The following is a 116,039-nucleotide window of genomic DNA, read 5'->3' on the forward strand; positions in this document are numbered from 1 at the left end:
AGGTCTTCCAGGTCACCTCCTGCCAGATTTCGAGGATCGAACCTGGGACCTTACGCAGGCCAGGCAGGGCTCTGCCTCTGAGCCACAGACGCTCCCAGGGGCTGTGCCTTGGCAGGACCAGGGCTTGAGAAGGAGCCTGCCGGGGGGGGGGGGCAGGGAGGCCGGGGAGTTTGCCTGCCTCCCCCACAATCCCCCTGGGCCTCTGCCGCTCCCTGGGGTCAGAGGTCAGGGCGGGAGGTCGCTGGAGATTCCCCCAGTGCACGTGCCTTGGGGCAGTTGCCGGGTAACCCAGGAGCCCCGTCCATTCATGCCTTGGCTATTAATACTCCTCCAGCTGCTGCCCCTCCACCTGTCTTGCTTGGGGGGGGTCTCCTTCCGGCTTGGCTTGGGGAGCAGCCTGCGTCTGCACGGCTCAAGTCACGGGAGGGCCTGGCCTTGCCCACTGGGAGCACCCTGGACAGCCCGCCTGCCTTCTCTCCGCCTCCATCCGCAGGCCGGTGCCAGGGGTGGGGGGCAGAAAGGCTGCTTGCGGGCCAGTGGTGGGGGAGAGCCCTCCCGGGCCCTTCCCTGGAGGGGAGGGGAACACGGGTGGCCTGAACGCACTTGCGCACACATTTCGCGCACCCGCCTGCTCCCCTTGATAAGGACGCTGTGCTGGGACTGGGTTACGCCAGCAGCCCTGATAGGGACCGGGCAATAGCGTACGGGGCTGGTGTGGCCCCCGGTGGCCCCGGCAGTTCCGCAGGGGGGGTAAGACGCTCGGTGCCCGCCGCGCCCGAGGCTGCCGTTGGCACATGTTGCGCTGAGCTTGCGAAGGCAGGCATGGCTGGCTGCAAAGGGGTGCGCTTCCAGGCAAGCGGGGCAGGGAGGCGCCTGCTGAGAGACAGGAGACGGCGGAGTGTCTGGCGTGCTACGAGGAAGGGGCGGGGCCTGAACGCAGGGCCCTCCCTTCTATTCGGCTGCTCTGGTATTGTCTGCTCAGGCTGGCAGCTGCTCTCCAGCGTCTCCCACATCGCCTCCTGCCCGGTCCTTTTTACTGGGGGTGTCGGGGATTGAACTAGGAACCTTCTGCAGGCCAAGCAGAGGCTCTGCCCGTGAGCCATCGCCCCTCCCCTTCACGTGTGGACATAGATGAAGATGAAGCTGTTTGGCACAGCTCAGACTGGCAGCTGCTGTCCTTTCCCATCAGCCCCTGCCTGGTGCTTTGACTGGGGATGCCCGGAATTCAGCCTGGGGTCTTCAGTGTGCCAGAGAGGGGCTCTGCCACAGCCCTGCCCATCTAGCGCTAGCCTTGGTGCCACAATGAGACGGAGCCAGGGAGTCCTCCCGCGGGCGGTCTTGCAGGATTCAGCCCAAGGGCGTCCTTCCTCCTCCTCCTCCTCGGTGCTGCCCGAAAGCAGCTGGGCTTATCTGTCCTGCGGAGGAGGAGCAGGGAGAGGGCAGGCCCGGCGGATGCCTGCTCTCTTCCTTGTGGCTTCTGGCCCCAAGCGGGTGGGAGGGCTGGCCTGAGGAGGGTGGGGTGGGGTGGGGGGTCACCTTTGGCACGTGCAAGAATGGGTTTAGATTCTGCTTCTCGCCCCCCAGCTGGGACTCCCAATGGCTCCTCCCGCATTCCCCCAGCCCTGCGGGAGGGAGCCAGGGTTGAGTTGACGGCGGGCTGAGATTTGAAGCTGGGGCCCCCACGTCCTGGTGTGCCACTGGGCCCACTGGGCCATGCTGGTTCTTCTCCAGCAGAGGGGCCGAGCGGACCTCTTGGAGAGGCCGGGCAGTGTGTGCGTGGCGTGGATTTAGTTTCGGTGCTCTCCTGTTCATTTGGGATGCCGGCGGTTGGGACCATTGTCATGGATGCTGGCTGGTCTTTTGGGTCAAGGGATGCAGGATGGACATGCCTCGTCCTGAGGGCACCCCTGTGCTCTGCTGCCTGGCTTGATCTCGCCAGAATGCCCTTAGGGGCTTCCTGGGCTGTTAGGCTGATGAGCTTTGGGGATGGGGGGGGGCTGACCCTCTCAATGGGCAGTTCCGCCCAGAGGCCAGGCAGTGGCCAGAGAGAGAGAGGGAGAAAAGGAAGAAGCCTTGGGATGGGCAGGGGGGACAGGGCTGCTGGGAAATCCAGGTGTGGCCACCTGCCCGAGTTTGGAGGTCAGGTAGGCTGGTCCCAGTGGTCGATGTCCCAGAGCCCCAGGGGACTTCTGGATTCCGCAGCTGGGAAGCTCTTGATTCTGCGACTGGAATATATTAGGCAAAGTAAGGAAATTAGCAAATAATGAGGAGGGGGAGTTTGGGAGAAGGGGTGACTTTTCGAGGGTCCACTCTTTGGGGAAATGGAACTGGCCAGAGACCAGGAGGCAAAATCAGGGGGAGGCCCCTTGTGGCCCTGCCAAAGGATGTTTGGCCCCCACCGGTCTGACCCAGCAGGGCTTTTTCAGATGTTCTGACGGACTTCTGTTCTTTCCTTCGGCCATGAGAGGCATCCGTCTGCTCCTGCAGGGCTCTTCCTAGAGGGGCCCTTGGATGAAGGGCCCCGGTGGCCCTGCTGGTGGAGCACAGGCTCCTGTTGGTTCTCCTGCCTCCAGTTCTTGCATTCCTGGCCTGACACCTTTAATATTGTTTGATTGGCCCCGGGTCCCGGCCATTGTGTGTCTTGTGCTGTTCCCAGGGCATTGTTTAAAAATTCGGTAATCCCCTTGGATCTCGGCCCCGGGGGAAGAGCCAAGGATGTGTGTATGTGGGGGGGGGGGGGTAGGTTCAGGTAGCTTGCAGGCCCCTTGCCCGGAGGGGGCCTTTTCTTCTTCCCGTCTGTAAAATCGGAAGGCCCCTTCGGGGAAAGGCGCGGCGGTTCGGCGGGGGCTCAGCCCCACGGCCCTTCCTCTCCCCCCGACGACGGCAACCCCGAGCCCGGCATCCGCGCGGGTCTCTCGAGGCTTGTGGGTCCGGGGCGGCCTCCAGCCCTCGCCTTGCCTGGCCTGGCCTGGCCTGGGCAGCTCCGCGCCTCTCGCCTCCGCCGGGCCGCGGGGATCCCTCCGGCCAGGCCGCCGCGCACCTGCGCCCCGGACGCCCCCCGCCAGCCAGCCAGCCAGCCAGCCAGGCGGAGAGCGAGCGGGCGAGCGGGCGAGCGAGCGCCGGCCGGGAGGGCAGCCGAGGCGAGGCGAGGCGCAGTCGGCCGAGAGCGCGCAGGGAAGGCAAGCCGAGGGAGAGAAGGCAAGGCAGGCAGGGCAGGCAGGGAAGGGAAGGGAAGCGGCGAGCGTGGCGGCGGCGGCGGCGGCGCTGCTGGGGCCGGAAAGGGAGGGGAAGGGAAGGGAAGGGGAAGGGAAGGGAAGGGGCGGGGGAGGGCCGTCTGGGCTCGGCGAAGGGGGGCCGGGAGGGGGCTGGGCACGGAACACAAGCCTCGTTTCTTTGTTTGAGTAGAGCCTGGCGGGGAGGGGGCAGCCCGAGCCCCAACCCAGCCCAGCCCCAGCCCAGCCCCGCCGGACGCCCAGCCAGCCAGCCAGCCAGCCGGGCAGGCGCAGCAGCAGCCGCCCGAGGAGGAGCAGGAGGAGGACTCGGCCGAGCGCGCCGGAGCCGGGGCTGGATTCCGAGGGGCGCCGGAGCCCCCGCGCTGCGCCCGGCCTCCTCGCCCTCGGGCCTCCCCCTCCGCCCGCCCCCGGCCCGGCTTGGCGCGGGAGGGGCGGCCCTGCGAGCGAGACAGCGAGCGCCGATTCCCCCACCCCCGTCGGGGGGCTGGACCATTGATCCCCCCGCCGCCGCCGCCGCCGCCGGTCTTGGAAGGCAGGCAGGCAGGCAGGCTTCGCGGAGCCCCTTCTGCAGGTAACGTCGCCCGGCTGCCCCCCTCCCCGCCCGTGTGAGTGTGTGTTGGGGGGGGGCCTCCGGCCGTGGGCGCCCTTGGGGTGGGCCGGGGGGCGCGTCGCCCGGGGAGGGGGCCGGGGCTGCCTGGCTGGGTGCGCGTCTCGCTGGCGGCCGCGGCTGGCTTTGTTATCTGCTGGCGAAGGGAAGGGAAGGGAAGGGCCGCGGGAGGCCGTCTGGCCCGGGCCTGCGCTCCCTCGCCGGGGCTCCCCTCGGCCGCCAGCCCGCAGAGGCAGCGCCGACGCCGACCGGAGCGGCTCGGCCGCAGGCGAGGCGAGGGAAGGGCGAGGGGCGGCCGGCGTCGGGCCGGGGAAGGCGTCCGGGCGGGCGAAGCGGGGCTCTGGCGGGCACCGGGCGACGAGGGCGGCTCGGCCGGAGACTGCGGCCAGGCGGCCGGGGTCTGGCGGCGGGGGTGGCCGGTGGGCGCGGAGCTTGCCTGGCTGCCTCCGTCCTTGGCGCGGCCGCTTCGGCGGGGCCGGGGCTCAGGGGCCGGGCCGGGCCGTTGCGCGGCGGTGCAACTTTGCGCGAAACTTCGGCGGCGGCGTCTGGCGGGCGGCGGGTCAGGATGTGTCCGCGGCGACCCCGGAGGGCGAGGAGGCGCGGGGGGGGGGTCGTGCATGTATTTGGGGGCGCCGCCGGCCGTTGCGGGGCTTCCTGGCTTTTTGCAGCAGTTGGGCTCAACCAAGTGCAGAAGTTATTGGGGCAGAGAACGGGGGGCTCCGGGGGGGGGGGGCGTGCAGATGTCAGGGGATGTGGCTTTTTTGGGGGGGAGGCCCAGGGCGGAGTGGGGGCCCGGCTGTCTGGGGTCCCAGCGCCGGGAGAAGGCGCCGTCTGAGGCTCCGCCGCGGCCAGGCGCTCAAGGGCCTTCTCGGGGGATCGCGGCATGGACGGGGGCGGGGGGGCTTTTCCCGTAAGCCCCCGAACAGACCGGGCTGTCTTGAAATGGAGTTTGGAGAAACTTGCCGGACAGACTTTTTAGACGCAGCCTGGAAGGGGTTGGGGGGTTTTTTGGAGGGGGGGGGGTGCAGAGCGCTTTGAAGACTTGGGCTTCCTTGTGGTTGAGACAAACCCAGACTGGGCCAGGGGAGCTGCCGCGGTGTCGGGACTGAGGCCGCAGTCAAACCTGCCGGGTGGGAGAGGGGCTTCCCGAGGCACCGGCTGGAGCAGAAGTCGGCAGTGCAGGCGGAGCCCCTGGGCGCCTGGCCCTTTAAGAGTGCCCAGGTAAGCCCGGGCAGGTGCGTGGGGGGGAGGGAGAGGGAGGCACCAGGCCGCCTTGGCTGGCTTCCTCCCCTCCCCTCCCCTCCCGAGGTTATTCGTGTGGCTGTGCGGAGAGGCCAGAGGGAGGGTGCAGGTGAGGCCAGAAGGGCACCTGTTGGGGGCCTGCGGTGCTGGCGTGGGGAAGGGGTTTTCAGGGGGGAAGGGAGGAAGGGAGGGGGAGAATTTCGGACCCCTGCTGCTAGTGCCTGGCTGGTGGTGCGCGAACCGGAAAACCAGAGCTCTGCAAACTCTACCAAGGAGGCATGGGAGGTTGGGGGGGGGGTGTGCTTGCAAGTGACCACTGCTGGTCGAAGGGCCATGCTGGCTTCGGCTGGGGTTGAGTCTGGGGACGGGATGGGGGGTGCCCCTTCCACGAGGGAGGGGGGAGGTGTTTGCTGGCAATGGGGTGTTGGGGTCACGCGAGGTCACAGGGGTGGCTCTGGCAGATCAGTGGGGAGCCCCCCTTCCGGTTCCCTGCAGCCCCAGTCACGTGGGCTCCTGGTGGGCTGGGCCACAGCTGGGGCTGCTGGGAGCGAGGGTGCCCGTGTCCCGGGAAGGTGTCTGCCATGCTGCAGGAGACTTTTATTTTATGGGTTTGGGGATGGGGGAAGGAAGGAGCACGGCCAGCCGGAATGCCAGGATACTGGGGGGGGGGGGGGCTTTGGGGGCTGACCCACTTTTCTCAGGGCTGTGAGAAGGAAAGACCCACAGATGAGCAGGGAGGGCCAGAACACCTGAGTCAACTGCTTGTTTTTCTTCAGGATCCTCAGCCCTTCTTGCCCTATTCTTCTCCAGGATTATCCAGATGTGATTAGGCACATTCTTGGTTTGTGGAGTGGGGCTGATGGATCAGCCTAGAGCCCTGTGTGTGTGGGAGAGCTGGATGCCAACTCTCTCAGTCCTCCTGGAGAGGAATGCTCTCGTGTCTCCAGCAGAAAAACTGCTTCCAAGTGTCTCTCGACCTTAAAAAACATTGAGACCAGTAATGTCTCCCCCCCCCCCCATTTATCAAGTCAGTTTTCTGTCTTCTCTCAGGTGTGGTGGCGGGACAAACTCGCTTGGCGGAGGAGCCCTTTTTGGAAGGGGGGGTGTCGATCCGTGTCTAAATGTGGCTTCCAGGAAACCGGGGTGGGGTGCAGAAAAGGCAGACTCCATTGACTACCGGCAGGTGCACCCCTTCTTCCTAACCCCTCCAAATTTGTTCTTGGGTTGGCAGGACCTTTACTATTCAGAGTGACCCCCCCCACACACACACACTTCTTCCTGTATTTACTTTCATGCGCCTGCATGCGTGGGAGGGGTGCGCTTCCATGTGCAGAGATGTGCCTTTCCCACATCAGAAAAGGTGTGGGATTGGCCTGCAGAGCTTTGCAGGTGGGTGTGTTTCACTTGTGGAGGTGACTTGCGTGTTGCCTGTGATTTAGCAGCAGGCCAGGTGTTCCTGCACGGAGATCTGCGGTGCAGAGTGAGAGGACTTCTGGCTCCAGGATCTGGCCACTTCTCATCCCACGTTTCTGACTTTCTGGGTTTCTCAGATCCTGTGAAGATTTTTGTGCAGGCCCATAAGATCCCCAGGGCAGTCCCTGAAGGGCTTCATGGATGCGCATAGTGCCCACTCTCCGGAGTTGTCGCTTCCCCTCTGCGTTCCACAGGCACAGCCTTCTGCGTTTTGCCTGGCCGGACAATGGAGAAAGATTTGGAAACGGCTGTTTTATTGTTTAAAAAGTGGGCACCGTGCTTTATGAGACGCGCATAAGGGCGCACAGGATATCCCGCACAGATGGAACTCCTGTGGCCTTTTATGCTGACCCAAAATCCTGCCCAGATACACTTCTGATACCTCTAGGGCTTCAGGAATTGATTGGTGGGTGGGGATGCAGGGGGCACAAACAGACCTGGGGGGCTGGAATAATGGGGTTGACTGTGATGAGGCTTTCAGGCCCCACACTTGACCCGCCTGTTTTTTTCCCTAGCTTAGAAAATATGTACAGGAGCTAGAAAAAGTGGCCCTCGCTGGGGCGGGCAAATTGTGGGCCAGAAAAGTTGCCGTGCCCCATAGGGGAACATGGAGGTCGGAGGTCGGGCTCTTCTGTAGGGCTGTGTGTGTGGGCCCCCCCCCATGTGGCTCGTATCCTCCTCTCATTTCATTTAACGGCAGTTGTCGGTTATGGGGCCGGCTGGGTGCATGTTGGGCTAACGAAGCGAGAGGGTTGGGAGTGTCCTGCATAGTGCAGGGGTTGGACTAGATGACCCAAGAGGTCCCTTCCAACTCTTATTATTCCGCGAAGAGGAACGGGAAGACAGGACTAGCTGAAAAAGATGGAAATTGGTGGACTCAGCCGAGGGAGCTGTGGTGGGAAATTCGGGAGGTCATTCCTTCTCGGGGTCTCCGTAGCACAGAACCCATTTGACGGCACTCACCACACAGGTAGAGATGTGCTTTCGAGCGTCACAGAACTCTTTTTACCCACTCCCAAACGAGGACTCTACGAGCCATTCTGCCCTCCACGGAACTCGGTTTGGCCCAGCGGAAGAAATCATTCCTTTTTTTAAACCTGCCACCAGCCCTGCGGTGATGGACTCCCCCCCCTCCTCCAGGGCCGCCTCTTGGGTCCCCTTGTGGTGCTGGGCCCAGCTGCCTGTGCCGACCCAGGAAATGGTTACATCATCTGATGTGGCACATTGCCTCCTCTTGCATCATCAGCGAAAGACACCAGCTGAAGCATCGCCGCAAGCCCAGTTCCCCCACAGGCTGTCCTCCCGTTCCTTCCTCCCCCCCGGCCACAGCCCCATTGCCAGGAGACGGTTTCTGAGACCCCCGCCCTGCTCCACGATACCCGGAGTACCTGATGTTTCTTAGGCACGGGGAGAGAGTCGCTCAACATCCAGGGTTTCTCCAGGCTTCTCCTGGCGGGAGCAGAGGGCTGGGGGCACCCTGGCTGAGGAGAGGGGCCAGGCCCTCTGAGCTAGCCCCGATTGGGGTGGGTCGGGAGCCAGGATCCCGGGGCCCTTCTGCCTGTCCCTGCGAGGGGCAGAGTCCAGAGCGGGGTGTTTTTAACAGGTGGGGTCTCCAGATGGGAAGGGGGTCAAACCTGGCGGCTCAGATCACAGACAGAAACTCCGACATCCGATGGCTTCATAGCGCCAGGTGGATTTTTGCATCCTTCGGGGACAGACGAGAGACGGGGTCGGTCCATTGCAGCTTAGCTCGCCGGGAGGAAGGATGCAGGTGATCTTCTGTACACAACAGCATCCGGTGGCGTGGTCAAAGCGAGGGTTGAGGAAAGTGCACTCTGCCTATGCTCAGAGTCACTCCGCTTCCTGCCTCATTTGCTCCAGGCTGGTGTAACGGAGGTTCGGAGATCGATGGAGGCACCTTCTCATGCGGGAGAGAACTTGAAGGCACGGGGGGGGGGGTAGCCCTGGACATGGGCTCCCCCCCCCCGTTGCCCCCTAGTGAGAAGTGCCTCGGAGGACTTGGCCTTGTCCCTGCTGCTTCATTCTCCCCCCACGGAAGGAATCTCCCCGGCCTTCGTGGGCGGCTCTGAAGGGCCCTCTTTGTGCCGGCCAGCCAGCCGTCCGGAGTGGTCCTCTCGCGTCCTTTGTGTCCGCACAGAGGGGCCTTTCTCTCGGCCCTGCCAGATACGCTGCTCTCTGGCAATGACAATTGCGTAATTTAGAGAGCTTTTTAATAGGTTCGGGGTGGGGTGGGTGGCTCGGGCTCCGTGGCCCTGTTCCCATTCCACAGATGAACCGGGGAAGCAAGAGAGGCGTCGTGGCCCGCCCGGAGCCACGCATCAACTCGGTGGCACCAGTGGGACACCCAAGCCGGGTGGGGCAGCTCTCGGTCCCTCCCCCTCTTTCCTCACCTCTGTTATCTCACCCCCCCCCTCTCGGGAGGGTGGCAGGTCTGTGACTCAGGCGTGTAGGGCAGGGCGCGATCCCCACCGGAGTTTTGCCCCAGAGGGAATAACAGGAGACAAGTCGGGTCAGTTTTGAGCAGGAAGAAGTTGGGTGTCTTGCACCATTTGACCCCTTCCCTGCCCCCAGGCTCTGGGGCAGAGGTTGCGCGGAAAGGGGCGGTGGCTGTCGGGGTTCCCTTGCGCCGGGGAGGTGGGGAGCCACGTGGGCTCCCTGCGCCCCTCTCTCTGGGCCCATCCGGTGCGGGATCCTTGCTTGGGGGTGCCGGCTGCCAACAGGAGCGGGGAGGTGTAGGTCCGGTAGGGAAGGGCAGAATCTCTTTCCCGGCCTTGAGTCTCTCCTGAGCTATTGTCTTGGGGTCTCCCCCGGGGACTCCCGGAGGGTTGGACAGGTGGTTTGGGATCACCAAGGGGTGTGAGTGGATCTCCCCATGTCTGACGGGATCTCGCGGCACGGCGCGGTGGTAGAACTCGATTCCTGGCAGGGCCAGGCAGGCAGTGAGATGTCCGGCCTCGATGGGCCGAGGGGTCGGATTCAGCGCAAGGCAGGTTCTACTCCCGCGGAGGCCCTTGGGGCGTGACCCGGGGTCTGGAAGAGGGGCGTGTGGGGCTGCATGTGGGCAGAGAAGGGGTGCTGTTGGGGGGGCCCCCGCTCAGAGCCCCCTTGGCCCTAACTCTCGCTCTCTTCCTTCCCACAGGTTTGGGTTCTGCGCCATGGCCGGAGCGTAGCCGTGCCTCCCCTCCCCCCACCACACGCGCCTTCTGGGCCAGGACACCTCATGGGCCCGGTGTGGGGGGGGAGCCAACCGAGGAAAAAGCAGCTACGGGACTCCCCTGTTCCGGTGAGTGGGTGACTTGGCTCGAATTTGGGCAGAGGGACACCGATGCAACGCCCCTCCCTCCCTCCCGCCCTCCCTCCCCAAGTCCACGTTTCTGGCTTGGTTGTTCCAAAGATGATGGGAGCAAAGGCTGCAGAATACGGGGTGTGTTTGGCGGGGGGGGGGGGGGAGATGGCAGCAAGCCTTGAGAAAGGGGAGACCTCCCAGAAACTGCCATGGATCTCCCGTCACAGAGAACCGGTCCCTTGGAGGAAACGGCCGCCTTGCAGGGTGGACGTGGCTCCCTTCCCAAGCTCCTCCCCGAAATCTCCTGGGATTTCCCAACCTGAAGGTGGCAACCCTCAGCGGAAGCGGAGAGTGGCAAAGGGGCACGGGGAGCTGAGGCTTTGTGCGGAAAGGGAGGCAGCGTCTGCTTCACACCCGGGGACCCACGAGCACCCAAAGGACCCGCAAAGCAACACGCCCGGGGAGGCGGGATCCTCTCCTGTGCCCGCTGCTGGAGCGGCCGTTCTGGTGCGGGGCGGGCAGAGCCCGGCTTTCTTCCGCCTGCCTGCTGGCCCTGTGCAAACCTCCCAGCTGGGCACGGCTCCGTGTGCGTCCGTGTGTGTGTGTGTGTGCGTGCGCGCATGGAGTGACAGGGCGAGAGAGGGGGCCGGGCGGGCGGGGAGAGGGGGCGGGACGCGGAGGGAGGTTCCGCTACGTCACTGGAGGACCGGGCCTGACTCACCGCTCACCCAGAATGCACCGCCCCCAAACGCGGCCACTGTGACCTTAAAAGGTTCCTTGTTTGGAAGGCGCCGTTAACCCCAGCTTGCCTCGGCTGCTGCTGCTGCAGGCCTGCCCCTCTCCAGTGCCCCCCGTGGTCCCCGTGGCTCTCGACCCTGCCTGCCACCCGCCATCCCTTCCCAAAGCTGTCAGTGGGGCCTTGTGGGGCCCCGTTTCAGATGGCCAGCGGAGGAGTTCGCACAGAGGTCCTGGGAGGATGCTCTCACGGCTCCCGCTGGGGGGGGGGGAGACGTCGTTCCCCCTTTGTGGCTTGCAGTGCCCGTGTTTTGTAGCATAGGGTTGCCAACCTCCAGGTGGAGCCTGGAGCTCTCTCTCTCTCCCTCCTGGAATTTCAAGAGATGTCTTCATACAACAGAGACTGGATTCCCCCTGTCGGACGTGGCTGTTTTGGAAGAGGGCTGGATGATGCTAGCCCCCCCCCCCGTGAGGCCCCTCCCCAAATCCTGCCCTCTCCAGCTCCCCCCCCCCAAATCCCCAGGCGTTTTCCAAGCCAGAATTAACAACTCCGCTTTGTGTCATGCTCCCTGCAAGACAAGGGGAAGAATCTCCTTGCATTTGGGATCTGTGCTTTTGGTGCTGCCTCACGTGTGGTTATTGGCCAAGCCCCTGAGTTTTCGGAGAGCTTTTGCGTTGCTTTGGTCCTCTTGTGGTTTAAAATGACAGGGCTGAGCTCTGGTCCTGATCCGATGGGGTGGTGGAGTTGCGCACCCGCTCCGTGTGGCCCTTTTGGTTTTATTTGCTGGCTGATGAGGATAGCCACATGTCCAGAAAGACTGGGAGACTTCTCCCCAGGGGAGGACTCTGGCTTTATTGTCATTCATTGTGTTGTTCCATTTGGATGCCGTCACGACAGTAACTGACATAACCAAATACACAAAAAATACCGCATGAAACCCCAATTTAACGAAACATTAAAACCCAAGGACTCCTTCTCTCTAGTGCAGCGGTAGACCCTCCTGATGTCCATGGACTACAATTCCCATGAGCCCCTGCCAGCGTTCGCTGGCAGGGGCTCATGGGAATTGTAGTCCATGGACGTCGGGTGGGCCGCAGTTTGACCACTCCTCTAGTGCAAGGGGGCGTGAAGGGCCTCCTTCACAATCAGCTGGGGGGGGGAGCCCCTGTTTTGGGCCTCTCAGGCCAGGCCTGTTGCTTGCTGTTTCTCAGCCTCAGCCATAGGCCTGGTGGGGCAGGTTGGCTTTGCAAGCACTGCTGGGGAAGGCGTTTGTATGCTTGCAGGCGCCATGCGCCTAATTGGCACATTTGCATCGTGCCACACAGCGTATGAGAGAACAACACTCGGTCGAGATTGACACTCGGTATTTCCTGAATGTGCACCTTTTAAAAATGATTTTGCAGCGCTGGCCCCCCAGGCCAGCCAGCTAGGCGGACGCATGTATAGCCATGCTCCTTGGATACCCTCCTCAAGCTTGCGCGAGACGTTTGGGCAGCGTGCGTGAAACGTGGAGCCCGGTTATTCAAGCCCGAGATGTCTTTAACTGGACCCCTGAATAAATCTTGACCGTGGTGAGCAGCTTGACTCCAGCCCCACCCGGCAGTCTCTCTTGCGGGTGCAGCCGTGGAAGGCCTGCATTTACTGGTGGCGCTGGAGCCACAAGCCGGCTGGTGAATCCGGCGGGGAAAATGTCCCAGAGGCCTGGCACCGTTCTGGTGCTGGCCGCCCGCATGGCCGTGGCTTCGTTCCCGCTTCCCCAAAGGCTTCCCCCTCTGCCCACGGGAGGCCGGGGAGGCAGGTGGGCAGAAGGAAAGGGCACCAGGCTCTCCCCAGGGGCACATTTGCCCCCGGGAAGCAGAGGGAGGAGCTCAGGACCTTTCCCCAGAGGGGGCCGCCTGCCATGTTGCCAGGTGGGGGTGTGGGCTGGCTGTGCCCTCCTCTGTCATCTGCCGTGTGCATTCTTTCTCTCAAGGGGGCTGGTGCCTCCGGCCTGTGCGCATTCTGCCCCCGGCCACCCCGTAATGCACATTTTCCCGGTTTGGCCATGCCAGGGCTGGCACGGGGGCTCGTTGTGGGTGAGCCCCACACAAGCGAGGGCCTCGGGAGACGGCGCTGACGTGGGCCTGGGTTGCCTCATCGCGCACCCGGCCGTTGTGTTGTAGTAGGGCTGCTATGACTGTCTTGTGTTTTTTTGTGGTTGCGCTTCCTCCAAACGGGCTGCGGGGGGGGGGAGGGCGGGCAGTTGGGACGCAACGGCGCACTGAGAGTGGGCGGCAGTCTCGGCCTGGGATTCCCAGGCGCTGCTGGGGGGGGGAGGGAGGGAGGGCGGGGACCGGGCGGGGGGGGGCGGTGACGGCACCCCGGCCCTTTAAACAGGGCAAGTTTCCCGAGGAAGGGCGGTGGGGGGGCTGAGTCACCGTGTGGCCGGAATTCACCCCCCACACATGCTCCGCTGACTTGGCAGGGACCCCGAACTCCACACGGGGAGGGTGTGTGTGTGTGTGTGTGTGTGTGTGTGTGTGTGGGGAAAGGACAAGCCAGCAGGGAAGGAAACACAGAAGTTGCTCACGTTGTTGTCCCATTGGCGCACCGGCTGTGCCGTGCCATGTGCGTCTGCCGGCAAACAGGGCTTGCCGCACCTGGGGGAGACAGCGGTGCCTTCTGAACGGGGACACACCTCTGGGGGCTCCGCTGTGCCGTGCCAGCCGGGGAGGGGAGGTAAGGCCACACCGTGAACCCGTGTTGTGCTGTGTCTCCGTGAGTGGCTGCCCCACCACACACACGTGTGTGTCCTTTGTGAGTTGTGATTCCCCTAATGTGCTTTGCTGTGGATCCGGCTAAGGGTCTTTTGTGTGTGTGTGTGTGTTCTGTGGCTGCCCTGGGGGGGGGGCTCAGAGGCAGAGAAGGGCTTGTGGCTCTGCGCATTGCCGTGTGTCCTTCTGCCTCCCATGCCCGCATTCCCCTGCTGCTCTTCCAGTGTTTTCTGTGCAAATGTGTCGGATGGGTTTGCCCCGACCACGTGTTGTGTGGCACTTGTGTGTAAAGCTTTGCTGTTGTGATCTTCGCTTTTGGAAGAGTTGACTTCTGTCCCAGATATTGTAATCCTGTGGCAGGCCTCCATGTGCTGGCGGGGGGGGGGGGCTGTGTGATTTCCACACACACACACCCCACACACACATATTGGTGTGCTGACTGTCTTGTGTACCCAGTGTGTGGTTCTGGGCCTCCCGATGTGTGCCCAGGGCCGCTGTGGCTGCTGTTCTCGGAAGTGTTGTTTTGAATTGCTTTTCGTGTCCCCACAACTTTGTGTTTCATACCTGACTGGCATCCTCAGCGCATGGGTGGGTTTTTGTCTGTCCAACAAGTGCGATAAGCCCAAGCAGAAAAATGCAAGGACAATTGTGTGACTCCCTTATTGTGTTGTGTTACCGTTGTGTGTCCCTGATCCTTCTGAAGGGGGCTTGGGGGGCAGGAGGAGTGTGTGGAGCGAGGCAGGTGAACGAAACCGGAGCTGTGCTTTGTGTGCGGTCAGGAGGGTGCGGGTGCCCCAGCTGATCTGCCCGAGTCCGAGAATCTCTCCTTGGGCTTTCCACGGTTGTGTACCTGTGTAGAAGGGGAATCCCCTCTCCCCTCGCTTTGTGGTTTGTGATCTCCCAAATTGCCGGAGGGTTTCCCCAAACGGATTCAGCAAAAAACGAAACGAAACAAAACCTCCCTAGTATGGGGGGGGGGAGATGGGTGCCCTCAACAGGGTCTCACCCTATGGAACCTGCCCACCAAAGGGGCCATTTCCCCCCAATGGGGGTGGGTCCCTGTGCTCTCTGGATCTGTTGCAACCCCAAGAGATCTGGCATCTGAAATGGGGGCAGCTCTATATCAGACTGGGGAGGTGGGGGTAGGGTTGTTGTGTGCTGTGGAGTGCTTGGGTGTGTGTGTGTGTTTGTGTGTGTGTTTTGGCAGCTCTGTGTTTGTACTTCCAGGGCAGGATCTTGCTGTCTGGGGTGGGGCGGAGGTATTAGGCATGCCCCCCCCCTGCCAGCATGACACCCCTCCTGGCATCACGATGCGCGTCAGAGAGGAACCGAACTGAAGTGACTTCTTCCCGATCCTTTGTGGGTTTTTTTTTTGGGGGGGGGGGAGGCGTCCTTGCCGATGCTGACTCAGCGCTGACACAGCTGTTCTCGCCCGCCCGTGTGTGTGGATGTGTGTGTGGATGTGTGGGGGACCGTTCATTGTCTCATGAATCACACACACAAAAGACACACTGCCCCAGTCCCCGCCAGCCAAACCCACGTCTCGGGAAAGAGCGGAGCGTTGCAAGGACTCTTGGCCTATTAGGTCTTCCCACGGGGGGGCTTCTCTCTGCGCCCGCCCACCACGAGGGGAGGGGAGGGGAGGGGAGGGGAGGGAGCCGGCCCCTGCCCCCAGCCAGGGCCACGTCCCACAAGACACCCCTCGAAATATGGAAGCAGGGGGAGCCTGAGCGAGGCCCTCCCCACCCGGCCTGCACCCCTCTCCTCTTTGTCCCCTGGAGGATCCAGGACTCGCAGGGAGCCAGCTGAGTGTGGATTTCGTCTGTTGCTGCCGCAACCAGATCTGGCCCGATTTTGGAAGTGCCGGCCCCTGTTGCTCCAGCCAGCTCCGAAAGCCAGAGCCCCCCCCCCCCCCAAATATAGGCTTTTACGTCCTGCATTGTCTGCACTTGCACAGTCTCCCCGCATGCCTGTGCCGGGACTGTGCTCCTCGGCCCTTCCTCCGTTTCCCCACCGTTGTGTCAGTTGTTGTGTTTTCCCACAAGCTTGTGGGAGGGTGTGGGTTTGCTTTCAGACTTTTCTTCCCTCGCATCCCGCTTTCTCCTTGGGAGCACGCTGGAGCCATTCTGAGCCTTCATCCCTGATCTGTTATCTTTGCACTCACCTTATCTTTGGTTTTAAACCTGGCCTAGTAATTAGAGCTTTGTTTATTTACCTGGTTTATAGCCCACCTTTGTCTGCAGAGGACACCTAGGGTGGCGTCTGTTCCTTTTCTTCTCCACGCTTTTATCCTCACGACAGCCCCGCGAGGCGGGTTAGGCCGAAAGCGTGCGATTGGGCCGAGCCTGCCCGGCAAGCTTTTTGTGGCGGAGCGGGGATTTGAACCTGGCACCCCCGGATATCCTAGTCTGACACACTTAATCGCTAGAGAGCCTGGGGTGGCTGGGATTGAATCCTGGCTCTGCCATGGCTGCTCTCAGCCTAGGTGGTGTTTGAGAGGGCAACATGGAGCCCAGGACAGGGGTTCCAGTCGGAGCAAAGCGGAATATAAATTAAAAGGTGAAAACAATTGGAATATTTCTGGGGACATCATGCTCCCTGTGCCTTTCCTCTCTTTGTGCTTTATTCCATGCGTGCCTTCTGCACATTCTGTTTTGTTTCTCCCGCCTTGCATGCGCCACACGCACAGATCTGTCCGTGGCTCTGCCTCCTTTTCGGTCCCTTGAGTGCCCCCTTGGTTTGGTCGCACTTACCCGTGATGCTCACGCTTTGGTGAGTCGCTCATCCTGTTGCGGTTTCCATGCGTTTGCGTCCTTGACGCTTCCCCTTTCTCGTAAGTCCGCCTCGCGGAATGCGGCAGGCAGATGGGGAAACCGAAAGTTTCTTCCCCAAAACGCCCCACTCACCAGGTGTGGGTGGGGGATTCCACAGGGCTTCTCTTGCCAATGATAATCTGGGGCTGGGGGTGCTGACCCACGCGCTTCGGTCACTGCCAGTCCCCACCTGGGGGCATTTTGGGGGGAAAGGCCAGGTTGGGGCAGTTCTTTCCACCCCACTGCTTTCCGGGTGACCCCCCCCCGGGTGCTGCTGTTTTGCCTTCCCAGTGGTGTGTGGGGAGGCGGAGATCCCCTGTACCTCCATGGCGCATTGGATCGAGGGCAGTTTGTGCGCATGCGCAAGGAGGAAGGATCACCTGTTCCGCTTCCCCAGAATTCCATGTGCATGTGTGTGGGGGGGGGGATAGAGGTGATGGGGGTGTGGCTGGCGAGAGAGCACACAAGAGCAAGCGAATGAGCGCATGTGTTTTTATGTGGACCCAGTGAAATTTTAAAGAAAAAACCCTGCCAGGCGGGAGAGGTATCTGTGTCGGTAGCAGCCCCTGCGAGGTTGGGCCATTTCCTCTCCGGAGCCGTGTGGATACAGCTGCTTACACAGGAAATGGCTTCTGAAAGGGGGGCTATTTCCTGTCTGCCCCCCCCCCCACACACACACTTCCTCCCCTCAGGTGCCCCGCTTTGCTTCTTCCCTGGGTATTCAGAGCCCGGATTGCATCTCTGTTCATCTCCCCACAATTGGCAGGAGGGGCTTGGAGCGTGAGGAGGGGGGCGGATTTCGTGGCCTCACCCTGCTGGCTGGCGCGGGGGGGGGGCGGGCGGAGAAGGAGCCTCCGCAGCACCCTTCGAGCTCCGCGTGGGCCGGAGGGGGCGTGGATTGGGTGCCTCTGCAGAGGGAGGGAGGGAGGCCGGGAGTGCGTGAGAGGCAGGTCAGGGTGTGCTTGACACAGGCCAGCCTTGTTCTCCCACGCAAGTTGTGCTCGGGCCCATCTCCGGCTGCCTCGGGGCTCAGTCAGTTCTGCACCAGGCCTCAGCCCAAAAATCTCTCAGGGCAACCAATGGAGAGAAAACCCGTGTGTGTGTGTATCAGTGTGTTGAAGCAATGGGAAATGCAGATTTGGAAATTGTGCCTGTGTAGAGGTTGCCCAAGTGGCTGTCCCTGCATGGGGTGACTGATCAGGGTTGTGTGTTCGAGAGAGAGTGAGAGAGAGAGCATGGGAGCCTTTGCACAGGTGAATGAGGCCCAGGTGTGGTTGCACATTGGAGCGTCATGCGTTTTATGGAGGCGGAGCAGTTCTGTGCTAGAGCCCAGGGAAACTGTGCATGGGCCGTCTGGCTCGAGGAGGTCATCCCAGGTACGCATGATTGATCCCCGACTGATTTATGTGTCCCTGTGCATTTCTGTTGCTTTAAAAAAAAGGCGCTTGGAGCCCTGCAGAAACACGGCTAAACAATAGTCAATGACCCGCAAATCAAAAAGGCACAACTGAAAAGACACCTGAGTAGCTGCCAAGGCCAGCCTGACTCCAGCCAGGTAAAATTCCACCCTGAGCAAACCTCAGCCGGCTCCGTCCACTGGCAGGAAAGGCCTTTCGGTGGAAATCGGGAACTTTAACCCGATGGGCGAGAAGCCAGCGGAGGTATTGCGAGGCATGGATCCGTGCTTCCCCCGCGTGTCGGAGGGTGGGCCCCAGGGGTGCAGAGGAGTCCACAGGGGGCAGGGAAAAGCCCCACGGGCCAGGGGGCAGAAACTGGGGGTCTCTGAGCTGATGGGGCCGGGTGCAGAGAGATGGTGTGGACTCCGGCTGCGGGGAGATCCAGGGCTGGGTTCCTCTTCAGCCTTCACCTGATTATGAAATCGGCGTGTGGAATACGTGCATGGAGGGTTTCGGATGTCTGCGCTGACTGGTCAGCTTGTTGCATGGGCTCATGCGCCTGGAGTCTAGCTGGCGAGCAATGGATTTCTTTTCATCTCGCTCGACTGTACAGGTGAAAGAGCCAGAGCGTGGCTTGGGCGCCTCTGGAACATGGAGCACATCTTGAATTATGCTGATATTATTTGAGCATATTTCTGAACATGTCCCCCCTTTCTGGACCTGGTTTGTGCCACAGCAGTGTCTCTCTGCTGTAGGGGTAACACAGAGTCTGTGGGGAACAAGGCCAAGGCGGTGGCCATTAATGCACACTCTAAAGTTCCGAGTTCCAGTCTCGCCTCTGCCACTGATTACTGCAAGAGGTCTCTGAATGGGGAGCTGCGCTGGAAATAAATTTTAATAAACCCTTCTGGGAGCCCGATTCATGGGACTCTCGGTCCCCATCTCCCAAAGCCCTGCGTCTCTCAGCCTCCGGTCCGCCAGACGGGGGTATTGAAGCTGGCCTACCTCACAGGGCTGTTGAAAAGAAGCGAATGTGGAGGAATCGCTTGGCGGAGCGGCAGTGCTAGTTTTCACGGTGCCCAGTGTTCCTCAGGAGTTGCATTAACCTGCGTTTGCTGTGGCCGTAGTAATGGGTTTTGTGTGACTCCCCCACAGACACCCCTTGGCTTATTTGCAAGGATCCGGGGACGGAGGGGGGCTCAGGTTAGGCCGATCCCATCGGATCTCAGAAGCTAAGCAAAGTTAGGACTTGGCCGGGGAGACCCCCAAGGAAGGCCACGGTTGCCCCCGAGAGGCGGGCAAGGACAGGCCAGCCCTGAACGTCTCGCTTGCAAACCCCACGGGGTCACCGGGAGTGCGCTGTGATTTGCCGGCACTTCGCCCCGGTCGGCTTGTGGTGTCCTGTGCTCATGGTCTTACGTGCTTCCTGCACATCGCCGGCAAGCGATGTGCTCAAACACCTCCCAGACCAAAATAGATGTGGGGGAGGGCTGGTTTCTGGCAGGATCCGTCCCGGCTCTCCTCCAGACGAGGGGCAGTGCTGGAGTGTTGTCCCCCCCCCATTGCACGCGCCCTCCGTCGCACCCACAACACCGCCTTGCCCGCTGCCAAACTTAGCCCCTGGCGCAGGGCTCTTCCACAAATAGCCCACGGAGGGTCTGACCGTAAATCCAGCTGCTCTCCCCTGTCTGGAGCGCAGGGCTGGCGGGGGGAGGAGGGACTTTAATCCCCACACCTCAGCCCCAGGGTCCAAAGGGCCACCGTCCGGGGGGGGCCAGCCCAGCAACCCCCCCTCCACCCTGTTTGCTCCCGCAGTGCCGTGGGTGGGCTCCGGAGACGCCAGCCGGCCGCTCGCCGACGGCCAGCGCTGACCGCAGGGGGGCGGGAGGCCTGTCTGGCTCGACTTGGACTCAGACACCCTTTGGGGCTCGTGCGGTGACCGGTGACGGGTGAGTCACAAGAGCTGGCTGGTGCCTGGAGAGGGGCCGGCTGAGCCCCCGTTTCCTTCCTCCTCTCGGGTTGGCAGCGTGGGAATTTCTCTGCTGAGCTCTGTGCTCAGCCAGACTGAATTTGGAGGCCGTGTTTTGTCACCGGAGGAGGAAGGGGGCGGGCGAGAAGGAGCACCCCCCCCCCCGTCTCTTCTCCTCCGGCCTTTGGAGACACCGTGATGAGGGCCAAGCGGCACGTGCCGAGGGCCCTTCTGTCCGGGAGCCCATTTCTTTTCTTTCTCCATGAAAAATGCGCTGGGCCTTGGACTGAAGGGTTGCAGGCTGCACCGAAAGAGGGATGCCATCCTCCAGGTGGGGCCTGAGGATCTCCTGGAATTATAGCTCACCTCCTTAGGTCAGTTCCCCTGGCCACCCCCCCCCCCCCACAGAAACAACCCTCTGGGAGCAGAATTGTGGCCCTCACCTTTCTGAGCATTTGACCTCCAGCCCCAGTTTAACGGTCCCAAGTTCCACGGTCCACCTGGAGTGCATAAAGACCCAGGCTGCTAGCATTATGGGGATCTGGAGGTAATCGGTGTCTCCCCCCCCCCCCACCTCCGAGCAGGAGAAAGACAGAAATTCAGGCACTCAGGGACTCACGTCGTCCTGCCTGTGAAATTGCATCCTCCTCCCCAGGGGCTGCCCTGCCCTGAGTCCTGCACAGATTTTGGAAGGTGGCTCACGATGCCCCTTCAGTGCAGTCCAGCAGTATCCTCCTCATTGCAAGCTGCCACTGAGGCAGAGAGTGAGTTTACAACAACCCTGTTGTGTGGGCCACTGCTAATAGCCCGGCTTTTCAGGACGGTGAGTTTATGGCCCTCGTGGTCCCCTGCATATCGTTGGGGGGAGGGGGGATCCAGGCTCTTCCCCCAACTGGACCCCCGAGGGCTTGTGCTGATGGGCTGCCAGAGGCACACTCTGTTGCAGGGGCCGCGAGAAAGGCATCTGGCGCTCGGCCTTTCTTTGTGGCTCGGGGTGTTCGGCACACAGGGCGGTTATGAAGGCGCAGGCGAAGAACTGCCAAACAGGATCTACAGACACGTCCGGGGAACACGCTTCGCTCGGCAGGTTCCTGCGTCTCACCTGTAATCATGGCAGCCATTTTGAAAGCAGGTATAAAGGTGCATGCTGCTCCTTCCAGGCGAGCACTCCAAAACCTCTGAGACAAAAGGGAGCCCCTGGTCTTGTTCCAGCACCGCACTTTTTTATTCCTCCGTGTGATAGTGTCCGCATGGGTGCTCTGTGGCCCATGACCACATAATGATTCTGATTTATTTGTGGTATTTACCGTTCTTCTGCCCTGAGACTCGAGGCGGGTTTCATCTGACAATAGGACACAGCTAAATCTAAGGGATACCGTTGCCAACTCTGGCCTGGATGATTTCTGGAGATTTGGGAGTGGTGTTCCTCTCGTGCCCCTGCAGGAGAACTGATCCCCGTCGTCCGGAGTACAGATTTAACTCCGAGAGATCTGCAGGCCCCGCCTGGAGGTTGACAAGCCTACTCAGAAGTAACGTAATCCAGCTAGGATGGGAGGAATATGAAATGCGGCATGAGTATTTAGCCCAAATGCAATGAAAGCAAGATTAAGAAATATACACCGATAGTCCCTTGGTCCCTCGGAAGCAACAAAACAGAGTTTGGGCGTCTATACCCGTGAAAGCTTACGCCCAGAATTAAAGCTTGTTGGATTCAAATTATTCTGTCGATAATACAGTTTAGTATACTTTGCAGTCCCCTTCCCTCTACTTGAATCTTCCTGAATCGTTTTGCTTCAGAATCACACAGAGCTGAAAGAGACCACCAACGCTCACCCAGTCCCGTCTCTCCCCCCTTCTTGAGGACTTAAAAATCGCCCCCTTCTGACAGGTGCTCTTTCAATCCCCCTCCCCAAAACTTCCAAGAAAGGAGGCTTTACCATCCTCCGAGGCAGCAGGTTCCTAATATTTAAGTGGAACCTCGTTTCCCGTCATTTGTCTCTAAAGCTGCAATTAAATAACCTTTAACCTGCTCCTTCATTTTAAAAATCCCCTTCAAAACAGTCCTTTTAAAGGTACAGAACAAAGTTTTGAGTTCAGGGCCACCTTTCAGAACAGTGACCTTTTATTTAAGGTATAAGCTTCGGTGCGCGTTCGCAGCTCTGAGGAAAGACAAAAACGTGGGAACCTCTTTTTTTTAAAAACCAATACGGCCATAGAGGTGGATCCTGCAAACCTCTGGCAGAATTGTAAGACATAACAAAGTAGTTTGACGAGGAATGCGAAAGGCTCCTACACCTGGTCTCAGGTGCAGCCGTGTTTGTCTGTAGCAGCAGAAAAGAGAGAGTCTTGGAGCACCTGAACAGGTAACAAAACTTGTGGCAGGGGAGTCCTTCAAGACCTACGGAAGCTCCTGTTCCTGCCACAGATTTTGTGAGCCTTTCGGGTGCTCCTGGACTCTTGCATTTCGTCTACTGTTTAAGGCTCCAATCGGTTTCCAGCATATGACAGATTTGCACCAGCATAGCCCGTCCAAACACTGACCGGGTCTTCCTTCCCCCTCCTCTGTGATTTCAGGCCTTGTGGGAGATTGACGGGAAAGATGATTGGTGGCCACACAAAGGACCTCGCATGATTGGCCACTTTCAAGGAGAGCGAGAGCCACTCAGAGAGTCACTGGCCCAGTAAGTATGCCTAGGCTGTGGTTGGCATGTAGCGTGCAGGGAGGGCAGGGGTTAAGCCTGGAGCATCAGGGCTGAGGTCCCGCCTCTGCTCTCACTTGAGGGAATGCTGTTGGAGGAGGCAAGCGGGGCCCGCCCCCTCGGGAGGCGGGGTCTGTGTTCATTGATGGGAGGCACGCTGTGTATTAACTCCTTCCTTGCTGCAGTCAAAGGAGTGGAATGGAGGAGATGAATTCTCGTGCTTCCGATTTGGCGATGAAATTTACGCCAGCTCGAGAGGCAGAAGTTCAAAGGGTTGGAAACCCGATGCCACTTAGCAATTCCGGGAGTCAAAGGCAGAGTTTAAAGAATTTGAAATGACTGAATGCAAGATGGTTTTGAATGATCCCGTTTCATGAGAATGCATTTAGGGGTGAAATATTGCAGACTCAAAGTTGTTTTTTAGGAGGAGCCATCCAGAACTGAAGCCATCATTGCTATTTTATGTTAAAAGTTGAATGAATGAAATAAATATAATAATGATGATTATAATAATATCTGTGTATTTTAAAAATCAGTGCTAATTGCCATGTTTCCCAACATGTTAGGCTTCCTGACTTGTATATTATTTCTAGATTGTTTGGGTTCCAGATCTCTTCGGGATAAAGAGGGGCCCTTTACCCCATGACTCTGGAGTGATTTCTTGTTTTCCTTTTCCTCCCAGCGTTGCATGTGGCTGTGACCCGACAAGGGAATAGACCGACTCCAGAGGAGACTCAACTGGCGGGCGGCTGGGTGGAAGCACCCGTCGCTCAGATCCGGGGGGGTGGAGGGGGGGACCCAGGACGCACCCACCACGGGAGGAGCGGTAAGAATTGGGCCTGGGGGGGTCAGGAGGGGGAGAAGGGGGTCAGTGGGCCAGGGAGTGGGAGGAGATAAATAGGGGAGGGGGAGGGAGGGTACATCAAGGAAGTCATGGGTGAGAACAGAAGAGTTGCCACCTCCAGGTTGAGCAATTCCTGGAGATTTGGGGTGGGATCCGGGGAGGGCAGGGTTTGTGGAGGGGAGACGAACTCAGTGGAGGTGCCCAATTTTCCCCCTTTATTATTAAGCCCATCCGACCAAAGGTCTTGAGCATAAATCCCAGTAAAGAGTACAGGATAAAAGCCGTGTTACAGAGCATGAGAAAACAGACAAGGAATAAATACAGGCCTCCACAAATCTGATTTGGTCAGCAGGATAAAACTCATTTAGTGGCGCTTTAAAAGTCAGCTGTAGATCGCAACAGGATAAAGCCGGTTTTACAGGAAATGACAAAACAGGCCTAGAGAAAAATGCAGAACAAGAAAAGTACGCATCTTTCATGAAAGTCTAAAAATACAGTGGCTAAAGTGGATGAGTAGACATATGCAGCTCTCATAGGATCAGCAGGAGAAATCTCACTTTAGCAGTGTTCTAAAGAGACCACGGTGAGGTATTCTGCAATACATCCAGTGGTCTCCGGAGCAAACAGAGTTGCCACCCAGAGCTCTCCAGGAAGCTGGCATCCGGACAGAAGAGGGGCAAGTCCAAAGAACCCCGAAGGAAAGTCCGCTGGTCCCCTCAAAACAGGCTCAGCCACGCTTTGCTAGCCTGACGCACACATTTATTTATTTATTTATTTGATTTCCATACTGCCCTTCCATATGGTATGGCTCAGGGCGGTTTACATACAACATGGGGGGGATACATGGAACGAATTAATGCATACATTTTATAAGACGCTGTAATCTGCCACAAGCCAGTCAGGGAGTGACGGGGAATAAATCAATAATAATAATAATAATAATAATAATAATAATAATAATAATAGAAAAACTTCATTAGCAACTAGTTACTAAAACGGAATACAGCTTGAAAACGGCCATTGAGTCCACCTTCTCCGGGGGAGACGATCTCTGTAGTCCAGTTGATCTCCAGGCCCCACCTGGAGGCTGGCAACTCTAGGGGAGAGGGGCAGGGAGTCTCACGGGGAGGTGGGGCCAGTCGGGGTGGGAGTGACTTGAGTGGGTGGGAGGCGTGAATGTCCCGTGGGGGGGGGGGAGCAGTTAGTGTATGGGGAGGCTGGAGGGAGGAGTCCATATTTCGGAGCAGACTGATTGCTGGGGCGGGGTCTGAGGTCCATCGCAGAGCAGAGACAGTGGGGGGGCTGGGGGGGGGGAGACGATGGGTCGGATCCAACCAGCTGTTCTGCTGCTGGAAAAGACGACGTTTGAGCATCTCGGGACCTGCCTGTGACCCACCCAAAGCCCAGTGGAAAGGCGGCTGTGCTGAGGAGAGCTGAGGGAGGCCGAGCGGAACATCTGGCTGGATTCCTCCCTGTCTGGTTTCTAAGATTATTATTATCATTATCCTCACCTCCACCCCATTATTGCTGTTATCATGAACCATAATTAACAAGCCTTTCTGTGGTGCTTTCACTGCCCAGAGCTCTCGGTGCCTGCGCGCTCTTGCGTCCGTGTTTGCGAGAGCCCTGCGGTGTAGGCCAGAGGGAGTAACCGCTGTCCCCCTCCTCTGTATCTCCCTCAGACTGGATGCATCGCACAGTGGAACAACTCGGGGGCCGTGTCGGACGGGACCCCTTTTCTGTCGGCGGCCTGAGCTGCAGCGGAGCCTGGAGTTCGTGCCACCCTCGCCCATGGCTCCCGGGCGGCAGGTGAGTCTCCGGGGGGCTCCGCTCGTTCCCGGGACCCCTCCCAAACATGGCTTCCTTGGAGCCGCGGACAAGGGCGACGGAGACTCGAGCTCCCCCCGGGACCACCGGCCTTCTCCCTCCCGCCTCTGCGCACAGTTTTGTTTCCAAGATGTAGGTGGCCGTAACGAGGACTTCTGCCACGCTGACCTCACGGAAGTAGACAGAAGCAAAGGAACCTGGGAAATGTAGTTTTGTGGAAGCCCCGGGAGTGTTGAGAATCCACTCTGCCCCAGAAAGTATCCAGGCTGCGTGTAGAAAAGTCCTTCTCCCGGTTGGCGGCCGTTCTGTGGCCCCGCCCGTTGCCCGGGGGTGGAATTCCAGAGGTGGCCCGAGGCTCAGAAAGGTCGGGGACCCCCTAGATTAGACCAACTCACCCGAACGCCCTGAAATAATTTCGGCGGAGGCTGCCTGTGGGTGTGTACAGAGTCCCTTTGGCAGGAAGAGACCGGGGGCCGTCTCCCCCGAGGCTGGCTTGGCTGCCGTCCGGTCCCTTAGAGGCTCACCCCCGCCCTTGTCCCTCTCTGTTTTCTCTGCCCAGGTGCTCTAGCAGTGTTGGCCCACCTCAACCACCCCTGCACCTGCCGCCCAACCATGTCTCAAGCATGGGGCAACATGGGAAGGGCTATTTCCCCCCGGGGTAAGTGCTCTTCCTTCTGCTTGGGGCACTGGAGACATTCCCAGCAGGCAGGGGAGTGCAAATCCTTGGCTCCTGGTAAGCGCCCTGCCTCTGTCCGCAGTGCCGCTGTGTCCTTCGGGAGGGCTCGGGGGGGGGGGGTGAGGCCCGGCTCTGCTCTCCGCTCCCCCCTTCCTTCCTCGTCCAAGAAATCCCGGCCCCTCGGTCTCAAAGATGATAGCACGGGGCTCCTCTTTTAAATTTATTGAATAACGGACAACTGTCTCAAAGGCAGATCAGTAGCCATGTTGACTTGTGCTAAACCAGCTAGAAGGGAGTCCAGTAACCCCTTAAGGGCCAACGAGGTTTTTTCGGGGAATAAACGTCCGCAAATCGCAGCTCGTATCTGCCGAAGGGGCCTTTCGAAAGCTTCCCCCCCCGGAATTCGTGACTCGAATCTGCCTTTAACCCGTTGGATAGTTTTGACTTCAAGTGGATTTGTTTTAATTGTTCTCCTGGCGGTTGATCTTATCGTAGGATCGGGGCGCTGCTATGTTGCTCGGACATTGCAGAGATCCAAGAAGCCGCTTTCTGGAATTCTCCTGCCTGAGCCCACTAGGCCTCCTCCTCCTCCTCCGTTCTGCCCCAGGGAGCCCAAGCGCTTGGGCCATCGCGGTACCCGTTGCTCCCTCGGCACAAGCGGTGCCCTGTGCAGCCGCGTCCGCGTGGCCCGCGCCACTGACCCCCCCCGTTCCCTTCCCCAGGAACCTGGTCCCGCGTCCCTTGCACGGGAAACTGGAGGCCATCCACGGCTGCGTGCAGGCGCTGCTGCGAGACCAGGGCCAGCCTCACCTCTGGGAGCAGCTGGGTGAGATCTACGAGTCGGAGCAGGACTGCGAGGAGGCCGTGCGCTGCTACCAGAACGCTGCCCGCTATCAGCGCGACTACGGCAGCTACGGCGAGATGCACGCTCGGATCGGACGCCTGCAGCAGGTGTGGGGGCGTGGGGGGGGAGAAGGCGGGGCCAGGGGGGATGCGGGCGGCTGATTGGCGGGCTGGGGGAGGAAGCCCGGCCGGGGAGGATCTCTCCGTTAACGGCAGGCCTTCCTTGCTTCCCGCCTGGCCAGGCTCAGCTGTGGAACTTCCATTCGGGCTCCTCTCATCACCGGCAGAAAGTGTTACCCCCCTTGCAGCAAGTCTGGAACCTCCTGCACCTCGAGGTGAGCTGGGGAGCGACAGGAACACCGGAGACACTTTGCCCTTCTCTTGAGAAAGACGCTTTGCTCTTCTGTCCTCTTTCTGGTGCCCTTAGCAGCCTCCTGCCCTTAGCAGCCTCCTCGGAAATAACGGAGCTGTCTTAAAATGCCGGTTTCCTTCGCTCCCACTGGCCTTTCTTCTTGCCCCTTTCCGAGAGGGTGGCAAGATCTTGGGCCGGTCACACGCTCTTGGCCCAGCCCTGCCTGAGTCGCCCCTACCCCCTAATGGGGCCAATGACATCATCCGAGCTCAACTTCTCCCCTTGCCTGGGGCCTGCAGGAAAGGCCCCAGGCCTCCTCGGGCTGGCATTTCGGTGTCCCTTCTCGTTAATTTACACCACCTTCTTGTTGGGGAGCTCCCTGTAAGGTCTGCAGAAAACTTACGTTATTTGGTCAGGAGACACTCGACCGTCAAATGACCTTATAGGGGGAGGCAGGAAAACGGAGGAATCGTGGGAAGACTTAGCCCCCCCCCCCCCCGTCCTTTCCCTGCCTGCAGAAGCGGAATTTCTCGGCCAAGCGCAACCCCCAGCTGAAGAGGCCCGGCCCACCGATGGAGCCTCCTGTGGTCCAGCCCATCCCCCCAGTCCAGCACCCACCCCACCCCGGGCACGGAGAAGAGATGCCCACCCCCATGAAGAGGCGGAGGAGCACCAGCCCTGACCAGGTACGAGGGGCTGAGCGGAGTGGGCGGCTGCGGGCAGGAGCTCCCGTGGCCCTGGAGGAAGCGTCCCTCTGGCTCCACGGGGGGTGCGGAGGGGGGGGCTTCCTTTGTGCACCATGTTATTTATTCCTTTGGATTCAGGAGGGCTGGAAGACTCACTTGACGGTGGGAGATCTTTGGGGTTTTCTCTCTCTCTCTCTCTCTCTCTGTTGTGGGAGCAAGTGGCCTCCTTGGAGTTGGCCTGGGCCCTTATTTCAGCTTAAACGGGAGAGGAGAGCTGCAGGGAATCGAAGGCCAGCTGGGCCTCTTTTCTCCTCCTCCCTCCCTCCCTGACCGTCAATGTCTTTCCCGGCACAGAATGGCAGCGGGGTCGGACAGCACCCCCCGGGGCCCGGGCTCTCTGGAAACCCTCATTACCAGCTGCCTAAACCGGGGCTGTGGAACCCGCTCCATGGAGAGTCGTGGGGCCTGGAGCGCAAGAGTGTGGCTGCCCCAGAGAGACAAGTAAGTGGTGGCCCAGAACGCTCCCCGGCTGTCCTGAGGCCTTGGAGGGGGACAGTGCAGCTCTCTTGAACGTCCTTCTCGCAGGCCTGACCGGCCACTCTGGGGCCTGGGGGGCAGCACGAGATGGGCTTTGGGCAGGAGCCAGCAGGGCTACTCTTAGCTGCCCTTCACAAAAGCACGGGCCTGCAGCCCCCGTGGCTCTGGAGCCGAATGGGCAGTGCCCCGCAGTTCTCCTGCCTTTCCTTCCCCTCTTGGCTCTCTTACTTGTGGGGGTCGGGGGTCTCCCTCTCCCTCGCTCTCTCTCTGAGCTCCCGCTTGCTCTTATCCTGCACAGCCCTGGCTTTCAAGAGGGGTTCAAAACTCCTCAGATTCTTTTTTTTAAGTTTGGGGATATTGAACTCGGAAAATGTTGTTATTTCGGGATATTCCCGAATCCCAATATCGGCGTGGAATTCGGATTCGGTAAATATCCGGGAGTGCTGAATTTTTTCGGCTCCGTAATTCCCGAGGCGCGTAAAAGCGTCTCGGTCTCTTTAAACGCCTCAACGTGGGCTGTCTTGAATTCCCAAAACTTCCAAATGATTTGGGCTCTTTTTTTTTGGTAGCTGTTAAAATGGGGTGGGGGGGTGGGGAATCGGCTGGAATAATACCAGGAAAACACTGCAAGGCATTTTTTGGAGGCTTTTTCGGTTTGAGTTAGCGGGATGCACGCCCCCCCCCCCTAAGCTTTGCTTGCAGCTGGGGTTCCCCGTTCTGGATTGGGAAATTCCTGGGGGTTTTGGGAATGGAGCCTGGGGAGAGAAGGGCTCTCAGCCCTTGGGAACCCTTTCCCAAGCAGCCCTTTTCTCCAGGGGAAGTGCTCTGTGTGGTCTGGAGACGGCTGTCCTTCCGGGAGCTCTCCAGGCCCCCGCGGCCAGGCTGGCACCCCTCCGTGCGGCATACGAGGAGCAGGCTTGTGTGTGGGCACGAGGGGTCCCGCTGAGCAGTGGGCGTGACCCAGCTGAGCTTGCGTTCTGTGCACCGCCGGGCCTGGCTCCAGAAAAGCTCGACGGCACATTTGTGCTCTCCTGCAAGGCCCATTCCCTTCTGTGACAGAAGGAACAATTCCAAAACCCGTGGAAAAGCACAGGATAAATTATGTAAAGGCATGCTCTCAGTTTGGATAATGGGTTCTAGCGGGGGGGGGGGGGGTGCGGGAGCTCGGAGGTCCGCCCCCCTCTCACTTTCTCTCCTCTCCCGTCCCCAGGAACAGAGGAACTCGGTGGCGCACTCCTTCCCCTACCCGTCCCCCGCCTATGGCTCACACCCTCCCCCGCACCGCCTGCCGGCCATGGCCCCCAGCCCCCGCACACCGCCAGCACACCGACCCCCCCTCGAGAGCCATGGCTGCCTGGCCCGGCCCCACGGAAGTGACCTTAGAGACAGCCGAGTCCCCCGGGCGCGTCCAGACTCCAGCGCTTCACCAGCAACCGTCGCCTGCGTGCCTTACGCCCCGCGCCCGAGCCCGGCAGGGCCTCCCGTCACCAGCAAGACCACCCCACGGGGGCAGCCGCACCCTGACAGCCTTGTGAGTGAGGGGGCTGGGACCGGGGGGGCCGGGGAGAATCCCCGGGTGGGGCAGGGATGCCTGGCTCCGGCACAGAGCCCAGAATCGCTGTGGGCAGGAAGCGGCATCAGCCAGGGGCACGGGTGACTGTGGGGAATGAGTGGGGTGCGACATTCTCTGTTCTCCGCCTTGGACTGACCCTCGCTTCTGCCGGTCTCTGCAGGGGTCTGACCATTACCAAACGCCGCCGGCACTGCAGCCACCCAGCCCTGCCCAGGAGAGCAACAGCCGCAAACCACAAGCGCCCCCCCGCCCCCCCGCGCCTTGCCTTGCTTCCCGCATGCCGCCTCCCCCTCCGGTCGTCTCTAGGGGGACTCCTCCTGCGGTGGCCCCTCCGCCCCCCGCCCCCCCGTGCCCCCCGCCCCCTCCGCCGCCCCCGCCCCTGCCCTGGCTGAAAGGGCCGGCGTTCAGTAGCAAAGCGGGAGAGGGGAAAGCCAGCATGGACCCCCTCGACGAAATCTTGTTTGGGTGCGGGGAGCCCCACCGGGCAGAGCCCCCCCCCTTGGGGACTGGCGCCTCCAGCTGCAGCTTCCAGGACTCTGACGCCAGCAGTCCCAAAGGCGCCTTCTCTCACCCCGGGGAAGGGGGGGCGGACCAGCCGGGCCCACCAACTCCGGCCAGCCCCGAGGGGACGCCGGCCCCCGACTTCTGGTTGCCAGAAAGTGCCAGGGAGGAGAAAGGTCCTGGGGGCACAAGAGCCCTGACCCCCACCCCCACTGTTACCTCAGGAACCTTCCGGTCCCCCGAGAGCCCTCCTCAGCCCCCCACGCTGCCCCCACCCGCCACCCCTGCCCCCGCCTCCCCCGCCGCCACCCCCACCGCCGCAGCAGCAGCAGCAGCAGCACCGGGCCCCCTACCCAAAGACCCCCGAGCCAGCAGGGGTGCCCCCGACCACGGAGGCCGCTCCGCCCCGCCTCTTCGACTTCGCCAGCCCCCCGCTGGAGGATCAGTTTGAGGAACCCCCCGAAATTTCGGCCGATGGCTTAGCGAACATCATGAAGATGCTGGATGAATCCATCCGGCGGGGGGAGGAGGAGCGAGAGGAGAGCTTCCCCCCTCCGCCCCCCCCTGCCCCTCTGCTCCCGAGCCCCCCTCCGTTGGCCCGGCCGAAGCCGCCGGCCCCGGCCTCGGCCTCCTTTGACTACCCCAAGCCCCCCGGGCAGGATCCGCCGGAGCCCCCCTGTCTGTACCGCTTTGGCAAGCGAGACGGGGAAGAGCGGCCCCCGGCCGGGGGGGCCACCGGGGGCGGGGGCAAGTTCCCCCACCACAGCACTGCTTCTCTGCTCAAGTCCCTGGCCAACGTGCTGGAGGGGCAGAAACACTCCTACCGGCCAAAACCACTGGCCCCCCCTGGTGCTACGATCGCTCCTCCGGCCGGCGCCAGCCCAGCCGCTGGCCCTCACTTCTCTACCTCAAGCCAAGCCTGGTCCGGAGGGGCAGGGGGGGCCGTGGAGCGGGGAGCCAGCCCTCCCCCACCCCTCGCCAGCCGGCCGATCAAGACCGAATCCGAGGTACTCGAGGAGATCAGCCGGGCCTGTGAGACCCTGGTGGAACGGGCGGGGCGCGAGCAGAGCCCCCCGCCCGCCGCCACCCCCCCGCCGCCCCCCACCCCTCCGCCTCCCCCTCCCCCTGCCTCCCCACCCGCCCTCCCCGCGCCCCCGCCCCCCATTCCGGCTGCCACCCCCCCGCTGCCCCCTTTGCGCCCCAAGGAGGAGTCCCGAAAACGGGACCGGGAGCACCGCCGACACCGCCGGCCGGGCAAGGATGGCTGCCGGCGGCACCGGGAGAGCAAGAGCCACAAAGAGAAGAACCGGCAGATCCTCGGCAGCCTGGACGTGCAGAGCACCGAGAGCCAGGCCCGGGAAAACGGGGCCAAGCCGCCCCCCCTGGCCGCCCCCCAGCCCGAGCGGAGACCCGCCGTGAAGAAGGAGGAGGGGACCGTCAGCTCGGGGTCCACCGTGGTGTGCTCGGCCGACCTGCTCAAGCTGCGCTCCTTCACGGAGGGGCCGCCCAAGGAGCTGAAGATCCGCCTCATCAAGGTGGAGAGCGGGGACAAGGAGACCTTCATCGCCTCCGAGGTGGAGGAGCGGCGCGTCCCCTTGAGCGAGGTCACCATCAACCATTCGGCCGCCGAGGTGGTGCGGGCCAGCAAGTGAGTGTCACCCGCAGCCCCTTGCCCACTTCCCCGAGTGTCATCCAGAAACGGTGCTCGGAAAGGAGGGATCCACGCGGGTTGGCAGGCAGAGATGTTTTCCGGAAGGGCCCTGAGAAGGGGGGTCCGAGGGCTGGGTTGCAGTCCTCTGTGCAGTTCCTCTGCTCTGGATGCCGGAATAGCGGAAGGAGATAAAATGCGTCTCCTGCCGAATTTGGCCTCCCTCCCGTCCCGGCCCAGAGGTTGCCTGTATTTATTTATTCTGCCCTTCCCCGAAGGCTCAGAGCGGAGCCCATCAATCGAAAACATACAACAAAAATACGCACAGTAGGGATTTGGAAAGGACTCAGTTTAAATTTTAGAATGCTAAAAACCTGAAAATTAAGAGCGATTCTGCTCCAAGCCGCCTCCGTCCTTCCTCGCAGGAGGGGGGGGAATTGTGGGGGGGGGGGCGTGAACTCTGCCTTCGGAGGGATGGGCCACTTAAGTGGGTACTGGACAGGGAGGCCAGTGGGTGTGGGGTGCTGTGCCAGGGCCTCAACCACGTGCTTAGGGGAGCCACTCAGGCCCTGCCCAGGCTAGTTTACTTCTTTGGGGCCGGGGAACCTAAGCCGAATTTGCTCGCTGGATCTCGATATCCTGTGGGGGAACCCGGAAGAGTCAGAGGATGGGCGATCTAATGCTGCTGCTTGTCTCCTGTTTGGCTTTTCTGTCTCCGGGGGGGGGGGGTGAGTGTGCCCAAAGGAATTCCAAATCTTGCACTTCGAGTCCCTGGGGAGCAACACGGTGTTGTGCTTTTGCCTAAACTTGGGTCTGCAGCTTTGACCCTGGACAGGGAGCGATGTGGGGGGGGGGGGTTGCGGGTTGGGATGACGAGGGGAGAGTTTGCGAAAGGGGGGGCCTTGGAGCTGCCTGGATTGCGTGCCTCTTGCAGATGACGGTCTGTTCCGGGCGATTCTGGACTCCCTTGTTTGACTTCTCAGTGTTTGGGCAGCACCGAGAGCAGGGCTGAGCCCAGATAAGGGCGACCTCGGGGCTGAAGTCCAGGAGCAGGGAGGCCAAGCGGGACCGGGGCCCTTCTCTGGGTCAAGAGGAGGAGCGATTTGGAGCAGAGAGGAGACCTTGGGGCTGAGCTCTGGCTGGTAAAGGCCGCCGTTTGCCCTTGGTTCTACTGTAAGGCAGGTCATGGTTCCAAGGGCTTCCCGCTTGTCACCTTGCAATCTTCACAACAGCCCTGTGAGGTGGGGCCTGGGTGGAACCGTGGGGGAGGGGCTGCGGCTGAGGGAGGGACTAGATTTGGGGCTTAGCCCAGGGGGCGGGCGGCAGGGGCGCTATTTGAACCCAGGTCTTTTGGAATCACGAGTTTTTAGCCGCCCGCGTTACAACAGGCCCAGGACTTCTGTTGCTTATCCTCTAGAGTCTCAGTCATGTTGGGAGGAGGTCGCTTTGCACATGCCCAGTGGCACTGCTGTGCAGAAGAGGGCGTTGCGCGTAGAAGGTGGTTTCCAAAACCGGCTCGGGGATTCGGCACCAGCTGCAACGAGCCCAAACCGCACCTGGGAAGAATGACTTCAGGCCTGGAAGTTTTCCCACTGCGAAAACGCTGTGGACTTCTTGGGAGTAAATCCTCAGACCCCTTCCCCTCTCCTTTCTCCGGGGAGCTCAGGGTGGTATAGATGGTCTCTTCTTTCCTCCCCTTCAGTGAGAACCAGGAGGGCACAACTGGGGTTGGATGCAGGTTACACCTGCTCAGGACTGCACAAACCTGAGACTCGGCAATTCCTCAGAATGTCAGTTTCCTTTAATTTTTAGAAAAGCAAAGAGAGCTGCAAGGTTCTAGTCCTCATAGTGTGAAAAACTGAAGGGGAGGGAGAGGTCTGACAAAGAATGCCCGCAGTTGGGGCAGAGGTGGGCATTTCCCGGCCCACTGTGACAGTTCATGCCTTTCCCTGGCCTTCAGAAGCATATCTTGCTTCTCCTCCCCTTCAACTCACAACAACCCAGCAGAGGAGGTCAGACTGAGAGACAATGACTGGCTCAGAACGGTTTCACGGCAGAGGTGGGGGCCTGGAATTGCGTCTGGCTTGTCCTAGTCCGATGCGCTACCCACTATCTTTTCCAGCTGTGCCTAAAACAAGACTTCGTCACCAAGCCTGTGACTTCCTTAGTAACCTTCTCTCTCCCCCCCCCTTCCCCAAACGCCCATTTCAGGCACCACAAGGTGAAGGGGAAATTCAAGGAGTCTTACCTGTCGCCCGCCCTGTCCGTCAAGCCTCAGATCAACTCGGAAGAAAAGCTTCCGCGGGACAAACTCAACCCTCCCACCCCGAGCATCTACGTGAGTGCCTCTTCGGTGGGGGTGGGTGGGGGGGTACGCTGTGCTCAGAGACGAACAAAAGAGCCCCTTTGCTTTCAGCTGCAAGGTGCTAGCCCTCATGGGGGCTTCCTGCCCCTCTTTTTTAGATGATGCTGTTTCTGCAGCATTCCTCACACAGAGGACTAGCGCTTTTGAGCCTCCGCTGCCTGGCACTCTGCGTGTGCTCCGCGCACCTTTCGGAAGGCAGCATTCTGCAGTCTCAAGCCCAGAGCGGCCATCCTGCTCATGCCCCCCCCCCCCCCGTTAATTCCCCCCCAGGATCGGGATCTTCCCCTGCAGCTTTGGGAGCCTGCTGCGTCTCCGTGCCTTCATTCCTCTGGAGAGACACGGCCTCTGACTCAGCGGCTCTGGGACTTTGTGTCCTGAGATAGCGGGGATAATTTGACGCCAGCATCTCATTCTCAGTGTAAACTTGCCTTGCCTTGGCCTCTTCGCCTGAGCAGAAGACAAACGGGCTGTCGCATTGGCTTTTTCATCTCATGGCAAAAACTGTGTTCAGAGTCCAGGAGCCAAGAAATCACAGAGAAATCTCAAATGCCATTAGGTGTGCTGAAAGATCAGCATGCAAACATGTTTCTTGAACGGGGCAAAATAAAGAAAAGACTGAGACAGAAGAGAGGAAAGGATGGATTCCTTCCAAGAAGAATCTTCTGCAGAAAAAACCCTTTTTTTGAGAGAGTGAGCTGCATTGAGAGCAATTGGGAGAAACAAGTCATTGGGAGCAGAAAGGATGTCCAGGACCTCATCCAAGCCACAGAAATGGAATCTGGCGAAACCTTTTAAAATGATTGTGCTTACAAATACGTGAAACAAAACAATGGCCCAGAGACTGGAAATGTTCCGTTCCAGGAAAAGGAGACGTCAAAGACTGCAGCAACTATCAAACTGTTGTAATGAGTTTTGTCATGAGTGATGTTTGAAATCTTACCACATATAGAATAAGACGTGAAAGATGTTCAAGCTGGATTCAGGACACGCAGAGGCGCTAAAGATCAAATTGCAAATCTACACTGGTCACTGGGCCCTTGGAGAGAAAAATCACTTTTTATTCCATAGATTACAGCAAGGCTTGGCATACAGTTAGCATTTGATTGTTTTGTTATACTACCCACACTCTGGACAGGAGGCTATGGAGAAACAGCACGGTTTCCGATTGGCAAAGGAATCAGATCGGGGTGTGTTTTATCTCCGTATTGCTTTCAATCTATACAAGGAACATATCGTAAGGAAAACCGGATGAGAAGACGGGGTGAAAATTTGCTTAAAGGAACAGTAGCCCTTTGAGATAGGCAGGTGGCAGCACATTCCTGGTGCAGAACCAGTGGAGGCTTGGAAGGCAGGAAGTGCCAAAGTGAGATTAAAGATTAAAATCAAGAAGACTGCTGGGGAAGGCACAATTTTTAGGCTGACGGCAAAGAAATTGAAGCAGACCTCCCCTGTCACGAATTTTGCTGCCGGACTCTTGCTCTCGGGGAGAGGAAAGTGGGGTATAAAGCCAACTCTTCTTTTTCCACAAGTTGGAAGCAACTTGTGGTCACTTCACACGCAAACGCCCGCAGCTGTACTCTGGGTGGGTTCTTGCCTCCAAAGCCCCCCTCCCTTTTTCTTTGTGCGGGATTCACCTGCAGGAATTGGCGGCTGAGCCCCAGGCCAACCGGAGTGCCTTGCTGGACCCTGGATGCTTCATGGTCACCCACACCATTTTACTCACTGGTTCATTTGCAATATTTATGTGCCCCTCATTCTCAAGGGCACCTCAGGACCCAAGACGGGCAGCGGATCCAGATACACATTCAAGCTACAGATGCGAAAACGCCAAGAACGAGTTTATCCGTGGCTTACGCTCCCCTTGCCTGGACTCGTGGCTGCTTCAGGGAGAGGGCTTGGAGCTCCTGGGAGCCAGAGCTAAAAAGGGGACCCCAAATTAATGCCCCCTTTCAACAGAGATGGCCCAACCCCCTCCCTTTTCTCTCACGTTTGGGGTTGGCGGTGTCTCCTGGCAGGATTGTTTCTGTGATCTGACCTGGACCTTCCGCTGGGTGCGGCCTGGGCAGGTTGTCCCAAGCTCAGTCCCCGGCAGGACTGGCCAAAAAACAGGGCTGCCCGCGATGTGGAAGGCCTGCGGGGGGGACTGTGGGAAAGACACTGCCAGTACGATGAGTAAGACAACGGCAGCAGCGAGGGACTGAGGGTCCGAGGCAGCGGAAGGCTGCTCCCTGCTTCCCTGGGTGCTCCTCATCCTAGCGGGCTTCTGGTCTCCGCCTCGATGTCCGGGGGTCCAGTGTCTCGGCCCTCATGGCCTTTCCTCTCCTCTCTCCTCAGCTGGAGAGCAAACGGGACGCTTTCTCACCGGTGCTGCTGCAGTTCTGCACTGACCCCAAGAATCCCATCACCGTCATCCGGGGCCTGGCCGGCTCCCTCCGCCTCAGTGAGTCCCCTGCCCCACGGGGGATGGGGTGGGCTTGGGCCTACCTGCAGAAGAGGAAAGGGGAGGGCCTGCGGGGACCAGGAGGCGGCTGAGGGCCAACTCTGACTTGGGACCGGGGGAGGGCGGCCGCAGGAACGGCTTCCATCTCGGCTGCCCTCGCTGACGTCCCCCGTGGCCTCCCCCGCAGACCTGGGCCTGTTCAGCACAAAGACCCTGGTGGAGGCCAGCGGGGAGCACGCCGTGGAGGTCCGCACCCAGGTGCAGCAGCCGTCGGACGAGAACTGGGACCTCCAGGGGACGAAGCAGGTGTGGCCCTGCGAGAGCAGCCGCTCCCACACCACCATAGCCAAGTATGCCCAGTACCAGGCAGCCTCCTTCCAGGAGTCCCTCCAGGTGAGCAGAGCGGCCACCGCCCCCCCCTCCTCTCGGGGCAGGGGTCTCTGCAGCAGCAGGGGCCGCGGGGAGTCATCGCCGTCTCTGACTTTTCCTTCTCTCGGGGCAGGAGGACAAGGAGAGCGACGAAGAGGAGGCCGAAGAGCCCGACAGCACCACCGAGACTCCCCCCAGGTAGGCCGGGGAAGGGGGGGGGCTCCAGGCTGTTGTGGGGGCAAAAGTAGGGGGCGTTTGGAGGAGACGGAAGATGGAAGAGTTTGGGACGTGGGATTCATTTCGGGGAGGAGGCGGACGGGAAGCGATCTCTAAAAAGGCTAAACAGAGTTTGCGGGGAAATGAAGTAGAAATGGGTGGGTGGGCCGGGGAGAAAAGGTCCCTCTCGTGGCCTTCCTCCCTTCCCTTGTAACTTTTTAGAAAGGAGAAAGGAAATATTAAACCGATGGGTGGCCTTTGGGATTGTCATTTTTCTGTTTGACGTTTCTTTCCAGCAGCAACCCCGACCAGAAGCCTCACCAGATCATCAAGTTTGGGACCAATATCGACCTCTCGGATGCCAAACGGTGAGAGGGGGGGGGGGGTGTTGAGGACGCACCCAAATGCACACGCAGAGCGGTCTTGGAAGACCTTTTGACCTTCAAGGTGCCCTTGGACTCAAACTCTGTTCCGAGCCTGCCCACGAAAGCTTCTACCCAGATTAAAACTTTGTGGGTCCTTAAGGTGCCGTCGGACTCAAACCTGGGAGGCTTCAGACCAACTGGGTGACCCACCTGAACGTGGGGAACGGCCTGCCCTCTCGCCATGCAGGTCTTTGCACTTCTGTTTATCTGCACCCCAAAGAGAGAGGCTGCAGCCCCCGAGAATTGGCCCTGAAAAATCGACGGGGGTTAGGGTTGCCAGCCCCCAGGTAACACCAGGAGATTTTCTGTTGTTCTCCAAATGACCAAGATGAGTTCCCTGGTGAAAATAGCTGGACTCCAGGGCATTCTACCCTGCCGAGGTCCTTCCCTAAACCTCCAAATTCCACCTCCCAAATGTCCAGATCCTGAAAAACAAGAACCAAACCCACGTGAAACCCTTTACTGTGTCAGACAGATTAGCACAAAATGCTCTGCTGGCTTTCAAGCTCGCCAGAGTTCTTCATCTGCAAAATATTTGTCCAAATGTATATCTCCCCTTCCACCGTTCTGTCTTTTAAAACGTCGTAATACGCAGCCTGATGAAGCCGCTGTCTACTGAATCCGACCATCCAGCTCAGCCTTGTCTGCTCAGACTGGCAGCTGCTCTCTCTCCAGGGCTCAGGCAGAGGAAAAGTCCTCTCCCATCACCTCCCACGGGATCCTTTTTAACCGGAGTAGCCGGGGATTGAACCTGGGACCTTCTGCACGCCATGCAGATAGACCGCCACTGGTCAAGAGCTCTGGTGAGCTTTACAGCTCGCCAGGGTATTTTGTGTTAACTGGGTTGGCCCAGTGAAAGTTTCAAAATAGATTTTGTTCTTGGTATTTTAGCTTTTTAAGGTGCTGAAGCACCTCCCGTCGTCTATGGTTTCTGGCCTCTGCTGCCCTCCTATGGCCATAATGTGTCCCTGCAACAGAGAGCTCTCTGCTGCCCCCACGTGGCCATGTTAGGCAATAGCCTTTGCTCTGTGTCTGTGCCCGGCCTTGTTATTGTTGTATGCAGGGTTTTCTTTGCTGCCCTCCAGTGGCCATAACAGTTCACTGCTGATAATCATTCTGGTGGATTATTTTGAACCTTAGAATCCTAGAGTTGGAAGGGCCCTCCAGGGTCATCTAGTCCAACCCCCTGCACATGCTAGACTAGAATCCAGCCGTCCTACTGTAGACAAACACTGACACCTTCTGAACCTGTCTTTTAAAACCCAACATTTTCTGTTTTGGATGCCCCACAGGTGGAAGCCTCAGCTACAGGAGCTACTGAAGCTGCCGGCCTTCATGCGCGTCACCTCTACGGGGAACATGTTGAGCCACGTGGGCCACACCATCCTGGGCATGAACACGGTGCAGCTGTACATGAAGGTGCCGGGCAGCCGCACGCCGGGTAAGGAAGGGTCGAAGGAGGGCCGGTGTGTTTGTGCAGGTCTTCGCCTTGTCACTATGTTTATAGTTTCGATATACATTTGCCAGCTTCCGGGTTGTTTTCTTTGCTAACTTTGTGCTGCTGCTTTTAACCTTCAGAGTCCTGGATCCCCCCTCCCCGGGGGCATTTCTCCCTTGACTCCTTGTTTGTGTATTTCCAAGGCTGTTCGTTCCACCTGCCATCCTTTGGAAAGGCAAGGAAAATACCTGCTCCTAGAAGCAGGGCCTTTTTAGCGGCAGCTCCGGGGCTGTTACTCCTTTCTTCAGGATATTTCTTTGGCTCCCGCCCTGCTCTTTGTTTCTCCTCCAAATGCAACCGCTGGTTTCACAGGCCTTTCGGTGATTAATGGGAGGGGGGGGTTATCCCTTGTTTAAATATGTTTGCTGACTGACTGGAATCCCCACAAACCAGATTCTGAGTTATTGAAAAGCGACATGAAATTCGGTCCCGCTCCGAATGGGCATTTCCCCCCAGGGACAGTTCCGGGAGCGACACTGAGGGAGGCCTTGCGCCCGACCTGATTTCCCAGCCTCCTAAAGAGCGTTCCCCTCTTGCAGGACACCAGGAGAACAACAACTTCTGCTCGGTGAACATCAACATCGGGCCTGGGGACTGCGAGTGGTTTGCCGTCCACGAGCATTACTGGCAGAGTATCAGTGCCTTCTGTGACAGGTGGGTGGTGGGAGGACGAGGAGGCGGCCTTGGCCCGCGGGCGCCGGGGGCGGGCGGGGCGCCACCTGGGGAAGCGCGAGACGCTGTCTGCTCTCTCGGGCGCCGTGCCACCGAGCCAGGCTGCCTGCCGAGCGACGGCCCGGGGTGCCCCTTCCTTAAGGGGGCTGGCGGTCCCTTGCAGGCACAGCGTGGATTACCTGACCGGCTCGTGGTGGCCCATCCTGGAGGACCTCTACCAGTCCAACATCCCCGTCTACCGCTTCATCCAGCGGCCGGGGGACCTGGTGTGGATCAACGCGGGGACCGTGCACTGGGTCCAGGCCACCGGGTGGTGCAACAACATCGCTTGGAACGTCGGCCCCTTGACGGGTAACGGATGGGGACAGGGGGGCTCTCGGGGGGGGTCAGTGCCGCGGAGGAGGCTGGGAGGGGTGCTGGGGCCTCTCCGCCCATCTTGGGGCCGGCGGGACAGGCCGTCTTGCCCTCCTGAATGCCTCCGATGTGGTCGAGAGGGCCTGCCGGTCCTCCTCCGCCCCCTGAGTGCCCCTGCCGCTCTGCCCTGCAGCCTACCAGTATCAGCTGGCCCTGGAGCGCTACGAGTGGAACGAGGTGAAGAACGTCAAGTCCATCGTCCCCATGATCCACGTCTCCTGGAACGTCGCCCGCACCGTCAAGATCAGCGACCCCGAGCTGTACAAAATGATCAAGTGAGAACCTTGCGGCTTCCCCGGGGATCTGCCGGCCCAAGCGTCTTGGCTGCTCGGCACCGACGCCCCAGACCGGCCCCCTCGCGCCCCAAAGATGCTTTTCTGGGGAGGCCGCTTTGAGGCTCCTTCGGGTCGTGAAGAAGCACCTCTTCTTCCGAAGGCTAGGCTGGGGAGTGGGCTTGGGCACAAGGGGGGAGGCCCCCTCCCCCGTGGCCTGCTTCCGTGTCCCCTGCTGGCTCCGCCTGGCCTCCCTGTGACTGGCCCTCTCCCCTCCCCCCCCCCGCAGGTATTGTCTCATGCAGTCGATCAAGCACTGCCAGGTCCAGCGGGAGAGCCTGGTGCGGGCGGGAAAGAAGATCGCCTACCAGGGCCGGGTGAAGGACGAGCCAGCCTACTACTGCAACGAGTGCGACGTGAGTCTTTGCCCCTGCGAGGGCGGCCTGAAGGGAGGGGGGGGCTTGATTTACCTGGGTTGTGAGCAGCCCCTCCACTCCACCCGGGGATCTGGCTTGACAGAGCAGTTTAGGAGAAGGAGGTTTTTACGGAGGGCGGACTTCGTCTCCCCACAACAGACACCCTGAGAGGTAGGTGGGACTGAGAGAGCTCTAAGAGAACTGCTCTGTGATAACAGCTTTATCAGGACTGATGACTAGCCCGAGGCCACCCAGCTGGCTGCATGGGGAGGAAGACTGGGGAATCAAGCCCGGCTCTCCGGATTGGGGGCGGCTGCTCTTACCCACGGCATCAAGTGGACCCTGCTTAGCTCTGTTGAGACTGGCCTATCCCAGGCTACCTGGGTCCAAGGCCCTGAGTGCAAATGCTGCGTTTATTTTTAAAGGAGGGCGTGGGCAGGAGGGAAAGGTGCACACGGGGTCACCTGGGCAGTGGGGCTGGTTTTTCTCTGCCGCCTGGCATAGGCCTCCTTCCCTCCAAGGCGCTCAGGGCCGCGCCTCCAGTTCTCCTGGGCTCTGTTGGGCTGCCTGTGCCGCCCAGGGAAGCAGAGGGAGAAGAACAGGTTGGGCTTCCCTGTGGGGAGGCGGGCACGAAGACATGTGCTGGCACCGCATCTCTGGCATAGCCACGGCCCTCCCGGCCCTGGAACAGAAACTGGCCCCAGGCCTCCTGTCTGGAGGGGGCCCAGGGCAGGGCAGCCCTACAAGGCCCCGGGCCCTGGAGAGCCAGATCGGAGTCCCAGGAGACGCTCGCCTCCTCAGATCCAAGTAGGGAGACCTCCACGGCCGTACATGTCCCCGGCAGAAGGTGGGAGGGGGTGGCAGAGAAGGGTCCTGCCGAGTTCACCTTTGCTCTGATCGAGCCAGCTGCATATCCCACCTTTGGCCTTTGCAGCCTTCTGGCTTGGGTCGAAGGACTAGCTAAGGAGCCTGCCCACGACACCTCGGAAAAGGTCCTGCAGCAATGGGGACGGTGCAGCAAAAGGGCCACGAAAACCATTAGGGGCGGGACACTTTCCCTGTGGCGGGAAGGCAAAGAGGTCTGGCCTTTCTTGGGAGAGGTTTGCAAAATGACGCGTGAGTCAGAGAAGGAAGTCCTTTTCTCCCTCTCTGTCGTGGGATTAATGAGCCAGGGGAGTCCCCCTTCACCCACAGAGTCATGCCCGCGGGGAACCACAAGGTCTAGGGGGGACCCTCTCTCTCTCTCTCTCTGGGGCAGTCTTCTTGCTACTTGGGGGGCCGCAGTGGGAGGGCTTCAGGAGTTCTGGCCCTGCTGGGGGACCTCCTGGTGGCCCCTGGGTGACGCAGAGCGTCGGACTGGAGGGGCCACTGGACCGACCCAACGGGGCTCCTCTTCTGCTCTTAGGAATCGCCATTCCTGCTTGCAGAGGGAGTTTGGGCCCACAACTCTGGGGATATAATTTGGGGCTCATGAGCTTTCGAGAGTCCTCCACTAGAGGGGGTGGCAGGCAGATGGCGGACCCTCCTCTAGGAGAATCCAGCCGAGGAAGCCGTGGGGTGGGGAAGTGTGAGGGGCCCGGATGCGGCCTTCCGTCTGGGAAGTTGGGTCGGGGCTCAGGCCTTGTGGAGGGTGCTTTTGGCCAGGGGGGTGATAAGGCTTCTGTGGGGCGAGGAGGGGCCCTTCATAAATCTCCTAAGCCTGCCTACAGACGGCCCCACACAGCCCCGGCACCCCCTTTCCTGTTGTTTTGCATTCCGCTGACCTCTCAGGAACTGCGCTTCCTCTGAGGAAGAGGCTGTGCTGACTCCGGGGGACGTGAAGCCAGGACTGGGGTGCAGAAAGCGCACGCTTTGGCCAGCCGTGTGACCCTCAGATCGTGGGCTGCTGAGTCCCCATGGGGGCGGGGAGTCCAGGAAGGGACAGTGCTGTCCTCTGCATCCCTCAGCCAAGATCCCTGCAGGGGTTTCTCACTTGGGAGGGAAGTCCAGTAGCTCCTTTGTTTGTTTGTCTTGAAAGATTGGGAGACCCGATGACGGACCCCCGGGGCATGCATTAGGGGCTGGCTGTGGCTCCAGAGATGCAAGAGTTGTGTGTGTGTGTGTGTGTTGGGGGGGGCACATCTGTTTGCAGAAACTGTAGCAGCCACTCAGGAAGGAAAGACGCTTCTGGTCTAAATTTAAAAATGGAGAGGAAAAGGCAGGGGGGGGGAGACTATGCCTCCTGGCTATTCTAAATGCTTCTGTGATTTACAAAGGAGGGGGGGCTGGATTTCCCTCCCCCCCAAATAGAATTTATCCTGGTTTCCAGTTCTCCTCTCCTGCCTGGAGTCGTCTTGAGACTGACGTGCTAGTGGCCGTTAGCTGACGCATGCGTCCCCTTTGCCCAGGCCAATTCTTGGGGGTCCCATCAGATCAGTTCTCTCCCCCAACCCCTGGCTTTGTGGGTCTGCCCCCTCTAGGCTGGGATATTCCTGGAGTCTTGGGGGGGGGACCTGGAACAGGCAGGAGTCGGGGCAGAGGGGGACCTCAGTGCGGCCTCATGCCCCCCCCAATCCCCCCTCCAAAGCAGCCCTTTTCTCCGGGGGAGCTGACCTCTGCCCACTGGAGATAAGTTGCCGCTTGGGGAGCTCTCCAGGCCCCACCTGTTGGCCTGCAGCCTTCCCAGGGCGGGGCAGGACCCATGATGCTCACAGCGACGGTCCCTCTCTGCTCCCTCAGGTGGAGGTTTTCAACATCCTCTTTGTGACCAGCGAGAACGGGGGCAAGAACACCTACCTAGTGCACTGTGAGGCATGCGCCCGCAAGCGCAGCTCCTCCTTCCACGGCGTCGTGGTCCTCGAGCAGTACAAGACGGAGGAACTCATCCACATCTACGACAGCTTCACTCTGGTGAGCGGGGGCAGGGGCAGAGGGGAGCCGCAGGGCACGGGCCCCCAAGGGCCTGCCGCTTTTCTGTGCTGTTTGAGCTGGCGGAGGTGGCTCTTCTGTGTTCAGACGAGAGCTATCAGTGCTAATGGGCTTGGGAAGAGGCAGTAGTGCCACCTGTTGGCCGACTGGGGGAATTTTTCTGACTTGGCACTTCAAGGCACTTGAGAGCGGTTCAGTTAACTCCAGTGCACTCCCAAGGAGGGTGTGAAGTGCAGAGTTGGAGGGGGTGAAGAGGTCATGTCTGTCTACGGCCGTGGGTGACCGGGCCTCTATTGACGCTTTCCTTTCCTTAACAGGCTACGTCACCTAGTTCAAGATGAGCCATAGCATACCTGGACGTTGATGTCTAGGTGGTTTCTCCAAGCTGGCCTCTCCCCCTCACCACCGTGTGTTTGGTGGAGGGGGTGGTTCTCGCCTGCCCCCCCTCCCTCCGTAGCATCTGAGCCTCTGATCCACTCACGAATGCCTGCTCCGAGCCAAGGCGGGCGGGCAGGACAGATCTGCCACACCTACATGTTTGTCCCCTTCGTCGTCGTCGTCCTCCCCCCCCCCCCCCACGAACACACAATGGATCCCTCTTAATTTATTCTGCAAAATGAACCTTTTTTTCTGGGTGGTGCTGATTTTGTATTAAATGAAGAAAAAAAAAACTGGATTTAAGAAAAAAACAAAACAGAAGGGCAGAGAAAACGGATCGCCAAGGCGTCCTGGCCGGCTCCCCGGGTGAGAGAGGAAACGCGGGCCGAGCTTCCTGCCCTGGGTCAGAATTACACTGCGCCCAAGCTCCTCGGGAACAAGGATCCGGGGCCCCCGATCCAGAGGCGGTCCAAGGACTTTTCCCTCACCACAGCATTACTGCTTGGCCGTCTCAGCGGGATGGGACGGAGAGATGGCTTCGGATTTGGGGCGCGCGGTTTGTGGTGGTTTTTCTTTTTCCTACACAAAACAGACATACAATTCTTTTCTCTTGTCGGGAATTTTAAAGGAAAAAAAAAAAGAGAGAGAAAACAGAACGCAAGCAAGCAAAAAAATTTTTAATACGGGTTTCTTAACACAGGACTTTTCCGGGGGGGGGGTTCAGTTCTCTCTCTCCCGGGTCGAACTTCTCTTCGGGAGGAGGGAGAGTGTACATGGATTTCTATATATTGGCGGGGCGGACGGGGCAATTTTGCGCGTGTGGTTTTTAACGACGATGATGGATTATTGATTTCTTACATCCTTTTATATATTATATATATAAAAATATAAGGAGGAAAAAAAAATCCTGGTTTGTATTAGAAACTGCTTTTAAAAAACACAAAACATAAAAAACAACAGAAAAGGAGTCCGGTGGGTAGGCAAAGGCTTGTGTGTGGTGGCACCGGGGAGTCCCCGTGCCATGGTGGGGGGAAATACAGCCCTGCAGAGGGCTTGGTGCTGGCCCCAAGTCAGACACACGGGTAGATGGGAGAATATTTTGCAAAATGGGGGAGGGGAGTTCTTATTCCTCATCCCCCTTTCCTTAGGGGTTCTCTGGGCCCTACCCCTATGCCATTTCGGGCTGGAGGTGGGGGGGCCACAGGGACCCTTCATGCTGTCCTTAATCCACCCTCCTTACCTGTGAAAATCCCCTTCACTCTGCTCGACCCTTCAGTGCTTTCCCCTCCAACTCCCCTGCTCCTTGCTGAATCCCACCCCTTCCCCTCCCCAGTCTGCATGCTTTTGGCTCTAAAGTTCTCACTCCCAATTCATAGTTTTGAAACCAGAAATGTCTCAGATTTGGGGTAATTTTTGTTGTTGTTTTTCTTTTATATATAAGTATATTTTGCGTGTTTGTTTGTAACTCCATGCGTCAGAATTGTTTTGCAATTTTGTAAATTCTTTCTCTCTTCCTTGTTTTAATTTATACATCCTCCCTTTTTTGGTAATGATTTCTCTATTTATTGGTCCTTTATTGGGGGTTTGATCCAGGTTTTTCTTTTTTTTTTAAAAAAGAAACTTTTTACAATGTTGTTGTATCTGCTTGTTATTTTTTTAAAGTTCTTTTGTTGTTTCTTTTGGCTTCTCTGGAATTTTTGTTTGAATTTCCGATTTAATTTTTAATTTTTTTTTGGTCTGTTAATATTTTCCTTGACATGGTGCTCAGTCTTCTCATGGGGGGGGGGGCAGTGTGTGTGGGGGGGCAGTTTAATCCTGGATCATCTTGTTGATTTCCTGTTTTGTTTTTTTAGCAGAATCCTGCCCCGCCCAGCAATGGTAGAGCTCTTTTCCTTCCGAAACCTGCACTTTTTAAATTTCCCAATTTTTTCCTCTCTCTCACAAACACACTGAAATAAAACAGATGAACAGCTAGTGTCTTTGGAAAACAAATTTTTTAAAAAAGGATTCTTATTGTACTGTAGGGGACAAGGATAAACAAATCTTATTTTGTAAATGTAAAAAAAAAAATTAAATTAACTCACAGAGATAAAACAACCAGACTTTTCTCTCTCTCTCTTTCTCTCCCCGAATCTTTTGTTACTGGTTTTGTTCCTTTGTTCTGACTTGAGGGGGAGAGAATTTGCAGGGGATCCCCTGGGGCTCTAAGTGGCCCCTCTGCTTTTTCTTTTGGGTGGGAGGGGAGGCTGGGCAATCTCCTGGAACTACAGCCCATCTCCAGAGGACATAGCTCAAGTCCCTTGGAGACAATGGCTGCTCTGCAATGGCAGATTTGGGGGGCCCCTCCCCAGTCTCCACCCCTGACACCTCCAAGAATTTCCTGACCCAGAGTTGGCACCCTTTCAGCCTCTGTCCCAGGGGCTAGGGGCCCAGGCGGTGGCAGGGAGCCTTGCCCCTCTATTATCCGGGATGCCGGGATGCTGCCGACTCCAAACACGAAGCATCCCTGGAATTTGAGGGCATGGGGGACCCTCCCTCCCTGCATCCCTGGGACGGGGTCGGGCGGTTTGGCTGGGCCTGGTGTGCGAGTGTGTGTGCGTGTGTGTGCGTGTGTGTGTGGCATTCCTAGATTATCCCGGAGAGTCGGAGGCTGGCCCAGCGGCAGGGGGTGGGGATGCCTGGGAGCAGCACGTAAAGGATGCTGCAAACTCAGGAGCCCGGCCAGAGCGTGGCAGGAGGCGTTGGGGAAGAAGGAGTCAGGCGCCAGGATGGGCTTGGACAGCCGCTGCCAGAGGGCCGGGTCGGGGTCCCCGGAGCCAGAGTGCGGGCCAGAGGGCTCTCCCCTGCCGCCCCCTCCCTACGCCGGGGAAGGGGCCCTGGAGCTGCGGGGGTCTCTGGACTGCTGGGCCTGTGCCGTGTTGGTCACGATCCAGAACTTGCTGGTGGGCCTGCTCAACCTCCTCTTGGTGGGGGTCATCTTCGGGGTCATCCTGTTCCCCGCGGGGGTCTTGCTCGGATTCGGGTTTCTGTGCCATTCTGAGGTGAGCTCTGCTTTTCGCTTCTCCCCAGTTTGCGGAGTCTCAGGGGTGGGGATGGGCACGGCCCAAAGGGGAGGGGTGACAGCAGGGTGCGGGTCGGTCTGGAGGTCCCTGAGCAGAACTGTGGGTCCAGGAGGGCCTTTACGGAGGGAAGGGGGCATGCTACCCATGCAGGGGATTGGGGTCCTTGGGAGGTCCCGACTTCCTGCTCCAAAAGGCTGCGGGGGTGGGGGGGGGTGGATGCAACTCTTGAGGCCACAGCCTGCTTTGCATGTAGGATCTGTGCGCTGCTCTTCTCCGGGAGATGGACAGAGGCCGAAGGGCTGAGCAGTGTCTCTGAGCACGCACAAAGTGTCTTTCTGACCCCCACCGAATAACCGCAACCAAGATTTCAGACCCAAGTCTGGCTAGTTAGAGGGGGAACCTCCTTCCTCTTTCAGCCACACGCCTCTCTGCGTAGCTCTTTTTAAAAGTTTTCTTAAGCATAGGGATGGGAATGTGTGTGGAATGGCCCCGGCTGGGCTGTCTCCACGTGCGGCTGCTTTGTTTGGGAAAACTGCCCCGGGGGCACAAGACCCTCCTTGCCTCACCCCCCCACACACACCCACCCACCCACCCACTGCCCTTTGAGTCCTGCCAGCCACGCCTTTTCCTTTCCCCAAGCCCCCTGGGCTATGCAGATTGCTCCCGCCAGCCCAAAACCGAGGGGGGAGGTCCCACGGGGGGGGGGCTTTCCAAAGGGAGGGCTGCAATGGGTTCAGTTTGCCCGCCAGTCCAGCTTGGGTCTGGGCAGCCTGGCTGCCTTGGGGAAGAAAGACCCTCTGTGTATGCTCACGGTACCAGCTGTCCCAGGCCTTATGGTAACGAGAACGCTTTCAGCAAGGTGAGTGAGACGGATGTTTTAATCCCATCAGAGCCCACCCCACCCCTAACCCTGGTTTGGCTGCTTGTTCAATAAGTCCGGTGCCCATTTCTTGACATTTCAGGAATGTTTCCCTTTGCCCCCCCCCCCAAAAAAAAGATCAACTGGCAAAAATTTTGCTAAGCCCTGGGATTTTGTTCACAATTCAGCCCCCACCCCCAGGCTCCCCCCCCTTTCCTCCAGAATTCTCCCCGCAGCTGTGGCCCCTCTAGGGTGGTCTTGGCTCAAGGGGATTTGGGGGCAGGCGGTGGGTGGGTGGGTGGGTGGGTGGGCGGCCGCTGTGGAATGCTCTGAGCTCAAGCGGGTCTCTGTGCCTGTCACATCCGTAGCCCTCCTTGGGGGAAGGGGGGGGTGTCACGGCAGGCAAATCTGTTTGGTCACAAGCCCATCGCTGCTCCTTTCAAATGCTCTCGGCATTTGCGTGCTGAATTAATTTTTTTAAAAGCTGTGTTTGAAACCTGCCTGGGGTGCCTGAGAGAAAGGCCGGCTGAAATAATAACAGCTGATATCAAAAACACCTGGAAGCGTCTCCGAACAAGGAAACTTGAAAAAAACAGGAGGAGTCTGCACAAAAACAGGCGACTGAAACAAAGAGCACGCAAGGCCGGATTCAGAAGGTCAGAGGGCCCCACGTAGCCCCTTTGCCAGCCTACGAAGACCATCGCCGGACAGTCGCAGCTAGGCTGCGCTGGCTTCTTTGCAAGACACGGGGCTTCCCAACCAGCCAGAAATGCATGGGAACACAAACCAGACAAGATCGTGGGAAGCTGTAGAGAAAAAAAATTTAGAAATAGGGTTTGGATCATTGAGGTAGCAATCCCAGGGGGACAGTGGAACAGACAAGAAAGAACAGGAGGAGGCCGAGAGATACCAAGACGTGTGCCTCTGGGAGAAGAAGGTGACCACTGTGCCTGTTGTCCTTGGAGCCTTTGGGGCAGTGTCTAGAAGTCTCAAGAAACACGTGGACATGCATCGGCTCCAGAAGACAGCAAGAATCCTGCGACGATACCCCTGCAATCCCCAAGAACTTGGCTAGATCTTGAAAGGATGCCCAGGCGAGCCCAGCCTCATCAAGGGGGGGAGACCACTTAGGAAGTCCTGGAGTCTCTGCAGCATTAGCCTCCCCAACCCCCAAACCAGGAGTTTTGTATCCTGACCAGAGCAGAGACAGCGGCGGCCAGAAAGAGCACCCCGGTAGGGTCAGGGAGGAGGGCAGAAAACAGCACAACCACCTAGGTGGGCCATCCCAGTCCAGCCTGCAAAACACATTACTGGGACATGAATGTTGTGAGTGCGAATTCTTGGGAGAGCAGCTGCTGGGCACGAAACTCCCGAATCTGACTCTGAGATCTCCTCCTCCTCCTCCTCCTCTCCTGTACGCAGTGACACAAAGCAGATGCCAAGCACTAGCGGCTTTGATAACCTTGCGGGGCGGGCCAGATGCAGGGTGCATTCCAGAAAGCGAAAGGATGGGCTGCCCTGCCCCCTCTTCCGGCATCTGGGATCTCTGTCCTGGGGAGGGAGGGAGCTGTTTTGGCAGGAAGTGGCCCAGCCCTCGCCTGGGCCCTCACCTCCTCTGGGGCTTGGAAAGGCCTGGACTGGCCTGGCCTTTCTTGAGAAGCGGAGGCAGAAGAACGGGGAAGGGGCTACGGGGTTGCCAACTCCAGACTTTGAAAACTGGAGATTTGGAGGCGGTTGCTTGCAGAGAGGGGTGGGGTGGGGAGGGGAGGGACTTCACTTGAATCTGTGATCTGCCACAGAGTTTGATCTTTGTAGTCTGGGGATGGTTGTCGTTCCAGGAGATCTCCAGGCCCCACCTGGAGGCTAGAGAAACCAAAGACTCGCCAGCCTGGTCAGGTCCCCAAACAAAATGAGAAAAAGCTGAGGAACAACATCCGAGTCATTTAATAAATCATCACCCAAATGTAGGCTGGTAAACAGACGCTTTCGTGCTCCAGAACTTCATCAGCGATTCCTTCGTAGATTTTTATAATTGTTACAATCAGAATTCATTTAGCAACAAAACAAAAAGGTCCTCAGTTCTACTGATGACGATTCAAAGGATTCTCACTCGACAAATTTCTTATTGTAACAAATATAATTTTCATTTCCTTTGGGGAACCCACCTGAGGGGGCGGGGCTCTCTCCCCTTCCCAAGCTCCGCCTTCCACAGGTGCTCAGCCCAAATCCCCAGGTGGTTCCTCCATTAATTATTTACCTCACCTCCGCCTCGCCTTTCTCCTCGATTGCATCCCACAGTGGTTCACCTCCTTCTCCTCTCCTCCACTGCACCCTCAGGACCCCCCTGCGAGGTAGGCAAGGCTGAGGGCGTGCGTGTGACTGGCCCAAGGCCACCCAGATTTGAACTTGGGATGCCCAGCTGGGCAAACTGATGGAGCATGCTGGCACGTGGCCAAGCTCTTTCTGCCTGCGCCTGAGAACCAGCTGACTGTGGTCCCTCTCCTTCCCTCCCTCCCTTTCTCTGCAGTTCTTGAACAACCAGGCCCAGTACTGCAGGGCCCACCTGCACGACTCCGGCGCGGTCGCTCTCCTCGTGGTGGGCTTCGCCCTCCTGGTGCCCCTCCTGGTCCTGGCCCTGGCCGCCTACTGCCGCGTGGCTCGCCGCCTCCAGCTCGGCTACTGCCTCATCCCCTACAGCAAAGCCGTCTACAAGAACCTGCCGGTGTCGCGCTACCACCGCTCCAGCTGTTGCTGCACCCAGGATCTGGACTCCGTGGAGAAAGTTTGGGTTTGAGAGGGGAGGGGCGAGGGGGCAGGTTGGGACGGGGTGGGGGGGGTGCAGGAGTAACGGGGGGGTGGGAGAGGGGAATGACTCTATTGAGAAGCCTAAGCTAGGGAGTTCTGAAGATCCGGGCTCCCCCCTGCAAGTCAGCGGATACTTCACAGCAGTGGAATTTGCAACGGTGCATCAGACTCTCCCTGAACATGTGCAGAGGTGGGCCTTCAGAGAGGTGCTGAATTCCATCCAGGACTGGTGCTCCAGAAGCATGGCATGAAAAACATCACTCCAGGGGTCGTAAGCTGGGAAAAGGATCAGTTCATGGTTTTGCTCAACTTTGGAAGAGGCAAGGAAAGATTTTGCCCTCTTTTCACTGTCTGCTTACTGGACACTGAAGTAGGCCTTTTGAGGGCCTTCTGGGGTCGTAATGGGGCACCCCCCTCCCCATCTCCCCAAAAAGAAACCCAGAGAGATGCTGATATCTGATTGTTTCTGAAGGGTGGGGGGTGTCTGTGAAGTTACGTGGGGAATTGGATGAGTTACCAATACTAGAAGTTGAGCAGATGGGCCAGATTTAAGTGGGTGCAGGGGGGGGAGAACTCCCCTTCTCCTGTGCTGGGGCTCCAAAAGGCCAGCCCTTTGCTGCGCTTGCTTTTGATTCTTGTGACACTCAAAGTTTTTGCTTGGCTCTGTCATCACACTGGAGGCAGAATTTGCCCTCCCCCTCAGAAATGTATTCGGATAGTTCCTTCAATATACTTTTTTTTTGCTTTATTGATTTGCCTCGTTTATGCCGGTCCTTCCACCACAGTGGGGACCCAGAGTGGCTGACATCTTTCTCCTCTCCACCAGTTTATCTTCACAACAACCCTGTGAGGTAGGTTGGGTAGATGGCGCAGCAAGCTTCCGCAGCAGAGCTGGGATCTGGACCCGGGTCTTCCAGGTCTAGTCTGATCCTTATGCCAGGCTGGCTCTCTTATGCCGACTACGGCTTTGTGGCCAAGGGCGAGGGGGTTGGCTTCACACCCCGTCCCCTGTGTTCTCTGCTCTTCCCTGGGCGTTGCCCGAGTTTGGGTTTTGGAGGGGGCCCAAAACAGCTGGCACGTCTCCCCTAAGAGCTTTGACAAGCCCTGTGATATGGAGTGGGGTGAGCTTCCAACCATCTGTTTTTGTCCGGATTCTCGGCCAGGCCAAAGGGGAAGAAGGGACAGCCTGCTGCCTGACCTGGTGGCACCCTGCCGGGAACGGGTCAGGTTTCCACTGGGCCTCCCAGCTGGACAAGCAAATTGGAGCCTGGCCCAAGGGGCCATTTCCCGGCATGTCTCCTTTTCCCTTCCTTCAGCCTGCCAGGCTGGCTGGGAGGACAGAAGCTGGGTGCCAAAGGAGGCTCAGTGGCAGAGCCTCGGCTTGGCCTGCAGGAGGTCCCCGGTTCAATCCCCAACGTCTCCAGTTCAAGGGACCAGGCAGGAGAGGGATGGGAAAGACCCTTGTCCCCGAGACCCTGGAGAGCAGCTGCCAGTTTGAGAGGAAAATACCGCCTCTGAGAGACCAAAGGAAGCTTCCTGTGAGTCGGGGACCCTGCCCTGAAAGGAACGAAGACGAGAGAGCCTTCCCAGGGAACCACAACTCAAAGCAGACCCCTTCCCTCCTACCACGAGGCCCCCAGGCCCCTGCTGTCACTCACTCCTCGGATCCGGAAATTGCTCACTGAGGCTTCAGGCTGGATTGTGGGCTTTGGGGTGAGTTATAATGTCTCCGGCTCCGACCCCTTGAAGGACCTGAGTGACGCATCTTAGCCCGATCTGACCACAGCCGGGAAGCTCAGCAGGGCCGTTCCTGGTTAGCATTGGCCTGGGAGACCCCCTAGGCAGCCCTGGGTCCCGGGACAGAAACCGGCAAACCACCTCTGGACGCCTCCTGCCTTGAAAACCCCTCTGGGGTCGCTGCGCATCGGCTGAGCCTTGCCGGCCGTGTTCGCGGGTGTCCGAGGTGCGAGGAAAGCCGACTCCGTGCCGTGGGGCAGGCAAGGGGAATATCCTGTTCCAAACAGGATGAGCTGAGTCAGCCCCGGGCGCCAAGAGGCCACTGGAAACTCCACGTTCAGGGAGGAAGGAACCGCGGATAAGATAAGACAGCGGCCCCTGGCTCTCTCTTCCTCCCTCCCTGCGTCCCCCATTGTGCTTTTTGATGGGGTGGGGGTGGGGACAGACACCCCCCCCCAGCTGTTTCTGGGGAGGGTTGAAGGCAAAGGGCAAGAGATTCCTTCAGGCAGTAAAAAACAGGGATACAAAAACACCAGCTCATCTTCATCTGCTCCCCCCCCCCCCCGCAAAAGGGTAGAATTTGCAAAAGCTTTTAAAAATCCTACCAGGGAGTGGTGATGGGGTAATCCCCTCCACAGCCAGATCTTGGAACCCAGTGGATCATTTTTAATCCACACAGGATTATCAGGGCCGGCCGGTTCCTGGTGTGGAACTGGAACTTCTGTTTTGCAGAGAATGATGCAAGCTTCTAGGCATTTGGGGGTCTATTGGGGACTGGGGGAGGCGGGGTTTGACCTGACTCTCCACAGATTGGAGAGGGGGGCCTATCTGCACCCTGGGGTGAAGGGGCAAGAGCCAGATTTAACAGAAAAGGATCTCCAGTGGCTGGAGGAAAAGGAAAGAGAGGATGTCGGGAAGGACAAAAGGAGGGGCCCCTTCCCCCCCCCTTCCTGCTGACTGGAATCACACCAAAGCCTTCCTCACCCCAACTACTTCCTGGAGGGAAGACTCTGATGGCAGGAAGACACCTGGAGGAAGCTGGCTCCCCTCCCCATTTCAAACACCTCCCTCCCCTCCACCCAGTCCGTTTTGGAAAGCCCAGGCAGATCAAAGGGAGGAGCAGCACTCTCCCCCTCCTCCCCTTATTCACACCTCTGGAAGGTTGCATGTAGCTCAGAGGTCACTAATGGCTGACCCCCCTCCTCCCCCAGTGCAGGGAGAGGGGGGCTCCACGGTTTCCTAAGAGGCAGCAGCAGGGAACATGAGGAGCTCTGCTGGGTCAGACCAGAGACGGTCCATCTAGTCATGCCTCCCGTCTAGCCCAGGGGCCAGCCAGTTCCTCTGGAGGGCCAGCAGCAGGGCAGGGAGGCCTTCCCCTCCTGAGTTGCCTCCTGGTGCTGGGATTCAGAGCCTGACTACCTCCAAGCATGGAGGCTCTCTTTAGTCACTAAGGCTAGTAGCCACGACAGGCCTCTCCTCCATGAGGACCACACAGCGCTCTTCGGCTCATGAGGAAGGAGCTAGAAAATGCACCACCAACTTAGAGCAATAGCCAGATTTTACTAGAGCTAACAAACATCTTTAACCGGCAAACACCTTGGTAGGGCTGGAGGCTTCCCAAGTCCTGGGGGGGGGGTGTGTGCAGCCCTTTTGCCCACTGCCCATCGGTCCAATACAGCCAGCGTCCGGGCAAAGCCGGGCGGCTGGAGGGTCCCCAAAGGGGCGGGGCGCAGAGTCCTTGGGAGGCGCCAGATCCGTTTTTCTCCCCCAGCGTGGAGATCGGCTGCTCTCTGCTGCTGCATCACAGGTACTGCAAGGAGGCCAAGCTCTCCAACTCCACTTCGATGGAGACGATGTGATGTCCGGGGACCATCGCCAGGCCAAGCACTCGGGGCTCTCCTGCGGAGAAGGAGTCTGCAGGAGGAGAAGAGCAGAGCCTGGGTCCCTTGTGAGCCACCCTCTTCTCCAGGGAACCAGGGACTCTGTCTTGGGGAGGGGCTGCAGATCCGCGGCACAGCTTCTGCCCTGAGTCCTCGGAATGCCCCTGCCCAAGTGAGTAAACGACTAGCTGTGATGGACCAGGGGTCAGATTTCTTCCAACTGCACCCTCTCCTCTCCAGGAGGCCTAGAAACGCCCAAATTCCACCCTCTCCAAAGAAGGGGGAAACTCTTTCCTAGCTCTGGAACAAGGCAGCAGCAAACCACTTTGCCGGTGTGGGAAAAATGATTCCGTGGCACGCCTTTGAGGAGTCAGCAGTGTGGTTTTGACAAGGGAGAGTATTTTTCAGGCCAGGTTGGCACCATCACATTTAAATAAGGTTTAATGACTGTTGTGAGCAACCCTGAGCCCTCTGGGGAAACGATACAAGTGGAATTTTTTTTTAATATATATATCACCCCCCCTCCCCGTGGCAACCTGGGGTGAGGCCTCACCTGTGGGCTTCAGGTACTCTTGGGCGGAGCCCAGGATGACGTTGCAGTCCCGGTCGGTGCACAGGAAGCAGCCCACCAGCGTGCGCCCGTCCGTCATGCGGATCCTCATGCTCTTGTTGAGCAGGTTCTCCAGCTTGGAGCGGGAGCGCTGGTACGACGACTCGCCCTTCTCCTCGCCTGATTCCTGGCAAACAAAAAACAAAACACACGGCGGGTTGTCATTTGTGGCCACAGAACTTAGGATCCTCTTTATGGCTCACGTTTTGCATCCCACCTTTTCTCCAACCACAGCATCTCCCCCCCTCCCCCTGCCCTGCCCTGCAAGGCGGGCCCCAAAGGATGGTGAGTGGTGGTTTTCACGCAGCTCTCCCCCGGCCTGATCTGGCACAGCCGCTGCCCCCAGGCTGGCAGGAGCGGGGTTTGCTTGGCTCTGCAAGCTGCGCTGTCCCTCTCCGGATCCTGGTCCTCGGGCGAGCGACCACCGGCTGGCTGCGAGGGAGCCCCCCTGGGGCCGCCGCGTGCAAAGGCCAGCCTACCTTGCAGGGAGAGTGTTAAGGGCCCGGGACAGACCCCTCTGCAGCGCCACCCCCCTCCCCTCCCTTGCGGGGGCGGAGGGTCTCCCCTTACCCCGGAGCTGGGGCTGTTCTCGCAGCCGTTCTCCTCCCGCCGCTGCTGCTCGGGAAGGGCTGCCGGCGCCGCCATCTTCGCCCCGCCTCCCGACCGGGGACTACAATCCCCAGGAGGCCGCGCGCGTGCGCAAAGCGGGGCTCCCGGCAGCCCGCGCGCGACGGCGCTCGCTTCCGCCCGGGCCAGACTCGGTTTCCCGAGAGGCCTTGCGGCGGCGGCGGCGGCGGCGTTGCCATGGGAGCGTCCTGCGCGGCTGCTCGGGATGGACGTCTTCCGGCCGCGCTACTACAGCGCCAAGGAGGTGTCGGTGCACACCCGGCCCTGGGACCTCTGGGTGTCCTTCCTGGGGCGCGTCCACGACCTCAGCCGCCTGGCCAGCGAGCACAAGGGTAGCGCCCCCCACCCCCCACCACTTTGTTTTGTCCTCACAACAACCCCGCGAGGTGGGCGAGGGCGTGCAAGAGCCCCAGCCGGCTTCCAGGGGTTGGTCGGCCTGGGGCGAAACTGGAACTGCGTGGAAAGAACTTCCCGCCTGGCTCTTTCTCACTTGCTGTTGAATTTTTAAAGTCTGTTTCTGTCTCGTGCGGTTGTCAGTAGGGTTGTCATTGATTCCACGAGTAGCTTTTTGTATGGTTTGTTTTATTGAATCCTTTGGTGTAGTGGTTAAAGATGGCGGCTTCTAATGCGGCGAGCCTTTGATTTCCCCGCTCCTCCACATGCAGCCGGCTGGGTGAGCTTGGGCTAGCCCCAGTCCTGTTGGTGCTGTTCTCACCGAACAATCCTGTCAGGGCTCTCTCAGCCCCATATACCTTACAGGGCGGGGGAAGGAGATTGTAAACTGCTTCTGGTAGAGAGAAGCTGAGCATAAAAACCAACTCTTCTTCTTTTTTCCCCTTGTGCACAGCCTTGTTACTACACCATGCTGGCTTAGCATGTGTTAACAGGTAGCTGGAGTTTTTTTAGGAGAAGGAAGTAAATAGCATCACCTGGTCACTAATATCCACTTCTTTTGAGAGCTTGTCTTTCTTTTAGGTTGCTGGCAATCCCACAGCAGCACCTCGCAGCAAACCTTTTGCTCCAGGAGGGATGGCTAACAGCACGGTGGGAGATGAAATTTCTTCTTCTGTCCGCCAGTGACCCCTGCTAGTGGTCTAAATGCAACAGGGCCCATAGTTTTCCCCCTCTGACGAATTATTCGGAAAGTGGTGCTTCAATGCTCTTTATGAATGCCTTTTAGGAAGCAGGTTTCTCTCCATCCTGCATTGCCTTCACCCTCCTCAGCATTGATGGGTGTGTGTATGTGTGTGTGGGGGGGGTAATGCCCCCAAAGAAATGGCCCTTTGGAGTGTGGCCAGAGTCCCAACCAGTGCGTAATTTAGCCTTTAAAAAATTCTTGTGGTACTGTAGAGTACCACAGCTCCTGGAAGAAATGAGCTGCTAGTCCATGGATGTTTCTACCACAACATCTCTTTAAAGTACTACATGACTCTGTTTTGAGTTTTCACTAGCAACTGGCTGCCTCCTTCTCTGACATTTGTTGCCCTGGCTTTGGTTTTCTCTCTGCCTGTTCAGGTGATCTCTTGCTGAAGCCGATCCTAGAAGCAGCAGGGAAAGACATCAGCCATTGGTTCAACCCCAAGACCAAGGATGTAAGTCTCCACAATCACCTAGTGGCTTTGAGGAAAGCATATGGCTGTCCAAAAGACTGTGCCTAGGCACCTTTACTTGAGAGTAAGTCCTTCTGAATACAGTGGGGCTTACTCCTAAGGAAGTATGCACAGGAGTGTAGTCAAAGCTGCGTAGGGACTATAAAATGAATGCTTAATCCCACGGACCTCTGTCCAAGAAACAGTTGTTGGGAAAGGCTAAGAAAACATCATCCTGTCAGAGCTCAAAGTCATATTTAAGAATTCACACTTTGTTCCAGCTCTTTTTGAGATTTCTGTTTGCTTTCAATTTCTGTCATCCACACTCTCTTGTACTGTTCATTGGATGTCCCGGTCCCATTGACTGTGTTTGACTTACTCCATGGAATTCATTTTGAGTCTCAGCAAAAAGGACAGAGTATTAATAACAAGCCAAATGGAATTCACAATATGAACATTTAAATATCCTTGAAAATATTGTGTATGTCTAGATTCTACAGTCTACTGTTCTCTAAGGCTGCTTGTTATCTGCCATTAAAATCCTCATGCTGCAGATCTGGAGGAAGTAAAACTTTGTCCTAAAAAAAAAAAAACCTTTGTCCAATATCCTCATTTTCCCCCAAATTTTAAAGTTTCTGTAAGCAAGAACTGTGAGTCCAGGTTTGCTAGTTTCTAGATTTGACAGGTACTGTTCTGATAAATCTTCTCTAACATTTCTTTAATGGCATAATCAATGAATATTCCTTATTCTTTGAGACCTATCCTATCCACATTGTTCTGCATGACTTTCAGTCAGGAAGTGATGTTCCGTCCCACTTTAGACTTTTTAAAAAATCCTTCTTTGATTTCTATTTGGCATCGGGACAAATTTCTTGACAACTTCTTCCCTGAATTTTGATGCCGCAGGCAGAAAGACACGGAAATGCTGAATAAAGAGAGACGCTTGTTTCTCTTCCTGCAAATCCCTGAATGAGGCTTCTCATTTTAATCCAGCGTCACACTGTAGGGCCGTGTCCAGTTGGTCGGGCCCTGTGTCGAAATCCCTCTTAGCTGAGAATGGAAACGTAAGCTTCTCACCCGTCTTCTTTCCCCTTCCAGATCCTAACGCACATCGATCCTCTGACAGGCTGCCTCAAGTACTACACCCCCCAGGGTCGCTTCATACACATCCCACCTCCGCTACCTCGCTCCGACTGGGCCAATGACTTCGGCAAGCCCTGGTGGAAAGATTCCAAGTATGAGGTGGGCATCTTGTCTGCCAAAACCAGGCGCATACGGATCATCAACACCCTGACCTCGCAGGAGCATGTGCTTGAGGTGAGTCCCGTTTCGCTCCTACCACGGAATCAAGGTGCAAGAGGACCCACGACTTGGGCTTTTCTAGTATGGTGTGCGTGCATGTGATATTTTTCCATTGACTTAATTTGTTCCCCATCGTGGCACCCTTAGTTTCCTATATGCACAGTTGCTTAGGGATCCTTATTGCCACCTCTGGTTTTCTGTGGAGGGCATCTGCTGGGCAAAGGCTAGGAAGGGGAACATGGCTGCTCCCACTGAGGGCTCGGAGGTGGAAGAGCTTAGTTCAGAGATGTTCTCAGCCTTTCTTTTGCAGTTCCCTTTGTGAACATCACGGAAAAACTGTCCACAGGTGTGCTCTGAAGAATCCATCTGGGAGATCCTGCGACGGTACCTTCCCTTCAATGCCCACGCCGCCAGCTACACCTGGAAATACGAAGGGGTCAACCTGGACATGGACTGGAACCTGGAGCAGAACCACATCCCGGATGAGGACGAGGAGTTCTACAACCTGAACATGGACGCAGACGCTTTCACCCCGGCCATCCTGCTGTACTTCAATGACGACCTCACTGAGTTTTAGGTAATCCCAGAGAGAAGAGAAGAGCGGGGAACAGTTGCCAACTGGGCCCTTCATAGGGGGGGTGGGACCCATTATATCCCCCACTGTTTAACCCCTTACAGCCGGGGTCTCAAACCTTGGCTGAGCCTGTGGTCACCTTTTCACCTTGCGTTGACTGGCCTCTCTGCCTACTGAGACCCATTTCTTTCTGCAATAAGGTAATAAACTGGGCAGGATTTGCGTGTCCTGCACTGCTCACAAAGGTCTTTCCTTTTGACTTGTTTCAGAGCCGGGCACTGAGAAGGCGGCTGTGTGGCAGACGGAGCTTTTGCTGGGCTTGAGGGCGCCTGGGCTGCTGCTTCCCAGTTTCGTAAGAACCCGGTTTGCAGTTTTGCTCTTTCTACCAAACAGGGCCAGGGCGTCTTTCTAGCATTATTAAAGAGCTTTACTATAAAACAGATTAAAATAACTTTTCAGAGGCAGCTGCCACCATATTGGCTTTACTCTTTCTTACCCCTTTCCCAGTGTATTTTAATTACCCCTCTTCTTCCTTGCCCTTGGGCTTCCTCTGTATATGTGACTCCACCTCCTGTAGCCGTTTTGTGGCTGCAGCCACTGCCCTTTGTCCAGATCCTACATGTGGCCACAGGCTCTAAAAGGTTGGGGACCCCTGATTCTCTTTGCTATAGGCATGCCATTCCCCATGCTCAGCACTAGATGTCAGCAGTGACTCACCAGTAGCTGCTTTGAAGGCAGAGCAATTCCTGAAATCGTTTTAAATATTGAATGTGGACCTTTACTCTGGCAGATTTGTTGTTCTCCAGGGCCATGACAATCTGAGGGGGCTCCATTGGTGTTCTTCCTTGCAGGGGGGAAAACGTAGAGCATCCAAACTCAGGCCACGCACAGCAGGTCTGGTCTCCCCATGTTTTTGTCAAACACAGAGAGGCAAACTGGATCGGGGCTGTGGCATTGCCCAGAGGCCTGCAAAAACCTTTTTGTCTTGAAATACTGTATGAACTGTCACGCATGGAAAACGTAAGAGCTTAATCTGCGAAATTGGGAAATGTTGCATGGAAAGGGCTGAAGTCCCCATACTTCCAGTCCCTGGGCCCTGACCTGAAGTGCACCTCGTCCCACTGCCACGGCTTTAGAGGAGGGGGCCAGGATCCAATCAGGAGCCCTTATGTAGAGGGGAGCCTGTTCTGAGATGAGGGCGCTCCGGCCTCAAATGCCAGGAAGTGCTTTTGGCGGTCAGTCAGTCACTTTCCGCAAAACCTGCCTCACAGGGTTGTCGTGGAAGTGGAGGGAGCGTGTGCATGCCAACCTGGGTGGTATAAAAACGTAAAACACAGACTGTATATGCAGTACCTGCACATACAGGTGAAGGAAAAACTGTTGACTCGTGGTGATTTCAGAGGGCTGGATCAGTTGAAAAGGGTGCTAACTTTGGCCCTTACCCAATCTGAAGGCACTCAGAATGTGAAGACAGAGCGGTCTTATTCGAAGATATCAAATTTGGTCCTAATATTTGGGATCAGCTCAGAATCTGCTTTGACATACAGAAACAAAGCAAACTCTTGAATTAACTCAGTATGTTTTGGTGCTGTTAATGGAAAAGATTCCCACCCCACCCCCTACTATTCCCCTCATGCCTAATGTGCACTGCCTTACCCATTGTGGTCGGCATCATCTACTCCGACTGGCAGGGGTCTCTCTCCAGGGCGTCTGGCACTCCCGTCACCTCCTGTCTGGTCCTTTGAACTGGAGGTGTCGGGACTGGACCTGGGACCTTCTGCGTGTTCTGCAGGGGCTCTGCCACCTAATCACAGCCTTTGTGTTCCGGTTCTCTCAATCCATGTCCAAGTCTTTGCAAGCCTCAGCCCACACTAGGCGTCTGGTTACCGCACACGTCCTGGCTTTCAAAAGGCTCTGTCCTCAGAATTTCAATCGAAAATCTCACGGAGAGAAGACGGAACCCCCTCGCTCTGGGATGTGGGATCGGAACATCTGTGGCTCCTGCTGTGGGGAGGAAGCTGAATCACAGCTCAGCTCGTGGAAGCAGCAAACCCCGTGGAGAGGTATAGCCTCCAGTGAGCTCGCTTCAGAAGTAATTGCTTAGGGGTGTTTCTCTCTAGGCGAGCAGCCGCTGGGCTCTCTGCCTGCTGACCTGTGTCTGTAGGCAAAGTGGCGTCCTCTGAGAAGGAGGAGGAGAAGGAAATCTTTCTTTAAAAGAAGAGAACGTGACAGATCTCAGGGGAGGCTGAGCAGAAGCAGTCTGTTCGCTTTCAAAGGCAGCTTCTGATTCCGTCCTAAACACATCGAAGCAGGACCAGTAAAAGAACATCGTCCTAGCAGACGTTACACATCCTGTCCGCAGCTCTAAATACACAATATGGCCTTTCAGCTGGCCACACTCCCATCTTCAGTAGAGTCTGTTTCAGATTGGGGCACTCTCTCTTCCAGAAGCCCTTCCTTGATGCCAAACGGAGGTGTGCAAACCCATGTCATGGATGGGTACTAAGCACACTGATTGCTCCAAACTCCCGCGTCATGGCTCTTTTCCTGTTGGTGCTGCTGTGTCTTCTCACGTCCCAAGTCTTTCACAAGCTGGTTTGTGGCAATTTACTCCGAGTGTGAGGAGCCAGGAACTCTTCTCTTGCAATATTCTTCCCTTCCCCAAAAAACTCCAACACAGAACAAATTAGAGAATCTGGTGCCCGTTGACAATGAGAGATGCTTTCCCCTCATCTTTGTTTCGGTTCCCCATTTGCAGACCCCCAATATGGCAGTAAGCTCAAGACTGGAGCACTGTAGGTGCTCTTACATGGGGCTGTACTTGTAGACTATCTGGAAACTGGAAATGGTAAAAGAGAGAAAAAGAAAAACCAGGCAGACAACTTATTAGCTTCTGAGATCTCACAAGATCAGGGCTCACATTGTGCCCCCTTTCCTCCTGATCTAGTCCCTTCCCTGGCTGCCTATTTGTGTTCAGATCCAATTCAAAATGCTGGTGCTTTCTTCACCCTTGTCTGTGGTCTTCCCTTTATAGGTGGGGCTCCTTGGCACAGGTGGGTGGCACTTCCTGGGGTTATGGTTGTGAGTTTGGCTCTCTTTGGCTTGCAAACCACAGGGCCAGGCAGGTTGGGTCGAAATGGCCTGTTACACAAACACTGTGGGAATTCAGTGCTTGGTTTATGGGAGGGAAAGAACATGGCTTTGATGGGGCAGTGGTTAAGGTGCCCAGGGAATCCTTCCTGGAGAGTTGGACCTCAGGCACTTTTGGAGTCGACCTTGTACCTCTGCATTTTGTTGGCTCTTGTTCCCCACAGCTGAAGAGTCCTCAGGGAATAACCTCTTCCAGCTGTCCCTGGGGGTGTCCAAAATCTCTCAGCTGTGGCAGAGATAGTGGGCATCTGTCTAGCCCCGTGTAATGCCCGCAAAGCCCCAGGCTCTCGTGACATAAGGCCAGCTGTTCTCTCTCTCTCTCTTCCTCCTTGGATAGTTGCCGTCCCTGGAATCTGCGGCAGGAAGAGGAGAAGCCTCCTGTAAGGGTGGCTTATGAGATGGGGCTTGAAGGCGTGGACATGGCCTGGCGGCTTGGAAGTGGCAGGTCCCGTAACTCCAGGGAGACTTCCTCTCTAGGGATTCCTGGCATTATTCTCTACCTAGAAAAAACAACCCAGCCCGAGGAAACGTTTTTTAAAAATGAATGCTTCTTTGTCTCGTTGCATGTTTCAGACTGGCCATCCTTTCCCCTAGTGTAACATGAAGCCACCTTTCCTTGGATGGCCCCCGCCAGCCTGATCTTGGAAGCTGAGCAAGGTGTGCCCTGAGGAAGCCCAGGGAGGCCCTGGCAACCGACCTCCGAAAGGCTCTTGGCTCGAAAGCCGCATGAGGCACTGTCGTACGTCAGCTGGGACATGACCCCACTTTGCACTGTGGGTATGAAGCTGATCTTGGTCATGTTTCATCACTTTTCAGTAGGCGAGGAAACTCCAGTCCAGCCAGCTTATGCAGCGTCTGGAGAGCTTGACCTTTGAACGGGGACATCCCCCAAAGGCTCTTGTTTGCCCGAGAGCCAAATTCAGTAGAACCTTTTGTGGAGTGATGAGTTGCACTAACTCCCCCCACCCTGCCAATTATAATTTCGTTGTGAATTTTGATGGAGTGCCAAGGAGTGGGAGGTCTTGTTCATCTCCCCCCCCCACCTCCCTGTATGCTTAAAGGTGTCAATTAATCTCCCCCCTCCTAATATGGTAAAGGTGTCAATTAATCGCCTGAGGTTACAGGAAAGAACCTGCAACAGATGGCACTGGGGGTTTTCTGAATCAAAGTTTAGCATTCCCGTGCTCCCATGGGCTCTCACACAGATTTAATGTGTGTGGTTCTACCTTTGTGTGTATTTCAGCTGCACAGTAATCGGGAGGGGAAAGGCCTTGAAAGATTTTTTCCCCCTAAGCTGAACAGAAGCAGTTCCCTTGAGGGAAGAGCAGGCTTGTGGCGTAATGAGCTATGTATCTTTGACCCTCTTAAAAGACAAGATGCAATTGGGTGCAAACTATTGAGATAAACACTATGCACACACACCCCTCCCTTTGGTTTCATGCTGTAGGTTTCCGGATGGGATTTGATGGTTGCTGCATTGTGAAGGAACATCAAAGGCAGACAAGAGAGAGGGATGTTTTACTCTTCCCAAGTTTTTCCCTTGAGCAAAGAGGGTAAAGCCACAAACAACTAGGGTTAAGAACCAAAGGAGTTTCCATTATTTGGAAATGTCTGTTCTGCTCTCATGGCTGTATTTTAACAAACTGAATAAATATGATGCTGCAGCCATTTCGTGTGAGGCTTTAATTCAGATTTTGCTTTACCCCTTGAAGGTTTCCCTTCTGCACGGGGCAAAGGGATGCTCTGTACATGAGCTAGACATTGCATTCTAGAGCAAAGGATCTTGTCAGCATGAAACCTCCGAGGTTCCTCCTGGAGAGCGCTGGCTGGCTTTGAGCACTGCCAGAGAAATGTTTCGACATGAGTGAACGGGATTGGTGCCCAAGATCCTGGAGGGCTTTGGAGGGTGTTGCATTAAATAGAAGAGCCAGGTGGGGGATAACATTCGTTTTGCACATGGTGTATCCTGCAGGCACAGTTACTCCTCAGTGGACACTTAAAAAGTCGGGGTGGGGTGGGGTGGGGGAAACTGCTATGCAAAGACCAGAGCACTTTCTCTGCCCTATTCTGTAGCAGCGGACTGTGTTCCATTTCTTTCTGTAAACAGGACGCTCCCTTTCCCAGTCTTTGGGGGAGAGAGGGACCACCGGTTGCAGCACCACTGGCTTTAGACTGGATGTGACATGGGTTTAAGTGCCCCTGCGCAGAAAGCGGCTCTTCTGAACTAAAGTACGTTTTCTCCCAAAGGAGCAGTTAGGACTAGGGTTTTGTTGTCCAGGTGGATTTACTACCTGGGGCCTTACTACCTAGTATTTTTATTTCATGCTTACTTTATTTTTATTTCATGTTTACTTCATGTTTACTTCTGGCAAAGTGACAGATGGGAGAAAATCTGCAGACTCTTGCCCCTGAAGATTATTAGGCAGTGGTGAAGTTTGCCACCATGCCTAGTGCAGTGTTACAGAAGATGTATGGAGATGTGCCATGACACCCATGGTCCAGTGTCCGTGACAACAAAGTTGGGGTATTTTGAACATGCCTCCCATTATCCAGTTAATCTCAAATCTCAGGATGCACCTTTGTTGAGCAATATTTTTGAGTGTTCAGTTAGTACAAGAATCAGGCGTATACTACAAAGATGTATTTTGGAAAGTGAGTGTGGCAACAGGGCCATCCAATGTGCATCATTTGCATTTATGTATTACAGGAAAGATACTATTCGATAACAAGCCTGTTGTTTTAAGTAGAATAATTGTCTGTAGGCGTCGTGTTTGAAGTCTGTCTTTCCGCAAGGGCTTTATTCTCCAACAAAGCATCAGAAATGTACAGGGTAGATCTCCAGCATTCTTTGAAAAGAAAAACACGAGTAAGAAAATCAAAGGGGAATTTTAAAAGCCATATAGTTGTTGATGGGGGATCAACTGTGGTTAACTTATTCAAAATATCTGAAAATATTACATGAATTATATTTCTGATGATGTCCTTACCCTGTGCTGGAATAGTTTAAAACTACAGCACACCACCAGGCCAACCAGAATGCTGGTGGAAAGAACAGATCAGTTGGGGAGAAAACAATCAACCCATGCACAGTCAGATCATGTGCAGTAAAATGGCTATTCTATTGTTCCATTTAACTATATTTAGTATTTATTTGTATAAACAATTTCTCCGCTGCCCATGGAAGCAGTCATGTGAGCAACATATTTCAGTTTGCCGAATTGGGTCCCTGTACACTGACTTCAATTTAGACAAAGTTTCAGTTTAGCTTCCTTTCTTGGGTATCATCATGGTAGATGAGCCCGAGACTACATCAGCATCTGTCCCAGGTGCAAGCAGGGGCTCCACTTTAGGCTTGTTTGCAGTGTTTTGTGTGGAGCATTATGCCACTTCCAAATTTAAATGCAATCCTACTTTAGCTTCTCTTCTTGAAGCATCTTGTTTGTAGTCATGAGATACCCACCAAGGTGGTTGCTGTTAGTTGCGAAGCCGTGTGACCGACCCATCGCGACCCCACGGACAATGATCCCACAGAGGTATGCTATACCAGTTTGCTCAAAAAATAACAGTGAGATACCTACCAAGATTATCTTGGAACTTTCAAAAATAAAGCTTGGTTAGTTAAAGTGTCTTTTGGTTTTGGAGCCCATTTGTTTAAAAACAATTTTTCTCTGCAGTCCCATTTTTTTAAAGGTAATTTTCTATGGATTGTTGAAAGCCTGCATGTTTTTAAGCTCAAAGAACTATCTAGACCGACAAAGCTTAATTTTTATAAAATACTTCCTCATTTGAATTACCCTTTTTTCATTTATAAAAGGGGTAGTTATAACAAGATGACCATCTGGCAAATAGTTACGTATGTTATAGCCAGAAGCCACATTGAATTCAGTGGGACTTTTACAATTTGTGTAACAGTGTGCTGGATCGTGGCCATAGTGTTTCCCCAGATTGGCTTTAAAAATGCTCCCCAACTGTTTGGCGAGAAAACAGTTTCTAAGAAAGACAGGAATAAATAATCAGTGATATTAATCTTCAAAACCCCACACTTTCATTTTACATTTACTTGTTCCTCTGGGGCAAAAATTTTGCCCTGGGGTAGATATAAATAGAACCTCCCTATGTGTGTTTTGTTAAATGACAACTTAGTCTTTTAAAAAAAATCATAGTGGCAGAGATGATATACATACATTATGTAAAAAGAAAAGGCTTTTAAAAACATTTTTTTTAAAGCTCTAGGAAAACAGCAAAGTCTGTTTACGTGTATTTGGATAAAATATTTTAATGAACTGCAGTAATCAGGGTGTTTTTTCCCTCCCCTCCCCCTTTCTCTTCTTCCTTTCTTGCCCTAGAGGAAAAGGAGTGAAATAAACCACTCCCTTCAGAAGTATTTAAAGTTAGAAAAAAATAAAAGGGGGGGGGGAAGGAAAAAATACCCACCCCCTCTTTCTTCTTGTGCTAGTAAAGCAGCTACAAGCACACACAAAAAGTCATGGTCTGACTAGTATGGAACTAGTTAACCTTTAACAATTTTATGCTGATGTCATAACTGAGCATGAGTACTGATTAATCCAACCTTTTCTCTCTCTCTTTCTCTCTCCCCCTCCCTGTAAAAAATATTTTTATTGAGGGAGGTGGGGGTGGGGGGAAAGAGCATAAGAAAAAAAAAGGAAATAATTTAGAGCAGCCATCTTTGTTTTATGCAGAAATCTTGTCAGTTTCCCCCCAGTGCCAGGAATGTCTAAATATTGTTCATGATCACAGATCTTGGAGATTGAAAAGAAAATATAACAGCAAAGAAGAAAAAAAAGGCCTTTATCTTTATGATCCATTTCTTTTCCTGCATGAGATTTGTTTCTCTTTTTTTATTTTTAATTGGGAGCTGATGATTTTTGAGAAGGGATTTTTTTTTTTTAACCCTAAGGAAGAGGGGGTTAAAAATTAAGCCAGCCATTTTGTGTGTGTGTGCGTTTTTTTTTTTAATATTGTCGGAGGGGGGGACATATATATTTTTTTACCTCCTGGGGGGGATCTGTTTTAAAAATAATTTAAGGGCGGCCATTTTTGTTTCTTGCTCTTGTGGAAAATATTATCCTGCACTCCCCCCCTCAGAATTTAAATATATCTTTACTCCCCCCCTTCTAATTTTTTTTTTCAACCCCGGGGGGGGGAGAGAAAGAGAAACATTTGGCGCGGGGCAAAGTTGTGCTGCAGGAGGAGAGTTTCTTTTTTAATCCATGGGACTTTCCCATTTTTCCCGGGACTGAGGTGCTTTGGGGTGTGGGTGCGCGGGGGGGGGGCGATCTTTTTGTGCGGAGCGCGCGAGCCGAGGGGGGCCGACCCCCACCCCACCCCCCCTCCCCACCCCACCCCACCCTCCTCCGGCTCCACCATGGCTTCCCCTCTGAGGGAGGACGAGGAAGAGGAGGAGGAGGAGATGGTGGCGTCTGAGGCGGAGGGGGACGAGGACGAAGAGGAGGAAGAGGAGGAGGAGGAGGAGGAAGAAGAAATTGAAGAAGAAGGAGACGGACGAGGACGAGGAGGAGGAGGAGAGGACGGCGGCGGCGGCGGAGGGGACCACAGCCCGGGCGCCGACATCTTCCCGCCGGAGCCGCTGACCCCCGCGCCCGCCCAGGGGGCTCCCGCGACGCCCCCCCCGCCCACCCCCCCGCCGCCGCCGCCGCCGCCGCCAGGTAAACAACAACAACAACAACAACGCCCGCCCCCTCCGCGCTTTGGCGCCAAAACCGGAGAGGGGGGAGGGAGGGAGGGGGGCAGGAGTTCCCGCCAGACCGCGCTCCCCTCCCCTCCCCCCCCCCCGCGGCGGCGGCGGCGGCGGCGGCGACGGTTCAACCGCCTCCCTCCCTCCCTCCTTCCTCCTTCCTCCCTCCCTCCCGCGCGTGCGGCTGCCCAACGGCTCTGGAGCGCCCAGGGACCGCCGGCCCCACCCCCTCCCTCCCCCTGGCCGGAAAGGGGGCGCGCGGAGCCACGGGGGGGGGCGGGGGGAGGGAGGGAGGTCCGGCCAGGCGCAGGCCGCTCCCTCTGGCCTCTCGCAGGCCGGGCAGCCCAGCAGTGTCCGGCCGGCCCCACCCCCACCCCCACCCCACCCCTCGGACACGGCCCTCGCCGGAGGGGTGGGATGGGCGCCATGGGGGGCCCCCAAGTCTCTGGTCCCAGCCCTGGAATGAGGCCCAGAGAGGGAAGGGGGTCCCCCCCTCGGTCCTCCCCGCAGGGAGGGAAGGGTTAGCGGAGGCCCCTCGTGGGACCCCCCCCACCCTCCCCCGTGAACCTGCCACCCCGCAAAAGTAGCGCCTAAGTCCTGCAGGCTGGCCCCTGCTCTCTCCAAAGAGTTTCCCCGCACTTTTCTGGGTAGGTTGAGAAAATGGAGGGGCATATTTTGGGGGGGTGGGGGGGCAGCCCCCCCTAATTCGCCCCCCCCCCTTTCGCAGGATGGGCGTGTGAGGACAAGTGGGCCGTGTGGGGGAGGCCAGGTGGACTCAGGTGGAGGGCTTTGATGTCTTGCTTGTGGGGAAAGTGGGCCGGCAAAGTTTGGGGAAGGAATGGGGGGCCGCACTTGGCCTTGGCAGATGTCACGTGACTGTCGAGGGCCTTGCCAGAAAGCGTGCCTGAAAGGTCTGGGGAACAGCTGGCCGCCTGGCGGGTCGTGTGCCGTTATTGACAGGAGCAGCGGACTCGGCTGGCAGCTGGGCAGCAGGAGGGCTGGGTCCGGGGGAGGAGGCTGGCAGGGGCGCTTGGCTGCTCATGGCAGGATGACAGTGGGAGCAGAAGTCCTCGAGCGATCCTGGAAGGGCTGTGAATGTTTCTCCGGCAATCTCTGGTCTCTTGGCACTACTTTGGGGAGGGGGCCGTCAGGGCATTGTTTGTGGCCTTGTTTTTTAGGCCATCGGTTGGATTTAGCAGGGAGACGCTCTGTGCCTCTGGAGGACTCGGATGAAGTGTACATGCACACAACAGTTCATACCCAGAATTGAACTTTCTTGGTCTTAAAGGAGCCGCTGGACTCAAACTTTGATCTAGCAATCTTCATAGTATTTGTGCAGGGCCTTCCTCGAAGTGCCGGTGGAGTGCTGTCAAGACACAACTGACTTAGCGCGGCTATCAAGGCCGGAGGTGTTCAGAGGAGGCTCCTCAGTGCTTGGCGTAAGCAACCCTGGCCTTCCTTGTGGGTCTCCCAAGCCAAGTCGTAGCCCATGGCTGGCCCTTTCCGGCTTCTGAGCTTGGACGAGATCAGGCTTTGTGCAGGGCCTCCATCGCAGTGCTGTATAGCAGCAAATGAAAAAGAGACCTGTCCCCCATGTATTTAGCCTTGGAAAGACAAGTGGGATCTATTGCAAAGAGATGCGGAACCTGGCAGGAAAATTTGCTCCTGGATGGTGGTGGGAGGAAATGTGAGTTGGATCGGTTCAAGGCCAACCAGGTGACGTTTAGGAGCCTAGCTCACTTGACTGGAACACAGCGTTGCCAACAGACAAGGGGGAAGTTCCCCTGACACTGTAGATGGGCCATGTCTTGCCAAGTGCTATTCAGCCTATTGGCAGGAAGACCTGAAACATTTAGCATTTCCTCAGTTCTCAGCTGTTGAATGCTGCCTCTGCCCATTGTCAGGGTCATCCCTGTCCTTGTATCATTACTAAGAATAACAGATAATACATTACCTGTAGATGTAAAGGAAGGCTTGTTGGTTTGCTTTTGGTTTAAACTCTTCTGTCAGTGGATTGGTTTGTCTTGTGACGGAAGTGCCTCTTTCCTTGTGAGCTGCTGGGTAGCTCCGTCCTATGTCTTAGGTGGATTCCTTGAGAAGCCAGCCCTTGAACTAGGTCGTCTGAGGAATTCCAGGCAGAGCTGTACTCCACTCACTTCATCAGCTGAAGCCACTATATGGATACGTGCAGCGGATCTATAGAGGAAGATGGGGAGCATGTCAAACACTTCCTATGTAGTTGATGGGACTGTGATAGTCTAAAAGTTTGATAAAACTTTGCTGTGTGTTTTGGACATAGGTGTGATGCTAATAGGGAAATGATTCCAAGGACGTGTGCCATTTTGCTTTACCCAGGGCAAGCTAGTTGGCTACCGGGGCTCTTTAAAGTTCTAGTAAATGTGATTCTTGGGGGGGGGGGGAATGGAAGTAAAACAGTTCCGCAGGGCCTGCAAAAGGGAGCTCCTCTGCCAGGCTTTTGGTTGCAGTCAGCTGGGACCCAATAACACCCCCTCAGCCCCTGAACCTCCTTCCGAGGAATCCATGCACCTGACTTGAGCCGTGGACCTGTCTGATGGTTGCTCTGTTGAGCTGTTACACTTCTGTTGTTGTTATTGTCATTCCCTTTTCCCTTGTTTCTATTCGATGCCAATAACTGAGTTTGACGTATAGTTCCTTTACGTGTCATGCGAACCGCCCTGAGCCCCAGGGGAGGGTGGTATACAAATGTGATAAATAAATGAATGAATAAATAAAAAGTGTTTGATTCCCTGCTCTGCCATTGCAGCTTGCTGGGTGACCATGGGCCAGTCACACACTCTTGGCCTGGGTTGTGAGGGTAGAGTGGAGAAGTCACTTTACCAGTTCTGCTGTGCTTGTAAAGCGGCACTCTTCCGCCAGGCCCCTGGTTTTGGCCAGGGCGGTTTAACACCATACGGCCTCCCTCTCCTCTCTAGTCCCCTCCTTTCTTTCCTCTGCCGGCACATGCAACCAACTCTGCAGGCCAGATGGAGGATAGCTGGGGGAGGGGGAGGAGGCTTTGCTAGTTGCTGATAATTAACTGTTAATTTTAGGTTTTTTAATGCTGTTTAAATTGTTTTGATGATTGCTTTTTCCTATTATTGTGAACCGCCCTGAGCCTCAAGAGGGTCGGCACACAAAATGAATAAATAATAGCCATGATAATAGGGGAAACAAGAGCAGGAATGAAATAGATAAACTTGGTCAGTTTCTGTTTCTTGCACTGACTCTGCACAAGAAGGGATGCCGTGCATATTTTGTATACATTTAGATGACCTGTAATTCTACGCATTCTTTAGGGAGGCCATTCTTGTGTTTAATGGACAGTGTGTACCTTTCCTCACAGGGGAAAGTTCACAGGAATTGGTATTAAAGCTGCAGACTCTCAGCAGTTTGAAAGACTCTCATGACTCATTTATTTGGTGGCAGTAGTTTTGATGTGGGGCTGTGCTTTCAGGGAAATGTGATCTGTCGATTGCCCGGAGGGGGGGGGGATGTGTTGATCCTATGTTAGGTGAGATATTAGCGTGCATTCAACTGTGCTGGGAGTTGTTGGACCTTGGTTGACGTCCCCTCTCCTTGGGTGGTGATGGAGCAGTCCCCTTTTCTCAGCCTATCCTAACTCCCCGGCTTTCCCTGAGAACAAAATGGGGAGGATAAGAACATGTAGATCACTAATATACAAGGTTTGGTTCCTCTGTGATGGTCAATAACTTAGAAAATATGAGCTCTAGTGATAGTGATCTTCTATATTTATCCTCCCCTTCTTCTGAAAAACTCGGGTCCCTCTGTATTTCGCTATCCTTCCCAGAACTTCCTTTCAAGAATACCTTTTACAATGGAAGGTGTTTTACAGTTGTCACATACCTCATCCTTGCAGCTTCCGATGGCTGAAATGAGCTCCTAGGTAGAACGTTCCAAACAATCAGTGAAACCAGCTCCTAAATTCCAGCAATCTCAGCATCCTGGATGGTAGAAGTGGCCCAAAACCTCAGTGGCTGGTCCCTTGGGTGTTTTCAAGCGTTTCTCCCACTGCCTGTGAAGGCTAAAAGCACACAAATGGAAAACGTGAGGCACGTCAGCTGAGAGACATTTTCATGCTGTGCTGACTCTGTCATACAGTATATTTTGGGGCCCAGCTTTGTTTGTTGCATGCTGCTCCTATAGCTGATATTGGGTCAGCGGGGTTAGTTCCCCAAGCAGCGATCCCTTAGGCAAGTACTACAGAGGGATTTGTGGTCTTTGGGATACTGAGCTGTTACCAGGATCACAGAGAGATCAGTCCTGTTGGAAGTGCTAAAACATCCTACTTTAAAATGCTCTGATGTATCACAAATGCAGGTGTGCTAAATAAAGAAGAAGGGGGAAAAATCACAACAGCAATCTGAACTCTGCCCACATGGAAATGAGCGTTGCTTCTGCGAGAAAGAACAGCAGGTGGGGGAACACAGGAAACGAGAGTTAGGTCATTTCCCAGAGGCGGCAGAAGCAAGGTCAGGAGCAGAGCTGGGGGTGATGGAGAGGGGTGGGCTGCAATCAGGAAGGTACTTTGCAGGCAAGAAGTCAACTTCTGGGCAGAAGAAAAGGCAGTGTTGGCTGGGAGCACACAGCAAGGGCAATGGGGTGGGCTTCGCACTGAACAGAGAAGAGGCTGGATAAGTGGAACAGGAGAATGGTGGGGAGCAGGTGGCCGCCCACCAGCACAAGGAAGGCTCCCAGGGAGGCTAAAGACACGTTTTACGAATCAGCACTGTCCTGATTGTCACGGGTTTCTGCTTGCAGATGACTCGGCTCACTGGTTTGACCCACAAATGCTCGCATTCTCATAGTTCTTGAAGCTAGCCCGGTTCAAGCCGTCCTCTTCTCCAAGGTAATTTCTCCCCTCTCCCCCACCCGCCACCTGGGAAGGCCTGAGCGATCCAGGGACGGAAAACCCTGCTGCCCCGACTTCACCCAGCTGTGCACAAATGCAGATCTCTGCGCCGTGTGTGCCAGCGATGCTCCTTGCCAGCTGGTGCCCTTCTCGTCCAGATTTGTAGCAGTGTATCTGGCTGGGAGACAACCGCCCCTGCTTTCAGCCGCTGGCTGCAGATGACAGCGGGTGGTCAGGCTGTTTCTAAACACCCCATTGCTTGGCTCTTGCATCCCGCTCAACCCTTGAGGGGCCGCCGTTAAGAGAAAATCCCGTTTCACTATTAATCTAGCACGCTAGTGGACAAATCATAGCATTCAGGCGATGCCCCATAAATCTTTCCCCCTTTCACTGAACGTTGCCCCCCCCTTACCGCCACCCAACATGCCTGTTTTTACTCTAGTGATTAAAATTTCTCACTAATGGAAATGCCAGTTATTTTCCTCCATTAACTGACACAGATGAAATGTGCTGTTCTTTTCTCCCCCCCTCCTTTCCTAATTGGTTCTGCTTTTTAAAATCTATCTATCTATCTATATTAAATTGAAATACACAAATGCTGTTTGTCATGAAAGAGATGGCAATTGTTGACCGGGGTTGGTCTTCTGTAATTTGTAGTTATGGCTACACATCTACATTCTCTACCCTGTCTCTCCTCTCCCCCCCCCCCCATTGCCTTTCAAGATCCTTTGTTAGCTTTATATAATATATATTTTCAAGGTAGGGAGTAGAAATGTCACGTGTGTGGAAAATTCTAGTTGATTGCTTGCCAAATATAAAAATGTTCTGCGCATGTGTGCCAATATTATGATTAGGGAAGGGGGGGGAAGGGGGGACAGGAATGCGTGCAAGAAGTAGGAGGGAAAAGAAAGATGGATAGATGGATTAGAAATTGACAAGAGTTGCAGGGGAGGGGGTGTCTGATAAGCCCGATGTGTGCCCCCCCCCCTCGTATTTGTCAATTCCATCCCACCAGAAGCGGAAGGGAAGCGGCGTTGTTTGAGGGAAATGCAACAAGGTGAATCAGCTGGGAGGATTCGGAGATAAATGTTGTATTGTCAGAAGAAGAAGCAGCAGCAGAAGACGCGAGGGGTTGTGCCAGATGCAAAATGTAGCAAGCGGAGAAGAAAAAGGAGGGAGGGCTCGGAAGGGGGCCTCAATTGTGGCTATTGCACCAATATCCATTCATCTGAGCGGCGTTTGTTCTCCAAAGTGGGAGGAAGCTTTTGGGGAAGAACGCTCGTTTTGACTTTTATTTGCAAAATGGAGGGGATAAATAGGCTTGGTGGGCTAAAACGTGGGCAGGGCTTGTGTTAGAATTCAGTCGCTCCGCGGTTGGCTTCGTCCACATTTGCTTTTTTGTGCCTGTTCTCAATCTCGAGCACTAAAACGAGAGGCGGTTTGCGAGGAAAGATACGTGGTTTCGGATTGCCGTTTCGACCAATCGCTGGATTGTCTTGGAAATCTGGCACGCTGTCCCCAGCACTGCAGGAGTTGGCTGATCTCAGATGGCTGAGGGTGGGGAAGAGGGAGGCCGGATTTGAACCGGGGAAGGTGGCCTGCGCCGACAGGGGCGAAGCCTGAATGTGGATTCAAGTGGGTTGCTGTGTTGGGTCCGAAGCAACAGGGCACAATTCAAGTTGGGTGGCACCTTGAAGGCCAACAAAGTTTTTATTCAAGGTACTTCTTCAGATATATTGGAATGGAAGTTACCAGTCCACACATCTAGGTAGAGGGCGAGCGGCAAATCAGCGGGCACCATAATGCAGATGTTTAAGAGATGCCGAGGCCAAGCAGGAATAAACCAAGCTTGTTAATCTTGCTCGGACCTTGCGTCTGTTAAAAGCCTTTATTACGCTGCATGCTGATTTGCTGCTCACCCTCTGACTTATATGCATGGACTGGCACTTTCCATTCCAGCGGATCAGGAGAAACGTGCCTGCACCCCAAAACTAAAGCATGCCTTGAGGAACGCTTGACGGGCCTTAACGGTGCCGCTGGACTCAGATTCAAGTCTGAATGTGATGTGCTTTTTTTGCAGACCTGATTTAGCTCTCAGCATAACTCCGATGCCTATTTTGAATTCGGCACTGTTGAAAATGGAGGTTGGGTCGGTGTGAGCCAGGAAGAGCCGGCCGGCCGGCCTGCAGTGTGGATATAAAATCCTGTGGGGAGGAAGGGGCAGGGGCTGGCTTGAATGGGGGGGGACCCACTGGCTGTGTGTGTTTATCCACCGGGGGTGGACGGCCGGCCGTGCTGTTCTCTCTCTGTGTAGCCAGTATGTTTAATCTTTGACCTGGAGGAACCCCCCCCTGCGGGGGCACAAGAGGGTAGTTTAGCTTCCTGCAGCCCCGTTTAGCCTGCGACCTCTCGGCAGAGGCGGCTGGCGCAGGGAGCCAATTAGTGCCAGCTGTGATTTATACAGTGGTTTTGTGTCCTGTGGCTCGAGGGGGTGGGGTGATGGGCACTGAGAAGAAGGAGACTGGGACAGAAGAGCAAGATAACACGTCGTCGTGTGTAGGTCATCTGTCAGGCCTGGGGTGGAAGAGACTTCTGGCTCCTGGCTTGGCTTCCGGAGATGCGTGGTCCCCTCTCCGAGTTCCCAAATATCAAGAGGCGTTCTGGGTGACTGAGCGGGGGCGGGGAAAGATCTCCGTATAGCAACCGGAGAAGGGAGGAAACCTGGGTATGACTATGCTGTTGGAGATGGAGAAATGCAAAACTGAGCCTGGGCCTGGGCCAGCTGGATGCTGGGGTCTCTGGGGTGCTTCTGGGCTGCGGGTTGTTCAATGGGCCTTGATTGGTTTGTTTAAAACATGCAGTTTGATGTGTTGGCCCTTGCAGTGATCCAGTGTTAGACGCAGGTCAGTGTTGCGTAGCGCTCGTGAGACAGGGTTCCGGTTCCAGCTCTCCTGGCGATGTTAGAGCAGTTCTATGCGTGACAGGGCAGGAACTTCCCTGTATGCAGATAGATCCAGGTGGGCTGCCGGGTTGGTCTGAAGCAGCGGAACAAATTGAGAGTCCAGGGGCACCTTGAAGACCAACACATTTTTATTCATATTGTATCTGAGGGAAGTGTGTGCGCATACGAAGGCTCATACCTTGAATAAAAATGTGTTGGTTTTCAGGGTGCCCCTGGACTCTCAGTTTGCCCCCTGCATGTAGATAGCTCCGGAGGCCGAAGCATGTCCGTCTGCAGTAGAACCGCTGGATTCCAGCCCAGTAGCACCTGAGAGAACAACCACGTTTCCAGGCATGTGAGCATCGGAGTATCCATCAGATGTTGAACGTGGTAAATTAGCTGTGCTAAATGTCTGCACACGAGGAAGTATTTCAGGGTGTTTTTTTTTTTAATGTAGGGGAGTATTTCATGGATGCTGGAGGCTGATCCTGCATTGAGCAGAGGGTTGGACTAGATGGCCTCCATGGCTCCTTCCCACCCTGTGAGTCTATTTGAAAACTACTGAATGGCAGTCTGTAGCGGTGAAGTCCATTATTTTGCCGCCTTGTCACATGGAACATGGGGTCTGGCCTGTACATGTATCAGACTGGAGAAGCAGAATGCTGAACAGGTGGAGTTGGTTGTACCACTTTAGAGTGCAGGTGGGGGAGGCCTGTTTGAATGTCTCCCCACCAATGCAAAAAAATGATAATAAACAAACCCTGGTATGGCAGGTTCCAGTCCATCCAACTCCCTGTTGCATTCTGATGTGGTACAGTCCAGCCCAGCCTTTTTCAACCTTTTGTCTGTGAAGTAACCCCTGAAAAAATTTGCAGGAGATAACCTTGCGGGTTCCCTCCTCCATTTTGCTTTCCCAGCAGCCCTGTGAGGCGGGACGGCCTGAGAGACTGCCCCTGTCGCCAAGGCCTAGTTCCGCAGGCAGCACTATTACACCACACTGGCTGTTGCAGTAAAGGGTTGATAGACATTATAAAATATTTCATGCACTGAAGGAGACTTCAGAAATGCATGAATAACGATTACCCTTCCTATTTTACAGCTGCTGAACTAAGGCTGAGGCTTACCAACTGGGCGGTTGTACATTTTTGTTTCAGTCAACTGTATCGCCTTAACCAAGTATTCAGTTTTGTCAGCCGGCTAAAATGAGCATTACATTATCTCGACACGGGTGCTGTTCTGAAGATTAACATTTTGTCTGGGGTATCAGATCAACGCAGCCTCGTGACAATGAGGGAACCCATTCTCCTGTCAGCTCCGGATAAGGTTATCTTAAGGGGGGCCCAATTAAAAATATAAATTAAAAAAAATATGCACATTGCTTAGCCCTGGGACTGGCAATCTGTTTGGCCCACACGACCCTCCCCCCCCAAGCTAGTGTCTTCAGGATCAGCTTCGGACTTGGGTGGAGGTTGCACAGGTCTGAGAGGCATCAGCAGGCATATGCCATGCTTGTGGCTTTCCCTTAGCAGTGTCACCATGGGTGCCAAGCCAAACTCTTTGTAAGCTGCTCTCAGCTTATTCTGTCTGCTCCCGGCCTGCAAAGACTCATTCAGTGGATCAGGGAAAGTTCTGGCTGATCCTTTGAGCCTTAGAAAAACCCTCCGAACTCCATACCCAAGAGAAGCGATTTCCAGTTTTAAAAGTTTTTAAATTTCTGCTTGAGATAAGCTACCAGGTCCAATCTACCGTTCTCACCTTTGGATTTGGCTGGGGGGGAATGTGATCCTTCCAACTGTGAGGTGAAGAGTGATTCAGGTCAAAAAAATATCTTGGCATCAGCAAAAGCCTCACAGTTCTTGGTTGGGCCAATTCGTGGCTGTGAATGGGAGAAAGCTTATGAAAACGTTTCCCTCTGTCTACTGCTTTTCGTAACTGGGTAGGACTATGTAGGGGAAATAGAATGCTTTAGGTCAGGTCTGGAAAAGGACATTGCGCCCGTATTGAATCTGCCTTGAGCCCAGGTGTTTGTGTGCTTTCGGTAAAATCTATGCGCCCTAACGTGAGTATACACTGGTGTGTTTATTCTTGTGTATATGGCCCAAAGACCATCCCCTCCTCCCAGTGTAACACCATTTTGTTCAGGATGTGTGCATGTTCTTCTGTCTGCACACGAGTCTCACAGCTGTGGCAGCTGGTGATTGCCGACTGTTCCTTGTGAACCTCTTGGTGGCCATGACCTGCTTGTGTTTGTTTGGGCGCTCAGATGCACGGCCTGGCTCAGCGTCTGCTGTTGGGAGTCCTCGCTTGGCCTTTGTCTCCTCTCATGGCTTCACAGCCAGAGGAGATAATGGAAGGGGAAACCCCTTTTCTGTCCCCTGTAACAGAAGGCTTCCCAGGATGGTTGCCCAGTGTCCGACTGGAGCAAGTCCCATCCCGGAGCAAAGATAACAGAGGCCTCCCAGACTCCCATGCCGGTCATGCTTGTCTGTCTGACTCTGGAACTGCCCTGCCCTTTCCCCGTGAGTGAGCTGGAAAGGCTGCTGGGAACTCAAGCGCACGGGGATCTGTGCCCAGGGCTCTGGGGCCAGCTGTGGGAGGGAGCCAAGGAAAGGCAGTTTAGCTAGCAGGTGGCAGCTCTAAGGTAAGCTTAATTCTTCGATGGTTACATGTCTTCCTCAACCTCCTTCCAAGAAACATGAAGCGATGAACATTGGAGGGGGGTGTCTACCAGGCACAGGTCTGCTTGGTTTCAGGAGTGAATTTTAACTATATTCCATTTGCACCTTTCCCTGGGTTGAGAGACTTCAGGGTGGACAGAAGGAAATATTTCTTTGCACAATGAGTGAGTGCTGGAGGATGCAGTGATGGCCATAGGCAAAGGTTGGCTTCAAAAGGAAATGAGACAGATGCACAGAGGGCTACTAGCCAGTGGCTACTAGCCATGGCGGCTCAAGGGAATCCCCACATTCAGAGGCAGTCAATCTCTGGACCCCAGGGAATCCCAGCGGCAGGGGCCTTGGCCTCGACGCCCTGTTGTTGGCTCTCCAGAAGAACTAGTTGACCACTGTGTGAGACCGAATGCTGGGCCACTGGCCGGATCCAGCAGGGCCCTTCTGCAGAGGGCACCGAATGACTCAGTTGCCAGAGGCGAGGCACAGACACGGTTTGCTGGTTGGTGATTGGATGCCTCATATTCGGGATGTGGGTCTGCGGAAGAACAGTTAGATTATTTGTGTGTGTTTGTGTGTATGAGCTTTGACTCTCAAAAATCTTGTTGGCCTCTTAAGGTGTGACTGGACTGGAATCTAGTTATTTAGGAAACAATTGCTCTACAGCAATGACTCCCACGTGAATTTCTGGGTGGATTTCCGAGTTGGTCTGAAGCAACAGAACCAAGCGTGACTCCAGGGGCACCTTTAAGACCAACAAAGTCTCATTCTGAGCAACGGCTTTTGTGCGTGTGCACGCTTCTCCGGATGCCAGCATCACTTCTCCGGATGCCAGCATGCCCGTAGAAGTGTGTGCACCCAAAAAAGCTTCTGCCCAGAATGCAACTTGGTTGGCCTTGAAGGCGCCCCTGGACTCCCACTCCGCGAGAGGGGCTTGAAGTGGGCTGCTAGGCGTTCCGGGCTTGCCTCCTTAAGGCCTCTCATGACCTCTCTGTCCTTTCCACGCACGGGTCTGTCTGCTCCAGTCTCAGCTCCCCTGGGGCTGGCGGCATGCCTTGCAGCCCTCCGAGGCTCCTTTCCCCCCCTCCTGGCCAGCGCCAGACACAACAGAAGGCTTTTGTCGCCCAGGTTCAGAGGGCCTGACAGACGGCTCCTTCTGGCTGGGAGAAAGGCTGTTCCGAGCACGGGCACTTAGCAAGGTTGTGTCCCACATTAATCACAGCCAGGTTAGCGGCGAGGCTCTTCTGTCTTCCTCCCCGCCCGCCTTGTCTGGCAAGACAAGAGAAATCGCTCAAGGGGGCAGAGTGGCTCTGGAGCGCCTAATTACCACTGAGCCGGCTGTCCTGTGATATTAACGAGGCGGCGGCGTGTGCAGCCTCTGCGTGCCGCTCATGGTAGATAGAGCCTTCCTCTGTGCACCAGGGGAGCAGGAGGGCGAGGGGCTGTCGGGGAAAACACAGAGGATTAATGGCCCCTCCTCCGTCTTAATATACTGAAGTGATTCCCGTCCATGCCTGCGGAGTCACCCCTGATTTACAACAAGTGTGAACGAGAGGGGAGTTGGCCTGGGTGACTCCGATTAGAAGTTATGCCACGGAGCGGGCCCTACCGCACCGCAGAGTGACTCTGGATCTGTGACCGCCAGCAAAGCTCTGACGACGTTTCTTTTCATTCCTAGCTTGCCGCGTACCTAGGCAAGGTGCAGTTGACAGCAGAGGCGTCCTGTGGGGTTTCTGGGTAGGGCCTCCTACCACCCCGAGGCCTCCCGTGTAAAGAAGCCTCAGGTTGCAGGATTGGTCTTGGGCCTAGAATCATAGAGTTGGAAGGGCCATAGAGGCCATCTAGTCCAACCCCCTGCTCAATGCAGGATCAGCCCTAAGCATCCTAAAGCACCCAAGAAAAGTGTGTATCCAGCCTTTGCTTGAAGACTGCCAGTGAGGGGGAGCTCACCACCTCCTTAGGCAGCCTATTCCCCTGCTGAACTATAGATTGATGCAGTATCCCATCCCTCACGACAAAAGGAATGGTTGTATGTCTTAAGGCTTGTAGATCTCCCCCCTCATTGGCCTTAATGGGTCTCGTCAGGCAACCCATCAGGATTTGAGGGAACTCAGCACCCCTCACCTGAATGTGTGTGGGGGGGGGGAGAGAGAGAGAGAGTGCCATTGCTGTGAGTCGGCCAAAGCAGCTGAGGGGTGTCTGGATTTGATATGGGGTAGGAGGTCTGGTTCCACCTGTGATCTGCTTGTAGTGCTGCAAACGGCACAGGATCACTGTAAGTTTCCAAAGGGAACCAACCTGGGCATGCGCTAGCTTCCGGAATTTCTCACCACACGGAGAAGTGGGGCGTGTGTCAATAGTGGGATGGCGTTTCCTTGGAGAGAAACTATGAGTGGCCAGAATGGAGGACCAGACGTCCCTAGAAGAAGTGGCTGTTCCAAGAACAGAGCCAGAAGCTGAGATAAGGGTTTTTGTTTTTTTTTGGAAAAGTTGTAGTTATTAAGACTTTTTTCAGCTTGTCTGTTCTGTGTTGGGGTGGGAAGGCAAGCACTGCTGTTTCAGTCTGCTGTTGTAGAGCCAAACAAATGTTCAAGAGGGACGGTGCCTAGGGCTAGGATATACCTTTCTGGAAGCTAGTTGCTATGGGCACAAAGGAGAATGGTTAAATCCTGTATCTCTTGAGCCTGTCAAAAACCCCATTCATAGGGCTTTTACTAAGTCTAAAGACAGGCAGCCCAGGCTAGCCTGCTCTTATCAGATTCCAGAAGCTTAAGCAGGGTCAGGCTTGGTCAGCACTTGGATGGGAGACCCCCAAGGAAGTCCAAGATTGCTCTGCATTGTTCCAACCCAAAAGGGGATTGGGGGGGGGGGTGCGTTGTTTGCTCCTACCTCACAAAGTGTCTGTTGTGGGGAGAGGAAGAGAAAGGTGTTTGGGGCTCCTTTGGGTAGTGAAAATTGGGGGTATGAAACCAGCTCTTCTTCAGAGACGTTAAGGTAGACTAGAGCCAAGTTCTCTCTTCATCGCTGATTATGTGTGAATGGGTGATGATGTAACCCCAGAAAATCCCTCTCTTGTATTGCCATCTGTTTGGCCTGGTCAGCTCACTGTCTCTCTAGCGGGTGTGCCCATATGTTCTTCTAGCTTCTTATGCCAGTAGGCCAGCATCCCCCCCCCTCCCCGCCCTTCCTTTCCTGGCTTCAAGTGGTTTTTCAAGCCAAATGAGCCAAGGCCATTGTGGGAGTTCCTTAAGGGAATTGTAATCTGCGGCCTCTGACCAGCTTGGAAGGATTGGAACAGATGGTAGCTCTTCGGACTGGTGGAGGACAGAGTAGGGATAAAAAAAAAACCCCAACATTAGAAACGATCCAGCCTCTCTGGATACGGCTGACCACAGGGGAACCGTACTAGAGCTTCAGCTTCCTGTAGCGTGGCCCCAGAGCACAGCAGCGAGTTTTGCTGGCAGAGAGAGCAACTCAGGGGTAGGAGGGCAGGCGGGAGAGAAGATAATCGCTCCGGCGTGCCTGTGAGCTCGGAAAGGTCGCTGGCCAGAAGCGCAAAGCAGATGGGTGAATTCTTTTGTCTGTCTTTCTGCCTTGGCCTTCCCACCCCGTGCCCCCTGCAGACGAGGACGATGAGGAGCTGCGTAGCTTAGAGAGCCCCCTCATTGTCAAGAAGAAGAAACGAGGGCCTAAGAAGCAGAAGGAGAACAAGCCGGGGAAGCCCAGGAAACGCAAGAAATTAGTAAGTGCAACGACTAATTTCCGCCTTCCCCAGGAGCCCGTCTGTATTTTGCACAGAGGCGCTACCGGTTTCTGGGCCGTTTGGAGCTGATGGGGGCAGCCAGAAAGGGGGCAAGCAGTGAGAAGTGCCACTCGGTGGTGTGTAGCATTGCCTGTCCTCCTAGTGCTGCAGAGCCAATTAGGAACAAGTGGCAGAACGTGGCACCCTGCCAGGCGCTCCTGCTGGCTCTTCTGCATTTTGAGGGAAAGTGGGTTGTTTGTGCCTGCAAAACATGAGCGTTCTCGTGTGCCAGCGCTCCCCTGGGTCTCCCTTTCAAGGCCCTGCACCTCTTTCAGGCAGCCTGCTGTGTGACAGACAGTTCCCTGCCTGGGGCTGCCCACGACTGAGTTGCCAGCCCCCTTACCTGTTTCCTGGCTGACTCCTTGTCCCCTAAGTGTGCCGGAGCCACAGCCTGAATGCCTTAGCAGAGCCCCTTTGCTGCAAGCGTAATTAAGGGGTTGCCCTCTTCTTGGCACTGGGCTTGTCTGTGCCCAGCAGGCAGCCTTGTCATTAATTACTGCTAATTATCTTGCTTGTGGTGTCCTCCCTCCCTCCCTCCCTCCCCCACCCACCCCGGTCTTTCTCCTGTTAGGTCAGTGAGGATGAGTTTGAGTCGGACCGAGAGGAGTATCGGGCCAAGTCGGAGAGCGGCGGCAGCGACTATGGAGGAGTGGGGAAGAAGAAGCGGAGGAAGCATCGGGAGAAGAAGGAGAAGAAGACCAAGCGGCGGAAAAAGGCGGAGGAAGATGGAGTGCAGAAGCCAAAGGTAGGAGGCCAGGAGAGCCACCGCTCAGTCTGGACAAAAGCCCCGCCCTCTTTAAGAGATGGCTGGTGGGCCTCTGCCTCTGCAGTCCTGCTTTTCATCCATCCCTACCCTCCTCCCTGCCTCTGCTGCTTCTGGGAAAACCTTAGGGAAGTGCAGCCGGATGTGTCCTCCAGTGTTCCCCCAAAGGGAAGGGCTGGGCCCAAGGCTCTTGTCCCACAGGGGCAGCCTCTCTGGCTCTGCTGCCCAGTGCTGTCCCTCATTTGCTGCTGGGAGTTGCCCCTTTAGGCACAGGCAAGTCGTTTGGGCTGCAAGTCCTCGTTCCTCAGCTGGGGCCTGCTCCTTGCCGTTTACTGCTCTGCAGGAATGTCTGAAGGCCAAGTGGCCCCCTCAGGATTGCTTCTCCTCCAGGGTTCTTCTGACCATTTCCCTCCAGAGCCTTCCTAGCAGGGCTTCAGCGTGGTGCTCCGCCATCCACTGTCTTGGTGTCCACCAAGTGTTTTTGGAAAGTGGGGAGGGACAGGGGGGTCTTTGCCCTGCATGGCCTCCGATTGGCTGTTGGAGACCCCATTGGCCATGCAGAGCCTTTCAGAGTTGCTTCAGCCACTGCTGCCACCCAGGACAAGGATCTTCCCTGCATATCTAAAGATGTCTAACAAGAAAATCGTTGTTCACGTTAGAAACTATCCTGTTAAGCAGAGCTTCTGTTTGAACTGTTGAAGCATTACTATTTGAGTGATGTAGGTCTTCACTCTCTGACGTTTTGTGGTTGTGCCCTGTGCATAGAATCATAGAACTGCAGAATCAGTATTGCAGAGGTGCCTGCAGGCTCAGAAAAGTTGAGGACCCTCCTGCCTTTAAAATAAAGTTTCTTTTGATACTTGGGGGATGGATTTTTGCCTTTTGTGCACTAAAGCTGGAGACTTGCGTCACTATAGAACCCAAAGCAATGACAGGGAGAGACGTATTTCCCTCCCCAGCTGGCAGAACAATGGCAGGCAGCCTCCTTGCAGCTGCAGGGTAGCTCAAGACCGCCTTGTGTCTCCCCTTCCCCTTTCCCCCATCAGCCAAGGCTTAGCGATGGGCTGTTCTTCCGAGGATCCTTTTGTCAGCTGCCTCGGGGATTCTCCACACATTATGCGCATCCTTATTACATCCGTGGTGTGACATCACTGTCCACAAATGGGAAGAGTTAGAAAGGACTGATGCTCCAAGGGCTTCTTTCCACAGAGTACGGGCCAGTGGTGACCTCCAGTGCGGTGACTGACTCTTTCACGGCACGCTTAGGTGACTTAAAACATCCTGAACCATTTCCTTATTCCTTTGAAGGTGGAGCAGAAGTCCTCTGCTCAGCTGCTCCTGACCTGGGGGCTGGAGGATGTGGACCACATCTTTACTGAGGAGGACTATCACACCCTGACAAACTACAAAGCCTTCAGCCAGTTCATGAGGTTGGTTCAGTGGGGCATGGCCGGATGGGGCCTTTCTGAAAAGGGGGGAGGAGGGAAGGAATCTATTTGGAGGCGTGGCCTCGTCAACAGCACTGCAGACTTTCAGGTGTGTCATGGCATTGGTCCGAAGCACCAGAACAAAGCTTGAGTCCGGGGGCACCTTGAAGACCAACAAAGTTCAATTCTGGGTAAAGGCTTTCAGCAGGAACGTGAAGGTTTACACTGAGAATTAAACTGTTGGTCTGAGGGCTGCCACTGGGCTCAAAGCAGTGTGGCACACTTGTTTGCTATAGTCATATCCCGCTTTTCTGCCAACCTGGAAGTCATTAATAAATGTTGTACCCCATCTCTCTTCTCCCTGGGGACCCAAATCAGCTTTCTCTTCCCCCAGCATTTCCAAAAATTTACTTTGCTTAGTGTTCTGCCCTGCCTCAGCTTATATCGACCTCTTCTCCTCCGTTCTATCCGCACAGCCGCCCTGTGAGGTAGGATAAGCTGTGGGCGTGTGATGTCCTAGGTCACCTGGAAAGCTTCCGTGGCACAAGTGAGGGTTCGAACCTGGGTCTCCCAGGTCCTAGTCTAGCCCTCCAATCCCTACACCCCACTGGCTCAAATTGGTGCCCATGAAGAGAGGTGGGGGTGTCCTCAGGAGGCCCCTCCTTCCACCCTGGCTGAGGCCTGCTGAGCAGCATCGAAATGGCTGCGCCAGGGACATACGTTCAAGTGGGCTCCCGTGTGCGGCTCTCGTGTTCTGCGTTCTGTAATGTCATGTGAGGAGATCTCAGGTATTCTCCCAACAGGCTCTGTTTTGGTGCCAAAGTGCCACACAGCAGCGGTGAAATAATTGTGTGTGTGAACCTAACCTCTGCTCATCGTCTGTGTAACAAAAGGACGGATGTTGCCGGAGGAGACAAGAAGCCTGTGAATGTAGCAAGGATATGGCAGGCTAAGAACCTGTCACTTCCTCTCCGTGGCCTTGTGCAGTTCCAGCACTCGAAGGAACGCCAGACGTGCCCACAGAGTGGAGGGCTGGCCTGGCCGCTGCTCAGTCTTGGCAAGCCTGAGCCTCTGTCAACTACGAGGAAGCAGCCAATGGCCTTGGCAGGCCCCGCCGGGTCTTCCCTCTTTGGCTTGGCGGGCAGAGCCACCTTCTGCCGCCAGCGGGCCTCTGTGGCCAATGGGAGAAATCCAGCACCGAGGCTCTGGGGAATTAGAGGCCACCTGGGCCTTGCCAGTTTTAATCACGGCTGTGATTTGTGCCAGGTGCTCCGGGGGGGGGGGGCAGGATTGCCAGTGGGGGCTTTGGGAAAGGGAAAATTCTCCGCCTGGCTCTAATTAGCTCTAAATTGTTTGGCACTTGCCCGTACCTGAGGCAGCTTGCCGCCTTCTCCCCCCACTGCTGCTGGGAACAGCCAAGGGCTCTCTTGAGACCGGCGTGATGGAGCTCCTGCTGGCAAAGCCCTTTAGAAGCCGATCCTTTTCCTTGTTGCTCACGGCTCCCTGGGGCTTAAAGATCTACTGCTGTGCCTTTGAGAGCCACCGTGCCCCTAAAACGCGGGCCGTAATCTGAGCTCCTCGGGGTCCGTGGACCTGCCGCCGTGTGTCGTCTGCCGCCCTCTCCGGTATTGCGTTTCCCTTCTGTGTGCGCAGAATGTTCTCCCATGCCTGGCTTTTAGAGCTGTAATTGTGAGGTTATTTGGGTTGAGGGAACTGGCCGATCACGACTGGCTGGAGAGCTTCAGGGCAGAAGCATTAATCAGAATCCAGCCATCTGCACTGCAGCAGGACCTGGGGGAACTTTTATAATATTTATAATCTGCCTTTGGAAAGAACGGTCTGTCTGCAGCTCCGTTCCCAACCTTGCAGCCTTTTCCCCTGCACTCCTTGATCAACTCGCAGCTGACGGCGGGGTGAGAGGATAGAATGGTACCTTCCTCACCTTCCGTGTGGATTTCCACAGCTGTTTTTGTGAGCAGAGCACAGATGATGACTCGTGTTGCCTTGGGGGTCAAGAGAGGTGGGCAGCTTTCAAAGCAGAGGAAGAGGGAGGGAGGGAGGAACTTGTATGAGGGCAGAAACAAGAAGGAACGGAGCACAAGATGAACTTTAGCACAAGAGGTTTGCACTGGGGAGGAACCCAAAGCGGAATAACTTTGTCTCCTAGTATCAGGGATACTCTTCTAGAGAGAGTGTAGCCCAGAGGGCCCTGATCCCTCACGGGAGGAGCTTCGGTGGGAGGTCTTTCCCAGTCCTCCACTCGCACACACTGCTGTGCATCGCCCCCCCCCCCCCCGGTGACGCCTTCTGTTTTTCCTCCCTCTCCTCCCAACCCTCTCCCCTCCTCTTTAATCTGTTCTTAATATTCTGCCTCTCCCTGTTCTGCTGGAAGCGGGATTGTTCCCATATGGATCTGCGGTCTGAAATATGAAATCAGGCCGGACGGCTGTTTTCTTATCTCGTCCTTCTGCTTGTCTCCATCCCTTTTGTCCCTCCATCTCCTCATCCCCAAGGAGACTCTTTCCCAGACTCTCTGGGCAAATCGGCTTCTGGCTTTTTAGAAATGCAAGCTGGTCTTTGTCTGCCGGCCCCGCCCATTTCTGGAAAGCATTTTGAAATGAAATAGATGCAGATACTTCCCCCCCCCCGCCCCCGCCAGTCAGTGCGAGCGCTTTCCGCCCCCTCCTCCTTTTAACATGGGAGCTCATATTTCTTTAACGGCATCTCTTAATAGTCTGCAGCGCATTATGGGCTGCAGTGACCATTAATAATTAAGAAATCAAACTGGGTAGTCAAAATGAGATCATAGCCCTGGTCGGCACAGCGGTCTCCCGACAAGCTCTGTTCATCCCGTCCAGTCAACCGCGGTTTAGAAGGCCAGGGACGTGTCCCTGCTGACGGCTGCCCCCTCCGTGCCCTCCCATCTTGTACCCATTTCCAGGATGCTACAATCCTTGTCCAAGCCAGCCTCCCAAACGCTGGTTGCCAAACCTACTTCCGTGCATGGCTTGGAGGCTTTCTCGATTTGGGTGTCATGGCAACTCCTGTTAGAGCAATCTGTCAATGGAGGAGGGAGTCTGCCCGTGAGCAGGGAGAAGAGTTGTGTGTGTGTGGGGGGGAGATGTTGTTTGCAAGCCTGCAGCTTGGGGTTTCTACCAGACAAAAGACCTTGTGGTCGTCCTTCAGCTGCTCGCCCCAGTGTTTCCGGGCTCCTCTCTGTAGCCACGAGAGCTCGGACCTTCCTGGCTGGAAAAATATTAAGATGGACGACCTTCAGTTCATGCCCCCGAGTGCCTTAGCAGAGTCAGACAGGGTGGGTCTGTGCAAGAGGGAGTCTTCAAAGGTTGTGGCCTGGAGCTCAAAAGCTGTTCCCTGCAACCAATTTATTCACTTCCTCACTGTAGCCGACAGTGTTAAATATCCATGGCCCCTGCATGCCATTCATCACCTTTCAGACTTGAGCCTGTCCCAGAGGAACAATTTCAGTCAGGGGTTTACTTGATTTTTTTTTTAAAGCATAATACCCAAAAAGACTGGGGCTGGTTCTGTGAAGGCTCAAGGGGGTGGCAGGTGACCGGGGATGAGCGAGAGGGTTGTGGGTGTCCTGGACTAGATGACCCAGGAGGCCCCTTCCCACTCTAGGATTCTAGGAGTCTATGATTCTAGATGCACCCTGTGCTGGGAATCAAGTGGCTGGATGGAAAAAACCCTGTTCCACCAGGAGACATTGTTGGTAAGCCCTTTTGGGATTCCTTCAAGTAGTGAACAGGATGTGAACAGTGGTAGGCCAGTTTATGTGGTGCATGTGACCTGGAACCTGCTCTGCAGCCCTCCCTGACTGTGCCCAGTGGCCCCAGGCCGCCGTGACGCTTGTCTGATAGATGCGGGACCTGAGGCTCCCCTTGTGCCTTGAGGCTGCCACGCTGCCTTCCGGCCTGGCTTCTAGGAATTCTCTGCTGCTCAGTCCTGCCCAGGGCCTTCCTGGCGGAGCAGTAGACCAGACGCGGCCCTGCTGCTGTTGCAGAAGCTCCAGGGGTTGGGAATCTCCGCCGGCCCAAGTCCCAGGGGCTCTTAGCGGCTGGAGCCCCAGCCGGGTCAGACATCATTGCTCCGTTGCTGTTGACGGCCGATGAAGTGCTGAGGGCAGCCAGATCAAGGAGGCGCAGCTTCTGCCTCTGGGATGATTGCAAATGATGGATGTCGTGTGCTGGGGGGGCCGGGGGGGGGGTCATGGCGCTGTGGCCTCCGGTCCTGTACTGCAGCACGAGGCTTTGTTCCAGTGAGCGCCTGCCTCGGCCTCTGTCGGATTAAATGGAGCGTCGGCCTGTTCCGGTTTGGCAGTTCTTGTCTTCCCTCGAGACCGATAAGATCTGAAAGGAGGGAGCAGCTGTAATCCTCGCTTTGCTGGGCCGGAAGGTTACCACTCTCTGCACTTGGCCCACCCCACGAGAGACGGTGGGGAGGGGAGGGGAGGGGAGGGGATGGGGGGAGAATCCTGCATAATGCTTTGGGCTGCTGTCGCATTGGACAAGCCTGCTTCTCCCAGCTAAGCGGAGGGCTGCCTTTCCGTGACTCACGTGCCGCTCTCATGCTTGTCAGGCCTGGTGGGGCCTGTTTCCATCTGGATCCCAAACGTTTACAGTTGCTACCTGCTGTGTGGGAGAGCTGGGGTGGGGGCGGGGGGCCCGGTGCTTTGGCCAGCTGCGCCCCTGCTGAAGGAGCACTATGTCTGCCTCAGACACAGGGCGCCAGGCGAGGGAAACCTGGGGTTTGCTCTTGGCTGGAGGATCCACACGGCTCAGAGTCATTGCAAACGAAAACAGCGTCGGGCAAATATATGGTGGTGGGGAAAGCATGATGCACTCGTGCCCAGACTTGGTGGTGTGATTGGAACTACTCTTGTCAGGTCCTTCTCTTGGACTCAGATGCTGCCACCTCTGCCTGGAAGTCCGCTAGGCCCTGTTTTCCTCCCTGCCTGACAGTAGAGAATGAGGAAAGCCCCTTTGGGGAGAGAAGCAGAGTATAAACGCAATTTTTAAAAAACGTTCAGCTAAAGAGGTGCCCTGAGGAATGTGTTCCTCTGGGGTAGCCAGGCAACTCCCAAATCCCTTCTCGTTTAACAAAAGCCAATGGGACTCTGTTGGGGGGGAACGGTGTGTTCCCTACTTTGGGTGAGATCAGGAAATGCTGCGATGGGTGGTGGAGATGAGAGGAGGTGGAAATGGGGGTGGGGGTGAGTTTGGATTTCTGTTTTCTCTGGGGATTGGGGGATCAGGGCTCCTGCATTGTGCTTCGAGGGCTCAGCTTGCCCGAGGGAGGGGGAGGGCAGTGAGCCAGCCACGTGCTTTGGGCTTCTCTCCTTGATCCCGAAAGGGGCTGGGCGGCGTTTGGGCACAGAACGGGGGGTGCTCAAAGGGCTGACGCTCCGTCCCGCCCCCCTTCGCAGGCCTCTCATTGCCAAAAAGAATCCCAAGATCCCGATGTCCAAAATGATGACCATCATGGGAGCCAAGTGGCGGGAGTTCAGCGCCAACAACCCCTTCAAAGGGTCAACAGCTGCTGTGGCGGCAGCCGCCGCTGCTGCCGCCGCCGCCGTAGCTGAGCAGGTGTCCGCCGCGGTGTCTGCCGTCTCCGCTGCACCGGAGCTGCCGCTTCCGCCGCCTCTCCCGCCGCCTCAGCCTGCTCCCCTCCGCAAAGCCAAAACCAAAGAAGGAAAAGGTGAGTGTCGGCAGCCCTTAGCAGGCTGCGCTCCTGGCTCGTTTGGTCCCGTTTCCCTTGTTTCTGGAGGCCACGGCTAGTTTCAGGGCTGTGACATTTCTAAATACCTGCAATATTCCTCAGTGTGGGTTTGTGATGCTGGAATTCACAACCCACAGTTTGTTGTCCAGGACCGCCAGTCACAGCTCCAAGTCAGGACTTGCAAGTGACATCTGATACGTTAACCAACCGCAGCTGCAGTCAAGCCAGCGGGTCTTGTGGTCGCCAGAAGCATCCCCTGCCTGCCGTCCCCGCTGCTTTTGGGCAAGACGTCTCCCTCCCTGCCCTTTCCGGGGAGGCGCAGAGCCTGACGGAGCCCCTCTGTGTGTCTTTGCGCCCCTCAGGCCCTGGCCACAAGAAGCGGAGCAAGAGCCCGCGCATCCCGGAGATGAAGAGGAAGGGCAAGGGGAAGAGGATGGCGCCCCTGAAGATCAAGCTGGGCATGATCGGGGGCAAGCGCAAGAAGAGCAGCTCAGTAAGGCTCACTCCGTGTTGGTTGCGATGTGGGGACCTGTTTAGCACAGTCCGCCTGACACCTGGAGGCCTTTGCTAGCTGTAGTTTGGGGAGGGGAGAAAAAGTGGCCTCTGGGAAACCCTCGCGTGGGGCCTGGGGGCTCCCTGTGGCTGAGACTTTGACCTGTTTTGGTGAGGAGACAAACTTGCCCGGCCTAATAGGCTGGGCTTCAGGTCAGCACCTCAACCAGTCGACGACCGCCTTTAAAAACGTGCTCTTGCACTGTGGTCTTTCTCGGCCTTGTTGTTACTTCAGAGCCCTTTTGCCTTGTCTCTTTTCCTCCCCCCGTCCAGCCCCCCTTCTTTGGCCTGCCGGCTGCCTTCTTCTGGCTTACTCTTGGCGCTAGATGCCCGCCTGAAGTGCCCACGGCCCCCCTCCCCCCTCCCCCAGCCTTCCCCTCATTTCTGCCTCTGGAAGGACCCTTCCTAATGGAGGGCCGCTCCGGTTATGTACAGCATTTGTTTCAGAGCGACGAGTTGGGAGAGCCGGAGGAGGAGTCTGACCTCGACAACTCCAGTGTTCACAGCTCCTCGGTGCGCTCAGACAGCTCCGGGAGGGTCAAGAAACTGAAGCGGGGCAGGCCTGGGCGGAAGAAGAAAAAGGGTGAGTGCCGGACGTGGGTGCTGTTGTTGGTGGTGGTGGGAGGGGACAGGAAGGACACACCCCAAAGCAGCCCCGCCCTGCCCTGCCCCCGTCCTCCTGCTGCATTTGGGCTAGGAAGAGGCAAGCACAGTAGCTTTTCCCTAGACACAGAGGCCTCTGCTGAGGAAGCAGGGCGTTCCAGCTCCCTCACTTCTGTTGACCAGGCCTGCTGTATATGAGGAAGGAACTGTGCGTACCAAAGCAGCCTCCTTAGCTTCACACCAGTGTGGTGTCGTGGTTAAGAGCAGTGGCTTCTAATCTGGCGAGCCGGGTCTGATTCCCCGCTCCTCTTCCACGTGCAGCCCTCTGGGTTACCTTGGGCCAGTCACAGCCTTGATAGGGCTGTTCTGACTGAGCAGTTCTCCCCGAGCTCTCTCAGCCCCACCTCCCTCACAGGGTGTCTGTTGAGGGGAGAGGAAGGGAAGGCGATTGTCAGCCTCTTGGAGACTCCTTCAGCCTTGAAAAGCGGGAAGAAAAACCCGCTCTTCTTCTAGGGAAATTGGCCATCTAGGCTGGGGCAAGTGCTCTTTTCTCCGACAGCGTTTTAATCAGTCCCCACAGGGTCGCCTCTTCTCCCTCTCACCAAGTTGCACAGTTCCTGTGTTTTGGTTGCAAGCCCATCCTCAGGGCAGGCCACAGATGCCACTGGGCTGGCCCTCAGTTTCCCGGAGAGCAGGCCGATCACTCGCAGCCTCCGCCCCCCCGAGAGCCCCCCCTCTCCGGGTAAAGAAGCAAACTGCACTCCTCTCACGCCTTCTGCTTTCTCCCCGCTTCCCGACCCGGCAGTTGCTGGCGAAGAAGAGGCAGACGGCTACGAGACAGACCACCAAGACTACTGTGAGGTGTGTCAGCAGGGCGGGGAGATCATCCTGTGCGACTCATGTCCCAGAGCTTACCACCTGGTGTGCCTGGATCCGGAGCTAGACAAGGCCCCCGAGGGCAAGTGGAGCTGCCCCCACTGTGTAAGCTGCTCGCCTTTCTTCCTTGTTCTCTGCACACCGGCACCTCCTGCCCCTGCCCCCCACCCCGCTTGCAGGGAGGGAGCCGGCCTGCGGCCCCCTCGCTCGGCTCCCGGTGTAGGTCTGGCTGCCCCCTCCCCCAGAGCAGGGGCCCAGGGTGCTGCACTTGCAGAAGGACAATCCCAAATTGATACAGCTTCAAATTCTGCATCCGGGACAGGTCGTGCAACAAAATAATAATAATAATCATCATGATAACCATCATGGATTTGCACGTGCTGCTTCACTGGGCTCGTGTTGACAAACAGGGTTTGTGTGGCTAGGCTAGGGGTGGTGGGAAAGACTGGGGTGCAGAGGGACTGTGGGGGTGCTGTGTGCATAGAGACAAGGAGATGGGGGCTCGGGTTTAGTGGAGGGGCTTGCAAGGCGGTCCACTCAGCTGCCTTGTGGGGCCCAGTCCTGTATTGCTTCAGAACCATGAAGTCCAACCTAAATCCCAGTGGGGAGCGGAGGTGCTTTCTGTTCTGGTGCTTTGCTGGTAGTGGCAGTTTGCTCTAGTGGGACGCAGGTGCTCGGCTCTCCCTTGCAGCACGCTCGGCATAATTCTGGAGGGCTCCTCTGGGCCTCCTAGCTGAGGATGGCCTTTTCGTGGCCACCGCTTTGCCCACGTCTTGCTTGCCTTTCCGGGAAAACCCTGCTGGGTAAAGTCAGGCTTCTGCCGTCTTGAGCCTTGGTGTGCCGACAGCCACGCGGCCCGAATGTCATGATCCAGCCCTCTCTCTCTCCTTGGCTGTGTTGTGTCTCCGGCTCGCAGGAGAAGGAAGGGGTGCAGTGGGAGCCGAAGGAGGAGGAAGATGAGTTCGAGGGGGAGATGGACGACGGGGAGAAGGAGGAAGAGGACGACCACATGGAGTACTGCCGGGTCTGCAAGGACGGGGGGGAGCTCTTGTGCTGCGACGCTTGCATCTCCTCCTACCATATTCACTGCCTCAACCCGCCTCTTCCGGAGATCCCCAACGGGGAATGGTTGTGTCCCCGCTGCACGGTGAGGGCTTTAAAGGGAAACAGCCCTTGGGAGGGTGTGGAGAAAGACCCCGTGCCCTTTCTAGGCAGCCAGGCTCCTGGCTTCGATCAGGGACCGTCTCCCACGCCAGGCAGGAGGAATGGCTGAAGGGCCGACTTCTTCTTCTTCTCCCAGACATTCCTGCTTGGGAAATAAGGTCGCAGGGTGAGGCCCTCCTCACTGTCCCATTGACCCAAGAAAACTCATCTGGTGGGCACAGCAGGGAGGGCTTTTTCAGCCCCACAGTTATGGGACGACCTTCCCAGCCCCCTCCCTCTCGCTCTTCAGGAGGCTGCTGGAGACCGTTTGATTCCTGATGGCGTTTGATTCATTCTTCTGCCTTCCAGCAACAGTGTCGTTTTCTGACTTTAGCAAGTGATTTTAATGTGGTTTATGCCTCTCAATTAAGTTGAGGCTTTTAATGCGCTTTATAGAATTTCATGGTGATTATGTACATTGTCAGCCCCCTTGAGTTCCTGAAAGGTTGGGAGACGGCTCCCAGATGCCTGCGTTAAATAGATGAAACAAGGCTAAGTTTGACATCGCTGATGGCTTCCTTTCCCATTCCCAGTGTCCGATGCTGAAGGGCCGCATACAGAAAATCCTCCACTGGCGATGGGGGGAGCCCCCGACCCCGGTAGCCGTGCCCCCGCCATCCGGCACCAAGGCAGAAGACCCTCCGCCAAAGAGCCTGCAAGGGCGTTCGGAGCGCGAGTTCTTCGTCAAGTGGGTCGGCCTCTCCTATTGGCACTGCTCCTGGATCAAGGAATTGCAGGTCCGTGCGGCAGGGCTGGAGGGGGTGGGGCTGTGCCCCGTTGTGGAAGAGGCCTCGCCCCTTCAGGGGCCGCTCACAGGACCCACCATCCGGGCACGTCATTCACGGGTCGCAGGGAGCTCTCTTTCCACCTGCAGATGTATGAAGTCATACGGTGTGACTGCAGTTGCATGTCAAACTGGGTCGCTCGGATGTCTGCCCCCCCATGCTTTTGGTGTTTCGGTCCCAGCTGTGTGTAGCTTCAGCAGCAAAGTCAGGGCCACCGTGAGCAGGAAGGAAAAGCAGGGGCAGGAGGGGAAGAAGCATCAAAGCCCAGTGGCACTGATGTGGCTCGTAGACTGGTTATGAGAAAGGCGAGGGCCCCAGTATAGGCTTTGGCCTTAGTTGCCAACATCAAGAGTGTAACGCCAAGAGAGGGTGTTGGACACCATAGGGTGGCATGGAGGCTGGCTCTCCCTGTGGGCGTCCTAGCCAGCGGGTCCCTGCTACGCCAGGCCTGCGGCTTGTCTCTGGACTCGTCGTGGCTGTTCTTTCCTTTGCACCCCCATTTCACTCTGCTCCTGTCCTGTCCTCTCCCCACCTAGCTTGAGATTTTCCACCTGGTGATGTACAGAAATTACCAGCGGAAGAACGACATGGACGAGCCCCCGCCCCTCGACTACGGCTCCGGCGACGATGACGGCAAGAGCGAGAAGAGGAAGAACAAAGACCCTTTCTATGCCGAGATGGAGGAGAAGTTCTACCGCTACGGCATCAAGCCGGACTGGATGACCATCCACCGCGTTCTGAACCACAGGTCAGCCAGCTGGGGCCGAAAGAGACAGGCCCGAAGCAAAGCCTTGGTAGGGCCCAGTAAGATCCAGGCAGTCCTCAGAGACTCTGTGGCCCGGCCTCCGCTGGCTCAGGCACTGGCAGGACCCCCAGAGGAGCCCAGATTGGGGCGCAGGTGTCTGGGGCATCCCCCAGGGCCCTGGTGAGGTTCCTATCAGACTTCCAGCTCTTGGGACTGCAGGGAGGAAATCCACATAGATTCAAATGTACGTCATTCCTTATGTGATCTCCTCCAAGAGAAGAGTATTCTTGCTGGAAGGAACTCATGTCTTCTCCAGGGCACAATAGATACTCTGTGATCTTTAGGCTTGCTTCTGCTAAGTAGGTCCCAGAGGTTTGCTTGCGACAAGCCAGCCCAATCTGTGTTTTCTTTCTGGTTTTCTTCTTCTTCTCTTCCCCCCCTCCCAAAAAACAAAAACAAAATTCCTTGGGTGTTTCTTGCCATGCAGTATTGACAAAAAGGGAAACTACCACTACCTGGTGAAATGGCGTGACCTGTCCTACGATCAGTCCACGTGGGAGGAGGAGGAGATGGCCATCCCCGACTACGAGTACCACAAGCAGGCCTATTGGCAGCACAGGTAAGAAGGAGGGCGGCCCCATCTCGTGGCCGCAAGCGCTGGAGGGGGGGGCAGGCACAGGAAAGCAGGTGGCTCCTGGTGGTCTCCGCCGGCTGCGTGGGAGAGCTGCAGGGGATCCCCTGACGAACTGGCGCCTCCCTCTAGGGAGCTGATTATGGGTGAAGATCCTGCTCAGCCCAAGAAGTACAAGAGGAAGAAGAAGGAGCTGACCTCCGAGGACCCTCCCAACTCTCCCACCAACGATGTAAGGTCTGGGGCCACAGCTGCCAGGGCGGGGCAGGGGGGAGGCGGCGTGTGCGACCTTAAGCCTGGCCCTCTCCCGCCCTTGCAGCCCACCGTGAAATACGACAGCCAGCCGCGCTTCATCACCGCCACGGGAGGCACCCTGCACCTGTACCAGCTGGAAGGCCTGAACTGGCTGCGGTTCTCCTGGGCCCAGGGCACAGACACCATCCTGGCGGACGAAATGGGCCTCGGCAAGACCATCCAGACCATCGTCTTCTTGTACTCGCTCTACAGGGAGGTGAGGCGCGTTCCGTGCCGTCCGTGGGGGTGGGTGGTGGGGGGGGTCCGGAGCGAGGCGCCCGTCTTGCTCGCTTGGGCTTGCCGAGGCAGGGCCCGGGGGGAAAGTGCTACTTGCCTCTGACAAAGGGACCGCTGGCTCTTGGGAACTTAGCGGGCGGCAGCATCTTGAACTCAGAGGCGCTGCTGGACTCCGGTCTGGCTCTGACACCTGGCACCTAGAGCTGGGCTTTCCATCCTCGGGGTTCGTAAAGCTGTCACACGCTTCTCTGTCACAGGTAGAGGGTCAGTCCTTGTGGCAGCGACTCTGTGTGTGTGTGTGTTTGTGTGTAATTGTGTCATGGTCACCATCTGTACAGCGCCTAGCACAGTGCCGGGGCTGAGTGTTTGGGAGGACGAGTGCATCAGGCCGAGGCAAAGAGCCGTTCTGTGAGCAGCTGTTATTTCTGTCTGAACAGCTGCTGCGGCTGGCTGCATGTCAGCGATCCCAGCAGAGCCACAGGGAGAACCCTGCTCATTCTGGCAGCCAGCGTTTTATGAATGGATTTCTTTTTGCCTGGCTTAGCCCCTGGGAGCCGAGAGCAGACCGCCGGAGAGTTGCTGCATCAGGCTGAGTCAGGGCTGGGAGCGGCTGGCAGCCCGCTCGGCTCCCCCGAGAAGCTCCTTCCGAGCCTGAGGCGGCTTCCTCACGCTGTGTGCCTCCCCCTCCTCCCCCTCCTCCCCCTCCTCCTCCTCCTCCTCCCCCTCCCCCTCCGCTCCAGGGCCACACCAAGGGTCCCTTCCTGGTCAGCGCGCCCCTGTCGACCATCATCAACTGGGAGCGGGAGTTCCAGATGTGGGCGCCCAACTTCTACGTGGTGACCTACACGGGGGACAAGGACAGCCGCTCCATCATCCGCGAGAACGAGTTCTCCTTCGAGGACAACGCCATGAAGGGCGGGAAGAAGGCCTTCAAAATGAAGGCAAGCAGTTCTCCCTTAAATCGAGTCAGAGGCCTGGTCCACTGGGGTTCCTATGGTCTGCTCTGATTGGTCTCCCCGGTCTCAGGCAGAGCTCTTTCTCATCATCCGTGGCCAGATCTTTCAGACTGGCGATTGCAGGGATTGAACCTGGGACCCTCTGCATGCCAAGCAGTTGCTCTTCCACCGAGCCACAGCCCTTCCCTGCACGGGTTCCCCCCACTGCAGCGTCCACTCCTTTGCTTGACAGGCGCGGCGGCTAAAGGGCAGAGGCAGACTGTCCCTTTAGGGGGAAGGGCCGCTGGTCAACCCTTTCCCTACAGGTGCTCTGGATTTCTCTTCTGAGCCAGACAGGTCCCGTTCAGTGATGCCAAGTTAATTCTCTAGAGCAGGGGTAGTCAACCTGTGGTCCTCCAGATGTTCATGGACTACAATTCCCATGAGCCCCCCTGCCAGCAAATGCTGGCAGGGGCTCATGGGAATTGTAGTCCATGAACATCTGGAGGACCACAGGTTGACTACCCTACTCTAGAGAAGCTGCAGCGTGCTTCTCTTGGAGCAGCTGGGAACAGGCTCTCCTCTGATGTCACTTGCATGGACACACCCTTCTGGCTTGGACTTGCCTGCCCCTCGTGTGCCTGCAGAACTAGCGTGTCCGTCTGAACGTGGGCTTAGTTCCTTTCCGAAGAGGAGGAGGAATCCCTCTCGGGGAGGCCCCTGTCCTGGCCGGATGGAGTCCTGTGGCATTGAAACCCTCCTCCTTTCACAGAGGGAAGCTCAGGTGAAGTTCCACGTCCTCCTCACCTCCTACGAGCTGGTCACCATCGACCAGGCGGCCTTGGCCTCCATCCGGTGGGCCTGTCTCGTGGTGGATGAAGCTCACCGGCTGAAGAACAACCAGTCTAAAGTGAGTGGTGGAGACGTGGGTGGGCAGCGCGGGGCAGAGTCCGGGGGGCTGGGTGAAGGGCGCTCCTGCACGGGGTGAGGAGGGGAATGAGGCCGCCCGCCCTGACAGCAGCCCCCCTCTCGGCTCCAGTTCTTCAGGGTACTAAACGGCTACAAGATCGACCACAAGCTGCTGCTGACGGGGACCCCGCTGCAGAACAACCTGGAGGAACTGTTCCACCTGCTGAATTTCCTCACGCCCGAGAGATTCAAGTATGGCCAGTTGGCTTGCTCCTTCCCTGTTGCAGTCCGTCATAGAGCTAGCGATGCTCGGTCATGGCAGAGCAGCTGGCCTGGGACTAATAGGGTGGGATCGCTGCAGGGCTCAGTGCCTAAGACCTTCCCCCCCCCCAAAGAGTAGGTTAACATAAAGACACCAGGGAGAAGGACATTTCCTACCTAGATGCTGTCCAGCATTTGAATCCTTGAATGGATGTCTCCCTCTGCTGGTCAGACCTGCACATCGCCACCAGCCAGCCTGGCCTCTTGGTTATTCCCCAGGGAGAAGTGGCCTGTGGGATTTTATCCCGCTTATAGAGATCCACACAGAATTTTGTCTTCTCCCTCAGGAGGGCAGGGGAGAATTGCCCTCTTGTGCTTCTGTCCAGCTTCCATGGAGGAAGCCGCTCAGATTCATCCAAGTCTTGAGCCCAGAAAGCGGAGCTGCATTCAGCCCCCTCCCCGCCATCACTGTTTTAGCTGGTGGGTGGCTTGGTTTGGGGCACCTTACTTTGTTGCAAGGAAGCCAGGCAACTCCAGAGCGGAGTCTTGGCATGTTCACACTTCCTGGCCCCCGAGGCTTCTCTCTCTGCCACCTCCGTCTCCCCCACACACAGGTCACTGTAAGATCCTCCAGTTTGCAGATTTAGCAAATGTACTGCCACTTGGCCTTGAAACTGTGCCTCTCTGCTGGGAAATGTAGGTGGCTTCTGGCAGAACCGGAGCAGGGCTGGTGACACCTCGCCTCCCTGCAGAGTCACAAGAGTGGCTAGCAAGAGCTCCTGAAGTCTGTAAACATTCATGCCCTGAGATTCTGATTTCTTCCCTTATCAATTCCCGTGATATGAAGCACGCACCCACCTGCCAGACTGTTCCCCCCACGCTTGTGGTACCTTCCCTTCTGTGCAGGGCTTCCGGTTTCAGGTTTTTGTCATGGCAGATATATAAATGAGAAAATGGTGAGGCCTTTGGATAATAGGGAGATGCAGCCGCTGCTTTCAGCTGCAGTCCCCGGGGCCAACAGCAGCCGCTTCCGATTCACCCTGCTGTGGGTAGCCTCGTCTGGCCGGATCTTGGAAGCGAAGGAGGGTCGGCTCTGGATGGGAAACCACCAAGGAAGTCCTGGGTTGCTGGGCAGAATCAGGCCACTTCTGACCACTCTTGCCTGGAAACTCTTTCAAGGAAGTCAACTGCAGCCCCCACCCCCCTGACGTAGCTCTTCTCCCAGAGGAGGGTCTCTCCCTCTGCCTTTTCCGGCCAACCTGCCGGACATGGTTGCAGAGGTGTGTTAACCTAACTGCTGCCTCGTCTCCTCATCCGTAGCAACCTGGAAGGCTTCCTGGAGGAGTTTGCGGACATCTCCAAAGAGGACCAAATCAAAAAGCTCCATGACCTGCTGGGGCCCCACATGCTGCGCAGACTGAAGGCCGACGTCTTCAAGAACATGCCTGCCAAGACCGAGCTCATTGTCCGGGTGGAGCTCAGCCCCATGCAGAAGTATGAGAGGGGAGGGGAGGGGAAGGGAAGGGAAAGGCAGGGCGAGGGGGGAAGCCAGACTGGTCTGGTGGTGGTGTGAGTCTGGTCCCTGGTGGCCCCTGCTGGTGGAAGTGAGGATTCTTACGTCTGGAAAGGAGGTGGGAGCGGGTAGAGTTTGTGGGGGGCAGAGGAATTGGCCAGTCTGATTGATGGGAAGAAGGATGGTGGGGGCAGCTCATTGTTTCGTTTGGCGTGTGATGTTTTAAAAATATAATACCAGTTAACATTGCTTTTAGTTTTTCACTTATTTTATTTTAAACATCTATTAAACCTTTTTTTCATCACAGAGGTCAGCGTGGCTTACAGTGTAAATAAAACAGCTTGTTTAAAAACACATAAAACCAAAATGTTAAATCACAATTTAATCAAGCGCAGTTCCATATATAAAACCATCTTCAGCTGCCTCCTAAAGATGGGGAGTCAGGTGACCAGACACACCACTCTGGGAGGCTTGCTTCACAATCATGGGGCGGCCACTGCAAAGGCCCTGTCTTGTGTACCAGCCCAACAGGCTTCTTGGGTTGACAGGACAGTCAGGAAGGGCTCTCTCTCTCTCTCTGTGTTCTTGGACAATTGCCAATTGCTCCTGCTGGCATGTTTCTTCCCCTCTTCTTCTTTCATCCCCCACATCAGGAAATACTACAAATACATCTTGACGCGCAACTTCGAAGCTCTGAATTCACGTGGAGGTGGGAATCAGGTTTCTTTGCTCAACATCATGATGGACCTGAAGAAATGCTGTAACCACCCCTACCTCTTCCCTGTGGCTGCAATGGTACGTCCTGCACCGGCAGCTGGGCGGGCAGGGCTGCGGCAATGGGTGGGGGAAGGACAGGCAGGGTTTTGGAGTGGCATGTAGTCTCCAGCAAAAGGGGAAGTCCTCCTGGGGGTGGGCGTCCGTACTGACGGGGGCTGCTGTGCTTGCCTTGGCAGGAGTCCCCTAAGCTGCCAAGCGGTGCCTACGAAGGGGGGGCCCTCATCAAGGCCTCTGGGAAGCTGATGCTCTTGCAGAAGATGCTGCGGAAGCTGAAGGAGCAGGGCCATCGGGTGCTGATCTTCTCCCAGGTGAGGCTGGGTCTTCCTGCCGGCTGAGTGCGTTGGGGGCAGGGGGAGAGGTGTGCCTCATCAGGTTGGGAGCTCTGCCATTCTAGAGACAAAGGCGATGGGAGGAGGCTTGCCCTGCCAGTCCTGGCTTGGCCCTGAAGATCTGGGAGGAGGGGGGGGAGGCGTATCAGTCGACAGTGTGCAGGGAGTCTAGTGGGGAGTCTGAAGGCGCCAGAAGAGTCTCATCCCGTGCATGGGTATCATTGTTCAACCCCAGATGACCAAAATGCTGGACCTCCTTGAGGATTTCCTGGACTACGAAGGGTACAAGTACGAGCGCATTGACGGCGGCATAACCGGCGCCCTGCGGCAAGAGGCCATCGACAGGTTCAATGGTGAGCCTCCAGGCATCCCGGCTGGCGGGGGAGGGGTCCGTCTAGGTGCCGTCGGCCAGGAGCAGGGAGGTCCTGAGTGGCAGGCCATTGGCTTCTCTTGCCTGTCCTTGTGGTGTGTGGCATGCCGGGCTCCCTCAAGCCACAGCACCCGCAGAGCTCAGAGCTCAGCCTCTAGCATTAACATAGTGGAGGGGGGGGGGGTTAGACGTTTTGGACAGGAGTCTGCATGGAAGCCTTGAAATCCTGGTCTTTTAAAGTGTTTTTTTCCCCAGCATTCTGCAAAAGTCCAAAGAGCTTGGATGTGATAGCCAGATGTTATCTGTGCAATTAGCTCACAGGCCAGAAGACAGATCCATTCTGTGAGAGTCTGAATAAGTTCTGTCCTCTTAGGAGCTGTGATGCGCATGTGTCTTATTGGTGGGGATCTGTTTCTGAGTAGCACAGCTCTTATGTGACTCTCTTCCCGAACACCAGCTCTTCCCAGCTGTCCAGTTTGTGTGTCTCTATTCTTGTTTGCTTGATGAGGCCTTTGTTCCTTTCCAGCCCCTGGAGCTCAGCAGTTTTGCTTCCTGCTCTCCACGCGGGCAGGGGGTCTGGGCATCAACTTGGCCACGGCAGACACCGTGATCATCTTTGATTCGGACTGGAATCCCCACAATGACATCCAGGTAGGCCCACGCCTTTCCTCACGGTTTGCCTCCTGAAGTGTCCCTCTTGTCACTGATGCCTGTCCACGAAGTCAAACCGAGCAGGCCAGAATTGGGAAATGAGGCTGAGGTAGCCATCTGGGGCCAGTCCAGTTTTCACAGCACTAGAGATTTGGAATTTGGGGGATGAGACTGGGAAAGCTACCCTGGATGAAGCCTGTTCAGGGAAGTGGAGTGGCCAAAAGAGGGACTGGGGGTGAGACTTGGGGGAGGGCAACTAAAGGGTGCCTCCACCTTTGGTGGGAATCAGCCTCTGAACCGCAGTGTCGGGAGGAGGGGAAGGACTCGGCCTCTCTGCCCTGTGGCTGGCCCTCCAGAGGAACTGCTTGGTCCCTGTGTGAGACGGGAGGCTGGACTGGAGGGGACCTTCCCAGGTCAGATCCAGTAGAGCTCTTCTTATGTATTGTATTAGCTAAAGATAGGAACATAAGTGGTTTTCTGAATGAAGTGGTTTTCTGAATTCCTCTTCCGCTACTCAAGGCAAGCCCCAACCGGCCACCGGAGAACCTTCAGCAATGACTGTCCAGAAGTCTGGATCTGAACACTTCCCTCCTGCCCTCTCACTTAGTCTCACGACCCAGCCCCACTCTGCCCTTCTTTGAGCCTTCTTGTTTCTCCCCCCCCCCCCCACTCAATCCTCAGGCTTTCAGCAGAGCTCACCGCATTGGCCAGGCCAACAAGGTGATGATCTACCGTTTTGTGACACGGGCCTCGGTCGAGGAGCGGATTACGCAGGTGGCCAAGCGCAAGATGATGCTGACTCACCTGGTGGTGCGCCCGGGGCTGGGCTCCAAGTCAGGCAGCATGTCCAAGCAGGAGCTGGACGACATCCTCAAGTTCGGCACCGAGGAGCTCTTCAAGGACGAAAACGAAGGTGAGGCTTTGGGGCTGTCTCTAGCGGCAGGTGAGAGCAGCCTTTCGTAGCATGGCCGTGGCCCAGAGACACGTGGCTGTGTGGTCAGCGTCTCAGCCAAAAGGCTCGTGTGGGAAACCAGGCTTCCAGGCACAGGGATGAACTGAGGAACTCTCAGGGTTGAGCACTGAGGCAGGTACTCCTGGGAAACAACCAACGCAGGTTGAGACAAACACACCTGAAGGACCACCTGCTCCTTTGTGAACCTGCTTGACCCCTACGGTCATCTTTGGAGGCTCTGCTCCAGGTGCCCCCGCCTCCTTAGTTAGGCAGGTGGAACCCAGGAGGTGGCACCCAAACCCTTTCCTCCGGGAGAGTAATCTGTCCCTTTCTGTCGCTGTCTTCTGCCAGTAGGTGAAGAGTTCCTTGTTCCGCTTGGCATTTCCCTCAGCGACCCTTCCTAATCAATCTGTTAGTTGCTGTTTTTCTGTTTTGCATGTATTTTAATTCTGTTTTTAATTGTCTTAATGGTGTGGATTATTCCTTTGGCTTTAATTGTTCCAGAGTGCGGTTTATTGTGAATGTTTTTAATTGTTTGCTGCCTTGCTGGCCCCTGTAAGGGCAGAAGGGCAACTTGCAGACTCGGGAAATAGTAACAATGTGCCAGGCCGAAGAAGCCTGCTTGTCCCATCAGGGATTGAGCGAGGGGTGAAGTCCATGGCTTTGTGACCACAAATCCCAGCATGCTTTGGGAGGAACTCAGCAGCAGTTCCCCAAGCCCTTGATCTACGGCCTTCTCTTCCCACTCTCCCCAGGGGAGAACAAAGAGGAGGACAGCAGCGTCATCCACTACGACAACGAAGCCATCGCACGCCTGCTGGACCGGAACCAGGACGCCACCGATGACGCCGACGTCCAAAACATGAACGAGTACCTCAGCTCCTTCAAGGTGGCCCAGTACGTGGTCCGGGAGGAAGACAAGGTGAGAGGGAAGGAGAGCGCCCGGGGGCAGAGACCGGAGCCTGGGGCGAGGGCTGTGCCCCTGACCACCTCTTTCCCCCCTCAGATCGAAGAGATAGAGCGGGAGATCATAAAGCAAGAGGAGAACGTGGACCCCGACTACTGGGAGAAGCTGCTGCGACACCATTATGAGCAGCAGCAGGAGGACTTGGCCCGCAACCTGGGCAAGGGGAAGCGGGTGCGAAAGCAGGTCAACTACAACGACGCAGCCCAGGAAGACCAAGGTCAGCACTTGGGGCGGGTGGGGGGGTCTTCAGAGGCCCCGGCCATTCCCTTGGGCTTGCCGAGGGCCTCGAGAGCTAGCCTGGTAGAGTTGTTAAGAGCTGCAGCCTCCTCCTCCCCATGCAGCCGGCTGGGTGACCTTGGGCCTGTCACAGTTCTCTCAGAGCTCTCTCAGACCCACCTACCTCACCGGGTGTCTGTTGTGGGGAGAGGAAGGGAAGGCGATTGGAAGCCCCTTTCTAGCACTGCATATTTGGAGGGCTGTCTGGGTCTGTGGAATGTGCTACGGGGGGCCGGGGGGGCTCCTCGATCTTCAGGGCCAGCTGCAAGGCTTGATTTGGCAGGCATCTTTCAAGGGCGGGGAAGCGGTTGGTGATGGCTGTTTTATTCTGGTTGTAAGCTGCCTTGAGCCACAGGGAAGAGCAGGATAGGTGTGTTTTGCTAAATAAATTAAGTACCTGCTGGTGATTTGGGGCTCCTTCAGATAACCAGTCCGAGTATTCCGTGGGCTCTGAAGAAGAGGATGAAGATTTTGACGAGAGGCCGGAAGGTGAGGGCTCGTTTTTCTCGCTGTCTTCCCTGCCTCTGGCCACTGTTCCCCCTGGCTCCAACCGGCTCTTCCACATGGTCTGTGTGAGCTTCTGCCAAGCAGGGATGAGGAATGAGCCAAGTGCTCCCGGTGGCTTGCTGCCCTGACCTGGAGAGAGAGAGAGAGAGAAGCCCTGGCTGTACTCTCGGCCTGCTCCAGCCTGATCCGTCGCACCTCCCCTAGCTGCAAGGCCCTGTTGGCCCGGCTGTGTGCGATGAGAGACGGCTTTCTCTCCCCGCAGTGGGCTGCGCTCGGCTGTCTGGGATCCCCGCCAGCCCTCGGCGTGAGCCTGCCAGGGGGCTGGGCCCTCTTCCTGTCTTCCGCGGCCTCAGGCAGGCCAGCACGGGGGACTTGGGTTCGGCAGGCTCTTTCTCCTGCCAAGCCAGGAGGAGGCTTCCTGGGCATCCAGCCATGCCTTTAGGAACACCCAGCGCGGGAGGGATTGCATCCTAAGCCCCCGTCTCTCACTCTGGTTGCCAAGGTCGCCGGCAGTCCAGACGGCAGCTCCGGAATGAGAAGGACAAGCCTCTTCCCCCGCTCCTGGCCCGAGTGGGCGGGAACATCGAGGTGAGGGACGCCTTGGCTCCGCGGGATGCAAAATAGAGGGGGAGGGTCCCGCCTAGGCAGGCAGCATCAGGGGAGGGAGGGAGGGAGGGGGGGTCGTCGGGTCAGAAGAGGAACGGGCTCTTTGGGAATGAGGGCAGGGGTGCCAAAGAACGTTGCCAAACAGGTAGTGGGTGAGCTGCCAGCAGGACGGTTGCTCCCCCCAACAGGGCCTGCTGCAGTCGGCCAGGGTCTCCTGATGGCTGCAGTGGCTCACGGGGGCGCTTCCTTGCTCCCAGGTGCTGGGCTTCAACACTCGCCAGCGCAAGGCCTTCCTGAACGCCGTCATGCGCTGGGGCATGCCTCCGCAGGACGCCTTCACCTCCCAGTGGCTGGTCCGGGACTTGCGGGGCAAGACGGAGAAAGAGTTTAAGTAGGTGGCTGCCTGGGTGGGTGGTGGGAAGCGGGAGCGTGCAGTTTTGTCCCTTGAAGAATGGGGGGGGGGGGCTGTGGCACAATACGTGGAGCATCTGCTTAGCATGCAGAGGGTTCGATTCCTGGGCAGCATCTTCCATTCCAAGGATGATGTGAGATCCCAGCGATCTGCTGCCAGTCAAAGCAGGCAGAACTGACCGGCGTGACTCGGGCGAGGGCATCTTCATGTGTCGCAGCAGCTGAGCCCCGGAGGGGGGCAAATTAAGGGTCAGGCCCCTCTTTGCCAAGTGATGATGGTTCTTTACTCATCTGACTTTGCCCCTGAAGCTTTTTCTGTCTGTGTTTCCTGGAGGGTGAGGCAAAGAGGCGACCCTCCCCTCCCTCATGCAGACACAGAGCGACCCCCTTCCAGAAGGGGCGCTGGGGCCGCCGCACCGGGGAGCTTGAGGTGTGGCTTCTGCCAGGCTGGCCCACAGCGACAGACACCCCCGGGGGCTTGCAGGGTGAAGATGAATGAGAAAGTCTGATGGCAAAGACAAGGAGGGGAGGGGAGGGGGGGGGTAGCCCGGCTGATTTCCCAGGTACTGTTGATAGTCTTCCTCCCCTCTTTCCATGGGTTTCCCCCACTGATCTGAGGGGATCACTGGCTACTTTGGGGGTCCCAGTCTCTAGAAACATGCAGCTGTATGTTTGGACAAGATTGTCGGTCAGCCAGTGGAGATAGTGCAGAAGTCCCCTCCTTTCCCTTCCCCACAGTTAACCTGCAAAATGCCAACTGTAGCGGTAGCTTACTAGGTGCAGAAAGCAGCCTGGGTGGATCAGGACCTCAGAATGCATTGGTGCTCCTCTCCCCCCCCCCCCCCCCCCCGTTTTGCTCAGGACCTCATTCAGCTGTTGTCTTTCTGCTTCCTCAGGGCCTACGTCTCTCTTTTCATGAGGCACCTCTGTGAGCCCGGGGCTGATGGCTCAGAGACGTTCGCTGATGGGGTGCCCAGGGAAGGGCTGTCCAGGCAGCAGGTCCTCACCCGGATAGGCGTCATGTCTCTGGTGAAGAAAAAGGTAGGGCAGCCGGGAAGGCCAGCAGACAGCAAGGCCCACGCCGTCCCAAGGGATTCTGCTAAATTAGCCAGATGCTTCCTTCCATAAAGTTGCCCTCTCAGTTCCCGGGCAGAAGTTGTCTTTTGGCCTGTTCTGTGGGGTGCCGGGAGGAGGGTGGCTGAAGGGTCCCTGGTGGCAGGCTGCCCTTTCCCACCCCGCCCTGTGGGCATTTCTTGGTCACCCTCATCTCTGCCCCTGCAGCTAAAAACGTCACTCACCAAGGAATGTCTCTTTTGCCTGGGCAGGTGCAAGAGTTTGAGCACATCAACGGGCGCTGGAGCATGCCCGAGCTGATGCCCGACCCCAGCGCCGACTCCAAAAAGTCCTCCCGAGCGTCCTCTCCCACCATCAAAACCTCCACCACCACCCCGGACCCCAGCTGCACCAACACTCCCTGCACCTCCAAGCCAGGTAGGCCTCCTGGGAATCCCGGCCGCGAGCAGCTGCTGGCATTTCACACGGCAGGTCCTTTTCTAGCCAGCTGGGCACAGGGACGTTGTGGCAGAGGGTGCTGGTGCTTTTGGGATTTCTACAACTGCCCTCCTGGTAAGATTTAGGAATGGTTAGGGAGATTAGATTGCTCAGGTTAGTTCAATTGTGCCTCCCAGTTGGAGTAAGTGACCATTGTACATGACCCCTGAATTCAGGCCACGTGTGTGCCATGAAGAGGCAGCCACCCTGTGTTTCCGCTTGTGTAAAGTGCACCTAAGTGCAGGTGGCTTGCATGTGAAACGTGTTATTAATTGGGGACAGCTATGGTTCAGTCCAGTTCTGAAATGGTCCGGAAGGGATCTAAGATTGTAGAGAAGGAGAGGAAGGGTGATATGCCCAAGGCTGATTATCCATCTCACCAGCCACTCCAGCTCCAAGTGACAAAGGGGACGGGGGGATCCCGGCGGAAAAGGAGGAGACGGAGGCCAAAGACGAGAAACCGGAGAAGGAAGCCAAGAGCATCGAGAAAATGGAGACTGAGGTTGGTGCTTTCTACAGGGGGCTGCTTTTCAGGGGCATTTTGTGGGGAATCTTGAGGGGCTGTTTTGAAAGGAAACGTAGTGAGGGATGCCCCCCTCCTCTCCTCCTATTCCCTTTTTAAAGGGCCCTGCCCGCTTATAAACAGATAATTCTTATATTTAATGTTTGTATCCCCCCTCTGCCTTCACCAGGACCACCAAGGTAGCTAACAATTTAACGCGGATATTATTTTAATTGAGTTACGTAAAGCGATAACGCCCCCTCCTGGCGGTGGAGCTGCCTCCGCGGAAGGCCCTCGGCTGCTCCCAAGTGCTGGCTGCTGTGTCAACGGCTGAGCAGTCTCGAGCCGTGCAGCATGTCTAGCCATGAGCTCTTGGCTCAAAGGGCTGCTTGTCTCAAGAGAGCTTAGCAGCCAGAGCACAGCCTCCCAAGCAGGGACCTTGGGGGTGTGCCAAGCGTTTCCCCAAAGGACACCGCAGCCTCATATGCTGATGGGCTATGGACAACCTTTGTATCCCGCCTTTCTGCCCTGAGGAGGGCCACCAAGGCGGCTACCTGGAGCCCCGTCAGCCTTGGAAGCACCCTTCTCTAATGGCCGCCCGCACATGCCCCTTTGCTTTGTGCTTTCTAGCCGTCCCCTCCGGAGCAGCCCGTTTCCAGCGCCTTCCCTGGGGAGAGGACGGAGCCGGAGCCGTCCAAGAAACCCGCAGAAGACGGATCAATGGCCCAGGGGGAGAAGGAGGCGGAAGCGGAACTCTCTGTGAAGGAGGAGAGAGAGAAATCAGGTGATGGGGCTTTCCCAAGGCTTTGTGCTGGAGAAAGGCGAGGTCGGTTGCGTTCGCAGTCCGGACTGTGGGCCATAGAGGCAGGAGGCACCTCAGGAGGCCAGATTGCCTCAGCCTTTTGTGCCTGGCAGTTTCCTGCCGCAGCCACGCAGTGAACCCCTGCGCCTTGCTGGCATGGATTCGTGGAAGCTTCATCCGCCCTTCTGTCTTAGTTCCTCAGGAGGACTAGACACTTGACTTTATAAGGAAAATAAAAGAGAGGGGCTTCCTGCAGCCCCCCTCCCCCACGACCTCCTCAGCCCCCCTGGCTCTTTCAGCCATGCCTGACATGACCCTCCCTAACTGTCCCTGCCCTTCCCAAAGTTCCAGAAGCCGAACCAGAGAAACTTTCGGCTGACGAGAAACCCGTTGAGAGCGAGGAGAGCAAGGAGAAGGCGGAAGGGGAGATGCAGGAGGTGAAAAAAGGTAACCTGGGCCTTGACCGGCAAAGGGGCATCCATCCGCCTGCGGTGGGGGAGCACTTGGGGGACTCTGTCTGGGCCGCCTGCCAACGCTCTGCCTTGGATCGAACGGCCAAGGGGTGAGCAGGAGCTGTTTGGAAAGAGCAGAAGGAGAGTCGGCCTCTCCTCCTTGTCGGATGATTCCACCCGGCCAGAATTCCACGTGGCGGGAAGGGCGGGGGTGGCTTCCGCAGAAGAACGTGGGGAGAGAGAATTATCCAGGAGGGGACATGGGGAACTTGGGTCCGGCTCCTCTCGCCCGCATTCCCCACTGAACCACCCCTTTTCAAAGAAGAGGCCAAACCCGAGAGGGAGCCGGGAAAAGAGCCTAAAGCTGGCGGCGTCAGAGAGGACAGCCGGAACAACAGCAAGAAAGACGACAAGGCGGAGAAGCCCCGCTTCATGTTCAACATCGCCGACGGCGGCTTCACAGGTGAGGCATGGTGGCACGGGGAGAGACGGCGGTCAGTGGGCGAGTGGGACCTCGGGGTGGGGGGAGGGAATGAAGCCAGCAGTGTGTGCTTTGCGTGCCTGTCCCCCGGCTGGGAGAACGCGGATGCCCGGGAGTGCAGCTGCCATGTGGGTGTCCCTCTGGCTGCTTGACCCAGTGGGTGCCCGTTCACGCGCACTTAACTTTGGATGCCTGCTCTGTCTTTGTTCCTCTGGATTGTTTAGAACTTCACACCCTGTGGCAGAACGAGGAGAGAGCTGCCATCTCCTCCAGTAAGCTTAACGAGATCTGGCACCGGCGGCATGACTACTGGCTGCTGGCCGGCATCGTCCTGTATCCTTTCCGACGCATTCGTGCCTTTGCAGCAGAGGGGAGGGGAGGGCCTCTCTCTCTCTCTCTCTCCTCCACCCGGTATCTGTGGGCAAGTGGGCACAGGGAAAATGGTGAGCAGGGAGGGCTGTGGCTCAGGGGCAGAGCAGCTGCTTGGCATGCAGAAGGGGCCAGATTCCATCCTGGGCATCTCCCGATAGAAACACCCAGCGTGATGTGAAAGGCCTCTACCAGAGATCTTGGAGAGCCGCTTCCAACCGGAGGAGACCCAAATGACCTTGACAGACGATGGGTTCAGTTCCATAGGAGGGAGCTTTGTGGGCGGTCTCCCCTCCCCACTGCTTCAGGCATTAGTGCCCTCTGGGGGCAGCGTAGGTCCTAAAGGTGGGAAAGAACCCTTAGCCCAGCGGTGGCCAAACTGTGGCTCTCCCGATGTCCATGGACTGCAGTTTCCCGGCCAGGGGCTTATGGGAACTGTAGTACATGGACATCTGGAGAGCCACAGTTTGGCCACCCCTGTCCTAGACAGAGAAGACCACACGAGGTGCCTTGCTGGGGAGAAGCAGCCGACACTTTGCTTCAGCCATGGAGGCTCCTTAATGCCCACTGTTGCCGCGCAGCCACGGCTATGCCCGCTGGCAGGATATCCAGAACGACAACCAGTTTGCCATCATCAATGAGCCCTTCAAGACCGAAGCCAACAAGGGCAACTTCTTGGAGATGAAGAACAAGTTCCTGGCCAGGAGGTTCAAGGTAAGGAGGGGGAGGGCTGGAATCAGCCGAGGACTGGAAAGGGACAGGGGCTGGGTGGCCGCTGTGGGAGACGGGATGCTGGACCGTGGGCCTGACCCCACAGGGCTCTTGTGGTCTTAGGCTTGTGGATGCCCCTGGGCCCTTGCGCTGTGGGAGAGGCAGAGAAACTTGTCCCTGTCCACAGTAGGGACCTCCATCACCTACAGCAGCACCTGAGTGCTTTAACCCGCCATCACAGGGGCGCTGCTGTAGTCTTTGAATCATTCTGGGAGCATTAGCCCGTTGCTGGCCTCCTCCCCACGGCTTCCTTCCTCCCTGCAGCTCCTGGAGCAGGCCCTGGTGATCGAGGAGCAGCTGCGCCGAGCCGCCTACCTGAACATGACTCAGGACCCCAGCCACCCGGCCATGGCCCTCAACACCCGCTTTGCCGAGGTGGAGTGTTTGGCCGAGAGCCACCAGCACTTGTCCAAGGAATCTCTGGCCGGCAACAAGCCGGCCAACGCCGTCCTGCACAAGGGTAAGAGGCGGGCGAGGCGGCGGGCCCGGAGAGGACGGTCCCTGTGAACCCCCCTCCCCCCGCGCCTCTGTGCATCCTTCTGTACCCTGCTCTGAATCCATTAAAGTGCGGTGATGATCAGAAAAGGCCGCTGTGTTCGGTTGTCTCCTTGATCCTGCTCTGTGTATCTTTGGTGTCTCTGGCTTTGGTCTGTCCCCGGAGTCTCTCACGAGTACCTTCTTGCATCTGCCGGCAATCTTGTGTGTGCCCACTGAGCATTTCGTCAAGCATCTCTCTGATCTTCCGAAAACCTTCCTTTGCCACAGGTCTGCTGAGCACTCCACAGAGTGTCCCTTGGGATAACCGTGGAGCAGTTCCCCGAACTTTCCTTTACACAGTTTTCATCAGACCTCTTGCTGCATCTGTAGGAATAGATTTCTGCAATCCCCAGAATCTTCTCTCCAGTGATCCGAGGGCCTCCGGCATATCTGGCTCTCCACTTTTGTAGTATCTCGCGCATTTTCTCATTGAAGCAGCACTTGTTGACATGTGTCTCTATCTGGTATTAAGTGAATATCTCCTCAGAGTATCACTTCCTTCACATCTCTGGTGCATTTCTCAAATATCTCTGTTTCCTTGTGAGTTTCTCTGGTGCATCCCCTCCCGTCACAAGTATCACATGACTCTCTCTGGTGTTTCGTTTCCCATAAGTATTTATCAGTGTATTCATTTCCCTCCCCCCATCCCCGATCCAGGCAGCATCAGCGGAGAACCTCTAGTGCCCTGTGAGGGGGGCAGCTTGCTCGATTTCTCTGTGTTTGTTCAGGAAGGGACAACCTGGACTACCTGCTGGGTAAACTGCTGGGGAAAAAGTAGAGGTTCTATTTTAACTCATTGCAGACTATCTCTGGAGTAATTTTAGCGTAGAGTTGTCCGGTCTTAGATGAGAGAGAGAGGCCCTTGTCGTGATGTGAAAGAATGATCTTTTCCAGAAGGACGGGCAAATGGGTTGCAGGTGCCAGGAGTCCCCCATGCCTCAGTCTCTGCCACCCTGACGGATTTCGGTCTCTTTCTCCTTCTCTCTTTTTCCCCCTTTCTCTCTCTCTCTCTCTTTCCTGCCGGCCCAGCAGTGCTGAACCAGCTGGAGGAGCTTCTCAGTGACATGAAAGCGGACGTGACGCGCCTGCCTGCCACGCTTTCCCGCATCCCCCCGATCGCCGCCCGCCTCCAGATGTCTGAACGCAGCATCCTCAGCCGCTTGGCCAGCAAAGGGAATGAGACACAGACTACTCCGGTAACTCCCTCTCCCCATCCCGGCAACGGGGCCATGGCAAGGCTGTCAGCAGGCGTCTTGTGAGCCGGCACAGTCCGAGACAACAGGCGCTCTGAAAGATGAAGGATGCAAAACAAGACGGCCCCTCTGGCCTCAGCAGCTTCCCTTCTCCTTCCCTTCTCTCCTAGGCTTTCCCCCCGGGGCCCTATGCCACCCCTCCAACCTTTGGGAGCGCGTTCGGGGCCGGTCCTGGAGGGGTGCTTCCCACCATGGGCGCCAACTACAGCCAAATGCCAACCGGCTCCTTCATCACAGGTTGGTTGCGGGGGACAGAGACAGAAATCATGGTGGGGAAGCGGGCATCCAGAGAGCACTTCTGTTGCTCTCTCGGAACCAAACAGCTGCCTGAGGTGTGGAGAATCCCGGGCTTTGGGCAAGGGGTGCCCTGCCCTGCCCTGCCCTGCCAGCCCCCTGCGTTTACAAAGGACATGACGAACGGGTGTGGGAGAGATGGCTGGGTGGGACACCACAAGATGCATGGGCCTGATGCGGCTTGGCTAAAGGGACTGTGAGCTGGACCCCTGGCCCTCGGGGGTGGGGAGGGACGGGTGCCCCCGCAGCTTCCTCCTGCCGGTTCAGCCTGCTCTCTTGTCCTCCTGCAGCCAACGGGCCCCCCGTGATCGTCAAGAAGGAGAAGGAAGGCGAGAGCCTGGAGAAGAAGGAAGCGAAAGGCGGGGAGGTGATTTGCATAGACGACTGAGGGGCACTTCCAGCTCCCCCCCCCCTGGTCGGGACTGGACGGGTTCTGCCTCCCAGCAGGAGGGTGACCGACTCTTCCCCTCGAGCCTTTCCTCTTCTGTTGTTTCCTGATCACGTTGGCGGCTTTGCCTTGGGGGCTGGGGGCGTGAATGACCCCTACCCTGGCCCTTCCCCGTTTGATTTTGTCGCTGTCTCCGCGCACCTCTCTTCCCACTTTTTGGGTGTGGGGGGAAGGTTTGGTTTCTGACTGGCGCAGAGCAGTTGAGAGGGGGCTTGGGAGTCTGCGTTCTGTTCCGGCTCGGGGCTCGAGGGGTGCGGAACCGTGGGAGAGGAAGTAGCCCCCACGGCTGGCGTCTTTTTGGGGTGTCCTGCCTGTGAGGGGGAGGAGGCAGCCTGCCTCGCAGCATTTGCTCCCTGCAGCAGTGCCTCGTGCAGCAACGCTGCAAAAAGCGACTCTATAAATATGAATATATATATAATGTATACACTCTCATCCTGTATGTTTAACCCCCTTCCCTCTTGTGCTTGAACCCCCCCGCGGGGCGATAATGGGGCAGACCGGGGAGGGGGACACACACTCCCTCGTCCTGTTCTGTTCTGAGAACACGTGGGCGGGGGGAGCAGACACTTCCCTGCCTGTATGTGGGGGTTCGGGGGGTGGCAGGTGCTGGATCTGTGCCTCTTCCAAAGGTGGGTCCTGCTTAGGGGAATGGGCTTGCCTTTCTCCCGTGTGTCATCCCCCCCCCAACTTCTTGTCTTCGGAAGCATTTTGTTTTTTGGGGGTGCGGGGGGAGGCGACAGGAGGGCCAGGACGCACTCCTGAATTGGTTGCCAATTCTCAAGTCCTTCTTGTTTAAACCTTGCAGAATAAAGGCACACCATTTCCTTCGCTACACATCCCCGCTGCGTTGTGTTGTCTTTGCGTGGATTAGGAGCGTGGGCTTTGGAAAGTCACCCGCCCAATTCTTTCCCCCGCTTGGTTTGTGCACTGTAGTTTCAGTTAAGGCCGCTTACGCATTACAGAGAACCTCCAGAGACGGTATATTTTGGGACTGAACATCAACCCCAGGGGAAGAGCTGCTGCCCACTGCGGCTGTCCACACCACGATGGTATGTGCAATGGCACGCATTTCCACATGGTGGAAAGTCCTGTGTGGATTCAACACAGAGATCTCCAGAGGGAAAAAAAATGTCTTTCCTCACGAGGATTTTTTGGAGAGAGGGTTGGATCCGGACTGCTTTGCCCATCCCCAGTAGCCTTCTGATCTCCAGGGTTTGTGTGTGTGTGATGCTGAGGGAAATGTGGCTGCAAACAGGAGTGTGTCTGGGAGGCTGTCCCAAACAAAACCATTGGCAGCGGGGAGTACCGCTTTGTAATCATAGGAGCAGCTGCTCCAGCTTTAAATTCAGAATGCCTCACTCTTTCTGCTTTCCTCTTCTATTAAAAAAATAAGAGTTTGACAAAATCTAAGGTCTTTTCCAAAATAAAAAAGCCCGCCTCTGTTCACCCTTTTGCTATTGACTGAAGGAGATAGGCAAGTTTCGGCAGAGGCTGTTCCGGATATCAGGGGGTGCCACCGTGGCATTCTATGCAGACCCTGCAGTGGCCCTGTCCTGTGAACTGAAGAAACCCAGCAGTTCCATCGGAACACGAGAGAGGGATTGAAAGGCCAGAGGAGTGCAAATGGGAATGGCTGGGATGTTACCAGGCAGGAGCTGTAGGCCTGGAAGGCAGAGGTGCGGGAGACTCAGTCTGGAAAGGAAGCATCAGAGTTGGTTCTTATATGCTGCTTTTCCCTACCCAAAGCGGCTTACATTCTTGAAAAGGAGTCCAAAATTTATTTCATGATCTTTGTTCTCTGAGGACGGTATTTGACCCCCCCTCCCCTCCCCTCCCCTCCCCAGTTGTTGGAGCGTAAAGTCCCTACTGTTCTTCCTGGTCTCAGGGCAATGCTGTTAGCCGTTTAGGAACAATTATGTTGGGGTAAACTGGCTCCGTGCCAGCTGTAAGTCCTTCCCAAGTCACAGACCCCGTCAGTGGAGAATCACCTGTCCCAGCCCTCTGCCTAGCCATTTGTGTGGCGCCTGTCTTTGGGGACTCATTTCTGAAATTAAGTCGATCTCACAAGGGGGCACCAAAGCCTTAATTGCACCCAAGACTCCATCCCAGCCACCCCAAATTATTCCTCAAGACAGAACTGCCTTATGCAGGCTGTTGACATATCGAAAGAGTCCTTATTTAAATAAATCACATTGATTTACTTTTTTACACTCTCATCTTTCTCTGATGGGAACCCAAGGTCTCTTTGTTTTTGGAAAACAGGGAAACACAAGAACTTTTGAGATATGTCCACACAGCCTGCGTAGGGCAATTCCTGTCTTGGGAAATCATTCTTTGTTGCCGTAATTGGGCCAGGGGGACATGTTGTTACCCAACATGAGATTTAGTTTTAGAAAGAAGTCCTGGGAGCAGGAGCCATTCAAGTGTGCAGACAGGTAATTCTTGCCAGAAGCTCTAAGGCACTCTCAGCACCACCAACCACATGGAGTGGTTGTGAGAATTAAGTGGGGAAAAGAACAGAGCTGCTTTGGGCTCCCCTTGGGGAAGAAAAAGTACAATAAACAAACAGCTGTGATGCATTTCCCAGTCTTCCACATCCTGCAAATTGTCAGAATACCATGAGCTACCTCGTTGGGTCCAGGTGGATCCTTGGCTTTTTCTAGGGATGCCTTTCTTCCATACCTTTCCCCTTCCTGTCGTTTAGGTTGATAGCTCATGTGCCGATGTGGTCTTGATAACAGGGTGCTGCCCTAATCACACTGAGATGACTGTCTGCTCAGTTTTGAAACGAGACTCGTTAGCCACCCAAAGCCTTAGTCACATCCCTCCACGGTTGTGCCGTTTGCAGGCAGCCGGCCGCTTCTCTCGGTTAGGCTGCTAGTTAAGGTGGATCAGCCCTGGTGAGTCAGCCCCCCCCTGCAGCCCACACAGGCCATTAAGATTCCTCCTCCTCCGGAC

The 116,039-nt window shown here is 56.4% G+C and overlaps 5 protein-coding genes across 9 annotated transcripts; 4 read left to right on the plus strand and 1 right to left on the minus strand.

The window, feature by feature from the left end:
* The first annotated feature begins 22,091 nt into the window (after positions 1-22,091).
* KDM6B (lysine demethylase 6B) lies at positions 22,092-46,185 on the plus strand. Its single transcript, XM_077314834.1, is given in 22 exon segments — positions 22,092-23,055; positions 24,756-24,882; positions 25,460-25,558; positions 26,299-26,527; positions 26,662-26,754; positions 27,290-27,457; positions 27,812-27,958; positions 29,205-29,525; positions 29,728-30,514; positions 30,516-31,716; positions 33,928-34,054; positions 36,416-36,521; positions 36,709-36,914; positions 37,024-37,088; positions 37,403-37,474; positions 38,824-38,972; positions 39,569-39,683; positions 39,865-40,052; positions 40,249-40,390; positions 40,677-40,803; positions 43,522-43,692; positions 44,028-46,185. Coding segments are annotated over 21 exon segments (4,659 nt in total). The 5' UTR covers positions 22,092-23,055; positions 24,756-24,760; the 3' UTR covers positions 44,052-46,185.
* A 554-nt stretch (positions 46,186-46,739) lies between these two features.
* TMEM88 (transmembrane protein 88) lies at positions 46,740-50,827 on the plus strand. Its single transcript, XM_077314867.1, has 2 exons — positions 46,740-47,129; positions 50,537-50,827. Exons 1-2 carry the CDS (start codon positions 46,857-46,859, stop codon positions 50,801-50,803), a joined length of 540 nt encoding a protein of 179 aa, XP_077170982.1. The 5' UTR covers positions 46,740-46,856; the 3' UTR covers positions 50,804-50,827.
* Positions 50,828-54,091: 3,264 nt separating this feature from the next.
* Positions 54,092-55,777, minus strand: NAA38 (N-alpha-acetyltransferase 38, NatC auxiliary subunit). The gene is made up of 3 exons (XM_077314371.1): positions 55,612-55,777; positions 54,985-55,168; positions 54,092-54,465 (listed from the first exon to the last, which is right to left on the minus strand). Exons 1-3 carry the CDS (start codon positions 55,684-55,686, stop codon positions 54,353-54,355), a joined length of 372 nt encoding a protein of 123 aa, XP_077170486.1. The 5' UTR covers positions 55,687-55,777; the 3' UTR covers positions 54,092-54,352.
* A 20-nt stretch (positions 55,778-55,797) lies between these two features.
* On the plus strand, positions 55,798-59,607 carry CYB5D1 (cytochrome b5 domain containing 1). The gene is made up of 5 exons (XM_077314370.1): positions 55,798-56,000; positions 57,184-57,260; positions 58,356-58,574; positions 58,906-59,136; positions 59,403-59,607. The coding sequence occupies exons 1-4, from the start codon at positions 55,874-55,876 to the stop codon at positions 59,134-59,136; spliced, it is 654 nt and encodes a 217-aa protein (XP_077170485.1). The 5' UTR covers positions 55,798-55,873; the 3' UTR covers positions 59,403-59,607.
* Positions 59,608-67,654: 8,047 nt separating this feature from the next.
* Positions 67,655-113,915, plus strand: CHD3 (chromodomain helicase DNA binding protein 3). 5 transcript variants are annotated; one of them, XM_077315968.1, is made up of 40 exons: positions 67,655-67,970; positions 82,124-82,242; positions 82,874-83,047; positions 84,374-84,495; positions 89,939-90,210; positions 90,594-90,724; positions 91,219-91,366; positions 92,192-92,367; positions 93,179-93,409; positions 93,999-94,202; positions 94,787-94,998; positions 95,483-95,614; positions 95,759-95,858; positions 95,946-96,137; positions 96,898-97,098; positions 97,865-98,002; positions 98,132-98,253; positions 99,583-99,756; positions 100,429-100,570; positions 100,729-100,860; positions 101,117-101,234; positions 101,778-101,902; positions 102,584-102,815; positions 103,610-103,776; positions 103,861-104,038; positions 104,521-104,586; positions 105,107-105,192; positions 105,468-105,601; positions 106,518-106,662; positions 106,947-107,112; positions 107,556-107,674; positions 108,305-108,458; positions 108,822-108,923; positions 109,251-109,391; positions 109,634-109,742; positions 110,360-110,492; positions 110,814-111,009; positions 112,119-112,282; positions 112,450-112,576; positions 112,924-113,915. In XM_077315968.1, the coding sequence occupies exons 1-40, from the start codon at positions 67,670-67,672 to the stop codon at positions 113,019-113,021; spliced, it is 6,183 nt and encodes a 2,060-aa protein (XP_077172083.1). In that variant the 5' UTR covers positions 67,655-67,669; the 3' UTR covers positions 113,022-113,915. The 5 variants fall into 5 exon arrangements, with proteins under 5 accessions (XP_077172083.1, XP_077172084.1, XP_077172086.1 ...); XM_077315969.1 differs by having other exon boundaries at positions 109,254-109,391; XM_077315971.1 differs by having other exon boundaries at positions 92,192-92,247.
* The last annotated feature ends 2,124 nt before the right edge of the window (positions 113,916-116,039 follow it).

This window comes from Paroedura picta, chromosome 16, assembly GCF_049243985.1.
Source record: "Paroedura picta isolate Pp20150507F chromosome 16, Ppicta_v3.0, whole genome shotgun sequence".
Taxonomy (NCBI): Eukaryota; Metazoa; Chordata; class Lepidosauria; order Squamata; family Gekkonidae; genus Paroedura; species Paroedura picta.

Excerpts from the sequence above, each read along its gene's own strand:
- TMEM88 (XM_077314867.1), top strand. The coding sequence starts at position 46,857 with ATGGGCTTGGACAGCCGCTGCCAGAGGGCCGGGTCGGGGTCCCCGGAG. Across the intron at positions 47,130-50,536 it reads GGTTTCTGTGCCATTCTGAG|TTCTTGAACAACCAGGCCCA; the intron begins GTGAGCTCTGCT and ends CTTTCTCTGCAG.
- NAA38 (XM_077314371.1), bottom strand. The coding sequence starts at position 55,686 with ATGGCGGCGCCGGCAGCCCTTCCCGAGCAGCAGCGGCGGGAGGAGAAC. Across the intron at positions 55,169-55,611 it reads AGAACAGCCCCAGCTCCGGG|GAATCAGGCGAGGAGAAGGG; the intron begins GTAAGGGGAGAC and ends TTTGTTTGCCAG. Across the intron at positions 54,466-54,984 it reads AGAGTACCTGAAGCCCACAG|ACTCCTTCTCCGCAGGAGAG; the intron begins GTGAGGCCTCAC and ends CTCCTCCTGCAG.
- CYB5D1 (XM_077314370.1), top strand. The coding sequence starts at position 55,874 with ATGGACGTCTTCCGGCCGCGCTACTACAGCGCCAAGGAGGTGTCGGTG. Across the intron at positions 56,001-57,183 it reads CCTGGCCAGCGAGCACAAGG|GTGATCTCTTGCTGAAGCCG; the intron begins GTAGCGCCCCCC and ends CTGCCTGTTCAG. Across the intron at positions 57,261-58,355 it reads TCAACCCCAAGACCAAGGAT|ATCCTAACGCACATCGATCC; the intron begins GTAAGTCTCCAC and ends TTCCCCTTCCAG.
- CHD3 (XM_077315968.1), top strand. The coding sequence starts at position 67,670 with ATGGCTTCCCCTCTGAGGGAGGACGAGGAAGAGGAGGAGGAGGAGATG. Across the intron at positions 107,113-107,555 it reads TCCCTGCACCTCCAAGCCAG|CCACTCCAGCTCCAAGTGAC; the intron begins GTAGGCCTCCTG and ends CCATCTCACCAG. Across the intron at positions 108,459-108,821 it reads GGAGGAGAGAGAGAAATCAG|TTCCAGAAGCCGAACCAGAG; the intron begins GTGATGGGGCTT and ends CCCTTCCCAAAG.